General features: G+C 40.4%; 1 protein-coding gene and 1 long non-coding RNA gene across 8 annotated transcripts; both read right to left on the bottom strand.

Moving 5' to 3' along the window:
- Positions 1-15,530: 15,530 nt before the first annotated feature.
- Positions 15,531-128,432, bottom strand: gpc5a (glypican 5a). 7 transcript variants are annotated; one of them, XM_023793136.2, is made up of 8 exons: positions 128,303-128,432; positions 125,223-125,384; positions 105,546-106,240; positions 103,922-104,043; positions 103,482-103,607; positions 87,054-87,174; positions 64,285-64,444; positions 15,531-17,938 (listed from the first exon to the last, which is right to left on the bottom strand). In XM_023793136.2, the coding sequence occupies exons 2-8, from the start codon at positions 125,329-125,331 to the stop codon at positions 17,787-17,789; spliced, it is 1,485 nt and encodes a 494-aa protein (XP_023648904.2). In that variant the 5' UTR covers positions 125,332-125,384; positions 128,303-128,432; the 3' UTR covers positions 15,531-17,786. The 7 variants fall into 7 exon arrangements, with proteins under 7 accessions (XP_023648904.2, XP_023648902.2, XP_023648900.2 ...); XM_023793134.2 differs by lacking the exon at positions 128,303-128,432 and adding an exon at positions 127,478-128,093 and having other exon boundaries at positions 15,531-17,933; XM_023793132.2 differs by lacking the exon at positions 128,303-128,432 and adding an exon at positions 127,478-128,091.
- On the bottom strand, positions 121,600-122,452 carry LOC111834160 (uncharacterized). Its single transcript, XR_002835933.2, has 3 exons — positions 122,401-122,452; positions 122,097-122,117; positions 121,600-121,642 (listed from the first exon to the last, which is right to left on the bottom strand). It is a non-coding gene; the product is annotated as an uncharacterized lncRNA (long non-coding RNA).
- Positions 128,433-131,863: the final 3,431 nt, after the last annotated feature.

Genomic DNA, 131,863 nt, shown 5'->3' with positions numbered 1-131,863 from the left:
AATTCGTTTGTCTGCATAGGAGAGCTCTCTCACGTTATCACAGTCATTCAAGATTCACACCACTCAATGAAATGTAGAAGAATATACTGAAGGGCTCTACTGTGGCAGCACAATCATTTATTCAGTGCAGCTCCGTACGTACAGGTCAGTCAAAACAAATATGCATCTTTAAGTAACTCAAATATACTATGATAGGTGATAAAAGTACATAGGTCACACAAACCGTCACATGAAAATTCAAGTAATTTGTAACACAGAAGGAATACTGTGTCTGAAAATTGTTAAAAGATCATTTTAAGTATTGTGAAATTGTATTAGCTATGATGAGTTTTGGCAAGGACACTAAATAGGTGAAGTTTCAGCAGGGACTTGAACATTAAAGATTCATTTATTCACTCCAAGATGAAAACTTCACTGATGAGACTCATGATGTATTCTTTCACAACATGAGTATTATAAAACACCACCCCCCCACCCTCGTTAAACTAGAATTATTTATCGTACATCTGCTAGCCTGTCAGTACGATTATTTATCTGCTTAAATAAACAAAGGGGCAATCTGCGGAGAGATACCAGAAAAGGTCCCTCAGGTGTGAAGACAATTCTTGCCATTTGCAATTTTACAGACTCACGCCCTTTATCCCTTGGCTGTCCGTTAGAATATCTTCATTGTACTTTGGAACAGGCATCCTACATAAAAAAATCATTGCTTCTGTCTCAGGCAATGTCATGCAGCCAAGACTATTTTACTAGATATATATTTTTCTAATGATAATGTGCAAACAAAAGCTGATTTTATCGACTGAGATCTATTTCTGTCAGATTAATTTTGCATTTTTAATGCAGCACAGAAAGTAAAAAACATTTAATTGAAGTCAATCTACAATAGAAGCAAAATAAACCAATACATTAAAATTTATATAACCTCTATCTTTAACATGAAATGAGAAGATGCTGAACAGCACAATAGTTCAGCACCACAGTAACTCAGTAATTTTCAAAATTATACCAGCGGAGTGATCTGGGTCACTGCTTGGTGGTGGATATCGTGTGGGGAGCCTGCAATTATCTGTTTTTACTGAAAATGAGCCGTATCTGTTTTTCCACACTTCTAGGTGCACAGCACTGAACAGGCGAGCTTGTTCATGCACTGCGAAGTATCACTTACCCCAACAAACACAAACAGTTAACTTTCAAGACCCGAACAAATCTTTAAAAAGCACTTATGCAATAAATAAAAGTAAGCCGCCAAATTCTCCCCTTTCTGGAATGAGGGAATAAATGACTGATGACATTGTCCAGATCTGGATTTAGTTTGGGCTGTATGACTCAGCCTACATTTATGATGAAGCCCTAAGAGACACATTCAGTCCAACACTTTAAACCACTTCATGTTTTATCCATATTCTGAAAAGCTGTAAACAGGCATATTTTCTTAATACTGTACGCGGCATTGATTCCAGTTTTGAAAAATCTACCTAACAACTTAAGACTGTACATTTGTATTGCTGTGTGTGTGTGTGTGTGTATAAAAACATTTTCAATATTAATGATGTAGCTGTTCATTAAACAAAAGTGATTTGTCCCTGAATATTATGAAGCATTACAAACACTCGACACACCAAATGCACACACAGGCTAAAGAGAACTGATATTATTAACATGGCACAGACAATATTAGAATAAAATATGTTCAAACAGGAACTGACATTCACATTGGAACCAAAAAAAAATCTGCTTCTTGGAGTTAGCAAAGCACCTTATGTAAAGGTAGCTCATCCTTCAGTGCCTCTTTGCCAGCTTTTTATGATAGCTTAAGTCCTCCCAGTTCAGCAAGGGCAAGACAGACGTCAGTACAAGAAAAGCCAAAGGAGCAGAGCAGTGACTCTGCTCTGCCTTATGTTGGCTTACAGTATGAAGGGATTCCTTCTAATTGGGCGGTCTGCTGAATGCAGTGATAGTTACTGCAGTGGACAACAATGTGTGAAACCTGAATCCACAGCTACCATCTCTCGCCTTTCCTTATTCCCCGTGAATGAGTCTCCACTTACGATGCTTATTTAGAACAATATACTCTTTTACGAACCAGCTGTGAACTAGTATTTATTATTTAGACTTCAAAACAGAAAATGACAAAAAAAATAAATGACACTGTTACATTCCAGCACTGCAATACAGCACAATCCAGCACCAAATAACCTTTGTGCCAAACCAATCCCCACAACGAAGACAGCAAAGGACTTTGGACTTCATGATAAATATCAGATGGTTTAAAAACTAATTTCAATGCTGATGTTGACTATGCGGGGTGAGGTGACCACCAGGGAAAGGACAATAAAAGTACCAGAATAAGCCAGGAGGCCTCGTCTAGACTGTATGTTTAGACGGAATTTTGCAGCAAACGAAATCCTGAATTTCAAGGCTCCAACACCCTCACTCTGAATGTTGCATTCACAAAATAGACTTAAGTTTGCTTCTCATAAATGAATGCTAATTAAAAACTATGGAGCCGATTAGCCCATCAAGCACTCAAGTCAAAAAAGACCTTAAATCAGGGCTGACGGACCTAACTCCTGGAAAGCCATCATCCTGCAGAGCTTAGGTGCAGCCCTAATTTAACACACCTTCAGTTATATCTCAGTATGAGAACCAGCTTAACTTCAACATAGCTCTCTAATACTGAGGTGATACTGAAGGGCCTGTTTATCTGTATCAGGTGTGTTAAATTAGGGCTACACCTAAGCTCTCCTGGAGGGGGGTTGGGCAGCCCTGCCTTAAAGAGTAAAAACCCAAAAAGCATATTCTCCCCTCATCAGTGTGGACACGCCCACGACACCTAAGCCGGAAAAGGAGGCGTGGCCATGCAAGAAGTATACAGTAATTCATTTACCAACAAGGAAAAGGGAGTTACGCCCTCGACGGTTTTGGCAACAAGCAAAACGTGGAAGATGGACTGTTTCATTTAAATTTTGAACCTAATTGAAATCTGCAGAAGCCCTTTTATTTTATTATGAAAGCATGGAGGTAGCCTACTGTCACGAAGTGCGGGTACGGAGTGGGGATTCGGGGGAACGAGGGATTTATTTTGGGAGAACACACTCCGGAACACGGAGCAATATGCAGGACTGACGTCAATGACCGGACTAGCGAAACATACCCTGGCACGCACTTAAATACACCAAACTAATTAAACACAACTAGAAACAGCTGATAACAAGAGGATTCCACATGAGGTAAACGAGGGGGCGTGGCACACAGGAGGATCGGAACGATCGGGACGTGACAGGCTACTATACTTATATTTGGTCATTGTCATGAACATGAGAAAAAACGAAATGTTACAATGAAATACAATGTTTGAATTTTGGGCAGAGCAATTGGTACTACTATATTAAAATTAGCCTTTATATATAAATATAAAATTATATTTATAGCTTTGATTTAATGTTCCCGCAACCATTTTTCACTACTGTTGCAGTTTTAAAATCAAATAACATAAAACTAGATTAAATGTTTTTAAATCTTTCAACTTTACTGCAAGTAATCCAAAATAATTGATCAGTTAGTATAGTAATATGTAGGCCTACATTGATTTCTTCAATGGCTTTGTAATGTCAATTGTTTTATTCCGCAACCATTTAACTACAACGGAAATTCTATTAACATTTTAGACAATAATATGAATTATAAAAAAATTTGAATTAAAAATTTATAAATTTAATTTTAACAAATTGAGACAATTGATATGTGATGTGGGAATGACCCGCGTTCTGTTTAAGAACGAATCCATATACTTCAGCTCCATTCCCCCATGCAGAATATGTCTGTAAGCAAGCAAAGAGGCCTAATGCTAAACAATAGCATTAGGCCTACATATTACTATACTAACTGATCAATTATTTTGGATTACTTGCAGTAAAGTTGAAAGATTTAAAAACATTTAATCTAGTTTTAGTTTTAATTGAATTCTTAGTACAGGATCACCAACTCTCATGCATCTGGCGTGACACTCATGCTCTCTGACTGTCACGCTCATGCAAGAAATCTTACGGCAAATCTGTATTATTTCATTCCAAAATTACCTACATCAAAAGAGTTGGGGCAGTTTCCAAGACTTACAGACTATTTACAATGTAGTAAAACTCTAACATACATGTAAATCTAGTGAAGTTAAAGTCTTTATTGTCAATTCTGCCATATGTACATGCGTGTGCGTGTGTATGCAGACTGGTCTCGAATTGAAAATCTTACTCCATCCAGCTGACCTGTACCATGCAACCCTGTTAGTCGCATGGAATGAAAGCTTAGAATGCATTGCTGATAAAATAAGAATGCAATCAACTGTATAGTCCAAACTAGCCCTTACGAAAAGTAATCACTGCATTATCATGTCAGTGTGGTTGTACTGGATACTTTCAGTGGTTTTCTATCATAGTACTTTATTCAGATACCACAGTATTCTGTTACACCCCAAGGTATTTATTCCCAACCTGTACTGGTAATTGGTATTTAGTACTCATTGTATTACCAAGAAGCACATGCAATACAGTTCTTTTGGGAAAAAAAGTAACTCTATCAGTTGTGCTGGATTTGGTGATGGAGTCTGAGAATTTCACCTAAACAACTCAGTAATTATAAAATCGGTAATTATGGTGCCTCTTTTTATTTTCACCATTTCAAACAAAGACACCACATGTGTTGTGATAAAAATCTTTCCCTCAGTTTTTGCAATTGAAACACTTATATTGGTAAGTGGCTAATTGATTTGCTGCATGTGGTTAATAAATTCTAAATAAGACACAAATAACGGGGAAACGCAGGGAGGTCAGAGGCCGGACATTAAGGCGTACAGACATGGAGGGTCATTTACACAATGGCCACAGACATACGAGGACTGGGCAGGGTTCGCATGAAACACAGCTAAGGCATCACATATTCCTAATGTTTGTGCAGGTATGACTAAACAAATCACTATAGTAAAACTTTCATAGATTCATTTTAATTTTAAAATACACAGTGTTGAAGAAGGTTTGCTGAATATTCTTTCATAACACTTGCAATTGCATCATTCCCTCAGTACTGCATGGTAGCACGTGTCCTAGTTTAATCCCCATTGAATACTGTTGACAGGAAACACAAATTCTCCAAATTCCCTCCTGCCTCAGTGCAACACAGATGTTTGCCAACCTTAATTATAGCATAATTAACCCTATTAGTAATAAATAAATAAGATGATAAATTAAGGTTAAATAAAATAGAATGCAGTGGTTTTGGGATGAGGTAAAATAACAGTAGCTGCAAGCACTGGATTTTTTTCATTTAAGAGACACATATTTGTACATGTTTTCTCATTATATTTGGGCAAAATTAGTTACTTTTTTCTTACTTAACATCTTGTAACTGGTGATACTTCCTACTGCTTATGAAGCAGTAGTGTTCAATTAGTAGAATATAGCATAACACAGCACAATGTGCTATTATATGTGTATCACCAATATTAGTGCTGCATGTTTGATGTGATCGGCCCCAAAATTTAGGCAGACTGTTTCCAGATTCACTGAAGTACTGAAACACTGGGTTTTGCCAGCTTGGATCTGTAGCAATTCTGGAATTTTGAGGTCAATAACTCCTGAATTAACTCATCAATTTACTTGAACCTTTGCAATCTGTGTCTTTATTGCTGCTGTGGAACACATCTGTCATGTTACAAAGCATGGGCACAATCAGCCAGTGAGATTCCCCCCCACATGCTTAGTGACTGACCCATCATGATATATGAAGCATACTGGCGAGCAGACAGACCTCTCAACAAATGTAGCATCTTGAAACATCAGGCAATATCTAGCACTCTGAAATGAAACAGCAAATGTATTTCTCGCCTCTTTCAGTGTAGTTTCTTGAAATATTCTTCAGTAAGAGTATTCCCTTATAAAGAAGAACTTTAATATAAATTGATATTTTGGTCTGTCGCACCAAAGGCATCTTACAAGGTTGTTGCCTCCTGTAAAACATGTAGACAACACTTCTCCAGAATGTTCTACCTTCTGTCTAGATCGTCAAGTTTCCCAATGGCCTGAAGGTGCTGCATATTATTTTATATTTAATTGATCAGTTACACAGCATGGCTAAACTAAAGCCAATTACTTAAGAATGGCTTAATGTTTTGAAATAAAACACTTTAGCCAATTATTGTTGTGAAACATTTAATTGAATTCCCATCTTTGTAGATTTACAAGCTATCTATCAAACAGGCCAGTACCTGCTCTAAAACCAATCACTAAGCATAATGACAGCCTGCCTATTAGGCTTTGGTGACATCATCACTAACTTATCTTTCCGATACATACAGTAACTGAATTGAAAAGTGACATTTATGTCTTTGTTAACATATATTCAAGGAATGCCTGGAGCGAAAAAGAAAACTGATCAAAACCAGACCTCATCCTATAACATTTACAGATACATTTCCCTCCACATTTTTCTTTGCTCTTTGTTTCAGCACTTCGTTGAGAAATTAATAAAATACTAATACTGCAAAAGTGTGAAAATTACGAAAGAAGCTAAATAAAAAAAAAAGACTAATAATAAAACAAATAATATCCCAAGATATTCTCAGACGAGAACATGAAGTCTATCTCTAGTGGCACAATATTCAGGCTAATTGTAATTGTAATGACTTACAACTAATAGAATAATTGCATAGGAGACAAAGAAACTCCCTTGAAAATATAAGGACCTGAAATAAAATTAAATCTAAATCCCATTTTCAATTTCCAGTCCCATTGGAGTTTACTAACTTTATTAGGGTGACAGTCCCACATACTGTACCAGCTTATGAAAGAAATAGAGAAGTTTTGAGTGGGGGGGGGGGGGGGGGGGGCTTGAAAAGCGATCAGGTCTTCCCAGAGGACACTGCGTTCTCTGAAACAATGACCTCATTTAAATGATGTCTGTCACAACAAAGGCTGATTCCAAAACCTGCTGAAATGTTCATGTGTGCAAGCTGAGAAGCTGGGAAGCTGAGAAGCTGGGAAGCCACCCTCTTCTGCTACATTAAAGCACATTCAAAGGAATATTCAAAGGAGGATACCACTATTTACATAAGAAATACAGTATATGGAGAAGCTTAACTTCCAGAACTCATGGTGCAAAATGAAATGGCATAATAGTTGTTTATTTACTAATGAAATATGATTGAATATTTTAAAACGATAAAACAAATCTTATTGATCCAGCCATCTTCAAACTACTTCTCTTGGTCAAGGTTGCATTTAAAAAAAGAAGTTTTTTTTTTTTTTAAATTCACTGAACTGCTGTCTCCAGACACACAAAGGCGGAGATCTACAGTCAGCCTTACAGTTAGCTTGCACTTTTTGTAGGGGTCTCATGAATAGCCTAAATATGTGAGCAATGCAAACCCTAACACTGCAGTACTGTTTCCAGGAAGATACACAAAAAATCCGGAATAGTTAGCATGCCAGTGAGTTGAGTATCTTTATCAGTTAGTTTCCTGAGGTCCGGAGGCCGCTGGGATCCATGTGTGAGCGATTCGGATCTGCTGTTTACGGGAATTGCTTTGGCATCTGCTCTCCCTTCCATAAAACCAATATTTTACCCTGCCTAGGAAAATAGGGAGTGGGGGATTTATTAATTTCCATAAAAAAGCTGAAAGTTTATTATCAAAGAATTAAGGACTTATAGGCAAGAACCGTAAATTCTGGTGAAACGCTCTGTTATTTCCCAGGAGGATTTTCTAGAAGAGGACTTGCTGTTTGACAGTGGAATTTCCGACAGTATACCACTTAAATGCTCAGCTGTGGAGCTGTCCCATTATAGCAAATAGCTTAAAGTAAATGTTTATTAAGAGAAATTTATTTCCACCTTAAAATCAAAAGTGCATTCCAGTTTTTCTGCCTCCTTTCCCAACTTGAAAAACTATGCAGAAAATTTTCAGGAAGACAAACACTATGTCAGATTTAGCCTGGAAATATTCAAAAACCTTGCGCTTTTTTATTGCAAACAATTCTCACATTGGCAGGACATTTGAACATGCTTGACCTCCAGCGGTCTTCCTAGATGTTCATGTTCAGCGTCTTTGCACGAACTCAGTACTGTGCTCTCAGCAGGTTTCTTCTGGCCACTCAGATGTGCCCCCCCCCCCCACTTCAAAGGCAGCCTGTTCACCCAAGCACCTTACCACGTGGTCGTCTGTGTGGGTGTAAGTTCGGCAGCGGCCGCGTTCCACCCCCCCTGCACCCCGTGTTCTCCCAGGTGGATTCTGGGTAATGCTGATCGTCCATGGGAGTTTACAGACGGAGTGCTCCAATGGATATTATACATGCATAATTAAAGTGTATTACTGCTCATTAAAGAAGAGGTTTAAGAGGCTGGAAATGGAAACGCCGCCCAGGAAAGCACAGCTGCTCCAGGAGCCGATGCAATACAGCATTCTGCTTTTCTCTGGGCTTCACAGCAAAGGAAAAACAACGAAAAAATAAACGCCAAACAGTGCAATGTTACCTGCCGTGGTCCCACGAAGAGCACAGTCTTTGCACAAGACAGGATTTCTGTGCAGTTACACTTCATTAACTTTTTTAAAAGCAAAAGCATAAAAGGGAAAAATAGCCTCGGATATTCATTTCGCACATGAAGATGTGCTGTACTGCACCTGACGCTTCAGCGGGAAGGTGATGACCACAGCACCGCAGCTTGGCGTTTCAAGTATTTGCAGTTGCATGAACTGCTGCTGCAATTGCAAGGAAAAAATGGCCACCACAGACAACTACCCTGCCCGCCCCTCCCAAAAAAGAAATAATTCTTTTGGCAGGAAAGATGGGTATGATTAGAGGTTTAGCATTCCACAGGCAATCCCGCGGAGTGGAGCATTAGCCACCATATGCAGCACAAACAGTTTACAGATGGAAAAAATAGTTAGCAACCTCAAAAAATAAATCCATGAACCTAGGTATGCTCATATATCACTCAGTCACTCACTTCATCAATCGGTTGTCACATGGCAATATATTTTAACAAGCAAGTTCGTCACAAAGGGCATTAGGGTGATTTACAGTAATTTTCCAGAAGGAACTGTAAAAGAGAGTATATAAAACAGCATTACTATGAAAACCACAAATGATTCCCTGAGCGCTTCAAAGCTGGTTAGAACTCAGAGAAAACAGCGTGTTTAAACTTAGAAATAACAAATGGCATTATATAAAGCATATATCAAATGTGAATATGGTCAACAAGCAATGTGCAAATAGCAAATGCAATGGTACAGAGTGTATTACAAATATACCTGCGATGGAAGACAGCAGGGGAGAAAGAGTGGTCATCAGTAAGGTGAAAGTGGGTCAGTGCAGACGCTGTCACTGCAGATGCTGTCAGGGCAGGCCCTGTCACTGCAGACTGTCACTGGCAGGCACTGTCAGTGCAGGTGCTGTCACTGCAGACACTGTCACAGCAGGCACTGTCAGTGCAAATGCTGTCAGTACAGGCACTGTCACTGCAGACGCTGTCAGTGCAGGCCCTGTCACTGCAGATGCTGTCAGGGCAGGCCCTGTCACTGCAGACTGTCACTGGCAGGCACTGTCAGTGCAGACGCCATCAGTGCAGGTGCTGTCACTGCAGACGCTGTCACAGCAGGCACTGTCAGTGCAGATGCTGTCAGTACAGGCACTGTCACTGCAGACGCTGTCAGTGCAGGCACTGTCACTGCAGAAGCTGCCAGGGCAGGCGCTACCAGTGCAGTCGCTGTCAGTGAAGGCCCTGTCAGTGCAGATGTTGTCAGGGAAGGCACTATCAGTGCAGTCGCTGTCAGTGAAGGCCCTGTCAGTGCAGATGTTGTCAGGGAAGGCACTATCAGTGCAGATGCTGTCAGTGAAGGCCCTGTCAGTGCAGATGTTGTCAGGGAAGGCACTATCAGTGCAGATGCTGTCAGTGAAGGCCCTGTCAGTGCAGATGTTGTCAGGGAAGGCACTATCAGTGCAGCCGCTGTCAGTGAAGGCCCTGTCAGTGCAGATGTTGTCAGGGAAGGCACTATCAGTGCAGCGGCTGTCAGTGAAGGCCCTGTCAGTGCAGATGTTGTCAGGGAAGGCACTATCAGTGCAGCCGCTGTCAGTGCAGCCGCTGTCAGTGCAGACGCCGTCAGTGCAGACACTCTCTGGGCACTCCATCATACCGCAATGTGGATCAATACATCCTCAAAACATGAAGCACAAGGGCTGTGTTTCTGCATTTTTTATATTATTTTAACTACACTGATGTGAATAGCCCAATAAAAGCTGCGACATTTCGCCATCCCCTCCTCTATAATCCTTCACAGTGCTCTCAAAAGCGATTGCAGCATGAGTGACGGTGGACAATGCAGTGTTCCCTTTTAATACCATTGTGTCATTTGTTCTCTTTGCATGGACTGAGGTTAGCAGGGCTAATTTATGGCTTTTTAAGTGGGTTTCTAAGTGTCCCATAGATCTCAGAATATCACTGACAAAACTGTAAAAACACAGCAGTATTCCACTGCAAAAGTCATTTACATGCAATGCAATAGTTCTGTGGCATACATATACATAAAAAAATTACACTAGAAAAGTAAGCTCTTAGTATTCCATTGTAAAGACTGTCTTGTTTTATATCCTTCATCTTTTAAACTAATGTTCATGCACCAGCATAGTTAATATAGGCCTATGCATGAATCGGCTAAAATGACTACTGTTATACTATCAACATTTTTCTTTTCAACGACACACTTCTCACAGCGAAAAATTACATACCCTTAAACTTTAAATGTTAGGATAAAGCCTTTATTTATGACAGAATCTGCTGGTTTTATCAAGAGTCAATTATTCTTAAAATTACTCGCAGCTGATAGATTTAAATGAATAACATTATGGCAGTGTAAGATATAACTTAGCATTCTTCTGTTTGACTGTACAGATGGCAGCGTATGGTCTTATGTGATATACAGCTCACTCCCTGGAGATTTCTCGCTGCTGGGCCGCTCCTAGTTCTGTGGTCTGTAAATGTTTATTTGCTCAGCATAGCTTTGTCGGAGCATCTGTGCGGCCGCCTAAACCGAGGTCACTGCTGCTCAGTATTTTGGTTAAAATAAAATAAATAAAACAGTGCATTAGAACACTGTCACCCCCATGCATCTCACACATAATTTCAGTAGTGATAACGTCTCCTTCTCTGCCCTTTGCTGCACATAGTTTTAAAGTCTTGCAATTTAGCATAATGAAAGCAAAACTAAACTAAGCTTAAGACATTCATGCAGATTTATTATTTTCATGCTTTGTAGAAATTGTGTGGGTCTAATTGTGCTTTTCTGGGACTGTGTCATCGTCTTGCATCACCCGTGGATGATTGGGGTGGTCTTCAGATGCTTAATTGGAACCAGTGTTTCCATGGTATATATACGCTGAGCAGTGAGCTTAGCTTGGGGCTTAGGGTTCTTATTCCTGTCTGTTGGAGTCTCATTTTGTGTTTTTTGTTTATGGTCCCATAATCTGTTTGTTTGATTCTTGTCTTCTGGTCTCCTTCTCCCGGCCTCCTTGCCATCGGCCCCTTCTCTCAGCTCCAGCGATCCTCCACACGAGTCCTCTTCTGTCCTGTCAGATGTTCCCAGTTTCCAGCGGTGTTCTACCCAATGGACTTGTGGACAACTGGGTTGAAACCCTGGAATTGTGGGTGGGATGATCTGATTTGTAGGGGTGTAAATCACAGCTTTCCTCGCGATACAATACAGTATCGATTCCTTAAGCCAACGGTTCGATGCGATGCCATATGATACGATTCGATTCAGTTCGATACTGGGGATAGTAGTCGAAATGATGTAATTTCACACAATCCTTTACATTTCAATGGATTAAAAAAGGCAAATATAATTAGCATTTTATCATATTTTATTGGGAACTGTAAACAATAAAAAATCTAGTGTAGTCAAGTACGTCCCATAAATCAAGCAAAATAAAGTGCAATAAGGTAAAAATAAAAACTTTGGATGGATGTAGATTAACATGGTGAATAATTTCTATTTTGAATCAAGTCTTCTCCAGACAAATACAAAAGTGTAACGAAAAGTATGTCCATAACTGTCATGTCCTGCTCGTATGACCCTCTCTTGTGCTAGAGGCTTCTTACTTGGTCCAGCTCCCCCATTCATTTTTACACCCTTTCTTAAGTTTAGTAGAAATAAAAAAAGGATAACTAGGTGACTCGGTAGCTTGCAGCAGCTGGCGCAGTTGAACGCGTCATCCATCCTCTATTTTTTATGCCATACGATCTACCCACACTACCTTTGCGATCGACCAGTAGATCGCGATCGACGTATTGGGCATCCCTGGTGTAGACCATGTATACGTCGGAGTGGATCATGAAAACAATACTGGAACAGGCCAGAAAATAAAAACGGTCACATCGATGCATCGGATCGTTTGCTGATGAATCGATATATCGATACAAATCGATGTATTGTTACACCCCTATAAATTTGATAAAAATATAAAGCATGCATACTGAACGCCTTGAGTCCACATGCGTGATAGGTTGGCTCACGCAGAAGCTCCATTGCCTTTCTGACGACTCGCAGCAGCAGCTAACGTACTCTACGCAGAAAAGCCGTCAACCTCCTATGGCCACATGATCTGGGAATAGCCTGAAGAGAGGAACTCAAACAGAATAGATTTCTGATTATAGGGTGACACAAAATGAGAGCAAAAGTTAAGTTGACACACTTTTTATAGAATCCCAGATGTGCCCGTGCATTTTAACAACTCAGGCTGGATGCCAGATTGTATAATGAAAGCAATAAACCCAGATTGAGCTTCAATTTTATATGTGCTGAGACAACCTGAACAGTTATTGTCATGATTACAATTGAAAGGATGCAGTCTCTATTCTTTGTTTTGAAAACTAATTGTACACAAGAGACTGCATAATTTAAGCCAGAAGACCTACATACAGTTAATCATTTTCCCCTTCAGAATCTAAACATAGAACACAAAAATAATTATGCACAGTTATGATCATTTTAAGTGTAAACAGACTGTGAAAATATATGTGGACAAACAAATTAGATGTGTCAATGAATAAATTAGACAACATGCATCTGGCTCCTCCCCTTATTTCCAGTCGATAAGGTCAAGCGGAGTTCAGCATGCATTCGTAAAGACTCACAGTCACCCTATTAGCCCTTCAACTCATCACGGCACTTAAGGGGTGACTGAGAGTATCAACCTGCAAGGCTCACATGGAAACTTTTTTCCTGTGAATTTAAGTGACTTTAATTATTTATTTACCTTGATAATATTGGGGTTCTGGACAACAGAAACCCATTTCTTCAATGTAAGCAATATGAAATTGATGATTTTGTTTTGTAATACTGATTCTCTAAAATAAACAAAAACAATTTCATTAAGTGAAGTACCTGTATAAAGTAGTGAATTTGCTTCTCCGCTAAATGCTCTAAGAATTCCTTAACTTGACCAGTGCCTCTCTAAGTTCCCTAAATGTTCTTAATGTTGCACTTTCTGCTGATTGAATCGTAGCCTTTTAAGGTCCCTGCTTTGTTTGGCAGATGTTGTGTAGCTCCTGCTCTAATGCTGTTTACTCTTGTACCTCAGCATTCACAGGAAGCTCAGCCTAGCTGCACTTATGCCTGTTCGAGTCCTTAACAGTGTCTATGTTTGTATTGTGTTATTTTCCTCACTCATACATCGCTTTTGACAAAAAACAACTCCTAAATAAAAGTAAACGTAAATGTAAATTGAACATGACTAAGCTTATTACACTCCTTGAGAGATAGCAATGACCTGACTTTTCCATAGAGGGTATCTCATGTATCACTTCAGCCAGATATTTGAAAATCAAATTATAAGCAAACTGAGACATTCTCATTAGTGTGGGAAAAATTTTAAAAACAAATATCTGAATTTATTTCCTCCATTTCAGCCTAATAAATCAAAATGTTGTAAAGCAAGTGATGAATGAGTCAAAGATGTTAGCCATCTCAAACAGATGACCTCTACGGAGATGACATTTTCGTGGTTATTCTAATCCATATAATTGCAGCATAATTAATGAATGGATTAGATTAAGAACCTGAGAATGAGAGTGTGTCCATTTCCATAATCTGAGAAAGACAATAAATAATGTATTAAAACGAAATGTTCAACACATGCAGTTTAACACAAGAGGGCAAGATCTTCATTGAAATGACATCCCAGCTGCTACATTATTGACAAATCAACATTCTCTCATTACAAATGCCTTAATTTTCATTAATTTAAGGAAGCTGTGACATTTGCCCAAAGAGATCAGCTGTCATTCTCTTGTTAATGTTACTTTATCAATGTTGCAGTAAATGAAGAGTGAGGCTCCATCTTCTGTAATGTATGAATCTTGAGGAGATATCAAATCGGATTAATTAAATGAAGAACCGTTAGTAGATTCCTAAACGGGTAAGTAACTGGTCTGAGAAGGTGCTCTGTCTTACAGAGGTGGCAAATGAGGCCTCACATTGCTCTGCACAAGGAAGGGATCTAACCTTGTCCTCTTGGATGCCACCCAGGAATGCTCAACACCAGCAACTAGGCCTCTCGATTTAGCAAATCGTTTCATGTGATTTGTCACTTTCTATCCAGAGAAATAATTCCAGGGTAATTTTTCACACCCCCCAGCCTGCATTAATATATTATAGGTCACCATACACAGTTGACCCTCTCTTCTAGTGACATAAAGGTTATTTTTCTAGGTGCAAAGATAGACGACGGCAATGCATCAGCCATGACTGCAGCGTGGAAAGGTGTCAGAATAAACACGATATATTACATGGTAGCAGCTTATTCCCCATCACAAGCAAATGAATCCCACTCATGGTGACGACATACAGCACGGGCAATCACGGGCAATCACGGGCAATCTGTGCCCAACGCAAGATATTATTCAAAAATATTGCCAGATGGTCGCTGCAGGAAATAGACAATCAAATTAAATACTGGATGTAATACACCTTATACACACACACACACAATAGAATATGAATGAAAATAAGAACATTTTAATTTCAACAGTAATATGAAGGGTAGCTTCTCTAAGTCCATAGAGATTAAAAGAATACTACCGGGAAACATTAATAATTGTAATAGTCAAGAAATCCACTGAGGTATTCTTTTTATAGAGAGAAGTTGCTTCTATTTTAATTGATTTCTTCCCAAGCAATACAGAGTTCAGGCTGAAATATGAGGGAATACATAGACGGCAACAGTGCGCAATAACGCCTGTGTCAAACAATGATGGAAAGAGGATTACTCAAGAAAAATTAGTTGTCAAAATGAAAATGTCACAATATAATCAAAACCTTTATACAGGAATTACATAAAGATGCTACAGTTTCAAGTATAACATTTACAGGTGGTGCAAGTACACCTTCAGTTATAAATTTAAGAAACATTGCATAGTTTGTCTATAGTGTATTGGTCCATAAAATAAACATATTAAAATAAAACTGCAATGATATAAGAGGAACACAATTGCAAAAAAGTGACATTTATTGCACACATTCTTTTTAGAGTTAGCATTTTCAAAATAATTAATATCAGCGCATACAAGCAATGCATATAGATTACCAATAGAGCTGCATCTTGAAACCAAATAGAGGTTTCTATTTCATGACAATATTTTTTAATGTGAAAAAGTTTTGTTGTGTGTTATTAATAAATTGCAGAATAGTTATCAAGCAGTGTGCGTAAATATTCCTGCCAGCTGAAATACGACTTTCATAAAGCCGCAGCTGCATCTTCTGGCATTTTTGCGGTCAGAAGCCTTCCATGCTAAACGGCACGACTGAAGACTCTCTCTCTCACTCACTGCTGTTATTGCTGAATCACCCAGGAAACCCACTGCACTCCCTCCCAATCAACTTTCACCCAGTGCATTTTTTCCACCCATATTTAGCCTAGAGGCCGAGTGCAAAGCTACAGTGTTACAGAACGCCTTCTGTGGATATAGAGATTTTCTCAACCCTGCTAGGCAAGCAGAGGGTAAATTCTTTCCAGAACAACAAAATGATTGACAAGGATTACAGCCTACTGACCTTTTCCATACATGCTCCCCATACATAATTTCAACCTACAAAAAAATAACAAACAAGTATTAAAATAAGAAAAGTACTAAAAAATAATTGCATGTATGCAATAACTTAAAGTCATTACAGGTAACGTTGAAGCACTTAGCATTTATATCTTTTGTACTGCTTTGCTCTCCTGATTCTTCTGTTTTGTGTTTGCAGTCATCGCTTATGCGTAGCTAAACTCTATGTGTGAATTTAAATGACTTTTCTTTTGGCTTCTTCACTAACATTTGTTTTCTGTATTGTTGATATCGCATAAGACTACACCCTGGTGCTTAGACTCTTCACTTATAAATAAATGTATGAATTACTCAGCATTCCAATGACATTTTCTACATTTCACAACATGCCATTGTATTCATGTCTCACAGAAGATTTTTAATGATCTTATATTTAAGTATCATTTTGGAGTTTTCAATATGAGGCCTTACACAAAACACATAAACAAAACATTTGATATTAAAGGTTATATTATTTTTTTCCCCATCAAATCAATATTTTTACACTCTTGCCCAAAGACCTGTAACAACTTGCAGTGTTTACAGTAATATGACATGACTAATAATTAATAAAGCAATCAATATAAATAAATAAATAAACTCGAAAAAAGAAAAATAAAAGAAAAAGAAATTAGGTTTAAAAATAAGCGGTAACATAAATATATGCATTCTCCTTTCCTGGAATGACAGATGAGCGGAGTCCTCTCTGAAGTACACGCATATTAATTTACCCTCTTCTACCTGATTAGGAAAGTTACACGCAGAGCGACAGGGCCAAGCCGCGTAGGGGTGCCTCTGTAGGTGATGCACTGAATTGCGGAATTTCATTGCACGGCCACGACGTCGTAACCACTGTCCCATGAGTACAGGGTCACAGGGGCAGTGAAAAGTGCTTTGCAACCTACAGTAATTAAGTATGCGATCAGCTTGGAGCTTGGAAGGGACACTCGACAGACGGCCAGAGAGGCCGCTTTTCAGTGAGATGCGACGGTGCGGGGGCTGTCGCCTTCCCCAAGTCTGATGCAGAACTGGAAGCAGCAGAATAGGATGAAATTCCAGGGAAAACCAAATACACACAATTAAGAAATGGAATTATTCCTGCCCTGAGAGACAATTATTTCTCTTGAATGCATAAAATACCAAATTCTTTTTACTCCACTGAAAATAAATACAGTGGCAGATGCAACATATAAATTACATTTTACTCTTGTTTTAGGGAAAAAAACAGTGATATTATCTTAACTTTTTAGCACATTGTATTACATGTATTAAAAATGTGAAGGTTATAATTATACCTGTTTAATAATTGCAGCACTGTGTTACCGTGATTATTTATATCTGTCCTCTGTACTTTGCAGTATATTGTAAAATATTTAAAATACGTACATTTAACATTCTGCAGATTTATATGTAGAGGAAAGATCAGGCTGATTATGGCTAGATGAGAAGAACAGAGACCCACAGCCTCACCATGGCTACATTTAAACACTCAGAATGCGTTTTGTCCTGTAAATGATCACAAATGGCCTTTTACTAACCCATCCCCTCAAATCAGTCATCAAAGGGGAGCTTTAAAAAATGTTGTATATCACCTATATCCCCATAAAATGTCATCCATCTGTATCACTTTGCACTGGTGAACCAAAAGCCTGCTGGCTTTAGCCACACAGATGGGCGATGATGAATAGCAGAGTGAGGGTCAGCAGACCAACTCTAGTCTCGTGTCCACTGGCCGATTCCAAATCTGCTCCGACGGTCTTCATCTGCGTGCTGCTCCTTCTGCGATCGTTCACCTTGTCTGGAGTCTGTGCTGGAGCGGAGAACAAGCAGAAATAAATCTCATGTTTGCTTTCAGAACCAAGGGGAATAGACTCTCTGCTATCTGATGGAGCACATGAACCATCACACGGTGATGTCAAGCTCCCCTCGCCAAACCACACAATGTGATCTCTGGGAGAATTCCCCCGCTTGGTGCCAGATATGCTCAGAATTTCTTTCTAAGGATGTTTTATGCAAGTTTTGTTTGTGTTGCATTTGCTTAGATTTAATATTTACCAGATGTTCCTTGCAGATCACATCCAACATTGTTTTGGCTTTTTGATACCATCAAAAATGAGTTTATACTGGACCTTTGTAAAACAACAAACTGCCAGTGGCTTAAAAATACAAAACAATTTACAAAGGAACAGCTCCAAACCACACACAATGACAAACTCTAATCAAAAATAAATTAAGTGCAATGAAAAAATATATTTGGGATAACAGCCCAACAACCATCTGTGGATAATTTTTAAAATTCCTATACAGGTACAATAGATGCATACAAATATATTACAGTTGATCTCATAAATATATACCCATGTTAATTAAATTTATATCTCAGCAATGAGGAAAATATTCATTGTACACATGCACTGGAACAATTCCTTCAGAATTTCATTTCTCTGGGGTGTCATGTGATACTGCTTTCTGAGAAATGCTTGAGAGAAATGTTATTTCTACTGTAATACCAAGGCTTCTGCCAACCTTAGTCACAGAGTTCTTGTTCCAGGAGACATTAATGATTATTTTTGCAATCTTTCCCTTCGTTACACTGTCACTAAAGTCAGAAGACTTTATGCAGTAATTTTTTCCCCTATGAACTTGAGCAATGAGCCATGGAGGGATTTAGTAATATATCTATATATGTTGCAATATACATTGCAAAATAATTTAATAAATGGGAAAAAAAACTTAAAGTATACAGCATAAAATATTTTGCTGCTGTTTACCATTGAGGTCATCTATAAATGGAAACTACATCAGTTTGTATTTATTAAAAAAAAAAAGTAAACATGGTTTTAATATTAATTCAAGCCAGATTCAGCTATTGGTTCTGTATCTGCACAGCTAGACAGAGGTTCCATCATCAGTGCAAAATGCTAAAAATGGCAAAAAGAAATGCATTTGCAATTCATCATACAAAAATCCACAAAGGTGTGACAATGTGCGCGGACTTCATGTGTTCAGATTCTATTCTATTCTATTGATTCTATTCAGAATCACAGATTTTCTTTTTCAAAGTGCACTCGCTTTAATATTTTCTATAGCAATAATAACAATTAGGTCCTTGGAGAAATGTGTCAGAGCGCATTTGAAAGAAGCTTAAAAACACATTAGGCCTCGCTGACAATTTTCCCTCATTTCCTGACTTCTCCCCTTGTTTCAGTGCAGAGCAGACGGCTAACATGGGGCGATTGGCGTATATAAATCTGCGAGCCCACAGTGATTGCTTCTCCACGGGATCCAAGTGCATTACAAGCAGACAGCATGGCACCGCTGTCCACTCAATCAGCCCCTGTTTGTCCACATACCCCCAAAAAGGGTGCATTCAGGAGGCATGGGTCACAGAGGTTTCCCATTCATTTCAGCCTTGGAAAAAAAAAAAAGTGTTTATATACTGTATATGTAAGAAGCAATAATGTACTGCGGATGTGTGTGCACACGCATGCACGTGCGCACACACACACACACACCATCACTGCTGTTTGTGAGGATTAACCTATTAAATGCAGCCTCTAAATCCGATTCCCTGACGAATCCCGGTTCCCTGATTCCCTACGTATCCCTTAGCATAATCAAAAGGATAATTGCATGTTGAAAAGATTTTTGACCAAAGCATACATAATTAGTGAGTCAATTTTTATGATAACGTGCATAACTGGTAATTTGTGCTACAGTTGTTTTGTCTGGAATTTACATAATATCCCAAAGGAAAAGAAAAACTATAGTGAGATCTCGGTTTATTTCTCCTAGATAAAAAGAATGCTACAACATCAGTTAGACTTATTACTTTGAGTATCAGCTGAAACAACCTAATAAGACTCATCTGGAAATTAAAATCTGATCCTAACCTTTTCCTGCTAACCTCCATAAATCAGATATATGTTACTTATGTGCTCCGATATATTTATTGTAAACATTTTAACTTTTACAGTTTCAATGGGCCACTGTAGGAGAAATTATCCATGTTATAACCTCAGTTTATGCGATCTCTAATAAAAGGTCCATTCTTTACACACAAAAAAAATATCTGTTAGGTAAAAACATAATATGAATGAATTCCCCGTTACTTCATATATTATTATTGCTTTCAGTCTTCCTTAGTGCAAGACAAAAAAGGCAGTAATATTAGAACATCATAATAATATCCAGATCCAGATTACTACTGCGCAGGGGCACAATGCACAAAATTCAGATTTATTCTGCAAAGATTACTGTTAAATTGAACACAATTCACAACAGAGCTACGAGAACAATGAGAGATGTCAGGGCACTCAAGGACGCAAGGACTGAACACTTTTCCACTGGAAACTTCTGAACTTCATGAAGCTCACATAAAAATGCTGCGAAACAATCTCTTATATAATGAGGATCACTAAATCCAGCAACAAAAACGAATACGTACAAAAAAATGGGAAATAATAAAATGCGAATGTTTAGTCATTATTGTCCATTAATGCTACATTATTCATACACCTAATACTTAATATATGCAATTAAATCTTATTTGTTCCTGAAGGAAGGTGGGGACAAGAGGTGTTCCATTACAATGTACAGAACCATGAGGATGTCTCCAGCTATCAATGAAATGGAATAAAAAATACTGTAACATATTTAATACTATAAGGTAAAGTGATTGAAGCAGATCTAAAATATAGAGCTCTTTGACCAGAAAGACCTTTCATTTTGGTCATGAATCATGAATGAAACAATTGTTTTATACATGCCCTTAAAAATGTTCAGGGTTTCCTATCACACTTCCGTTACTGATCTGCAGCTTCATAATTTTCATGAGCTACAATGTGCCCCAAGACAAAGTTGATTTTATATATATATATATAATGTATCCTTTCATAATACATATTCTTTTTCTGCTCCTATTGTATGCCATTCCTGTTTTGGCACCACAACTCTTTACACTATTTATTTAAAAGATCCAGAATGTTTCATAGTCAAACTGAAACTCAATAGCTAAACTGTGAGCCAACGTGTCTGTTTATTTTGAATTGTTTTGATTTTTTAAGCACCTGCCTCTGTGTCCCTTCATTTGCCAACTCTACACAAATCTCTACTTGACAGTGAGTTTCCTTGATGGACCCTTATCGACAGCCTTTGAAATAAATAAACAAACAAACAAACAAACAAATAAATAAATCCGAATGCAACGCTGTATATCCTATCTGATCTGAGCAGCATCCCCAAAGAAATTAATGTTTGTAACGCGAACCCTGTTTCCACGATATCAGTGTTCTGACATGTCATACATTCAATTCCAAGCAGAGCACTGAAGAAAAGTTTCACTGATTTTTGATAGCGTGCTGAACTAGATAATTTATCCTGACTACCTGAATTTCAAAGTCTAATTTTTGTGTCCTCCAGCACAAACAGGTGTATCATATTTACAGAAAAGATATTTTTGACGTTACCTCTGAAGTTTATCAAAAAAGCTAAATGAAGTTGGCTTTATTATTGTACCGCCCATATACAGGTATACAGTGGTACAAGTTAACGTCCCCCCAAGACCGTAGTGCAACATACAAACAGGAAGCAATAAAAAGAATGGGGGTTCACAAGCGGGACAGTACAAGAGAAGGGGGTTTGAATTTAAGTCTGTGTGTGAACTCAGCCTGAGTGTGACATCATCAGTCTGTGTGTGAACTCAGCCTGAGTGTGACATCATCAGTCTGTGTGTGAACTCAGCCTGAGTGTGACATCATCAGTCTGTGTGTGAACTCAGCCTGAGTGTGACATCATCAATAATAAATATCATGGCAGTAGACAACAGTAAATACACAGTATTTGGGCATCATTAATTAAAATGTGATTTTTGTTTTGCTTAACAAAAGATATACAGTATGTAAAACTAAAATTAAGTGCTAAGACTTATTCCGCTTCATATAGAAAGAAAGTCATCATGCAAATTCTGGATAATTTTTACACCATGACACATTTCACAGTTCTGCCACTTCTGGTTCATTTTATCTATCCTCTCTGTACACCTCACAATCAATATATCCAGCTTTCACCTGTCATAATGTTTCAAATCAAATCACTTGTGTGTTTCATGCCAACTCTGCACCTGAATGGAATTTGCAACGACATTCATTTTCTAAAGTAGGTCAAGTGAATGGATATATAGATAGATAGATAGACAGATAGACATGATAGATAGATAGATAGATAGATAGATAGATAGATAGATAGATAGATAAGATAGATAAGATAGATAAGATAGATAGATAGATAGATAGATAGATAGATAGATAGATAGATAGATAGATAGATAGATAGATAGCCCTTATTGTTCACCTGGTTATGACCATGTTAAGCAGTTAGATGATGGACAGATAGGTTAGTAAGGTATTTTTTTTTACAAACTACTACAATAAGTAATTGTGATTGTAGGTGTTGTGTGTATGTGTTTAGTGTTTGAAGTAAGTATTAAATGTTTATGCTTTTTATGTTAAAACCTAAGTTACAATAAATTTTTCCAATAGCTGTAAATGTGTCCTCAAAAAGCCAAAAACCATGATTCATTTTAAGTAAGAATCTGATTGACCAAATACAAATGAATCAATTGCAAGCTTAAGTGGATCATTGACCCATTAAATTTGCAGGTCGAAAGTCTAGTCTAGCAGTTGAAGCCATCAATGTAAAATGGCTGTATTGCATGTTCAAAGCAAAATCTAACCTGACCCAAATTAAGGAAAAAAATAGGGCTCCACAGTTAAATGGCTTTTTTATATCCTGGCAAGGTTAAAATGGTTTTATATTTCTAATGTTCATTATGAAACATGTGGTGCTGTTAATCATCTGCCGTCATCATGAACTCATCTCTTTAAACTTTGCTCAATTTCTATCTTTTGTTGAGCGATGACTGACAGGAAGCTTGCAGAAACGGAACGGAAAGCGATGAGCTACTAAAGGTGTTCACAGTGATGTATGTCCCCCAGATTCTTTTCTTTCCTCCTGCTTAGTCCTTGATTCCATTGCAGCAGATGTTTTTCATTTCATTGGAGGAAAGGTCTTTAAACAGGGAACAAAAATCGAATTCGTTCACAGAATGTTCTACATAATTGTATTTGCAATTAAAAGAAAAGAAAATCAAACGCAGCCAAGGGTATCTATTCATCACTGGAGATAAGAGAGCCACCATTTATTCTAACGGTCATTTTTATTCACCTCACAATACTCTGTCTAACTGTCGCAATATGGACAATGAGTTTGATGCTAACCACACCATCATAATCATTTTGTGCTTATCTGCAATTTTTCCCTTTCCGTACTGCCAGCAAGCAGTTAACGCAATAGTTACAGGGGCTATTCTTTATATTGCCACAGCAATGCCTGTCAGTTACAATGGCATCAGCAGGAGCATCAGTGAGACCAGTGTCTACTCCAATAAAATTATATTAGCCACAAGATTGTCTGCCAGGGAAAACCTGCTATCAGTTCAGGCCACCATGTTTGCCACAAAATACAAATCGAATATACACACATTGTATATTCAACGAAACTGGAACAAACATTTTGCAGATGTAAGAGCATTGTATTATCAAAAATATTGAAGCAACATCTAATTAAGGCAATATAAAACTACAATTACAGACATTTGCTGTCTTGGAGAAAACAACTAGCAAAGAGAAATCAAAGAAGGGCCCTGGATTTGGCATATTAATTTATAAGCAGGCCCATAGCCATGCAACAAAGTAATGACTAAGTATATAACTGTATGGTGCTGCTATGGAACCAAATGTAAACGTAAATAAGCAAAATGATGCTTTGAAGGCATGTACCATTCCAGCAGGCAGCCATTTTAACTTAATATGTTTTCACAGAAGCGGCTTTGCCTTTAGTAGCTGCTCCATTAAAGGTTCATTGTAATGATTTAAGGTCAACAAAAACCACACTCAATCACACAAGCTTTAATACACAAAAACAAGGGAATCGAGCTGAGCAGGAACCTTAATCTAGGGATTGATTTCCATTCCAACTATACTTTCGTTTGAGTCTGGATCAAATTAGAAGCCTAAATAGTTTGCAATCAAACAGCTCTCCCGAAATATACACCGATCGGCCACAACATTAAAACCACTAACAGGTGAAGAGAATAACATTATCTCATTACAATGGAACCTGTCAAGGGTGCCATTGTATATTAGGCATGTGAACAGACAGTTCTTGAAGTTGATGTGTTGGAAACAGGAAAAATGGGCAAGAATAAGGATCTGAGTGACCACGGCCAAATTGTGATGGCTAGACGCGTTGCCCAGAGCATCTCTAAAATAGCAGGTCTTGTGGGGTGTTCCCAGTATACAGTGGGCAGTACCTACCAAAAATGGAGGCCAACCAGTAAACTGGTAATGGGGTCATGGGTCTCAAGACTCACTGATGTGTGTGGGGAGTGACGGCCAATCCGCCTGGTCTGATCCCACAGGAGAGCTACTGTAGCAGAAATTGCTGAAAAGTTAATGTTGGATATGATAGAAAGGTGTCAGAACACACAGTGCATCGCGGCTTGCTGAGTATGGGGCTATGTAGCCGCAGACCGGTCAGAGTGCCCGTGGTCACCCTGGTTCACTGCCAAAAGCAAAAAAAAACAATCAATGACATAGATTGTAACTAATTACAATACATCCTTAAGAATATGTTTTTTTTTCAAGCACATTGAAATGTTCAGCTGAATGAATTATGAAAAACAAATGTCTTAAGGCTTATTGCAAGCTTTTTAAAAAAGTCCAGAATACCGTTATTGCTGAAAATAAGAGAATCAATCCATCCATCCATCCATCCAAACATATTCCAAGACCATGGATGCTAGTTGAAGTGCTTGTCAAAAGAGAAAAGATCTTGATATTGACAAGATCAGACTTAAAGGACAAGCTTTCTGTTTGAATTCAAAATAGCATGTTGCATTGTGGAACACGTCACTGTAAATCGGCTTTTCAGAAAAGTGCCAAGTCTAAAGCTAAGCAACCTTATCATATACAAATTGACACATAAGGAAAAGGATGCAGGCTGTGTCATACAGAAAATCCATCTTTCATTTTCCTCCTCTCAGAAAAGTGCAGAAATGGACGAGATTAATGCTCACTGAATTAAAGCTCACTGAATTAAAAACTTGACTGCCATATTTCCAACAGAGGCCTTTGGAGCCCAAACTATTTTAACAAACAGCCAGAAAACTGCATGTTGGATATATATATATATATATATATATATATATATGTATGCATGTATGTATATGTATATATATATATATGGCAGAAATGTACACTAAACAATCATATAACATGAATATATAAGAGCAACAACTAACTTGATGTAATTAAATGTCACAGAGACAAATGGCTGAAATTCCTTCTATATAAATCAGTATAGATATACAGTAGGTGCATTAATAATCAAAAGTATTACATTAATGGTTATTGCAACTATAATCTGTATTTTAATCTAGCACTAAAATCCCTGCATGGATCCCAGGTCCCATCCATTTCTATTTTACACTCTCCTCACTTTCCCCAGATAACAATTTGGGTCTCAGAAGAAAGATCTGCACGTCTTCGATTCACATCATGTATCCTAAGCCAAGCTCAGACACCTACAGGCTACGGTAATAACGAAATCAATCAATCAATCAAACAGAACCTGAAGAAGCCACCAGCTTGTTATCTCAGAGATTTAAGGATGTGTTGTTTTCACTCTGGGGTGGAGAGACTACCTTTACGGAAAATGAAATCATCTTGTCAGCATTCCAAATTACTATGTTTTGTGGAGAAATAAATTGAAAAGACAATCGAAAAGGGGAAGATCTTCAGAATTCATTTTTACTCATACAAGGACCTGCATTTTCATTCTGCAAATGTCACTAAGTGTAACAATAATGTAACAATGATAATAGGACTTTTTTAATAGGTGCACATCAGGCCTTCATAAGTCAAGCACAAATGCAATAAATGAAACAGAGGTCGCCTGAAGTATTTTTGCATAACGCAAGTGATAAATTAATTGTAGTATAACATTAACAGTGCTTTGCAACCTGTTGATCATAAAGTCTGTCCCCTATGTAACCTGAAACAACCTCAGTCTCCCTGGATAGGTCTTGTTAACGGGGTCTAATGTGAATGATGCGATAAACAGATGAACGATGGGCAGGAAGTATTAATCAAAGGAATTCTGACCGAGCCATTTGTCAGGCCTGTTTTCCTGGCAGAGCGGCTGCGGGACCGAGCTGAGGGGGATCTGTGCGGAAATGAGTCACCTGAGACATTATTAAGGAGAGGCGCGCATCTCTGACTCAAAGATACAACAGCGGCCTGCACCCAGGAGCCTGTATCAGCCTCCCACTTCAATTAATTTTCCAGACATGATGAAAAAGATCATTAAACTCCAGGCAAGTCAATTACATCCCTGCTTTTGTAAAATAATGTTGTTTAAACAGTGGGGAAAAAATGAGTCATTAAGCAGAACGAGCAAAAATCAGTCAGTGAACAGTGGTGTCTCGTTCACCTGAATACTGCCTCACACAGCTGGACATTATGAACTGTGGCAAACTTGGAGCATGTACAAAACAAATTAGATAATTATTCATATTTTGACCCCTGTTGAAAACAGTAAGGGTGCATAAGTTAAATTTTAGCTAGTGTGGGGTATTTCGGTACACAGTGGTAGGAAAACAGACTTTGGACACCCAGAGTGGCTTAGATTATTGTGTGCTGTCAGTCACTGACTGATGTGATCTGTTTTGGATGTATTTTTCTGCTCCCATTGGACTAAATCAAGCAGTGATTGACAGCACAGAGTAACTCTCCCCATTTTGAATTTTGAAGCCTCACACATATATGCAAAGGTACAAGTCGACAGGAAAAGAGAAGATGGACACATATATGCAGGGGACACAAAAGATACCAGTTAAAATGGCAAGGTACCAAAAAAACTACAAATTGTGTCAGAACTTTTATTACTTTTAATGTGAAACTGCAACTTAAGGTGGGAAAAATGAGACACCTCTTAGGGGGAAAGAATACTTTTAAAAAATGTACAATGACTTGGTTGCATAAGAGTGTACACCTCTAGACTAATACTTTGTTGAAGCACTCAGTGTTTTTGAGTAAGAGTCTATCAGCCTGGCACGTCTTCCATGCAAACAATTTCTAGATCCATCAAATTAAAAGGGTGTCTTCTGTGCATGGCCCTCTTTAGGTCAGCCCCAGATTTTCAGCTGGATTCAGGTCTGGGCTCTGGCTGGAGCATTCCAAAACGGTGATACTCTTTTGGTGTGGCCATTCCTTTGCTGAGTACGAACATATGCATCGGGCTATTGTCATGCTGAGGGGTGAAACTCCTCTTCAACTTTCTAGCAGATGCCTGAAGGTTTTGCATGAAAAATCAGCCGGTATTTGGAGATATTCACGATTCCCTCAACCCTAACCAAAGCCCCGGTTCTGGCTGAGTAAAAGCAACCCACCACTATGCTTCACTATGGGTGTGGTATTTTTTCGCTGATGTTGTTTTTATGTGAAACATTCCTTTTGGAATTATGGCCAAAAAGTTCAATCTTGGTCTCATCAGACTATAACACATGGACACAAAATTTAGCCGGGCCTGGATGCTTGTTTACACCATGCGAAAGGCTTCCATCCTGCTCCTCTACTCCACAGCTCAGACATGAGAAGAATGCGAGACATTTTCTGTCACATATAGGGAGCAACCGGGACTCGCCAGAAATTCCCGCAGCTCCTTCAATGTTATTGTTGGCCTCTTGACCAGTTTTCTCCATGTCTTTGTTGCAGTTTTGGAGGGATCCCCTGATCTTTGTAGTGTCACTGTTGTGCTGTATTTCCTACGCTTGCCGTGACTGTCCTCACTGTGCTTCGTGGTGTATCCAAAGCCAGGGATGTGCTCCTTATCAATACCTTTATGAGATCCCATTCAGGCTTTGAAAACTCTTTGCAGTACAAGAAGATTCCAGAAAAAAACCCACAGGAACAGCCAAACATTACATGGAGTCAATCAGAGTCACTATAATTGATGGCAGATGGGCACCAACTACTGTTTAATATGATATTGGATGTGATTGGTTGATTATGAACACATCCTTAGTTATAAGAGTATGCACACTCATACAATCAGGTAGTTGTAAGTTGTTATTTTTTCCCACTAAATGGTTTCTGTTTTTTATTTTTGTTTTGTTCTGTTATTTGTATAGGTTGCATTTTCACATTAAAGGTGGAAAGATCTCTGACATGGTTTACATTTATTTCACATCACTAAAATCTGCCATCTTAGGGGGATGCTGTAGACTTTATATACTCACTGTAGCTGGGGTAATGAAAACGAAAGCAACCGAAGTCAAATGAAGTGAAATTTATCGATGCCAGAAATTATTATTTGATTTAAAAAGTTAAATGTACATCCTGGAGATTCTTTTTTATAATTATACTGTAGAACATCATTAAGTGTGGCATAAAGGTTCTGATTCTCAGGGCTGCGGGTCTGTGTGTGTGTGTGTGTGTGTGTGTGTCGTCACTGCTTTCTGCCCATCAATATGCATGCAGTTGAAATAAATGTGACAGACTGCAGACTAGCTATGATGCAGCACTGGATGAGTGATTATGGAAAATGTTAGTGATCCTTCCTCACTGCAAAGCCCTAACTTGCAGTATGTGCTGTAGATGCGTCACATTTAATTTTGGACTGTCTACTAACAGGCATTTGCGGAAACAGCTCTATCCATCTAAACAGAATCAAATTAAGCACATTTGCATGTATCTTTCATACTAAAAGTTCTTATGTACTTGGCAATAAAAGCTGCTTAATTTCTGTGTATAAATACATATTTGCTCAGTATGCCATTTATGTAACACCAGTTACCAGTTTATACGAACAAATAAGCATTTTTAATTCACCAGTGTCAGTTCTGACATATTTTTTCCCTCAAGACCTGAATAATACACTGTAAAAAAGAACATCACTGGATGTAGTCAGGAGTGATTTTTTACATAAAAACCCTCACAAGGTATGAAACCTGTTTAGTTTTCACAAAATTTTCCCTGCTTTTGATCATACAACCCCGATTCTGAATGATGAAATATGTACACTACTTTTTAAACACCTCAATTTGTCTAGTTTTATTGAAATGTATGCAGCTCAGTGTCTGTTTACTTTGAATTTAAAGCCTAGAACAAATAATTGTAGATTTTTTAAAGAAAATAAATCATTTAAGACTATTTAATCCAATTTTTTAGTCAAAGTCTGAACCTTTTGCAGATATAACAGTTAAACATACCTTTGACATTCTTTCTACAATAGAAATCAAACATTGGTCCACAGCTGTAGCAGAAGTTCCCACCGATGTGTTGCACGTCTAGGTTGCTTTGCTGTCACTCTTCTGTCCAGTTCATCCCAATTCAGCTGGAGGGGCTTTATGTCTGGAGACTCTGTCTTCCATGATGTGAGACCTTGTTCTTTGTGCTCTGACATAGTCTGGAGGTGGTTAGGTCATTATCATGCTGTAGGATGAACCCCTGACCAAACAGGCGTAGATCAGTGGGTATTGGATGGCTCTACAAAAATGTTCTGGTACCACTTTTAGTTTAGGGTGCCAGTCACTCTGTGCCAGTTGCCAGGCTCTTCATCCTGTCAGAGTTTCCTTGGCTTCAAAGTGCCTTTTGGTGATGTAGGACGTGGTCCTCAATAATACCTTGGCTTTATCTGCCATTTTTCTAATGGAAAGGCATTCTGCTTTTTAACTCAATTTTTCATAACCTGCAAGTTCTTAACCCAATACTTGTTTCTTTTAAATACAGTGGTACCTCAGTTCTCGAACTCATTAGAACTCGAATTTCTTAAAAGTCGAACCAACCAGTTCGAAAAAAAAATGACCTAGAACTCGACCTGAATCTCAGAAGTCAAACCGTCAGGGTATCGGGGAATACGGGGTTTAATTACAGGTAAGGCAGGCAGAGCGCAGATGGACAATACAATGACCGGCCTGGGGAAACAAACAGAAACGCAGACTAAATACAGAGGACTAATGACAACAACCAATAACAGCTGATCACACGGGGATTCCACACGGGGTTAACGAGGTGGCGTGGCACACGGAAGGAGCGGACGATCGGGGCAGGACACATTGTTTTTTTTAACTTTACACATTGTTTGGATACATTTATTTTCTTACTTTACAAATTACTGTTTTGATAAATATGTTTAGATGTGTTTAGTACAGTATATGCTCTTCTTGTTTTATCTGGCCGGGAACCAATTAATTGGTTTTCCATTATTTCTTATGGGGAAAATTTGATCAGAACTCGAACTTTTTAGGATTCGATCTGGAGTTCTGAACGGATTAAGTTTGAGTTCTGAGTTACCACTGTATACACTTTTTAAAAATGTAGTAGGGTTATAATGGTTTATCTGTCTTCATCTGTTAATTGCCTTTCCCCTTAATTATTACAGCAATGCACTGCTTCTTGCAGTGCAATACTGTGCAAATAATGCTTCAGAGGGTGTAGTAACACAGTTATAACACTGTTTTTATGTGGACTGAGGGTATGTTTGTAATCAACAAAAGCTGGGACACCTGCAGGTGTTTTTCGCACCTGCAGGTGTTTTACTTCCATCTCCACAGAAAACCAAACACCCGTTACTGGTTCCCTGAAAGTGCCTTTTTTTATAACTCTGACACTTGAATAATGTTTCACTTTTTGGTTAACCTAAACTCATTTAGGCTAAAAAAAAAAAACTCTAGAAGTTTTTAACCTCTAGGAATGAACTTTGCACCATTTCAAGTGATTCACTGGACATGAACTGCTTAAATAACACTAAAACTGTAAAAAATTTCAGAATCCTGCAACTTTTGACTGGTGCTACGGAACTACTGATCACAAAATTCTTTCGCAAAAAATAAAATCTGAATAATAATTTGAAAATGTTCTTGATAAAAACAACTACACTAAATAACTCTACAATAGCTTAATGCCACTTTGGTGGCTATTAATATTTTAGCTTCATTTTTAAAAAGCTAAACACATTTTAAGCTCAGAAGTGATATAATATTCATTTGGAAACATTGTTGATTACAGAGACTGGAGAACAGGACTATTTATGTTATTTTTTCCCCAAAATAAAGTCATTCAGGATTCAGGATGCAGATATAAATCCACCTACCGTGGATTTATATCTGCATATAGATATAGATAGATATTTATATCTGGGCCTCCAGGAGAACAGAACCATAGTTGGGCCTAAAGAACAGGCAGCTCTAAAGGAGCTGCAGATGATCTCTGATTGTGACTTGTAATGTTCAGTACAGGATGCTGTAGATGCCACCCGTTGTACTCTACTCAATGCCATATGAAACGCACAGTCAGCTCTTCATGCACCCACGATGTATAAAGATTTGTGACTACATTAAGATTTTTTAAATGTACAGTACAAGGTATATATAATATTTCTCAATGCAATTTATAAAAGGAATAATATCCTTCCAAGTATTAGCACCTTCCAACAGTTCTTAGAAAATGAGGTGGACATTTGTATCTGCTGAGATTTTTATTTTCTAGCCAAATTGAGAGAAAAGTGAAGAATGGAAAATCAAAGCTACATATGCACAAAAAGGTACATCACTCTCCACATTGACTGCTTGCTGTCTTCAGAAATGAACGATGCCGAAATGCGACATTGAGATTTGCAGGGAAAATGCGCTTCAGATGCTAATTCAAGCTGAAAATCACATTTGTTTCGGGACAAAAGGAAGATTGCCCGTCGTAAATGGGCTGGCTTTAACAACAACGACCTTTTCTAGAGCAAAGTCAATTAACCTTGCAGCTCCACTTGTTGAAGATGGCAAAGCAACAGTGTCCTTCATTGCCATGATTCAAGGTTCCCCATAAATTGCTTGACCAGAGCCAGCTCTTATCTGCACATGACTTCAAATGGCTTGATGCTCTAAATGTCAAATGTCAGTAATACAGCAGGGATGTATTTCATTTTGTCAACAATTATGACCACATTAAGGTGTCTGTTTTTAATGGTGCACAAATGAGCCTTGTGCACATCAGGTTGGTCACCCTCGCTTTTTCATACACGAGTCTTTCTAGGACAACTTTGTAATACCCACAAAACCCCACAGCCATGCAGGATGAACGTGACTGTCAAAGGTCAGGGATTTTGATTCATTAGCACTGTCAGCGCTGGCTGACAGGTCAGATATTCCCAAGGGCTGCTTAACCTGAAGGGCAATTATCATCCATACCTGACATTATGAACCCAATTCATTAAAAAATGCCTTCAACTAAACATCCTGTCAAACTTGAATGAAATAATAAATCAAATCAAATCCACGATGAGTTCCTAGGTTAAATAAAACCTTTAGTATTTTTTGCAATCCATTAACAGCAATGAAATAAGTTCCATCTATACTAACCCCTAGGAGCTGGTACCCATAATTATATGCAGGGGTGGACTTACCATAAGGCAAGTGTAGGCAGCCGTCTGGGACCCAGAAACTAGGGACCCCATGAAGACAGACTTTCCAGAAGTTACTTTTAAGGATATAACATAATATTATCATTTAAATTATAGAAACATGCCTGCTATTTACATCTTTAATGACAGTTTTCCAGATAGACAAAGTTGCCTCCCATCCAGTGGTAAACTATGTTGTTTCACTGCCAAGCAAACCACCACAAAGTAGCCTAACAGGAGAAGGAAATAGCACAAAGATACAAAACTAACATAACATCATCTCCTGTGTCTTTGAAACTGTCCCACTAGCATGGTAGACAAACTGAGGTCAGACGTGGAGGGAAAATAATTCAATAAATGTATGCAGATATTTAAGAGTAACCTTAGCCTGAGGCGGAGTACGGCATAGGCTAGCCTAGGCTACAGCCTATAGCCTCAGCTAAAGAGGAAAGGGTTAAGCTTCTTAAATTTGGCAGATTGATCTGACAGGTCAATAACCCCCCCCCCCCCCCCAGCCCCTGCTGTGTTTGGCAAATTTTGCCAACAGCATTCCCACAACCTCCCCACCCCGCCCCGATCAGCAGGCCCACCATGTATCTCGCTAGTGCCCAGGGACAAAATGATTTCCAAGCCCGCACACCCCCTCGCCATTATGCTGCAATGTCTAATGATACAGTAAGTAACAATTGTGTGTAGATCAATTTTCAATGTTTGATATCAGCCTAGGGCAGGGCAATAGGGTAAAATATTTTCTGATATTTTTTTTCATATCAAATGAAATCGATAATTATCTCGATAAGTCGTAATTTTTCTTCAGTGCTCCATACTTAAAATTCCATGAAACTGGTTCAGAACATGAAAAAGGTGACAACTGCAAACAAATCTAGCTTTAATAAATCATACAAAAGCCATACATAAATCATACATATAAATAATACACGGACAATTGTATTCAGTGGGCTGCTGATTCTCCTGCCTGACCACCGCAAGTGGCTTATTGAATCTGTCTGGGTCTGCTGAAAACCTTTGAGATCTTATTCCATGTTTATCACCTCTCCAGCGTCTCAGGTTTGTTTAACAATAATATGTTCAAAAATTAAATACGTGGCTGCTGCTTTTACTGTGCTGTTAAGGGCTGCTTTTGGAAAGACCACGAGTTTGTTTGACCAGCACTAAAAGATCAGACCAAACCATTTTTCTTTTTTGCATTATTGGTTGCGACCACAATGTCAAGGAAAATTAGGAAGATAAAAAATAACAAACTTTTATGTGACTCCCATATATTATTTAAAGTTTTCACAAATATGTATTGTTGACAGATCATGCCAGCAGATTATTTAAAGGTTGAAGGCCTTTTGGGGCCCCCTTTGATCCAGGGCCTGGAGTCAGTTGACCCAGTCTCTCTCCCCCCCATCGCCGTCGGTGGCCGTGCTGATTGGTAAGTTTTACCTCTGGCTCCCCGTACTTTGATTAGCATATTATTGATGTTCTTTTGTTTTAGTTCTCTCTCAGTTGTAAAACATAACTGAAATGGCCCACTTAGGCCCCCATGCCCATGTCAGCAAAGGGCCCCCAGAGTAGTTAGTCCTCTCCTAATTTTATGAAAAATTTGGCCTCAATGTGTTCCTAGTTATGCTTAAATAGTCTCTTCCAATGGGTCCCTTAATCCACTCAGCCATACAACTTGCTCTGGTTGATTAAGTCTGTAATCCATTAACTAGCTTTAACAAGGTAGCTGAGATCCTCCCGATGTTACAGTATGTACTGTGCAACGAGCATGAGAATGATGATCAATAAACCATCAAAGCTGATCTTGGAAGAACTCACCACAGATATGTACAGACACACAATTAAATGAAGAAAATATTTCAGCAAATTCACAAAACTGCATTTTTCATACGGACAACACATCTGATTCTATGATTATGTTTTGGCAGCATTTTACAGGGATTCCATTGATGAGCTAGCATACTGGGCCCATAGCAATTAAATATTCTTCAGATCGTTTTGACCCTGCGTAATGCAAGTTCATAGCAAAAAGACAAGCGGAAAAAAAACAGTGCAGCGCAGTAATTCAAATATCAAATATAAAATATAAAAACAAATTCCAAGCATTTGCTATATCTGTTTCTTATCATCAAAGGCATGGTTATTATAATCAGACACAGATGATTGTGGGACAGGAGAGAATTTATATTTTCCAAATAAATGAGGAAAAAAAAACACACTACTATCACCCTGAGAGGAGATGCTGTCTGTCACAGCTGACCCGCTCGTCTGCGATCAATGGCCCTGGGGTCAGATCCTAAATGTGAGATTAGGAGATGACACTGGGCACACAGACTGCATTAGCTCCCGAGGTGACAGAGCGGTGACACGCCGGCGTGCGCCATTGCAGGGCCTCAGACAAATTAAAGGACATATTCAGTGAGCAGCCCCACGCAGGTTACAGGAAACATTCAGCGGAAGACCTGCGCCTTGCCTGGGAATATCAATGCATTCAGTGGATTGAAGGAAAGTGCAGAGTGAAAAGAAACATCAGAAAAGTGCTATAAAAAATGGAATGGAGTTCAAATCGCATTTGTGTCCCTGTAACTCAGCAGCTCCAACCTAAAACAGACCTACAACAGAGAGACAACAGACACAACCAAGTTATTATGCCCTGTTACACTGATTGCTGGCTTATCACAGACCTCCTCTGACAGACTATGACATTTCTGTTCCAGCACGCCGTGACAGTGAGTGAGGTCTCGATGTTCATTTAAAACCCAGCCCACAAGTTCACATACGTTCATGAAATGGGATAGACATAGCAGTTACTAATCTTATACTTTGTATATATTGTGGCAGTATTCTATAATGTGGCACCTATCTGTAAACAACTTAAATAAGGTGGCTTTGCTATTGGTTACACGATTTGGTTACATTTAAATTTCAAAGTCAGACCTGCAGGACACAGACACGGTCCTTACCGCAGTAATTAATAAACAGGCTGGTTAACAGCAAGCGGATAAGGGGTATGTGGTCAAACTCTCTCTTTGACTCTTTCAACACTGGTATTGATAACATGGATCCAAAGACGATTCTGACTATGCTTCTTGTTACAAAATAATTTCATTTTTATCACCATAGAATGAATTATTTTTATGGTATTCTTCAAGTTCTATTTGTCTGACTAAATAAACTTTAAACACTAATCATAAATAAATTATGCAAATATCATACAAGCATCATTGTTAGACATCTTGCTCATTGTTCAATTTGAAATGAATATCCCAACACAGGTCTGCAATCCAGACCAAAATACAAGAAAACGGACAAGGTTTTCACATAGTGCTTTAACTCCGGACTCTGTCTCTCACTATTCCCATGAAAAACAGCTCCTTCGAGCAAGAACACCAGATCGTCTTCTACAAATACATTTCTTTCAGTGCTGCAGGCCAATCAAGACACTATCACGTAATCACAACCAAGTGGGGAGGTGTTTTTTTCTCTCTCTCTTTTACAAGGACGGCACAAGGGTGTTCAAAGGTGAACGATTTAAGTCAGTATCAGTGCACTCTACGGATTCATTTGAAGAAAGTAGATACGGGCCTTAATAGTAAGTAAGTTCGAATATGATAATTAACTTGAATATGATGCTTAACTCGACCTGAACTTCTTAGAGAACGTTTCAACGGCCACATTTAACAGCAAATTAAATTTGTTAATTTGGTGGTAAATTATAATATGGTACATATGCACTACAGTATGCCAGCAAATCCAAAGGACAGTTTGCTTCCTTCTTCATTTGCATAGACTAATGACCCTGCTCTCTTCTCGGCAGAATCACGCACAGTGATCGCCAACATGTCGGCTGCCAGCTACCAGCAGCCTGCAGGGATCCCGTCTTTGGTGAATGAACCAAACAGAGTTCTATAAAGGACTGCGACTTAATAACAGCACATGCCAGGACTCTAATCTCCCAGTGGATGCTGGTGGAGGGATCAATAGGCCAAGCTGAGGTCAGCACCTGTCACAGTCATATTCTAGGGGTGGGTCAAGGAAAAAAACACACTGGCGATTTAAGGAACTTTAATTTTTTAAAGATTATACAACATTAAGGACTCTCTTCTGGGAAAGAATAAAGTAACTGTCATTGGTTAGTGATTCTTACAACAAATATATTAGCAGTGGTTTAATACTTGAAGATGTAGCCCTTAATGCTCAAACAATAAACCAATTTACTACAAATTTTATCTTTTATGCCAAACTGAAACAATAATAAAAATAAATACAAGACTGTTCCCTTTTGGAGAAACAAAGGAGAAAAAAGTATATGGAAATTTCCAGTATAGAGAGGTTTAATAAATATCACAGTGAAGTACATGACAGTTTTATAAATTGCCCTACTCTTTTTTGCGCTCTTAAAAAAGAGAGTGGATATAGCAGCCTCATACGTTTTCACTTTGAGATGCAAATACATTACATAGGCATGCATGCGCACACACACACACACACACACATACACACACACAGCAACCACTTTATTAGCTGCACGTAAATGCTGACAGCCTGCTCCTACAGAGAATCCTGTGATTCAATACATAAAGCACGCACACAGAGTCAACAGGTTCAGTTACTGTTCGACAAGGTTTTAAGTGGCAATATGCGTGATCTAAGCAACCCAGACGAGCTGTGATTATCAGGGCCAGACAGGGAGGCTCCAGTATCTATCCGGGGATTTTTATGCACTACAGCGTGTAGAATACAGAGGATGGTGCAATAAATGAAAAAGACCCGGTCAGTAGAGGTTCTGAAGGTGAGGGCACCTTATTACTGAGAGCAGTCAGAAAGGAAAAGTCAGACTCATCAAAGCTAAAAGTCAGACTATAAGAGCAAAAAATACAGGATCCAAACTGTATAAGGTGACTTTCCAGCAGAATCCATGGCATAAAGGAATGAAGGTATTCTGAAGGCAAAAGAGACTGCAGCTCAAACTATGGAGGGGTAGCTAATAACACAGCATGTGTGAGTGTGACCCCAGTCTTTGTCTTGTGCTGCCTGGACTTGCATCAGACCAGGATAAGTGGCTAGATGAAGGATGAATGGATATATCCATATAACCACTAAAACTCAAGCTGGACTGCTAAGTTATTTTAAATAATTGATTTTATGTATCTACATAAGGTTTGCTCAGTTGTACACAAGTATGCAAATAGTATGCTAAATTGATTTCAGTTTACTTTAAACTATTAATACAGTTACATAGTATTACAATAATATGTAGTGGTCACAGAGAGTATTAGGACACTTGCTTAATTTTGTAACAATGTGGCAAATGTTTCATAACAAAAATAGATTGACAAGCAATGTTTAACATATCTGCACATATCTTCCACGCAAACATTTTCTTTCTATTAAGTGTCATAATTTTCATTCAGTTCTGTTTTTGCCATTTTGCTGCTAATTACAGTTGTAGTCACTGGTTCCCAAAGGTATACTAAACACAAAAGTTTGGTGTTTTATATTATTGCAAAGGTGTTTCTAATTAAAAATTCCCTAATTTGACTGCCTGTCCCTGAACTTTTTAACTTTAACAGATCGTTTAGAACTATAATTTAGGTTGTAATTGTTTTAAAAACTACTGTTTGTTGCTAACATTATATATATATTTTTGTAAACAAATTAATAAAGAGTAAGGCTTAACAATAACTGCATCTTCATAATGCATTCGTAGACCATTCATTGCACCTTCAAAATGGACTCATAGAATACTCATAAGCAGCATGTAAATATACCACAACATCCTAACATATCTTAGCAGTTTTAATATACATTAATAACGAACATTATATGATAACAAACTTTATAATCGTATAATGTTTGTCATTAATGTATATTGAAGCTGTTGAGGTATGTTAGGATAAGGTATCCTTACATGCTGCCTATGAATGTTCTATGAATGCATTATAAATGCATTAAGAAGGTGCACTGAATGTTCTATGAATGCATAATGAATGCATTATGAAGGTGCAGTTAATGTAAAGCATTACCGAGTAAAGTAATGATTTCTGTCATGAAATTTGGAATAATTTTAGTGAATCAAGAAGACTTTTTGTGAGCACTGTATACCCACAACTGTGCACACACAGTTTAACATACAATTTTAATTGCAGTGTGCTTTGAAAAGTCATAATTCTTTAACAATACAGGAAAAAATGAGTGTTGAATTGTATCATACTGACAGGACACCTCCCTCTCAGAGTCCCCCCTTCTTAGAGGAAACATGTGCTGATTTCTCCTAGGAGATCCCTGCCTGCCTCCATTTATGGGCCTCTTTCTGAGAATCCCTCTTCTGAGTCTGGATCACAACCCAGCTTGAGGCGTGAGGTGACCATTTGAGAAGAATGAAGAAGATTTATTTGTGTGCTGTTAACCATTTCAGCCAAGATTTGCATTCTTGGCAAACACAACTAGGTTTTTATGCCAAAATGTTCATAATTCTTTCTCTCTTAACATGCCATCTGAAACCCTTGAGGTGAAAGTGAAAACTAAGACAAAATAGACAATTGACACAAGTTTAAGTATTTAATGCTTTCAGTTTGTTATATAGCTGAAACATTCATCAGGCAATGGACAGAGGCAGTTTTTTAATAGTTTGTCTGAAGAATTTATTGAAAGTGACACTTTGTGTTAGTTATCTAACTGTTGCCTTCAAACATTCACTATTATATCCGTTTCCTAAGCCCCCTGTTTCAGAGCCTGTGGCAATAAGGTGTAGCTCAGATTCTTTTCACTAAGGCTGACACTGTATTAATAGACTGTTTTGGGCTGAGATCTCATGCCCTCTGCCTCCTGCTTTGCTCTTTCAGGGATATAAACCAGCAAACCACCAAACCCACCTGCTTATTAAAATGAATGAACGGCTAATTTTTACACTTACACTGACCCATCCACCCCAGTGTGGTAGTCAGTGAAGATCGACATGCTACATTCAGAGAACTTACAACATCCCCTTTGATAACACCGCCTGAATCCATTTTGGGTGCTGTGTACTCTCACACCCCAGGGAAACAGAAACCAACAGAGGTACTGCTCTAGAAGCTTCCATTGAATTCTAAAGCAGCATGATTTGTTTTTACAGATTTTAAACTGCATACTTCTGAGTGTGGAAAATTTAATCAACAAGCAAACAGAGCTAATGTATAGATAATGGACACACAAGTATAAATGTTATGTAGTCATTGTGCTTTTGCTATTCTATTAAAATCAATAATAAAAACAAAGAGAATTCTTCTAATTTAATAGCATCACATTTTTCCTCCTGATCGCTGTTCTCGTGTTGAAAAGAGGTCTGAATAATTACAGTGAATGTCATCAAAAATGAATTTTACCCTTCAACTTCAGCACTTAAGTCAATGAATAAATTAGTAGTTACTGTCAATTTTGCTCAGTCTCAATTAAACTTTTGGTGAGTTCGGAACTTACAAATGACTTTTCAGAAGCTATATTTTTAAATCTTGAAATGGGAAAACAGTCAATATATCCATCCATCCATCCATCCATTCATCCATCCATCCATCCATCCTCTGTATCTCTTTGCCCTATTGAGTGTTATGGGGGGTCCAGAGCAATGGAAGCAATGGAGGGAACAACTCAGGATGGGACACCAACCCATCGCAGGGCACGTGCACGCACACACACACACACACACACACACACACATACACACATGTAGGGTAAACATATCCTTATGGGGACTGCTCATTCATTTCAATGGGAAAAATGCTAACGCTAACTATGACAACCTTAACCCCTACCCTGCCCTAACCATAAGTAACCTAACAAAATACAAGAGTTTTTGCATTTTTAGTTTTTTCATAGCAGTCACCGATTTTTATAAAATAGAGTTTTCCCTTATGGGGACCAGGAAACCGGTCCCCATAAGGGAAAAAAAATGGATATTTATCACGTTACGGGGACATTATGTCCACATAAGGATAGGTAAACGCGCTCACACACACACACACAGTCGTGTAATCATATCTTTTTGGGGACCGCTCATTAATTTCTATGGGAAAAATGCTAATGCTAACTATGACAACCTTTAGTTTTTTCATTGTCGTCACGGATTTTTATAAAATAGAGTTTTCCCATATGGGGACCAGGAAGCTGGTCCCCATAAGGTAAAAAAAACAGGTATTCATCACGTTGTGGAGACATTTGGTCCCCACAAGTTAAGGTATACCTGTACCACACACACAACATTCACACACACATGCACATCTACGGCCAATTTGGTATCTCCAAAAAACTTCACAATGTCATGAGGAGAACATGCAAACTCCACTGCATCACTGTGCCGCCCTCTCAATAATATATATTAAGTTTTATTTTAAAAATTGGGTAACAATACATGGGTAAGGCCAAAATTCACCAGAAGAACAGATTTATAATGCATATAATATACTTTATAATGCATTATAACATACTTCTAACAACAGTAACAACATAATTCATCTGGTCTCTCTCTAAAATATAGTCAGTCTTTAGTCAATAAGAACTGCTTTGATATAAGATGACCTTAAATGACCGCTTAATCCAGATTAAATAGAATCAGAAATTCCTGATAAGTAACAGATGCAAAACAGCAATCCCACGAGAACAATGATGATTACACAGATACTGAAATGCTCTGAATGTGTTTTGGAAGCAGAATAACACATTGTGCTTAACATCCAAAGCTAATTACCAATCAAAAGTCTGCACAGCTCTGCTTTACTCAGCTCATTTTGAACCACTGGATTAAGACGATGAGAGACCAGTTATACAATCTTTTTTTAAGTACTCTATTTTATCCTATTTCTTCTATTATTTAACTTATTATTTTATAATATTGTGTAGGAAAGCTGCAAACAATCTCATTCCAATAATTAACATTAAAGACACACACTTTTCAATTTCCTGTAGGCTTCAGATATATTTTCTATGCCTGTGTTATATAAAACAACTTTAAATTATCCCATGCCTTAAAAAAATAATACGTTATATAAATAAACATGGAAGTTAGCAACAGCTTGAAAATTACCTTTTGACATTCAAACACAAATCAAGGGGAACAAAAAAAAAACATTGGCTTGAGTCCAATCTCTCCGTGACTGACTGCCAAATGAGCGCTTAAGGGTTGGCTGGGAGCGGCAGGGAGAGACACCCCCAGCAACATCAGAAAGACTCAGGAAACAAGCGCCGTTAAAATAATAGCTGCTGATTTGACCCAGTGTTTCATTGAACACTGCTCAGAACAGGCCCATTTGTTTCCTTCAGTAAACAGCTATGGGGAAATACCCTAGCTGGGACTGATGTCTCTACAGGGTAATGATGGAAGAAATGGTCTACGAAAATGGCAAATAAGCAGGGGGGTGTGAAAATAAGCGGTGGGCTACAGTGTGAAGGACAAAAAAACGAGGTTCATAGATATCCAGTATGAAGGGAAGCAGAAATTTACTTCTAAGATAAATAAGAACATAAAACATTATCAAATAAATTCATAATAATCTTTTGGTGCAATCCTATTTAACCATATCCATCCATCTTCTGACCACTTCTACAGTACTGGGTCATGGGAAGGAGAGCTGATGCCAGGTAGCTCAGGGAACGGGGAGCAGGAACAGCCTGGATGGTGATCAGAGTACCAGGAGAAAAGCCATGCAACATGGAGAGAATATCCAAACCATAAGCCTGGATTATTTACTACATAACAGCTAAACACGTGATCATGTGAAACCAGTTACCTGCTGAGCTGGTCTAGTAACCTCTTAAATAAAGGTATGCATTATGTATTTAATATTGGAAGTAAAAGGCATTTGTAGAAAAATGAAAAATCACGGAGCGGTATATATGTATAGAGAGAGGAGAGACAGGGAAGCTCACAGGAACACTTCCCTTTGCAGGTTCCAAAGCATCACCCTACTGCTGCGTTCATTAACTGACACCGGCCTCATCAAACTGAAAATTAATTTTTAAACTGACTGAAAAAAGAATTTCCTACTCAATGGCATAAAAAATATATATCAAAAGATATGTTAAATTAAAAGTAATTAAAGTCAAACAGCAGTTCCTCTGAAACGGGGGAACAAAGTTAGAATATAGATTAACAATGTAAATCATTAATCCCCGTAAGAGGTGTTTAACACGCAGAATAAAGGTTTTTCTCTGATGAATTTGAGCAGTAATATACCAGACCGGTGACACTTTTTTCCCCTCAAAGCGATTTACAATGTTACCCATTTATAATGTCACTTTTTTTTTTTTTTTTACTGGAGCAATTCAGGATACGTCAAGGTTACAACAGGATTCCACCGGGGATGCAAACCAGTAGCTTACGGGCCGTGTCCTTAAGTAGCAAGCTACCCACAACACTTACAGGGAAAAAAAAGATGAAATATTAAAAAGTCATTCATGCAAAAAACATATTACTCAACCTCAGCCATGTGAAGAGTGCCGTCTGCCACGACAAGATGAACCTCAGTTCTCAGGACGTTTTCAAAGCAATTCTTGAGAAATGCTTCAGAGTCTTACATGTATCCTATTAGACATGGATTATATTCCAAGGAAAATGAGCCATCTTAAGAGAAAGCAGACTCCGAGAGCATTCTGTGCTAACAGCCTGACATTTATCATCAGCAGGAGGACGCTGGTAGCTCTATTAGTCACACTGGTGACTTCCCAGACTTCATCACATATGTCAGGAAATCTCAGACTCCAAGTGACAACTGATTCTTTTGAATTATCAACGTAAGTTCTGAAAACTGCATTTGGTCATCGGCATCCTTTTAACAGTGAACAATGCCTGACCTACTTTGAGGAAGGAAAAAATACATTTTAGATAACATTACACCAACAACAAAGCAGAGTGAACCTACAACTGTGATCTTAGGTTTACCACACAAAGAATTGACAACTAATTTGTATGTGGGATGATTAAACTTGTGGATGGCAACCTCAAAGCCTCAGGTTTTGATGGAAACACATCAAACACACATTGACCAATTAATTCCACCTAAATTGCTTGGATATAATATTTACTGCATAAAAGCTAAACACATGATCATGTTAGTCATTTTGATGTTTGCTTATTTGTCCTTTTAGCATGACAAAAGAGAACCATAGATATTTAATATGCAGAGAGTTTACGACGAAAACTCACAGAAGATTATAAGGTTTTATTTATTATATTGTTCTGTCAGACATTTTTTTGGGAATTCTGGTTTACATTCCTGCAACTTATCATGTTTCCCACTGAAACATCCAGCCCCAGAATAAGCCTTGGCAGGGCATTCAGATGGTTTTGAAGCCCGTTTTGATGTAATTTAAATTGCATCCATTACTGACAGAATGTGTTATATTTGTGGGACAATTCAATGTGTCGTCGGGGTTCCATGGATCTTGTACAATGCACCAATGAAGCACTGCTACATCTCAACTTTGCTCATAGAATCTACAGTAACAAGCCTGGCAAATGCTGTATATCAGATGGTCGACAAGCAATTCTTGCATGCATTAATTTTTCCTAATTAAATGCAATTTTGGCTCAGTGCTAACGCGTGTCCCCTGACGCTGCACCAACAAGATCCTTCATCACCCTCTCTTTAAAAAAAACAACAACAAAAGAATCTATTTATTGCCCATATTTTCACTTCATTCATATTTGGTCCCAATCATGGTCATTTGACACTTAATTATATCTATCCATCTGCAGTAAGCATCTATTAAATTCAAATTCTGTTTATAATCCTGGCAACACTGAAATTATTAAAGCGGTTGTGTATAAACTCAGAAGTAGACTGCAGTTCAACTGACAACCAAATCAAACATCTTCCACGTTCTCCACAACCACCTCCAAACAAACCCATATTTAATACCACCTGGGGATGCGAACTAATGAAAAATATCAAAATTTCAGTTTTTGTGCCAGTAGCTCACTCACTCCAGCTATCATTCATTTTGACGCGACAATGCAATTGTTCTAGTGAGAATGAAACACAGGCGTCTGTGAAGCTAAAGCAGGCTGCAGTTCTGCCTCCTCATTGCAATTACAGCAAATAAATAAATAAATAAACAAACATCTGGCACAGACAACACATTCTTCAGAGACAAACTAAAAATCTCTTCTGGCTATTAAGCTTCTCTCAGCAATGAGCTGCTTATTGCATCATACAACTTTGTAATAAATGTTAATAAAGGTATAAATTATAACATAAACTAAAACAAACTAATGATTAATTGTTTTACATGCTTGGACTTTCTTTGAATTTTGCAATATGTTTTTAAAATATTTTATACTTTTTACATTTTCAGAGGCTTAGTGCTTTGCTCATCTACAAGACCTTCCTTTCTGCCTCTGCTAGAGAGAGTTTGGACAACAGCTTTGTGACTTAGAGCAGATGCTCCATGTGCATTTTTTGTTTAATGATTTAATTTCTTGGCACAGTCCTTTATTCCAAGTTATGTACACAGTTTAGAGTTTCAGAAAGCTTAGTATGCATGCAGAAAAAACACCTTATTGCAATAAATTTTTTATTTATAAAACCACAGTAGTATTTTCTAAATGCCATTTTGTACATGGACAAAAAATAATTTCTATAGAAAGAGTATTCTTGTCTGTTTTGAATAATAAACATTAATTCCTTAAAATGTACTAAAAGGCACTGTGAAAGGTCTTTCCTAAACAAAGAGCTTCACATTCATAACTACATAGGGAAGGACAAATATTACGAAGACTATATTTTATATTTATTTAATATTTTACTTAGGTAGCTTTGGTGCCACCATGATACTTGTAAGGAAGCATCCGTTCGTAAATCAATTCAGCGTGTCGCTGCCTCCTTTAATTGAAAATGGCTTTTAACACATCACAAGCCTGACTGTATTCCTCCATTCACACTCGTGCATATGGGTGGGTGGAGGCCCACCGTGTCTTATTAGTCATGCCTGAGGACAAAACGACTTCCAAGCCCCCGCCCGCTCCATCATGTTTTCATTCCCATTTTGTTGGTCAAAAAAAAATAAAAAATACAACTCATGAACTACCTAGTTCATACCACACCTGGATACACATGTGAGAAGTTTAAGCAGAGCTGCCAGCTCTCACGCATCTGGCGTGACGCTCACTTTCAGACGCTCATGCAAGAAATCTTATGGCAAATCTGTACTATTCCATTATAAACCTAAAATAAGCTACATCAAAAGCATTACAGACTAAACCCTACAGCTTATTTACATACATGTAAATACATGTGCTTGTGTGTGCAAAATTTTCTCTAACTGAAAGTTTGAAGCTTTTAAAGGTTTAGATGCATATGATGCATATTTAACAAAGATCTGCTGAAAAACTGGCCGTTTTTTCTTCATTTTAAGACCATGAGTATGTCTGACTGGCGCTAAAGGAGTAGACCAAACCATTTTTTGCATTACAGGGAGGGAAAGTAAAATTGTTTTCAACTGCAATCTTAAAATCAGGAAGACAAACAGATAACACATTTTTATGTGATTCACAAATACTATTTAGAGTTTTCACAAATAAGTATTTTTGACAAATCAGGCCAGCAGATTATTTAAAGGTTAGACGGTCCTTTTGGGCCACCCATAATCCAGAGCCCAGGGGCAACAGACCCAGTCTCCCCCATCCCCCCAAAGTGGGTGTAGCAACCTCAAGATTTCACTGAAATATAAATTCTTTTCATCAGGGTGTATTTAAGGTGTCAACAGTAGTTTGTTTAGTACAACGCAAGTGGGTTCTTCAATTCACTTGCAGTCCTTACTGTTTGAGTCACTGATGACCCACAAATAATATGAACATTATCTTGGATCAGTGCCTTAGGAATATGAGTGAAACCCGGCCACCACACCCCCCCCCCCCCACCCACCCACCGCAGGGTCATGTTAGCATAAAGCCTACAAACATATATCTTGTAATACATGATTATTATACATAATCACTTTAGGAAAATTGGATAGGTAAGAATTAAATAACATTAAACAAATTCCACATACTGGATATGTAATCATTTTAAAATCCCAGCATAGTGGGAATCCATCCACAGCTCATGTATCATGCCTTCCTTAGAAATGTGCAAGCCTCCTTAAAGGCTTATGTCAACAACAAACATCGCTCATTAGCATTATCTGTGGAGAATGCAAAGGATTCATTAGCAGAACATAAATATTCCTGAATGATTCACACAGGTCTCATGCAAAGGCTTTCATAGAACTTGTTACCAGAAGCTTAATACCTTGTTCCCCCCAGCCCATTATATATTTTTGTGAATGCGTATTATTTTTTTATTTTAAATGCTAACAAATATTATTGTACTGCTTATTTTATTTATCTAACTTCTAGGAAAAAACCTTGTCTTGCAGAATTTCATCCATCACCCCCGGTGATGCTTCAGTGCTTCCGTCTCCTTCATTTGTATAATTGGTATTGGTTTGTTTTAGACACTGCAAGCCTCACGTTCGCTGGGGAAGGTATTTGGCTACTGAGGCATCTTTCCTTAAGTCAAGCAGGCCTTAAATAAATAGTAAATTTCAGTCAATCAAACACTCCCTATGGTGACTTTGCAGTCATTACTGTAATTTAGATTAAATCAAACATCTGCTTTGACCTCCTGGCTACAGACAGTACTGTCGATGTGTCCGGTGTAGAAATGACTTGCACCGCTTTAGCTTTCATTTGTGTCCTGGCTTCATGAATAAAGGTCTAACTGCCTCAGAATAATGAAGGTTTGCTTGCAAACGTGCTACAGTCCCTGGATGAAATGCATGAGGAATGTTAAATCCTGCCCTTGGGTTGACCTCTGCGGGCTAGATCATGGTTGCGCTCCTGAGGCAGCCTCGATGACACCACAATGGATGTAGGTGTTATAATGTGAAGTATAAGCAGCTGACTGTGGGTCACATATTACAGTCGGGTCGATGGGAATTGTGAGAGCAAAATTTGTTGCTGGGGATCAATGCTGGGCTAATTTGAAAAAAGGGTGGTGCAGAATGGGAAAGTGGTGCTGATCGATAGCTATTAATTTCTCAGCATTTTCCCAAACAGGGGCATTTTCTATTGTAAAATAGGGAATTTAGCATTTTCAATTAAGGGCTGAATACCACAGCAGGATGGCGCAAGAAATGATGCCCGTCTTCAGACACTAATGGATATTTTAGGGCCGTCACAATAACCTTATCAACAGTCTCACACAACAATTAAATAGTAAAGTGAAAATGGCAGCACACGGTAGCTTTAGGCGGCTGACCAAGCCGGTGACCCATTTGAGGAATAGAGCAGACCCAAACAAAGCCATTTCAGGACAAACTGTGACTCAACAGAAGGTCGAGCAACGCAAGAAGTTAAGCTCTTAAGACCCTGTCATGGGGTAATTATGCCCGTTAAAGACACAGCCTGGCTGGGAGCGATTTAATTCCCAGTAGCCCAGTATCTTTAACAGACCAGTCTGTGGTCGGCCTGTCAAGGTACACAGCTGATACCTGCTCGGCCTGATGTGCAAGGCTGTGGTCTTTTTTTCCTGCTCCAGGAGAGGAACTCTCTGACACGAGGTAACACATCTGAGATTCAAGATTCATGATTGTTTGACTGCAACCAGGTTGGTGGCATTTGGAATCTGTCCAGCACAGAGCAGTCAAAGAAAAAGAGGCAATGCAGAGACAAGACGCATTTCATTTTATGCCAATCATTTCACAAGAAAAGTATTCCAGGAGTATACCTGGTTATTCTCTGGTACGGGATCTAAGTCTTTAAGAGCAAATGACATTTTAATTTGAAATATTAAAGGAGTAATTTCCCCCATTCCTGTTTATACTGACAACCTCTTGGTAGGTGACAATGACTTCGTAGCTGTCACATTACCATGCGCAGCAAATTAACTTCCACTCTGCTCTGTATCTGCAGAGCAGGTGATTGCATTTTACTGTAACATTATCATTTAGCTTTTGAAAACAGCCACTAATATTGAGCTCAATGCTCAAGTTTCCTGCTGGAAACCACCCTAAAGCGAATTAATAATACCTTTATGATTACCACAAAAACTCAAGCTCAACATTGAGATTATGAACGAACCTTCAACAATGCAACATATTCCTCTGTTAGATTACACTTGCATTCTTTTGAAATCATAATACAAATTATCTCCTGATTATGACTTTTTTTTCCTGAGGGTAATGAGACAAACGCAACAGACAGAGCAAAGCAGTTTTCACTTTGCAAATTACATTTTTCTACATACTCAACATTATTATGCAATTATGCACACTCCCGTTTCCTTGGAGCATGCTAATGAAATAACGTGCGATTGTTTATTCCAGGTATGCCGAAAAAAAAAAGGATTACCGGCATACAGTAAGCTCACGACTGTTCAGTATTACAGAGTGTTTTACATTGATATTATTTTATCCAATATTTGTTAATGTACGAGGTATGGAACTAACAACCTAACAAATCCACTTTACACATATTTTATCACATGGCCAACACTTGCCTCAAAATTAGACGTTCACCTCTCTTTTTAATTCTGTGGAAGCAGAATCTTTACAATTATAATTAAGCCTTCAAAGCAGTGAAGAGAAGCAGCAACACGGAGAAGGTCGGTGGAGCGTACAGGTGTGCGGATTGTCACAGCACCTGGGAAATTCATGTGAGTGATGTATTGGATAAGACAAGGAATTCTCTGGCAGGCCGGGTGCAGCTGCGTCAAAGCACAGGAATATTACTGTGTTTTTTTTTTCTTCTACTCCTTGCCATACCTTCGCTGTCTGTGTTCATAAAAAAACGAAGAGCAGTTGTTTCCATGGTCACAGACCGTTCCTTTTAACCACAGACTGTTAATCAACCTTGTGTTTTCCCAAGGAATCTATGCATGAATAAGTCTACTGAAGTTTACAGTTATTACTTGGCACTGTCCTGAATTTCCCGAACCAGGGAATGACTTTGCTGAAAGAAATGCAGTGATATTTAGTTATTTGGCACCTCATAAGCAAACTCAGGGTTGATTTCACCGCCGAGAATCTTCAGCCTTGCAGAAAGCTCTAAGTCAGGCGAGAAGGTGGGACCCAAGTGCTTTCTGTATTACCGCCCTTCAGGAACACGAGCATCTGCTGTAACTAAGCATGCCTTGCATCTCCCTCAGCAAGCTTGACATAGGAGCTGTAGCACAGATAACGAAAGGGGGGGAAAAATAAAATAAATAACACATGGAATCTATTATTTCATAAGGCCCCAGCAGTCAGAGGCGGTTACTGCTTATCGAGGTTTCTGCCATGCAGCCGTCGACATTCGTTCACATGTGACGGTCATGGAGATTGCAGAGGCCGAAGCCTGCGGCCACCAGGACGGGCTCACGGCCGCGTGTCACATTGCGGCCCAGAACGCGCGTGATGGCAGACAGACAGCATTCCACTCCGTGTGGATTCAGTACATTAAGCTGCAGCTTGGTGCTTCGGCAATCTCTTGACACCGCATCCCTATGGGAGTTTGATGCCTATTGCTAGGGCTTAACTCTGCAGTATCGGAGCGGAAGCAAGGTCATTCCTACTGTTCGTAATCCTCCAGAAAAAAAAAACTGTATATTTTACACTTTACTTCATTTTGGTAGTCAATAACCTTACACAATATAATAAACTTAAACATTTGAATACGTATATGATGCAAGGTTTTGCAACTACAGCCACAACTGGGAGTTTTCTAATTCAGGGACTGACACCAGGGCAAATTCTGAAGGGTCCTTGGACATTTTGATCAAAATGCAATTTTTACCATGAACATGGTATTTAAAAAATACAGCCTACATATTTTTTTTTTTTCTCCTCAATCAAAACATTTTGCACAGGAACACAGACACGTCCTGTCAGGGACACGTCTGTCCATGTATGGACAGGTTGACAATCCTCGTTCTAATTCATACTTACCATTCCACATGCTTAAGGTAGCTGCTATGCTCAGCAGCTTGAGGGCGCTGTTTTTCATTTTCCAAATAGCGACTGATGGATATATCCAGTTTGCTTGTCGACTCCTGAACATTTCTAAACGGAAACATAAGTATCCCTGCCAACATGGTAAGGTAGCCGTAGCCCAGGGAAAGAGAACAGCCAACAACGGCATTTTTGTTTCTCAGCACATCTTCAGGACAAGCTTGGCTCAATAAGTGCTGCTCTGAATGCAGAGCGTGTTACAGCAACCCAATCAGGTGTGCCTTTAAGCAGCCTGCAGAAGTGGGAAAAACACTCATTGTGTTTCACAAAACAGCTTCTTCTTGGTCACACAATGGATTCTGAGAAGTCTTAGGCTGAATAAAATTCCTCCTCATCTTGCTAAGAGCTTTTTTTTTATTATTATTCTTTCCACACTCATTTGTGCACTTTGAATTCATGCATTTTTACACTTCATTATCTACCACTATTCAATGTAGCATATACAACCTGCATAAAAATTTGAAGCCACAGCTAAAATTATCCAAAACTTGCTTCATCAATAGAGACAGATGAAAATCCTTTGCCCAAACTAGACTAGACAATGCGTAGTTCAAGACAGGGTCACAGGGGAAGCTAACTGGCACATGCTTCTCAACATCTTCTGACAATTTTAGTGTGGTGTACGTGTAAGAATGTCTCCACATGAGTATAACTTTGACAGGTTTGACTTTGAAATGCGCAGATGTAAGATGACTATGATGCTTATGAAGGGCGACGCCTGACTAAGAAAACGCAGCTGGGAGCTGGAAACCTGTGATGTCTCAAGGACAACATGGTGCCACACTGGGTCGCTCCTCAGGCTCATGCTTCTGAGATCCGGGTCTCGCCGCTGCGGCTCGGCTCTGAGTGTCTGTGGAGTTTGCTGGTTCTCCCCTTGTTCATGTGTGCTTCCTCCCACAGTCCAGATATGTGGGCTTAGATGAATCGGTGTCTCTAAATCGCCCTCATTGTGTATGTGTGCAGTGTGAACAACTAGCAGGCTACCCAGTGGGTGCCTTCAGAAGGGAGCTCAGTAAGAAGTAAGAAATGAAGGCACTATTTCGATAGTGACCTTATACAGTTCCTGTGATAATGAGACAGAAATCAGATATGGGGGAGGAGGGGGGGGGGCAAACAAACAGAGAAATATTACATTTCTTACATTTTGTGAGGTTCCGAAATGCAATGCGTTTCTGAGACTTTTAGTGTCTTTTATGCACATAAAATAAAAAAGTTTCACAGTACATGATTGTGCAATGATAATTAAACAGCAGGTGAAAATAGATTATGTAGAAACAGGCACTTATGAAGCATAGCTCTCCCCATTTATCCAGATCAGCATACTTTCCTCGCCATTTACTCGCAACACAATGAATGCAGTAGTTTCTGCTGCCATAATGTATCTCTATAGCCTGAAAATTACAATGAAAGAAAATAACACATATAAAAACTTAAGAAGTCTAAGATTGGCCTATTATTGGCAAAAACATGCTGCTGTATATCTACATATATACTACATTATACGTGTGCTATATACAGTACTGTGCAAAAGTCTTAGTCAAGGTGCTTAAAGTGTTTATCTGGGTAGTAAGTGCACATTTTCTCATAAAAAACACCCAATTTAACATTCGAGTTGCTAACAGTAAAAAGGTCACTGATATCTTGTTGGATGACTAGATGAACACCGCTTTGGTTCCTAAACTTCTCTTCAGGGGCACCCCAGTCATTCCATGTGTCACCACCAGCTCACCTAATTAATTAGCTCAATTAGCTCAACACCTCATTGAGGTATTAATTAGACAACAAGGTGTGCTAGCGGTCAAGTCAAACAATACTTGGGTATACTGGATGGTTGCTGGGTTGACTTTTGGTTTGGAAACGGCCAAGCTAACAAACCTTGACAGACAAAAAAATCATAGCTTTACACCAACATGAAGATTGTTTTCTTTGCTTGCCTAAGACTTGAACAATACTCTATGAGTATCCATTATATATAGGTTGAGCCAACTTTAAGAGTTTATGTTTAATCTTAAGATATCCATTGGCAACCATGAAATGCATGTAATTCAATACAATTTCTAATTAGAAGACCTTGTAATTTCAAGCAAGTGTAAACCTATGCAATCTGAAATGTAGAACTTGAATAATTGAGCCATATGGTTATATGTGACATTGGGATACGTCAACAAAACTCAAACACACAAAACAAAAATGCTTTTTTCTAAAGCTGCTTTGAAATCCTAAAGGAATAATACAAACAAATAAATACTCAGCTGCACTGGGCAATTATCAACTGTTGCATGTAAGATAAGCAGATAAAAAGAAAACCTCTGCTAGATAAGGCAAGGTTTTTAAAAAAAATGTTCTAGCAAGACAACAAAGGCGTAATTATGTACGGAGCGTGGATCCACACGCAGCTCTTCACTGCGTGACAGGAAATCATTCGACCCGAGCATTTCTAAAGGTCACCGGGAACGCGGGCGAGATCTCCCCTCCCATTGGCGAGTCACAGGCGGCAAACAGACGGTGTCTCCCCCAATTTCTGTGTCCCCTGACAGCACAACAGACACGGATATTTGGGAGGCCAGGCAGGAAGTCAGGATCACATGAATGAGTTTTCCTTCAGCAAGCACCCCGAAATGGCTGTCAAAAGACTCATTTTCTACAAACCGGTTGGGACACTGCTCAATTCTAACCATTTAGTGTTTCAAAAATAGATGATGTGATACTATTGAACTGGATGTATCATGGCTGTGTTCGACTGGTACAGCTGAATTTTTCAACTTAACTCCAAAGCACAACAATAACACTAGCATAATCATGCTACTATTATTGGTACTACAGTCCAACAACTATTACTCCTACTACTTCATGGGGCCGTATAAAGTCTAATTTGGCACTATTTTACAATTAGGCCTGGCTGTTGTAGTTTTGAAAAGTACAAAAATGTCGAGCTAAAAAAAATGCAGTATTGCAAATATTCAAGTTTCAAATTTAATTGTCACACACTATAAATATCAAAGTCGCTTTTGGGGTAAGAGAATAAACATAGAGCAGGATGATTTACAGGGCCATTTATACATTTATTTGAAGTAGCCCATACCACTTACCCTTCAGCCCTTGTTTTCACTCTGTTGATTACATAAATACTGAAGGTTAACAATGCGGCACTGTCATCTTATTTTAAAGGTGCCTTTAAAGTTTGCCGCATTAAAAAAACAAGCAAGCTGAGTGCTGTTCTACCCCTAGAGCTGGAATGGAAACACATGTGGGTGGGTTGGGAAGCAAACGCTGCCCTTGATTAGAACAGGAATCCCAGGAAAGAGACACTCTTTGTGGATGCAGTTCTGAGAGTGTGGAGCCACAGGGACCTCGAGTGTAAGATGCTTCAGACCTATAGGCTGGTAATGACACTGATCTGACACTCATCCATTTCGGAATTTCTGTCAGCAGCAAAACTTCTGTGCAGCTCGAACTTCTGACGGCAGGCAATATAAATGAACATCTCATTGGAAAAAAAGGCAAAGTTAAAAAAAAGGGAAAAGGAAACTTCTTAAAAGTCATTCTTGATAACTTCCGAAGAAACCAGAGATATTCATACTACTGAAATATTAATGAAAGAACACTTTTAAATGTGGAAACATTCAAAAAGTGGACAAGGGATCATTTTGGAATTGAGGCATGAGCATGTTTACTCGGACTATATGTCAAAACTCAAAAGCTCAGCATCCTAGAGGAAATTGGCAACCATATCAACAGACAACATGTCAACAGTCTTTGCATGATAATGCAAAACCTGAGCTGATTCCTGATAAAAAAAAAAAAGATGGATGCAGAGGGGGGGGAGGATTTTACTCAAACTGCCTTCCAGAAGATGAACTATCTCTAAATTAATGACGTTTAAAAATGACACTGAGGCTCGTCAGTTTGACATGTTTTGATATTGCACAGAATACGTCCTCATTTTCGACAATCTGCTAAACACCCTCCAATCTACTGTTCCTATAGTAATAAATGCAACACTCCATTTCAGCGCCCAATGACAACGTTATGCCGAGAAATCAAACAAGATCAAATTAACCATTAATCTCTTGCTTGTTCCTAGACCACTGGGCAAATCTGTAATGTGGAAAAAAATGACATGTATGCAAGCTTATCGCTTTCAAGAATTCCTTCTTATTCACAAAAACCTGGAGGCCTACATTTGAACAAGCACCATCATTGTAACCCTAATGGATATTAATGGATGTTTTTCTTAATACAATTCTACTCTGTAACTTAAAAGATAAAACAGTACAAAATAGATCCACACGAGGAAGGACACTATTTGTATATGTGTATTATACACAGCGTATGCTAATTTAGTTGTCTTCTGTTGTTGTGATTCATCAGTATTCAGGAAGTCTTATGTAAATCTACATCTGTATTCCGTTAGAGGTTAGATATTTAAAAAAGCAATTTTCAGTCTTCCTAAAATGCGGCTGGAGACTGATTTATTCAGACTAACAGTCTTTAGTACACAGACAAAAATGTGTCATGGTGAGATACTGTTTTTCATTCTGACGAATGAATTGATGAAAACAAACAATAACAGCGACTCTGAACCCAATTAGCATGCTGAGCTGGAGCAGAAGCCTGATCGCGTTTAAAATTCCAGGATACGAGACACAATGAGGTGAAAGCAATCACGCCATTGTTTGAAGCATCGATCAAAAAGGTTAAGCAGAAGTGCTGCCAGATCTGTGGATATCGCTAGAAAATACAGCTACGGGATGAAAAATCAGGAATGAGATCAACTCAGATCAAAGAGCAACCATGTTCTGAAGGAATCATGTGGTAATGTTTGGTCCCTTAAAAACGTCACTATACTTTAGTGTACTATACCGAGATAGAAACTGAGTATTATCACTACTACTCCTACTACAACTGTTATTAGCAGTACTGATATTACCATTTGCAATAATACCTAAGGTCACAGAGCTGAAAGATCCCTAGAATACTTTGACATGCCACGTAGAGCAAAGATGAAACCAAACAAAAGTTCAAATAACCATGTCAAAAATAAGCAAAATAAGCATTTGTTCCCATTGCGAGAAGGCTGCGATTTGATCACGCTAAGACAAATTATACCAGATGTTATATCTGAACAGACAAAATACAGACAGTAAATAACAGGTGTTTATTTATCTCTGCAATGGAATTCAATTAGGGTCAATTTACCCTCCCGTGTTGATAGTGAGTAAAACACTTTTAAATGTCTGGTGACGTAAAAGTTTCATCTCACTGATTCTCGTCGATTCTATGAATCAGCAGAAAGGTTATTGTTACTGATGACAAGATGGAATGATTTCCATAAAGAGAAGGTGGGCTCCTCCTGCTTGGCGTCAGACCACATAAGTGGCCCTTTGTCGCGACTCAGCTCCAAGGGTAGATAAAGCTACACAATGTCACTGATCTGTACAACAGTGTGGAAGAGAACCGCCATCTGGCACTGAGTCACGATCATGATCAAATGGAATCTGTTATACAACACAAGTGGTTCTTTGGACAGAAGACTGCTATTCACAATAAGCTGAGTGTCTTTGCAGAAACAGCTCCCACCTTAGGGTGTCACACATCCACCATAGGTTTAATGCACAATATTCCTCCACGATACGGGGAAACTCGGTGATATGGGCAGGGGTGGCAGCCAGAGGAAGCTTCGGTGTGTGTGGCCCAAGACCTCCGCGAATCCACTCCAGGGGACGGGAGCTGCTTCGGATGATGGTCAGATCCTGATGGGGTTTTTAGCCAGCCCAAGTTATTGATTGTGCTCGATATTAACAGGAGACTGAGGCATGCCTGCAATTGGACTGATTAAAAATGGTCTGCAGTGATGTGTACTTGCCCTTTTCATGGTTCATTACCGAAATGAGGCGTCCTGCTGCATGCAAGCTGCAGCTCATTAACCTGGCTCCTGTGGTACTGATGGGGATGCTGACTGTGCCTCAGACAGCATATAAACGGCACACGGGCCTTTTGCGCAGCCCCCAGTACCTGCTATTTGTACCCCTTTAAAAAATATTTCTGTTCTCATTAATCTATATTGCTATTTTGTGTTTCTGATTTTGGTTAGTGAATGTCTGTATTCTGCGCAACAAACAGAATAGATAAAAATAACAATAATACATGTTACATAAACACAATAGGCTTTGGACAGGCTCCCGATCTCTGCGAAAATGGAAAATGAATGGAAGGATAATAAATATTCATCATACAACATATATCACGTTAACAGAACTTTTCAGATCTAATAATACCTCAGTGACAGGGATGTTATGTGCGATAACCTACTGCAGCCTTTATTCATATGATTAATAACTATTTTTATTAAAGCCGCAAAGTCAGAAAAGCCAGGGGCAGCAAAGGCTAAATGGAAAACTGTATTTATTAAAAAATGCAACTTAAAATGATCACGACGCAACTAGACTGTGGCATATAAAGAATACGAGGAGTGTGAAAATTAACCAGATAAGTCACATTCATTATTTCCAGATTTGCAGATCACCCTGAAATTGTGACACCTTCTGAAATTCCAAATTAAAACATGGGTCAAAGTGCTGAAGAGAAGCAAAAGCAATGAAAGGACAAAATTACACCATTTAGTCTGCTGTCTGAATACAATTAGGGAGTGAGACCACTGTATTAAATGCGACAGAAAATCAGATTACTCATAACACAGGGCTCTGACATTACTGACAGTATTAACCTATAATGGATAAAATTGGGAGCAGACAAACAAATAAAACAAATAAAATAAAAATCTGTAAGCAAAGGATGTCAGTTGGGCTTTGAATTGAATTTTTATCGGTTTGATTTAAAACAGTCGCTGATGGTTTTGTACAGATCTTAGTTAATTTTATCCTGTCATTGCCTGCTACAGTAAGTGCATGTGAGAGCTTTGTATTCTCTGATTTTAGTTTGTTCCATAACAGTTGGAAAGACTGACAAAAGGGATCGCTCAGGACAATTTTTTTTAAAGAACATTTTCTCATCACTTTTCTCTCATCGCCTCAGAACTGCCACCAAAGTGCGGATAACGTTGCCCGGCTGACTGAGCCTTCCATCGAATAAAGCTCATTTATAAGGAAGTGATTAAATATACATTTTCTGATTTCTAATTTCTGCAGATCATGCATAATAATGCAGCACATTACAGATACTGCACCAGATACACAAATGCATTAAAGCCTATGCACTCATAAGAACGTTTTCTAATGTCTTGGTGTTAGCGTTTCATATAACGCATTAGACACATAAAGGGTATTGAATCAATATACCTCATGTATGTATTTCATTGAAATTTTAAAAAAAGGGAATTTAATTGCAAAGCGCTACTTTCTTACATTTATATGAATTAATGTCTAAACAAGATCACCAGGCGTTCCCTCAATGCCTATGTGTAACCTTGGAAAATACCGCCACGCGGAAGGCCTGCATCCAACATCCCCGGCCTGATTTACCGCCCCGTCTCACAGCTAATATCATGACCATTTCAGCTTCATTTTTTCAGCACGAGTGATAACCGGACTGGGCAACTACAAGCAAGCCCACACCTTATGGAAAAGTCCAAACGTCCAGATCCTCACTGACGAGTGACACCGTAAATCCTGCCGCTGGATAACCACAATAGCAAGATCGAATAAAATACAGCTCACTGAAACTCCCGTGCAATTTGCAGTATATCTAGAGGGCTTATCAGCACAGTACAACTAGAGAAAACCAACCGACTTCTGGAAACTCTTTAAATACTAACAAGTCGATTAATCAAAATTATTACACTTTCTTTTTAACCATGTTCTTACATGAAATGAGACGGAATAATTTCAAGCACAACAATACCGTGAATCTAATACCTTCACAGAAAATAATCCTGGTGTTCTCCGATGTGATAAATATTTGACCGGAATTGAATAATTTCCCTTTTAAAAAAATGATATCAAATAAGACACGATATCCCACCCATCGTCTATAAACAAAGAATTAAAAACTGTATAGATTAAGCAAGTAAAATCACATTTTAATATGAGGAGATGGCAAAAAAATACCTTTGCACTAAACTGATATGCCTAATGGAGAAGCTGGTTTTCATGCATAACACCACAGGACTTCAATAGGCTACATTTGGGCTGAAAAAAAACACCCGGAACTGACTATTACATTCACTTAGTGATTCTCGGGGGGAGATTTTTCAGTTTTATCAGCTGAAGCTGACACAACAGAAATACAGGCTATGAAATGAAAATATTCCTTAATACACTGATAAACATTGAGCTTAAATCAAAGCATGACATAACCCTTATAACATGTAAAAAAAAAAAAAAAAAGGAAAGTATAATTATCATAACTCATACATCTAAGCAGACCCTGTTTTTCTAATCCATAATTTTTTGTATGGACTAAAAATTACATGCAGTCTGGGATTTATAGTATTTAGACCAAATGACCTAAAAACATTTCGCTTGACAAATTTCCTTGAACTTTTAATTGATACCACACACATGCCGCTATTTAAAATACAAAATCATGAAGAAAAACTTACTGCAGGCTATGGAAACCTAAGGTCAAAAGAACACTTACATTTGTGTAATTAATACTGCCCACATGCCCCCACACATAACACCGGGAGCTAATTATATCACATCCTTAATAGTAATTGAAACACAGCCTACGTACAATACCTTCATAAAGTAGCTTACTGGATTGACTACAGTGTTCCAATTTAACTATTTTGAAATAATGGCTGCCATAAAAAATCACCCAAACATCTTCAAATGTTTTTCAGAGACTGAAGTTTATAATATTATCATCAACAACTGATAGCTAGATAGATAGATAGATAGATAGATAGAATCCAAATTGAATGTATTATTAATATGCAATATCAATGTGAAAAGGCACTTCTTTATACAGCTAGTGAATGGCTTTCTTCAAATTTCTGTACTGCGGAGGCTCTGTAACAGCATGTACTACCACAATCTTCGGGAGTGACACAGACGCAGTCGAGATGGTGATAGATAATTATTTGCAGTAATTTTTTCCCTTTCCAATGGCCAAATAACATCTGAAATTCAGATTAATGCTCTTTAATTACAGACATGGCGGACTGCTTGTGTATGATCTACATATTGTGGGTTCTAAGGGAAAAGGCTTACAGACGCGGAATTCAAGACAGTCACCCGAAGTGTCAAACAGCTTCTCGCAGGATGCTTCCTAGTTACATATATTCAAGCTGTGAACTTAGCAAGAACAGTATTCTGCAGTGGTTTGACTACAGGCATTTCCTATTTTTAGTTATATAGAGCTCACAGAAAGTCTTGGGACGCTTGCTTAATTCAATAAAAATATTGCAAATGTATTGGTTTCATAACAAAATCATTATTTTTTGTTTAGAACAAACTATATATCACATTGGAAACATTCAGTAGTTTTAAGTAAAACATTCAAACAGCAGTAAATTGAAACCCAAATTATAGGTCTAAAGGAGCTGTTCTGAGTTAAAAATTTCATTGACTGGCAGTCTCACTGGGTGCTTTTTAATTAGTAGCACCTTTGCAACAACATAAAACACCAAACATTTGTGTTTAGTATCACTTAGGGAGCCAGTGACTACAATTGCAATTGATAGCAAAATGGCAAGAACAGAACTGTCAGTCAAAAAATTCTGACACTTAAAAAGAAAATATCTGTGCAGAAGATATGTGCAGATATATTAAAAATAGCTTGTCAATTAACTTTTGTTATCAAAAAATACATTTGCAAGATTGTTACAGAGTTAAGCAAGTGACCAAAGACCTGTGAGAACTGCACTCTCTATTTAAGCTTATTATTTATTAATTTTATTATTAATTATTTTATTAATTATTGTATTTAATTCCTATCACCATATGTCATGCAGAAAATTCCTGGCATGTTCTTCAGAACATACATGAATAAGAACAAGAACAAGGAATCCCTACTAATACTGCTCTATTTTCTTTGTGTTGCACACATATGGAGCTTCAGTCTGGCATGCAGACAGACTTAAGCATCAGAGAGCAGGAACAGGCTAATAGTTGGACCTTTACAAAAGCAGTTCAGTGATCAGGCCAAGCTTACCACTCACTGCGGAATTCTATAATCTGTGAACCTGTTGGATTTCTTGATAAGGGATTTAATCAGACTACACAGTAGCTGGTGTGAAAACTAGAGGACTTTCAAAGCTCACTCAGGGTTTATCCATTGGAAAATATTCAGGAATTCATTCCATTCTTTTTATGTGTTTTTACTAACTGTGATATACCTTAAACCCTTGAAGCCAATCGCATGAGATCATATGTAAAAATAAATAGGCCTTCGGAACGCTCATGGTCTTTCAGAACTGACACGAGGAAGAAAAGCTTTCATCTTAATGGTATCCCGTATGAACGCCGGGCATCGCTAGAGCTCATCTTGTGAGAATACTCACCTTCAAACTTCATTATTCTGCTCACTGGTGATGAATTACCAGGAAATCGCATAACTCAATCTCCTCCAGAGACTGCCTATTAATTAATAAGAGCTTGGTTAAAGAAAGGGGCTGTGTCAACTTCCTCTCATTGTATCCCGTTGCAAGGAATCGATTTCCCTCATTTTAGCAGCCAGACTGTCTTGAGAACGACTCTTACTTTCTCAAGCCCAAACGAATCATGCTGCCGCAACTGGGTGAGGCAGAGGCTGAACTTGTCAAAAGTTTAGGATGAATAATCTGAGTCTCATTTGTCTGCCTTTCTAAAAGCGCATTCCAGCCAGTTTCCAGCGGTTGTCCGGTGCAACCATCCCCGGATTGTTCCTTTTCAGATCTGTTTTGTTCTTTGACAATATGGTGGTCCAATAACGCCCTGTGTTCTGGCTTTTAATGGAAACGAAAGCCCATCTCAAGAGGGTTTAAATCCCTACGCTGGAAAAGTGACGCTGGGAACCATTTTGGGGAAGCCCAGGCCTTATCTAGCTTATTTTTTCTGAGTGGATTGTTCAGCATGATGACCCTTGAGCCGAAAAGTACGCTTATAAAATGCAAAGCCTTACTGCATGCACTGACGTGATCCCTATTACCAACAAACACATTTAAGCTGGAGCATGCAGGTCAAAACTCATTACAACTTTCCTTATTGCTGATTATAGGCACATGTGTATATATATATATATATATATATATATATATACACACACATACACACACACACACATATATATATATATATATATATATGTATATATATGTATACATACACACACTTTTCTCCCTTTCCATTATGACTATAACAAATTTATTTAAAGGAAAAAAAGACCTTCCTTTCATTACTTCTTAAAGCAATTACCTATTCTCCTAGGTAAGGCACAGATGTCTATGTCTGGATCATATCTAATGACCCTAAACCTTACAGTACTGCTCATGCAGGGGAAATCAATCTTTCCTCCCTAATGGACACACCTACAATCATAATTCACTTCCAGCTCAATTGTAATCAGTGAAGGGTTTCAGGTTTAATTTACTGGCTTCCGCATGGTCCAGTCCCTGCATTCTGTTCTGTGGCCCCATTGGCTACTCCCTCACTGCGTCTCTGACCTGTACTGTGGTGGCAGTAATCCAGAGATAGCTTTAGTTATATTTCTCTAAGGCGAGGCTATCCTTTGATCCCACCTATCATGCTGTACTCCATTTAAATCAGTGGACAGTCCCACAGAAGCTCTATTTTAACACAGGGCCCCGTCTGACCATCTCTGTGATTCAGGTCGCCTGCTTCAAGTCACACTAACGGTTCCCTGCCTTAGCCTCTGCTCACATTACCTTCATAGTGGGTTTCCAGCATCTTCAAGTCCCCACACTAAGACAGCTGTCATCACATGACTCACGCTACTAAAATGCATGGTGTGCGGCTAACAAACCACACTGGTGCTTTACTGACACGTACTCTTTTGTTATTCAAGTAAAACGCTAAAACGATTAACTATACATTTTTCAAAAATTCAGCTGAATAGAAAACAAAAATGGTTGGTTTTCAAGTCCTTGTCAGAAATTCAGGACACATATTTAAACAGAATTAATAATGATAGTATATTTATACATTACATAAAGGAGTTTAGATATTGATATACTTAATGTATACATACATATATATATATAACCACGTCGTCACTCACGTTGTCACTCACGCGGTTAATCACGCTGTGACTCACGTTGTCACTCACGCGGTCAATCACGCTGTGACTCACGCTGTCAATCATGCGGTCAATCACGCTGTCACTCACGTTGTCACTCATGCGGTCAATCACGCTGTCACTCACGTGGTCAATCACGCGGTCAATCACGCTGTGACACGCTGTCAATCATGTGGTCAATCACGTTGTGACTCACGTTGTCACTCATGCGGTCAATCACACTGTCACTCACGTGGTCAATCACGTGGTTCGTAAAGCCGAAGAGCCCAGGAGGAGAGAGAATTTGGGGGCATCGCAAACATCGCTCAGCCTTTTTTTAACACTGAACAAGCACGGTTGTTTCATCAGTAAGCATTTACAGGGATAACATAAAAAATCTTTTTTATTATGAAGTGTGAGGACTTAGGTCAGCCTCTTTATTATGCAGTGCCAATGATGACACCAATTTAGATGATTGGAGGAGAAGATCCTGGGGTGCCATGTGCTAAAATCAGGTTCCCCAGTGGCCGCTAAAATGCTGGATTGTCACAGATGATGACAGGTGGGATGAGTGATTGACAGGTAACAGGAAGGGCTCCCCATTCCAGTATGTTCTGCTTTGCTGACCTCTGAGCTATTAATCACATGGTTAGAGCACTGTAAGTGCACAGTGAGGGAGAACTAAGGCAAAGCACAGACATATAATCATATATTCATCATATATGGAAAAGAGCAGGATTAAAGTTATATGAGAATGAAATGATGCCAATTAAGTGCCAACTGCCTGGGCAGTCAGAAGCCATTTTCCTGCTAGGATAGTCCCCTAGCAACAGAGAGAGAGCATTCTATTCCCTAGTGGGACCACAATTAATATAATATTAATGCCGGCAAATTCTATGAAGCGTAGCGCATGTATAAATGTAAGTCATCTGATAATGATTGGGTAAGCAGTGGTAAAAGTAGTAATCTTTTCTGTCCTTCATCCGGGGAAGCTTACGTTCAAAATATTGAATGGAATTCATATCGTATTTAGCTGTGCATACACACACACACACACACACACACACACACACACACAAAAGCACACATGATTGTATTCATATCTTTATGGGGACCGCCCATTCATTCCTATGGGGAAAACTCTAATCCCAACATGACGACCTTGACAGTAACCAAGCAAAAATAGTAGCCTGTTGGCATTTTTAATTTTTTGATTACAGTCACAGATCTTTCTAAAATTGAGTTTCCTTTTGTGGGGACTGGAAAAATGGTCCCCATAAGATCAAAATAACAGGTCCATATCACATTGTGGTGATGTGGGTAAATATATATATACACACACACAATGCGCTATATATATATATATATATATATATATATACCCACACAGCCACATCACCACCCCCACGTGCAAACAGTCACATCTCAAAGTCCCAGAGAGAGCCGCCCACTTACGCTCAGCTACTTGCATCGGCTTCCCCGCCTCGCCGTGGCCCGATGCACCGCAGCCGTCCTCATCATCGCAGTCGCCACTGGAGAGCAGGTCCGGTTCCCCACTGCCCTTCTCAATCACGTCCAACATGCCACTCGCCAGAATGGCTTTCCCCTGGAGCAGCTGAGGAGGCAGATGGACATTACTGACAGCATATCGATCCGGCCGTCCCTACTACTACACTCGACTGAAATACATGAAATTCACAGTTCAGTAATTTTAAATTCAATACACGGCACAATGTGCTGAACGGGAAAAATTCATAAAAAGGCTTCTTACATCACTTGACTTGACGTTCGTTACCACAGTATATCCGCTTGGTTACTTTTCAATAGATTTATCGTCTATATGTTTCTTTGTGGTATCGGGGGACAAAGAGACTCAGGTGTCAGTAGATGCAGACAATGGCCTCTGAAGGGGCTGGTTTATTACAGAACACTGTACCAAGCAGTGTATGAAACAGTGTGCCAAACAGAGTATGAAACAGTGTGCCAAACAGAGTATGAAACAGTGTGCCAAACAGAGTATGATACAGTGTACCAAACAGTCTATGAAACAGTGTACCAAGTAGTGTATGAAACACTGTACCAAACAGTGTACCAAACAGAGTATGATACAGTGTACCAAACAGTCTATGAAACAGTGTACCAAGTAGTGTATGAAACACTGTACCAAACACTGTACCAAACACTGCACTGAATGGGGCCCAGAGCGAGCTGCTGGGTCACTGGGAGTGGTCCTCCTGCCGTGGGCCCGCAGGTCAGAGGTGACCCTTTTCCACCTTCCAAAGCCACACATGCACAGCTGCTTCTTCGCCCTTCCTCCCTCCTCGCCTGGTTTGCTCCCAGCAGGAGTGGGGGGGAGCTCTTCCATCCCCTAAGTGGAGTCAGAATCACTCAACAGCCAAGCCCCCTTAGCACTTATCGAGATCGGTGATGAGGAAAGCATGGCTGCTGCAGACCTGCGTGGTGCAAATCACATTCTGCTGCTGCACAACAGCCTCTCAGCAGGACCATCGCGTCGCAACAAGGAAAAGCGGCTTCAATATGGATGGACGGATATTTCTCTAGGTCTTATACTTTACAACTATCATATGGATAAACATAAAAAGACGTAGTGTTGCCTAGGTGGTACTAATCAAATAGTTTTACCTGAAAGAAAGTTTTATATTGTCATAAAGGTATAAATGAAGGGACACCTATGCACTGCCTTTTTAGGTGACAGAACTGGGCAATAACCTGTTTACAAGTGTGGCACCTGAATTCACTCAATCCCCTACTAGGCTTGAAAATGTGAACTGTTTGGCCAGGGGCAGGGAGGGAGCAAAAATGTGGACTGTCTGCCAGGGAGCAGGGAGGGAGCAAAAATGTGGACTGTCTGGTGGACCCGAGGACCAGGCTCAGAAATGTGGGTCTACACCCTGGTCAATGTCTTCACCTGTCTTGCATGATTTAATCCTTGTATTGAAATACTTTCGTAAACGGCGCATGTTGCCTCTGTAGGGTGGATTGTGAGAAGGATCATGGGCCATTCGCGGCTGCAAATTTATCACAGTATCACAGGACACATAGAGGACAAAACACACACACACACACACGTAGGAATTAAGTACGTATTTTCAACACGAGTTGCTATTTGGAATGGGATAATTAACTAAGGAACTGTCATTTAATTAATATCAAAATGTCATTCAGAAAATATTGGAGGTAAAAGCTAAAATGATGCTTGGAAAGTTAAAGTAAAAGTCTCTTCAAAAAGGCATGCAAGGGTTACCTGCTATATCATAAAGTCAATATTATGGTTTCATAGAGCTGAGTAAAAATGCAGTAAGAAAGAAGAAAGCAGCGGGACTAGAATTAATTATGCATTTCATGCATTTGTATTTACAGAAAAATCACTTTATTTCCATTGGCTGATCCCACATGAAATGTGTGTTTTGGTGTCTCTTGGACTGGGGTCAATTATTCTAGGCCTGAAGATATGGCCTTTGGCACTTATACAGCCTACAAAGTTATGTTTGTGAATTATATACATAGACCTTGCTTGAGATCAGTGGAAATATCTCCATTTTCAGGAATTCAATACCAGTGCACTCAATTCTATTTACTAAATCCAGTCTCCAACTTAAATCATGTTCTCCAAGACATAAAGACAAGAAATATGTTGGACAAGAAACTTTTCTCTGTTAAGTTGGGGTTAAACTAAGGTTATGGTTCTAGGAACTGAAGTAAAACAAAGCTGATCTTTTCTTTTAAATCTCAATTTCACTATTTAGTGTCTCTAAAGATACAGTTCAAAGCTTAAACCTTCATTGACTTTCAGACATCTATTGGAGAACATCTAACACACCTTTGCTCTGAAATAGTTTCTTTTCCTTTTTTGTACAGAACCTCATTAAATGCATGAAATGTTTCAGGGCTTTTTCTTGCTTAATTATCCAAAGCTTTATAATCAGGTGTCTAGAAGAGGATACAAAATGTTCCTTCATCCTCACTTTATTTGCCACCAATGAGGCAGCAGATTTAAGATTTTAAGGTGCTACTATTAACCTCAGAACTGAGGTTAGTTGAACATCTGACACATCTGAATGTCTGAGAGGCACATTATACCCACCACTGTTACAGGGTTGGGTGAAATAGCCTTTCAGCAAAATGCATAAAGCAAAACACATTCACTACTGTGGCATGTTCATGTTAAATATAGTCCTTGTTCATTTGTTTCCCCATATAAGTAATGAAACATTCAAGTTATATTTAGAATGGGGGGGGGGGGGGGGGGGTTATATTGTATCTTTCACTGGTGCAAACACTCATGTTCCCTATAATTTTCTATTATTCTTCACATTTGTTTTGTTTACTGATCCCTGTCACCTTTCAGCGTCCAAACCTCTGCTGCTTTTAGTGTGGCTTTCTGCTGCGGGTGAAACCACCCTGGCTGCCGCATTCCCGCTCGCACCCCGCCATGGCTTCCTGACACACCCCCCTTTTCCTTTCCTGCATTGCCCACACCTGCCCTAGGTTTCCCAGGGGGCAAAAAGCATCATCAAGGGTCAACAGAGATTTCAGTTACTGTAATACATAAACAGCCAGAGAGACGCAGACTAATATACACCTAATATACACTCTATATTAGAAATGCTCTGGATAAAGTTACTTTCTCTAGTAAAACGCTCGTATTTCTTATAGCTCTCTATAACATACACATAGCTTAATAAACACCTGCTTATATTAATCTGTTTATATTTAATTGTGGATCATATTTAAACATGAATGGGACAAGAGTCTACCAGTTCTAAGCAAAATCTAGATGCAAACAGTATTAAAATGACAAAGACGTAAAATGCTCGCAGTTTTGGGTCACTTGCTTAATTCTGTAAAAATATTGCATATTTATTGGTTTTGCAACAAAAGTTCATTGTCAAGTAATGTTTCACATACCTGCCCATATCTTCTGCACATTTTCTTTTTTATTAAGTCTCATAATTTTTTGACTCATTCAACTCTGTTTTTGTCATTTTGCTACTAATTGCAATTGTAGTCATTGGCTCCCAAAGGGATACTAAACACAAATGTTTGGTGTTTTATCTTATTGCAAAGTTGTTACTAATTAAAAAGTACCCAAAGAGACTGGCTGTCAATTAACTTTTTTTGCTCCAAACAGCTCTTTTAGAATTATAATTTGGGTTTCTATTTATTATATTATATAAAAACTTACATGGGAATGGCTGACAAATAGCTAATGGTTAATATGGTTTTGGAGAGCAAAGGTATAGCGGTTATCCAAGGTGACGACAATCATTTTAGCCTCTGAAGACATAACTGTCACTGAATTCAAACTAATCCATCTGTGAATGTAATGTTTAACCTGTCTATGGCAGAACTATTGTTTGGCTGCTAGTGAGGATTTGAAGCAGACACGTGAGGACATGGCAGCATGCGTGTCGTGTGTCTTGGTCATGGATCACATATATACACACATGTGATGGAATGTAATGTGGTATATTACAGTGTCACCTGGAAGGCTGATGTCCTGAGGCTTCTTCTAAAATCCTGCCTTCACGTCGCTTGTCAGGCAGCCGTGACAAGCTGACAGGCATTTTCCTGCATCTCACTTGTACATTCAAGACCTGATGGCACTTCTGAAGTAGAACCAATTAGTCAGCTTGTCTGGATTTTGTCAGCCGGACAGGGAGGGAGAATTTCATACCAATTTAAAGAAAACTCACAAATTAAGTTATTTCTTGGTTTAAAGGTTAAAGTTTAGTTGCATCACTAAAACATGGACCATCTTCGTAGGTTTCCACCTTTACAATTTTTTTATGCCTAATCATTTTAACAATTAAAACCAGTTTTTTTGTTCTTTTTTAAAAAAAATGCAAATAACATGCATTACTAAAAGTGTTTGCCAGAGGTAATACTTATAAATTATAATTTCAGCACTAAGTATAATTTGCAAACTGAGCAGTGAGCACATCTGCACAGAGCAGAACAATTGTTCTTTGTTTTTACTGCCAAGCAATTAATGTGAAACTACATTTTAAAAAAATTTAAATTTAAAACCCAGTACAACGAAAACTGATTATTTTTTTTTGTCCTGGGATATTTTGGAAAATAAATCATTAGGGTATGGCTATTGAATTAAAAAATAAAAAACTTGCTAAAGATGAATGAGTATGAGTAAATATGTCTTGTACTTTCATGAAATGCCTGTTGTCTATTGGTAGGCCTACAGTATGTAACGCCTGAACAACAAGTTAAATTAAAATGACTAATTGAAATAATAAAACATTTATAATAGATTCTGTAATGTTAATGTATTACAATAACTTAAATGCCTTATAAAAATATTACCATTGCTTTTCTTGTTATTCTTTTCAAAGCTCTGCTGCAAGCATGCCTTTCTAGCTTTGGCTGCAGCCACAATGTTGCTCTTTGCCATTATTGTACTTCTGAATTCTTTGTATTTTACCATCCTAATTCTCTGTCCTGCTGCACTCCCTGTTGTGATGCATGCTTACGTGACAGGCTGATTGTTGCACATGACATGCTTTCATGTGCAGAAGCGCAGAAAATTCAGTAAGAAAACCTGGTTTGACATACATGGCAGATAGTCAGTGTGATGAAACCGTTAATCTTAGGTTGAATTTGCTTGGTTTAGTTGAGCTGGAACTTATCTTTGAAGCCTGACATTGTTTAGGAAGCTTTGTGATACAGGCCCCTGATTCGACAGATTGCCGATAGTCAGCATTGTGATATTCAATGTTTATCAATACCAAGACAGAGATGGATAAACACCCATGCATATTGACAAACAGAAATCATTTATCTTGGATTGCATTTGCTTGGTTTCGTTAAACTGAAACTTATCTTCTAACCCTGACTTGATTGAACTAGTTTTGTAATACAGGCCCCAGGTCTAATTACAATGAATAAAACATAAGCAAGCTATAGCTTATTAAATATAAATGAACAGTTAGCCTCCAAACTGCCTGATAAAATCTCAGGTACCTTAAGAAATTTGCAAACATATCGTCTAAATGGGCTTTAATAAAGGATAAACACAATACCAAAGCCACAGACATAGTTTATTAACATGCAGAACATGTAGCCTTTAGGCTTTAGTTTATATTGTGACTGCATAAATCCACAGCAAACACTGTTCACAAAGGCTCTTGGGATCGGCATATTCACTGACCGGTTCTTTTAACTCTTTACACTCAAACAGACTTTCTGCATAATCAGAACTCGTCACTGGTCAACGTGAGTTTTGGGTCTTATGAATCTCGTAAGAACTGCCGAGTAACTGTCAGAATCGAACTTGCCAACTTGCTGATTACTTATTATTATTATATGTTGTCTCTTTCCAGTGAATTGGTCACACCATAGAGTCAGCGCCTGAATGAGCCATTAGGAATGAGCGGGGAGTTAGTGAACCACAGCCACCACGTGGCCGGGCAGCACACAGCACAAACAGAAGGGATTACAGTATGCGGAAGGACACCATGTGGCCGGGCAGCACACAGCACAAACACAACGGATTACGGTATGCGGAAGGACACCACGTGGCCGGGCAGCACACAGCACAAACACAACGGATTACGGTATGCGGAAGGACACCACGTGGCCGGGCAGCACACAGCACAAACACAACGGATTACGGTATGCGGAAGGACACCACGTGGCCGGGCAGCACACAGCACAAACACAACGGATTACGGTATGCGGAAGGACACCACGTGGCCGGGCAGCACACAGCACAAACACAACGGATTACGGTATGCGGAAGGACACCACGTGGCCGGGCAGCACACAGCACAAACACAACGGATTACGGTATGCGGAAGGACACCACGTGGCCGGGCAGCACACAGCACAAACACAACGGATTACGGTATGCGGAAGGACACCATGTGGCCGGGCAGCACACAGCACAAACACAACGGATTACGGTATGCGGAAGGACACCACGTGGCCGGGCAGCACACAGCACAAACACAACGGATTACGGTATGCGGAAGGACACCACGTGGCCGGGCAGCACACAGCACAAACACAACGGATTACGGTATGCGGAAGGACACCACGTGGCCGGGCAGCACACAGCACAAACACAACGGATTACGGTATGCGGAAGGACACCATGTGGCCGGGCAGCACACAGCACAAACACAACGGATTACGGTATGCGGAAGGACACCATGTGGCCGGGCAGCACACAGCACAAACACAACGGATTACGGTATGCGGAAGGACACCACGTGGCCGGGCAGCACACAGCACAAACACAACGGATTACGGTATGCGGAAGGACACCACGTGGCCGGGCAGCACACAGCACAAACACAACGGATTACGGTATGCGGAAGGACACCACGTGGCCGGGCAGCACACAGCACAAACACAACGGATTACGGTATGTGGAAGGACACCATGTGGCCGGGCAGCACACAGCACAAACACAACGGATTACGGTATGTGGAAGGACACCATGTGGCCGGGCAGCACACAGCACAAACACAACGGATTACGGTATGTGGAAGGACACCATGTGGCCGGGCAGCACACAGCACAAACACAACGGATTACGGTATGCGGAAGGACACCATGTGGCCGGGCAGCACACAGCACAAACACAACGGATTACGGTATGCGGAAGGACACCACGTGGCCGGGCAGCACACAGCACAAACACAACGGATTACGGTATGTGGAAGGACACCATGTGGCCGGGCAGCACACAGCACAAACACAACGGATTACGGTATGCGGAAGGACACCATGTGGCCGGGCAGCACACAGCACAAACACAACGGATTACGGTATGCGGAAGGACACCATGTGGCCGGGCAGCACACAGCACAAACACAACGGATTACGGTATGCGGAAGGACACCATGTGGCCGGGCAGCACACAGCACAAACACAACGGATTACGGTATGCGGAAGGACACCATGTGGCCGGGCAGCACACAGCACAAACACAACGGATTACGGTATGCGGAAGGACACCATGTGGCCGGGCAGCACACAGCACAAACACAACGGATTACGGTATGCGGAAGGACACCATGTGGCCGGGCAGCACACAGCACAAACACAACGGATTACGGTATGCGGAAGGACACCATGTGGCCGGGCAGCACACAGCACAAACACAACGGATTACGGTATGCGGAAGGACACCATGTGGCCGGGCAGCACACAGCACAAACACAACGGATTACGGTATGCGGAAGGACACCATGTGGCCGGGCAGCACACAGCACAAACACAACGGATTACGGTATGCGGAAGGACACCATGTGGCCGGGCAGCACACAGCACAAACACAACGGATTACGGTATGCGGAAGGACACCATGTGGCCGGGCAGCACACAGCACAAACACAACGGATTACGGTATGCGGAAGGACACCATGTGGCCGGGCAGCACACAGCACAAACACAACGGATTACGGTATGTGGAAGGACACCATGTGGCCGGGCAGCACACAGCACAAACACAACGGATTACGGTATGTGGAAGGACACTGAAGGCAACATGTCTACAGGCAGTCTCTGAAAAGCAAATGCAAATGAATTTAAAAAAGGTTCCGGTGCTTTTTAATGTTAATGTGTCAAAGATTTCTAGTTTCTAATACTTTGATCTGTACAGTTTGCGGTTCTACAAGAAGTTTAATTCCTACAGATTTGAAAACCAGTTTGACCATCTCATTGAAAGGAAATGGTTCAAAGGAGCAATATGTTCACGAATCAGACATCACTGAAGTTAAATCAGCTGGCTAGGTCGGCACCTCTCAGTCTCCAGTCGCCTAACGGATTGATTGGTCCTAGTTACCAGCTTGATAGATCAACCTAAGATCAACCTTGTTATCAACACTGTACCAGTCATTCAACCAAAACAGTTTCCTCCTCTTGTGAGTCAAATCAAAGCAGGCTTGTGGCTCTATCTCTGCTATTGTCTCATAGGATAGATCCATAATTATAGCGTTTTATAATTTCTTAGATACAAATGAACTTGTTTATTTAGTAATATGAGTGAGTAAAGTCTTGTATAATTATGCTTCCCTATGGACTAATATGACACATTATTCATCTATTGTCACAGGTGTCACATAAGCATAATACAAAAAAAATGGCTAGCAACATGGATTGCAATGGGTTAAAAATATATATATATATAACTAGTTACTTGAACACGGCTCCACACTAGTCTGGTTTCTGCATAATTCACCCCATCTGTCTCTATGTTCATCCACCTTTTTTTGTAATCTATCTGAGTGGTGGAGAGGTCATCCACTGTTCAACACCCTCACTTTTCTGTTGAGCAAGCTGAACAAGATTCTCAGCAAACAACAATTCTCAACAGATCTGTCTGTCTCTCCCACGGTCAATCTGCACAGATGTTCCTGACTAAATACATTAATAAAATAAGTTGAACTGGCATTTTTTTAGTGATTAAAATATGATTTCTAAGGACATTCAGGTTTTACCACCACAACACAGTAAGATCTACTAAAGGAAGATGCATAATCAGGACTGTTAACTTTGGTCAGCTGGCTGGGGTGAGATTTTCAATTCGAGACAAAGATGTATTTACATGTATGTAACAGTTTTATTACCTTGTACGGAAATAGTCTGTAGGGTTTGCAAACTACCCCAATGCTTTTGATTTTGATTTCTTGTGTGTGCGTGAGTCAAAGCATGTCAAGGCCAAATGCATGAGAATTTGCAACCCTGCATTTAATGATCAGTATTCATGTAGTTTTCATCACTACAAACAGAGCATTATATTAATTATTTGGAACATTAGTGAAGATGATACAGGTTTACAGTTTGGACATATAAATTTGTTGCCAGCAGAAGAACTAAAGAATGGACAGGTGTGAGCTTGTGCAGATCCTTTATGTTACGCATGGGACGGATGAAGGGCCAACAGACAGGCAGATGGAGAACTATCATCCAAACAGTCTGGCAGCAGAGTCCCTTTCATAAATAATTCTAAATTAGTTTCTTAGACTTTTTCTTCCAGTTCAACCACTGTTCCGCTGTGGAAAACTGGGCATACAGCGGCCATGATGCAGATCAGAGAGGAGCTGGCTGAATGCAAGGGTTAGGTAACCCAAGCTGCATGCAGCTTGACGAGTCCAGACAGGTCCTTGGGAAATCACAGCGAGCCATGCGGCGAGCGGCGCGGGTATAAGCGGAGGTGCTGCTTCAACTTCAAATGCCAGTTGGGCGGCTCCGCCTGGGCTCGCGCCTGGCAGATCTTTTGTTTATGTCATCTGGTCTGTTTTACAGTACAAGCACACAGCAAGGCAGCTGACCTAAACCTTCCCAGCATTAAACTGTGCCGCATGCCGCTGAATCAGAAAACATGACAGGATCGTATCAGTCCTGTTTAGCAGAGTATACGAAGCAGACAAATGATCTCACACAGTTTTGACTATATTAAATGGTTAATTGCCGATGTTTATAAACACCGGTGACATTTCTCTGTTGAGGAATGTGAGGAACTTAAAAAAATCTGTTGCAAATATCTGATTTTCACAATGTCTCCTCTTCTTTAGTCGGCCACATACATATACCAATATACAGGCAATTTGCTCTAGAAATGAGTCTTTGGTGGCAACCCAATATCATAACCACAAAGCATTACATAATGACAGGATAGCCCCTCAATCATAACATTTTACATGCACAAAATGGGAACAGATGTCGACATCGTTTGTTATTTACAGGTGGAAATCAGATTCAAGGCTATGTCAGCAAGTCCCTCTCAAGGCACGAAGACATCAACAGTACGGTGACTGCTGCACCAAAACAAGTTCAGAAATGCATACTGGCCAGTGATTGTGTGTGAATTTAACACTGCATACTTATGGTGGATAAGTCTTTCAATACTTGTACAATGAGTATCGTCCGACACTCTAAAGTCATTTAATTCTAACCAACCCATGACAGAAATGTAATGCCAACCCCTCCCCGAAGCACTCTGAAGATTCCATCCATCTGTCTATCTTGTAGATCATCAGCAATACACTAAGGAGTCATCTGAGAAAATGGGGCGTTTCTCCAGCACAAATCTCCACACGGTACTGATTTCACACCTGCATCCGGCACATTCCGCGCAGTGGACCTGCACGTGCTACCTGAGCAGGAAAACAAGCTGTGGGCACCTGCTTCCTGCAGGGATCCCTGCCTCAGTCCCTGCAGTCACAACCTAACACAACACTTCAGTCTGTACATCACATCTGCAGACAAGCGTCATCCTTCATGCACAGAACTCATACGGAAATGCACACAGGTTTATGTAAATTACAATCCCACATCATGACAATAAAACAATCAATAAAGAAAAATATTCAATATGGATATTTAAGTGAAGGCACTCATTGCTTTTGAAAGTGGTAAGCTTCTGTAATTGAATGATAATCACTGCCTTGTACTCACCCATACATCCCTGCCATGGGACAACAGATTTTTCCTATTTCTTTGACCGGCTGCTGAAACTGCAGACAAAAACGAAGAAAACCAGCAAATATGCTGTATCTGCGCTCTGTCTTCACTGCATATCTGAAGCACATTTCCAGCGTGCCCAGCCATGGTAAAACTAGGTGATCAATATAATTCAAAGCAAGAACATTCCTAACCCATCTATGTATCCATTCCGAGCATAATAAACGTGTTTAGGAGGAAATATTCACAAGAATGGACATATAGTTTTTCTTGGTACTCATTTGGTTCTGTCGTTCTGGGTGAATATCATCTATAATACTTAGCAGAGGTATATAGTGGTGGGTATATGCAGGTATATGGTATATACCCACCTCTTGAAAAAAATAGATTTACTGCATACCCTCCTAAAAATTCACAAAAATGTGTAACAAACAGAGGAGAAGGGTGTATATGCAATTATACAGAATAACAGTACAGCCACCTACCAAGACAATATCAAACTGCACTGGCACTTAGTCTGCTTTGTGTAACAGTGCATACTGGTTACCCCGTGTACCACTGTAAACATCATCCATAAACAGAGACTAATATATGTGTCTATTCGGTTTAATGTATACCAATCTCAATGGGGTCAAAGAGTTCAGATTCATTGTTTATAATACGCACTTAATGAATAATGACTTTGCAACTGGCATAAATCACCTGCATCCAAGCTAATAGTTTAAGTTAATTCTAATAAATACTGTTGCATAAAATCTAAACACTTCAATGCATTCTCCTTAAGCACAAATATTTACTCTGAGGGATTATCATATAATTATGATGACTGCTGTCATAACTTCTGTTATGTATTTAAAACAATCCACTTTTAATTAAGACACTTGCACAAAAATACTCTGTAATCATTACTGAACTGAACTATAATCTCTTGAAAAATATTATGCAAAATAAGTGCAGAAGTGGCATATTCTAAAATGCATTATTCAAAGATTATGGTATCATAAATCTATATATTTTAATATACAGCCACAGAAAAAAAATTAAGAGACCATTCTATATTTTTAAACAAATCTGCATTTTTAAATCCTAAAATTATGGTTCTGCTGGCAGAGGCTACGTTGAGCAGCAGGCTGCTTCCAGGTTCAAAATTTATAAGACAGCAGTACGCAAGAATAAGGTGAAGCAGGAGACACTGGGAACGACCAGAGACCAGCCAGGTAAAGAGTGGAAGCGACTTTCTAATGACCATCAACTTATCCAACAGTTTCTCATGAATCAGAGGATGACATCAAGTGACCTTCAAAAAGAACAGGAAACATTAAGTGCAGGTGTGAAGTGCACTGCTAGGACAGTTCGTATCAGGCTCCTAGAAGCAGGACTGAAGTCCCATAAAGCAAGGAAGAAGCCCTTCATTAATGAGAAATGGAGAAGAACCAGGCTGCAGTTTGCAATATATTATAGAAAACACACACACACACACACACACTCCTCACTTAACGAGCTGCCTGTTTACTGACCTCCCGGACTTACGCAGCTCTCCTACCAGTCGGTGTTGAACGCTGTACTAGAACAGCACGGCGTCGCAGCGTCACGCAAACATGCAAATTAAAACAAAGTTATCCAGTTGGAGTTTCTTTTACATTTTCATTATTCAGGATAAATAAAAATGATTACCTGCATTTACAGTATGCAAACCTAAGTATATTAGAGCTGATTTTCCTCTTTTTGTTACACCGTACAGTACAGTACTGTATAAACATTTAGAAACGGGGATGCAAATAACAGACGCAAGCAGACCTACCTGTTAACCGTTAAAGCGATATGTGTGACGATAGACACGTATAGACACGTATTTTATGTGCATTTGCACTGCTATGACAAGAAATTGACGTGTATTTTAAGCTTTATACCGCAAATGAAGTACGGATAGAATATAAAGCTTAAAATGCATGATTAGCGCAAATGTACATAAAATATACACATTTACGCTGTGACAACAATCTATTACCGCACATACCGCTTTTAAACGTGAAAGCGTACTTGTGTACCAGCTATGTGCATCCCTGTTTATAAATATACTAAAAATGGCATTGTTTTAATGTCGCCTTTGCACTTGATTTATATCTAAAGATGGCTGACTCAAACGCCCTGCAAGCAGCCTACAGTATGCTTCAAATATCAGTAAGGGGCACTTCCTCGCTTAACGACCAAGTGGTTTAACGGCCTAATCGTAGGAACGGAACTCGGCCGTTAAGTGAGGAGTACGTGTGTGTGAATGGGTGTGTATATAAAAATTCACAGACACACCCATAAATTTAGAAATGACTGAAACAAATAATTGTGCTGTGGACTATTAATTTGATTCTGGGGCTGTATATGAATACATATACAAATAGTTACACACACACAATCTTTCTGAAAAGGAGGAGTGCTTGGATGACAGCGCCACAGCACCGCAGCATAAATCAAACCCATGAAGCCGTTCACATGTTGATGCATTTCTATCACAATGTCCTAGTGTGACCAAAACACATGATTCCCACAGATTTGCCCTGAGCAAAGCGGTTCTTTTTCCATAAAACAATACATTCCATGAATGAATGCAATGACTCAGCTGAACAGCCTTGATGCATAAATAGGCTAAAAATCTCAGAAGACTGTATAGATGCCAGGCTGTTATGTGCAATTAATGGAGCTACAGCCAGGATGGCTGTACTGATCACATGTCGTCCTCCAAGCTCTTGATAGCAATACCAGCAAGGAAAGAAGGATTTCAGAGACTGAACTGATTAACAAAGTAATAAAAATGATCCAGCGGCAGAGTGAAACCAGTAACTTCAAATGGCCCCAAAGACCTTAAAATTGTGCAAAAAAGAAAAATATATATGCATTCATATTATGTTATTCTTGCAAAAATCATGTCTTTATAAGTCGTCCTATTCATATATTGGGGTTTTTCTCCAATTGTCAACATTTAAAGGAAAAAAAAAATTCTAATGAAATATCGTTCCACATAATTTTAGCCCATATCATTTCTACCTCACATAGGATTGGCACTCCAGCCACCTGGAAAAAACTCACACTGTGATTGGTGCGGTGCTGCAGTATCACCCAATGCATGGCTGCACTCAGGGTCTCACCCCGAGGTGATTCGTCATGTGGGGGGGCGGCGGCAATGCGCTGTAATCAGCCCCTTACCCCTCTTATAGGTAGCTGCATTACCAGTACAAAATGTTGAGCATTTAATAATAATAAAAATAAATATGGCTTTGTAGATACCTTCTGTATAAAGCCATTAACTTGGACCACAGAATACACCTCTAAAAACACCACTCAAGTGAGCTATTTAGTCCACTATAGTGAGCTATTTGAATTTGTAGGGCAATAATATTTCAACATCTCACTCAGAGTTGTAGATAAAATGCCAGACCTGGCCAGGAAAAAGTAAGTCCATGTCAGTATTTAAGGCAAGTCACTTTGAAGTGCATTATTCTTATTTAAATAAATGAAATCACCAAACTCTCAAAAGCCTTCAGACATCAAAGGAGGGCCTAAATGCACCAGGCTAGAATATGTTCCATCCATCATTCACATAAAGTGAAATATTTTCCACATTTGTAAAACGGCTCCACTGCAAAAAAGAAGGGCATATATTGACATTAGCATAGTACAGTAGACATTTTGTGACAGTAAAGGCGGCTTGATCAGACACACATTTAAAAACAGAGAGATATTGTTTCTCCTTGACATGCTACGACAATTTGTGAACCAAGTTTTAGTTGCCATTTCTTTTTTTCCCTTATAAAGTCCTTCATGGATGACAAATGTTCAAACACCAGGAATCTGGCATTATATGCTAATAAATGAAACCACATTTGTAGAGTGTGGTTTGGCGCACCTGGTCTTTCATTTAGCCTCAAGTTCTTACACATAACAAGGGCTTTCAAATACATGTCAGGATATGCTGGTGAGGAAGCTCACGCAGGTCTAAGTGTTTTTCTGGAGCAGCAGAACTGCTTAATCCTTAGTACACTGGCTACGTGTCAGACTGCCGTTCCACAGGTAAACTTACAGCCGAATGGCAAATAGTAGTGGAAAACACTTGGTAGTCTGTCAGTTACGATAACAGTAAAAACTGAGAATATCCAAATTTTATTTTTTTGTAAATCCTGGTAGGCTGCATGCGAAGCCCCAGCTCTTGGCCACCACGTGTGACACAGTCAAGATAAGCAGTGCAGGTTTGAATGCACAATTCGCCATTACCCCAGCTAGCACCAGAATAGCTGCCCCGAGGGGCTGCTCATCCAGCAAAACAATACATGACAGCTAGAAGGACTTTACATATCACTCTCCACCTACTTCCTTGTAATATGTCATATTATTTCTGATGTTAACAAGCGTACAGGACGCAGTACATGTCATCTAAGGTTTTGGAGGTAATATTAATTCATGATATATGTATTGCCTGTAGAGCTCTAATGTGGGGAAAGATATTAAATAAAGCATTTTGTTGGAAATTGAACATAGTTGACTCTGCTTGGATTTCATATCTTTTTTGATATTGTACATTATCCAGCTATAGTTGGATAACATACACACCACCTGTCCCGGAAGTTCTGGAAACGTGCCGGAAACTGACAGCAGCTCCCAGACATCTATGAGTGTCACGGGAAATCTTTTATTCTGCTACTCAGAGGTGGGAATATTTCACAAAACAAAACTTGTCTAAAGTTTACCTTCGTATCCCCTCCGGCCCCCAGCCACCGGTTGGCGTGCTTTCATTTTGCAGGTGGAGCGTCTTCCTCGTTGTGGTGATATCAGAAAGATTAAGGTGTGATGTCTGCATTGACAAGCTGAGTGCTCACGATCACAGACAAGTAAAGAGAAAACAGGCCTGTGTCTGAAATTTGCTAAAACTACGGGTAGCAAGTGTACAGGCGAAAACTGCATTGGATATTTCACCATTTAAAAAGTAACTTATCAATTCTGCTTACATTTAAGGAGATAAAAGTTCATTTTAGCAGATTTATTGAGATTAGCATAAACACATACATATCCTCATTTATTAGCTTGAGAAATCAAGGTCTTCCTACGGACAGTGCCGTGAGGTAAACCCCAGAGCGGCTCTCTGCTGATACTATTGTACCAGTGCTCACATGTAGAGCAGGGAGACTGCACGTCTGTGTCCTTGGTGACCTGTCTAGTCTATGTCCAGTTCTGCTTTCTTTAGTACTATTGTATCAGTGCCCACTTGTAGAGCAGGGAGACTGCACGTCTGTGTCCTTGGTGACCTGTCTAGTCTATGTCCAGTTCTGCTTTCACATGGCTTTCTGGCTTTGAGTAACAGGGATGACAGGTTCCTAAAAGGCCTACAAAGTTTAGGTTCACACAACTAGAAGCACTTTTCTGATATTGTTCTAACATTTTTCTTTCAATTTAATTCAATTTCTTTGCTAGCGGGGCGCCATATTACATATGATTTTTAAAAAAAATCATAATGATCTAATCTACAGAATACATTTGAATGTGTTAGTCTCAGATCATAAGGAAGACAATACACTGACTACATTGAATAATAATGAGCTTCTTCTATAGATTCTCTTCCCACTCACACACACACACGCGCGCGCACACACACATGTAGGGTATACATATCCTTATGGGGACCGCTCATTCATTTCAATGGGAAAAATGCTAACGCTAACTATGAAAACCTTAACCCCTACCCTGTCCTAACCATAACCATAATTAACCTAACAAAATATAAGAGTTTTTGCATTTTTAGTTTTTTCATAGCAGTCACCGATTTTTATAACCGGTCCCCATAAGGGAAAAAAAAACGGATATTTATCACGTTATGGGGACATTATGTCCCCATAACGATAGGTAAACCAGCTCGCACATACACACACGCACACAAACTGTTGAAATATTCTTAAAATTAAACCAAACCAAACAAAGACAATAGCAATAGCATTGAATCTGTCAGTAAAAATAGAGAAATGGCTGCATGACATCAATCGCAATATTGCTAAGGTCAGCTACGGTACTGCAAAAAACACACAAAAAAATGGTTGAAGCTCACAAATTTTCAGCCACTTTTATTTTTGAGTGGGTGCCCAATACCCAGATGGTGCACGTCTGAGTGCTGCACACAAGGTCACATAGATCTGAGGAAAGTCTACTGCTGTCTAAGCATCATTTGTCCTCTTTGGAAGCCCATCAGCAAATCAGTCAGAAATGTGCAGAGGTTAGCTGTAGGCCTGCAAGACGGCTTTATTTCTGTGCAGTTTTCTTGTTATGCCATATATGTGTTTCCGTGAAGGTACTCTATCACTGGTGTCCCAGAACCACCCTTTTCAAGCCCTTGTCCATCATAAAATACGCAAACTTAGTGCGAAGCTGTGAGTGGAAGGTTACTGATTTGAAGCCCAAAGCTGCCAAACAGATATCGCTATTGGTGCCTTGAGCAAGTTCCTTAATCCCCGATTGTGCCAGAGATGATGCACGCTGACTGACCCTGCACTCACTGCAAGCTTCACTGCCCCCTGTAGGCGTGTGTGTGCGTCTCAACAGTGAGCCAGGTGGAAGATGTGAAAAGAAGCATTCCGATGTACATGTCCTCGTACTTCAGCAAAGTATGATTCAAAAATAACATGTAAAATCTGATTTTTCTTACTTTTTCAGACTAAACGTCTGCTTCAATAAATCCACCAATCAATAATATGCAGTGGGTTTTCAGCTAGTGTTCATTTGTGTGAGGTGGTGTCTGAAGCATAATCTTCACTGCATACCCTGGTTTGTCTCGCTACATCGAGTTGTCAAGCCCTTGGCACACTAACATCTGCTGCACAGATTACTTGCAATGTGACGCCGCGGGAGACCTGCTCTATTGTAATTCACTAAAACGGAGGAAATTAATTCACAGCATTAGCTAGCAAGAGAAGCCTCCATCCTCACCACATCGGCATCAGCACTGAGAACGGGTGACAGGAGCATATCGACAGCAGTACTCCTATTAATTTACATCTCGCAGATGAAAACATACTAGTCTAATTTCATGTTTCAAAAACACTGAAGGGAATTGCAGTGATTTGCACTGGGAGAGAATAATCTGTACAGCCAGAAGATAGCTACTTCCAGATATCTATGCCATGAGACTTATTATAAGAAGACACATAGCAGGTCCAGCTATGATTTAAGCCAGCAGGGATGCAAATATTATCAAAAGATGTAGGCTGGGCTCACTTATTTTCTGCGCTTCCCTCATTACATATCTTCTCGTTGACGCACTTTCAAGATGCGTTCCTGAAATTCCAGCCACGCCATCAGAAACGATTAGTCCCAGTAAGGTCAAATCTTAAATCCAAATATAGAGTTATGAGGTGAAGCAGCTCTTGGATGCAGCTTGGGGTTAAGTCAAGGTATGGTGAGATTACCTCATGTTGTTACCACAGAGATCTGACACTAACTCATATAAAAGAGTAATGAAGTGGGTGGAATATAAAACAGCCAGCTCCACTTAATGAATTGTGAATCATATCCCCAAAGTGACTCTGGAGGCCGAACTGTCACTCAGCAAGGCCTCATCAGAAGGGCTCCATGAGGTACCACTTCTGGTGAGATTAGATAACACAGCCGCGCTGCGAGGGCTACACCGCTCCAGCACACACACACACACCCATTTGAAATATCCTCTTTGAAAATCTTCAGACCACGACACTTCAGGTGCTGGCTTCCAAGCGCAATAGGGCGCCTGTCAGCGGTGACGACGACCTTTTGCGGCCTGTCTTGACCAATCATTTACCCTGGCTGTCTGAAGGGGCCCAACGTCATCCACCATTTCAGCACTACTGGGGAAACAGCAGCTAAGGTGGCTCTCAGACACAATTACCTGTAGCGCTTTAACTGCGCACACTCTGAAAATGTACAGCGAATGGGGGAATAAATAATGGATTAAAAATAGTCACTGATCTGTGCGAGAGTAAGGAAATGTGACAAATGATTCATCTCTAAACAAAGGCTGATCACCAGCGATTTAAATTGAGCTACATGGGCCTGAAAAGGGTAATGGATTCCAGATTGATCTACTTTTGATGGATCTGATTGTGGATGTGGGGCTCACAAAGAATTAATCAGGGCAGCCTCATCTGGGAAGCTTTACTGAAATTCAGATTTTCTGTTTCCGCTGGGCCGTTCTGGTGCAACCAGAATGAAAAAGGATGGAAATGCCAGAACCAGAATATGGTGGATGAAAATGACAGCAGAACACGAGGGTGCTTAAATGTAATGAGAATAATTGATTTGTCTGTGTTTTTCTTTATTTACATATAAATGAAACTTTTATCTCACTGCCCACCTGCTTGAAATTTATTATGGGATGCCTCTGTATGACAGATATGAATTCATGCAAATATGCTTTTATTTGAAAGTGTATCCACTCTGAACCATATACAATAAAAGACCTCATGTCTCTCAGTCCGCAATAAATTACCATTTTTGACTATATTAACACTATTTTAGTGCCTGTCATTATAGGTACATCAAAAGGTTACAGCAATCATGAAGTTAAAGCTTGGAATTACAATGCATCAAGTTAGAGTGACAGTGTAGGTACTAAAGGGGGGATGTTCACAAAGCTAACCTTTATGCTGGTGCTGAACCCATAAACCAGATTTACTGAATAGCCCCACCCAGCATGTTCCTGCTGTCTGTCTGTGGTGTTACTGGGACAGTGTGTGGCTCCGGGGATTAAGACTCTATATCAGGGGTCATTTAATTCTTCTCAAGGGCAAAATTCAACTAACTATGCCATGGCACACTCACCCCCGGATGCCAGGGCACACTCACCCCGGATGCCATGGCACACTCACCCCCGGATGCCAGGGCACACTCCTCCCCGGATGCCAGGGCACACTCACCCCGGATGCCACGGCACACTCACCGCCGGATGCCAGGGCACACTCACCCCCGGATGCCAGGGCACACTCACCCCCGGATGCCAGGGCACACTCACCGCCGGATGCCAGGGCACACTCACCGCCGGATGCCATGGCACACTCCTCCCCGGATGCCACGGCACACTCACCCCCGGATGCCATGGCACACTCCTCCCCGGATGCCACGGCACACTCACCCCCGGATGCCAGGGCACACTCACCGCCGGATGCCAGGGCACACTCACCCCCGGATGCCAGGGCACACTCACCCCCGGATGCCAGGGCACACTCACCCCCGGATGCCAGGGCACACTCACCCCCGGATGCCACGGCACACTCACCCCGGATGCCAGGGCACACTCATCCCCGGATGCCACGGCACACTCATCCCCGGATGCCACGGCACACTCCTCCCCGGATGCCACGGCACACTCATCCCCGGATGCCACGGCACACTCCTCCCCGGATGCCAGGGCACACTCATCCCCGGATGCCACGGCACACTCATCCCCGGATGCCACGGCACACTCACCCCCGGATGCCACGGCACACTCACCCCCGGATGCCAGGGCACACTCATCCCCGGATGCCACGGCACACTCACCGCCGGATGCCAGGGCACACTCACCCCCGGATGCCAGGGCACACTCACCCCGGATGCCACGGCACACTCACCGCCGGATGCCAGGGCACACTCACCCCCGGATGCCATGGCACACTCACCCCCGGATGCCATGGCACACTCACCCCCGGATGCCATGGCACACTCACCCCCGGATGCCAGGGCACACTCACCCCCGGATGCCAGGGCACACTCACCCCCGGATGCCAGGGCACACTCACCCCCGGATGACACAACATACGCATCTCCAAATGAGATGCCATATCTATCCCCAGATGCCTCTCCTCCATCTCCTCCAGAAAGACATAAGCAAACTCCTCCACAAGTGCAGCCTGCATTTCTATCTAACTAAGCAAGTGGTGGGTAAATAGAGGGATGGAACCACATTACTGTGCCTGACTAGACCAATGGGAGCCGTTTCATTCTCACACCGGCAGTGTGGCATGAACACAACGCTGTACAGCGTTCGTTTGTCCACAAAAAGCTCTGGAAAACCAAACAAAAGGCTCACGTTGACGCCATGACGACTGCGAAGCTTCGCCACCAGCGTTTCCTCATCTCTGCGGTTGCCAGGTGGGGGTGGGGTGTCACTTTTACCTTGAGCCAGCACCGCATAAGAGATGGACTTTAATCCACAGCTACCTTCAAGAATAACAAAGCAGCTGCTCAGCAAATAGCAGCTCCTTTACTTTCCATTTGCTGGAGACAGGTGACCTGTGCTGTGGCCAGCAGTAAGCTCTGTGTAACACAACTGCCATTAAGCTTATAAAATAAGTCTTGCAATGGCATGTTCCTTGTGTTGACTTCAGTCAGAGCAATTACATACACCTCAGAGCTCGTTCCGGCCTCACATTTTTCATTCAGAGAAAGCCATTTAGTTCCTAAGAGGGCTTGGCTCCTTTTCCCTTTCATTCTTTTTTATTTCTCGCAAGGGTGGCAGTTAGTGACTTGCTGCGGTGCCCAACTGATGAGCTCATTAGGGCCGATCTTGAGAAATAGCAGCCCGAACGACCCCATGATAATTGGCAGAGAAGATACAAGGGACCGCAGCACACAGTACAACACAGACCTTGTGTCTGACCAATCAAACGCGCACTATAATAAAAGCCACATATGATTTTCTTAAATGAATGTAAATTTTGAGATGTTCATTAGGTGCCAAGTGGCACAGCGACTCAGTGGGGGACACGGTTGCCTATCACCTCCAGAATTGGGGGTTTGAGTCCCACATTCCCCCCTCAATCAGGCGGGTTTCTGCCTGCAGTTGAAACTCTGCAGTTATGCTAGTGATGGTGTTCAAATTGCCGGCAGTCTGTGTGCCCTGCAATCGTGTGGATGGCATCCAGTGATAATTGATAAGGATTCTATTGTTTAAGTCCAGTTATTTCACTGATTACAGTTACGTATATGAAAATCAACTGACATCTCCTACAAAACAGAAGCAGTATCTATACAGAGGAATCTAAAGTTAAACCATCCTGTATCCATCTTTTTTAAAAAAAAAAAAAAATCATAAGCAAACATTCTAGGATTTATCATAATACTTGAGTCATTTTTTATAGCATTTCACCGAAGTTCCTACAGGCAAATATAATACATGTTCAAATATTGTTTATTTAGCACTAGTTTGTATGTATAATAAAAGTAGTTTACGACAAATAAATACATTTTAATGGGGTAATATTTATATGCCACTTATATGGCTCTGTAAAATGTAGTTATATAATGCAATGTAAAGTCTGAGGGACTGAAGTGTACAGCTCAGATATAAACCACCAAAAGGCCTGAAAATCCCATTTGAAATGATTGCTGTTTCAATACTGCCTGTTCGGGGATTCAATTCATTACAACACAAATAAAACCAAAGGCAGGCAAATATTCCGAAACCCCTGCAAAGCAATCTAAGATCTGAAAAAAAAAGAATAAATTCAAAATGTCTATCAAAGCAGTTCATTTGACATTTTTCACCCTATCGGTTGTCCTTAAAGACTGTGGGATTAGAGTGGATTGAGTCACTGGGCCTAATGGCCCCACAGGATCCTGGTTTCCATTTGTTGTCCTCCTCAGCTATCATTTAGCACCTGTGGGGTTTGTCGGTTATGATCCACGTCCATTTATTTTTTATTTTCCTTTGCACTTGCATGGGCTTAAGTTATTCTGAGCAGGCTTTTGCTGGTGCCCCTGCAGTCTCCGAGAGGCCGGCAGCATCTCACCTGATTGACGTGCTTCAGTTTGTCGATGATCTGATGCATCACTGGGTCAGGGCCTTTTACTATGACCTCCGGATTTACAGCTTGGGCTTTAATCCCGCTGTCCACCACCCGAAGGGTGTAGCTGCAGTGAAAAAGACATGGAAACGTCATGAACACTGTATCTACAAAAAGCTGGTGAAAGTTTTGGATTTCTTTGAACTGCCGTCCCTGTCACCTCCTAATCTCAGCAGCAAAGGAAGGCATTTTTTATCACAGCTTCCACCGAAAAAGGTCCTGTGGGAACCAGAGTTATCAGAACGCCGGCAAATCTGAGCCAACAAGATGTAAAGAAACAGATACAACTGCAGCCTATAAGGTGATCCTTCCCATTTCAGCAAAAGTGTGAAAATGTTTTCAAGGATGGTACTCAACTGAAGACAGGTGTCATATTATTATTGCAGCCTTGCAGTATATATATTTTGTAAAATATCACATACAGATGCTTGCATGTTTAAACTTATTTTGATGATGAGTCATGATGATGGCAGCATAATGTTAAAAGAATCATTCATTCCATACCAATGCATATGAAAGACATAATACAGATGTTAAGATATAACTGTCTTAGAACGTCCGTATCAACAATCACTCTACTCTGTTCTAATTTCTTATCATAAGTAATTACTCCGCAGCAATAACAATAATAATAATAATGATAACACTGAGGAAATGCTTAAAAGAAATTCAGTCTGTGTTCAGCTATTGAGATTCTACAATACACCCTCTCATTTGCAGAGCGTACTTCAGTATTTTAACTGCGGCATCAAGAACTGTGAAGCCCTCTAAATGTAACCTAATGGCAGCACCTGTAAGCCAAAGACAGAGGCTAAAACGGCTTAGCGGAGCGGAGCTAGCGGATAGCGGAGCTAGCGGATAGCGGAGCCCCCGCCAACCTGCTCCGACTTCCCTCTAAGACTTTAATCATAGCTGACACCTGAGCCACTTTTCCTGCCTCTCCCTCGCACATTTTTCATAATGTTTTCATAATGCTCTGAATGGGGGGGGAGGGGGGGCAGGGACATGCAGAGGAAAGACACCCTCTGTTCTCTGCATAGACCTTGGCTGCTGTGAAAGGTAAAGTGAGTGAAATATAAAGAAGCGAGATGCTCCAGGGCTGAAGGAATTCACTCTCATCATTCTGCTTTTTTATTATTATTTTGAGAGGAAATAGGAAATGCATTTTTAATGTTATTCCTTATTTTTTAAGCACACACATATATTTTTATAAACCTCCATTTATCGCAGTACTTATTCTACAAAGCATTCTGATACTTAGTCTGATTCACTAGTATTTGAGAATTAATCAGCAAATGTAATTTCGTAAAGCTTGTAGTTCTGTAAAGTCAGTTACCATATTCTCCGTTTACACAGCATAATATCAATTTTAAGCTCTGATATTGAAGGCATTCAAGCATTAAAAATTCATTCATGCATTCAGGTTAATTTCATTGACTTTAACAATACCCACAAATACAAAGCAAAAAGTAACTTCTTAATCAATAAGCACTGATTTAGAGACTGCAGGTCCGACATTTTCAGACCTCCACGGTGGGTTAAGGACGGCACATCGTACCGTGAAGTTGGACGGATCAAATACTGGAAAGGCGTATAACTGGGTCTTCGACATAATTTATAGTCAGTGCCCTGGAGTACAGACACAGCACACATCCATTTAAAAAACGGTCACCGCCTCCGACTGCCTGCACGCCAGCATGCCCGAGATCATTTCAGAAAGGAGCATGTGCATTATTAAACTGTTTTAAAGCTCATGTCCCTGATTGCTTTATGCTTAATTAAGCCATCTATCTACATGCCACATATTAACATTTCAAATCATCTAGAGGGACATGAAAGAGGTAGCAGGCCATAACTCCTATAACTAACACATTTTCCTAAGTTGAGTGCAGAATAATGCATCATTATGCAATAATAACCCTGTCATCTGCATGCTGTTTCTTTTTTCTCTCCAAACAGAAACCAAATTCATCATACCGCTATGAAACACCTTAGCCTCGTACATGACCTAATCGGTCATTTATTTATTTATTAAAGTACTACGGTACGCCCTGAAAGGAATACCTGAACTACTTCTGACAAATGCAGGTTACCCAGAATAATGGCGTAATAAATAACACCTACAGGAGAAGATCAACGCTACAAGAGACAGGTAGGACTGATCAGCGAGTTAAAAAGTTATTTTATTTCTGGGGCACCGTCAACAACAGCGATACATCCACTCGTCTGCGATTATTGATGAATGTGTGATCAAATACCGTTTTGGGGAAGAAAAAAAATCGGGATTTAATACCACCGATAATTCAGGAGCCTCTTTCAAATATTAATAATCTAGAAAAAGTTTTTAGGTAATCATGGGCGTAAATTATGGGGGGGGTGTAACCGCCCCAATAAATCAAAACCAGCTAACACAAACCCCCCAATAATCATGTTTCCCCCGTAATGGGTGGAGACCTCAACCCCCCCAATGTTCCAGCCAAAGTTACGCCCTTGCAGGTAATGTACCTAAAAGTATCATCCTTTGCTGCTAAAGGTGATCTCACCCATTACACACAGGGTGGGCGCGGTGAAAACATCACGCATTCCATTAATGTGACCTGCATGCCTGATTCCTGGGTAGTATGCAATAGATTACTATCTTAATGTTTTTAAGCTCAACAATCAAAATAAAATTAAGCATTTATCTTAATGAAAACCTTAACCGAATTTGACTTAATGTCCACATACGTGTCTCAATAAGACAGCATAAGACTGGAAGTAATTCAAATGTAATTTATGGGACTGTACGGAGAAACATATTCCTCATTCTATCCTGTATCATGTCAGCATGTTCACAATCTATAATAATAATAATAATAATAATAATAATAATAATAATAATGGTAATAGTGATGACGGACAGTGCAAAATGAGATGCTCCCGCAGGCTGTATTAGGACAAAACTGTTACAGTGAGGCGTGAGACTCCTTTTCAGATGTCAAACACATCTCAACAATAAATCAACAGAGCATTATGGGAAAGAGTGACTCTCAGACGCAGCAAGTACAGCGTGTCTGTGTCACACTAGGGAATACACTCCATACAGCGTGTCTGCGTCACACTAGGGAATACACTCCATACAGCGTGTCCGCGTCACACTAGGGAATACACTCCATACAGCGTGTCCGCGTCACACGAGGGAACACACTCCATACAGTGCGTCTGCGTCACACGAGGGAACACACTCCATACAGCGTGTCTGTGTCACACGAGGGAACACACTCCATACAGCGAGTCTGTGTCACACTAGGGAATACACTCCATACAGCGTGTCTGCGTCACACGAGGGAACACACTCCATACAGCGTGTCCACGTCACACTAGGGAATACACTCCACACAGCGTGTCTGTGTCACACGAGGGAATACACTCCATACAGCGTGTCTGTGTCACACTAGGGAATACACTCCATACAGCGTGTCTGCGTCACACGAGGGAACACACTCCATACAGCGTGTCCACGTCACACTAGGGAATACACTCCATACAGCGTGTCCGCGTCACACTAGGGAATACACTCCATACAGCGTGTCTGTGTCACACTAGGGAATACACTCCTTATAGCGAGTCTGCGTCACAAGAGGGAATACACTCCACACAGCGTGTCTGTGTCACACTAGGGAATACACTCCATACAGCGTGTCTGCGTCACACGAGGGAACACACTCCTTACAGCATTTCTGCTTCCACATTGAAGACATTACTTCGTCACAATAGGGATATACTGTTGACTGAAGTGTGCCATATTTTATACAATAAATTGTGGGGTTAACACCATTATTAGCACATTCACTAATTGCTTAATTTTCACATAAGCAAAGAACCACCAAAAGTGCCGTCTTTCATAATCTCAATGGTTGGTTTGACAAAATAACTTTTCTCCGTCTTCATTGGCAGGGGAAGGGATGATCATAAACTTATGCTCACTTTCGATTAGTAAGAGAAACAAGGAAGGAAATGTGCTTAGCATCCAAAACAAAAAGCAAACTATGCAAACTGATAGCCATTTTGGATATACAGGATGCAGGCAAATTCTACCCACCAAAGATTCTACTGTGTGAGAAACAAAGCTATGTATAACAAAATACCATGCATGCGGAATCTTCTTCTGACCGTCAAAGTCACGCTGATAAAGTTAAGTCTTAATCAATGAGTAAAAAAAAAGTCTCAAGATGTGATAACCATGTTTTAATACATAGCATCCAAGGATACGCATGTTCAGATACATTTTTGGTGACGCTCCCTAAGGTCAAACCACAACCCCCAAAATTCCTGTAGGTCCCCATCTTATAGCCCTACCACTTATGGGAAACACAGGCAGAAGTTACAATATGGACAAAATGGCCTCAATCCTCTACAGCACAAAAGTATGTATTTTCTAAAATGTCATAGCAAGGAAAATAAGGGCAATGAATTCACTAATTCTTATGTCGGCTGAAATACACCCATAAGCTAAAAATGTTAAAACTGACCCTTGTTAACTTTTAAATTGACCATACTCAGTGTATAATATTTCCCACCAATTCTCAATTAACAAACAAACACAAATATGTTATTCAAACAACCTGCCACATTCTGGCCACAACGGCAGTCATTGTTAGGCACACCTCAACTGCTGAGGACAAAACAAAAACAAAAATGGAGAGTAGTCATGGCGATTCAAAAACATTTGGATATCAATTGGAATAAATAACATGGAATCCCAGTACACCAATGAAAGTAGCAGTCACTTGCAGAAAAGCAACAATGAATCACACTGCAGACTTCCTCATTTGAAAGTTGGTTTATTGTTTTTTTCCACAAGATCTGAGTATTTCTCACACGTTTTATAAACTCTCTTTTCGTTGCATACGTGAATGACAATGCCAAGAGCATTCTGCATCCAAAACTAAAGAAGCAAACTTGTTTTTCCCCACCAAAATTTTAAGGCAGAATCAAAAAAAAAAAAAAGAAAGAAAATGCCGTAACAGCTTAATTTTCTTTGCAATAAAATAAACGAGCTCTGCTGTGTCAGAACAAAACCAAGCGATGTCTAAGGTCCTCCATGTGGTGTCTGCAATTACTAGAGACAAAAATGAGATTCTGACCACAGGCGGCTTTATGTTTGGTCCAAGACTCACATTTCATTTTGTTTGGATAAACACTGGAGAAAGATTAAACCGTTTATCATACCCATAACAGAAATGCTAAGGAATTAAGTACACAACACCAAAATGAGACCGTAAGTCCCACAATGGTTATTAGACTGAGTTACTAATTTTTTTATGTGATTTTGTAAAGCTTTTCATTATTTCAAACTTAATTTCCTTTTCTCACAATTACTAATAAAAACACACAATCAAAATGTTACTCCATGTAAGAAAAATATTTTTTATATCAATTTACTCTGCAGAAGAAGACAATTTTCTATAATTTGGTGCAATTGTCATTGTTCAACATCTTAATAATGACTTTTTTTGCTGGAATGTGAATTTTCATTTTTTTTCTGGCAAATGAATCTTAAAAAATGTTATATATACATACAAACACACACACACAAATACACTTTTATACCAATAGACAATTCAAATATGCAATATATGCAAAAACAGAAAATGGACCCAAATATTCACTATTAAGTGGTTAATTACATTCATTATATACCTAAGAAATGTAAGTAATCCAATTAGCGTAAGTTATTATCTGTACTTACGACCTATAGGAGGGGTGGAAAAGCTGCTTTGGGGAGTTAATAGGTGAGCTATTTAATTTTCACCTGTTTGGGGTGAGAGAGCACAGGAGACTGACTCCTGGCTAAGGGATACCCCGGGTTAGAGTAAACAGAAGCAGACACAGCAGGTCATCATCGAGATGAAAGCGTCTGATTGGCCGGCTCCGAGGCACGCCCCTCGGGCTGCAAGAGCTGGGCGTTTCATCAGCCGTGCTATCCACCCTATTAAGCGGGAGTGGCTCTGCCAGGGAGACGACCCCCATAGATCACGGGGGGGAAAAGACGAAGGAGGGCCGTCAGATTGGAAAAAAAATGAATGGTTGGCAGCAGGGATTCCATATGGGGAGGAAGTGACCGGGGGGGAGGGGGCTTAATGGTGCACCTTAATGTACGGTGCAGTTCTAACAGCACCACGCTGCAGGAAGACACAATACAGTTATAATGTCAACAGAATCACTCCAATAATCACTGTATATCACTGACAGTGACACATTCCATACGTTCTGTATTTTAAATTACAATATATACTCAATGCATCCATTTTACTTTTCTCATCCGATATTTTCGCTATTGATGCAGAATCACTACAACACGTTTTTACACCTATCTGTGCAACAATATTCTCTGCGTCAAGCAATATACATCAAGACATCCACGTACGGTGTGCAAGCAAATTTCTGTGGATAATGTTTTATTTCAAGCAGGCGGCCGAGAGAAAATCCTGGTGACCGACTGGCAGACACAGCCACTGGCAGCAAGTGCAGGGAGCAGTAGTGACACGCACACATTCCATTCAGAGGCTGTTAGTGAGCCCGCTGTCCCGTGAAACCGAGGTGCGGAGATCATGTGACGTACAAAGTAAACCTTGTCTACTGACACGTGCTCCTTAATTGTAAACTGTGATCCTGCTTGTTACACCTATAATCTCGAACAACTATCCGTAACATTGCTGCACTGTACAATAAACTGGCCCCTCCCACTGCCTCACACACACACACACATTTGTATCCATGTCTTTGTGGGGACTCTCCATTCATTTCTAAGGGCAAAACCCTAATCCCAGCTATGACAACCCTAACCCCTACCCAGCCCTAACCACAGTGTAGCATAAGGTTTCTGCACACGACCACTTCAATAAAAAATAGACTGGCATTCACACCATGTGAAAACACAGCTGGAAATTCACTCTTTTTTCCCCTTTTAATATACATTTCGCCTTCATGCAAATTATCACAAGAGACAAATTACCAAAGTTAAATCTATGACGGATTCCGGGCTCTCGGCTCCTGTGCTGGGGGGGTCGTCTTTCAAGGAGCCCATTCGGTGACTGTAGTCTGGCTTTCATTTAAGATTACTCAACTATATATATCTTTCAAAACAGCAGAGCTGCACAAGTCTTTTCCCATTATGTGTGATAAAGTGCGGCTCACCCTGGTTTCCTTATCGAACCGCATGGTCCTGCCCCTACAGCAGGCCGCTCTACCGTGGCTTAATTTCCCCATTCATGCAGCCGCATAAAGGGTCAGTTTCTTTTCCGGCACAATCCCTGCTATGATTTAGAGGGTTCTGAATCTCCACTCGGAGATCTGTCTGCTTCCACCCCAGTAGCTGAAATCCATTTTTCTATGAAGACATACGCGATGACCTGACAGGCTGCCGGCTCTGTCCTGTGGCAAATGAGTCAGCTCCTCCAGGCAGAAAATACCCCCCCCCCACCCCCACCAAGCACCAACAGCCCTCCCCCCAGTGTGATTTCCCTGGGTTATGCTGCGGACTGCCCATTGATCAAGAATCGTGTGCCAGGAGAAGGAGGGAAAAAAAGCCTTCCTTTGAATGTGATATCACTTCTCATGAAGAGGGATCACTTTTCATGACTGATCCAACTTGCTCTGGACTGTTGGGGATTTAGTAAGCAGACAGGTAATATTGCTGCAGTGTGACGCAATTCATTTCTGAGATTGATACAAAATGTTCAGGTATCTGATATTTAGAGACATATGTTTTAATTATCCATCCACCCGTGCATTTTGTGAACCCGCCTGTCCTATGCAGGGTTATGGGGGACCAGAACCCATCCTGGAAGCTATGGGTGCCGGCAGGAAACAACCCCAGACAGGTGCCGACTCATCACGGTAAATTTTAATTAATTAAACAAAAGCAAATTATATCAAGACAGATAACTTTTGGTTATTTATCACTGTGACTGAACATTCTCAGTCCTCCTAGCTGGCTGAATCTGTACCCAGTGTTTGAGCTATGATGGTTGGTCAGAAAAAGCTCATGGGAGTTTTACTTACACAGATATGTTCTAAAGGCAGAACAAAAAGTGATAGGTTCAGAGAGATAACCAATCATACTGTAGAAGGTAGGACCAAGCAACTAGAGCAACATCTGATTGGTTGGTCCCACGTCCTCTACCATGTGATTGGTTATCTCCTTGAATCAATCATGTTTCATCCTACCCTCAGAACATTTTTCTGTAAGTAAAATTCCTATAAGCTAAGAAAAACAGATGGTTTAGGTGGGTTCAGGACACTCTGGTTTGCATTTAATTTGTGCATTTAGGTCACGTGTTTTGGTCTTCAGAGGAGTACAGGTTACAGTTGAAGTTTCAGAGTATCACAATCCATAAGGCTGAAAAAAGTTCAAGACCAGTTAAACCGGGTTTAAGAAATCATAGCCACTTTATTTTACATTCAAATTAAATCCAAAATTATATCAATAACAGACACATTTCTGAAGCAGTTCAGATTTGATACCTCACCAGATCACACCTTCTGGCAGTACAGCCTGCAACCTTCAGTCTCAGGTCAATCTCTTTAGCCACAAAAGTATCCTCTGCTATATTTATGGGTCTCAAAGTGCATGCAAGCAGACAGAATAACTAATGCGAGGAACTGCTTATCTATCTCACTGCAATGGCAGTAAGAGGCGTGAGATGAAGGTGATGTATTCCATCAAAACATTCGCCTATTTTCCTTTCATTATTAAATCTGGAGCATTTCATATTTCCCACTGATTCTGAGTGATTTTAATTTGCCTGGGGGTGAATTAGCTCAGTGTGTAGGCAGTGGGTTTGAATTGGACCTGCACTCTGCATGTTTGCACTTTGCATGCGTGTGATTCCTCCTGCAGTCCAGAGACATGCAGTTCTGCTGATTGGTTTCTCTAAATTGCCCATAATGTATGCTGGTGCATGTGCCCTGAGATGGACTGGCATCCCACCCAGGGGGGGGCCCAGCCTTGTGCCCTATGCTGCTTGGCTGGGCTCCAGTATACTTAGCTGGATGGGTAATTTGACTAGGAAAAACACTCAAAATATTAAACTGTAAAATATGTATTACACTGTATTACAGTGACTCTCCATAATACACTGAGATATCAGCTGCAGTTAATGCTTAAATGGTACAGTAGCTTGTTTTCTTAACATTATTATTATTGTTATATTATTATTATTATTTATTTATCTATTTGTTTAAAATTAGAAATTATGGGGAAAAGCGCTTAACGCTTTCAGTTCAGCCTTACCAAATTACTGCTTAGAAACCCACAATTTAACCAGGGTGACACAGAAAATACATCCTTCATATGTGATGCACTCATTGTGAAAAGAGTCAGATGAAGTAGTGCTCCAAAGATGAAGAATAACAGCATATTAAGCCACTCAGCCTACAGTTGAGGAAGGAAAAAAAATAACTTCCAGATGGCAAATCATGGCAAAGTAAACAACAGACCAGACAGCTGTCTAATCATTTTTCTTGGCATTACATCTTCACATTGCAGCAGCTATACAAGCAGGCCTCTCATGAACCATGTCCAGAAGAGACACTGCAGAGCAGCGGGAAGGACCAGGAGACTGGACCAGGGTCGTGATGACGTGGATATTTCTAGTTGGCCTGTTCATCTACGAAGGTTAGCTGTGATCTCTACAGCCTGGATTATAAAATGTGATGCTTCAAGTATAGTGCAATCAACTCAAAGCAAACCCAAGATTTCCTAAAGCACTGATGAGTGAATTAAACAGGCCGGGAGATGGTTTGCCAAATAGACCCGTGTCATACAGCTTCCATCTCTTTCTTCGTCCCGTTTCACAACTTCATTACTGCAGATTCTCGCGCTGCTTAACCGAGACGAGACATAACATTACCTCGCGTTAATGTAACGCGCTGCACTGTCCTCACCAACGCCATCCACCCCAAGGTCGTTTCCAGCTGCGTGTAAAGACGCTGGGAATGAAGGGCGACGTGACTGAGCCAAGGAGATAAAGCTGGCCTTCGCTGGCTGGAACACTCCGAGGGCTTTCCCCTGGCGCTGGAAGCCCCTAGCAGCTGGATTATTCCCCCCACCCCGTCGAAAATCCTGTTGTGGGCCGCCAGGGGAAGCGTGCCCCTCCTAGGCATTAAGCCGAGTACCTGGGAGCCACGTTACATTTTCTGCGCATTAAAGTAAATAAGGCCCTGCCGAAAGCAATAAGGGAGAAGTGACAGGCAGAGATACACCTTTGTGTCCATGTTTGTTCTGCACCAGAGCGATTCATCTTACCTGTCAGGTGAAGGGCAGCACTAGAGAAGGTAGAACTTCTCTAAATAGGTCAAATGAATCACTTTTTGCATTGCTATTATGGTTAAAACCAATTTGTTTATTTAGTTATTAAATGATTTGAAGTTGTACGCTACTGTTTATAAAGCCAGATACTTTATGCAAACAAACAAAGCCAGATGTCATCCTGAAGCCTGCCGTCAGACTGGGGCCTGCGGCCACAAACCTGCAGCCTTCTGGCTGCGCTCTTGGCCTGCTACCCGTGGCAAGACCGGACAATTCACCAGATGACCTGTGGAGATGCTTGTGAGGAGCACCTGGATGCCACACGACTGGCCAATCCGGAGGTCTGAGGCTCAGCCATGGCCCTCGCATGCAAACGAGGACGACGCGCTCTGGGGAATCTCTCCAGTTCCGTTGCTGAAAAAAAAGGGCTTTCTGAAATTGAAATCATAAACAGATGTGTAATTATTAAAACCCAAATTTCTCCCATGAGTGCAAATGATTCAGGGATGTCCTTGTGATTCTTCCCGTATTTTTTCTGAGTGAGCCAGAATCTACATAAAAATCCATGCATGTGAATAAAGGCGCCTTACTGGGAAAGTCAACGGCATATAAAAATGGCGAAAGCATTAAAATCTCAAGAAAGCAAGAAGCTTCACCGATGCAGCGCACACTTGAGGGGCCCCAGCAGAAAAGCCGAGTGCTTTTGTCTCCGTCACTTGATGAATGTCTTCATTAGCTATTCAGTGCAGAATGTCTGTTGAATAAGCAATGGCACCTTCGCATCTTCCAACTTGAGGGAACCCAGTGTGTATCAGCAGCAGAGAAGATGCTGGAAACGTGTGCTGAGCAACTCCACAGCTGCTATGGAAACGTGACAAAAGAACACATCGGCCATTGTTCCATTGTCCAAACGGCTTCCAGAACATCCACGATGCTCTAATTCTCTCTTGAGTTAAGTTTGTTTGAAAATAAATTACTCATCATGGAGCTTCTCAATCCTGGTGAAGGTTCCAGCTCCTAATCAGTGGCACACAAGATCCACGGCTGATTAAAGTTTACAGAAGAAAGCTGTAGGGTGCAGCTTGTAGAATCATAACAATGTGACCACACAAGTTAACTTATAAAGTACCTACAAAACAGACAAAGTTCAACTTCATGAACTACTGCTAGTATCCCGCAGATTCCCCTGCATTTCCTCTGGAAGTTGGGTATTTAAAATGGATATAAATTAATAGTTGGGATCAGGTCTATTTCATGCTGCAGACTCTGCATTCGGAGAGGCCACCAGGCCAGACAATCGAGGCATTTAGAAAAATAAGCTTCCCCAGCAAGCTGCCGTGTCCAATTCCGGATGCCGGGGGCTTCAGTCTGGCATGAAGCGAGGTGAAACACTGAACGCAATCATGTGCCCATGCCTACCTCCTGTAAGAGCCAGTGTTACGGGAAAGGCATCCAAAGCCAGACCGGGGAGCCGTATATTACAGTGAAAATGTGATATTGTCAGAGCTTTGCATCAGGAAATGAATGCTGCTTTGCCTTTAACCCAGCTATGTTGTTTATTTTTCTTCTTTTCCTTCTAGTACAGAAATTGGTCTGTTTTTACACAGCTCCAATCTTGGTCTAGCTAGCAAGTCTGGAAGTGTTATGCCTCAGCTTGAGTTAATCTCCCCTCCCCCCCCCAACCACCACATCCGCAGAGCGATCAATTCCGTGGGATCACCTGTAGCTCCATTTCCCAAAGCATGACAGGTTTTGACCACTTATAAATCAGCGAATAGCACAGGGGCTACGGCTTAAGAGACGACACGAGCGCGGGCATCGCTGAAAACCGCTACCTACGATCATGAAGCTTCACAAAATGCCACAATGAATGAAAACTACACAAGGGTTCAAAGTAAAGACTTTTATCAAATTTCATCTGCCACACTTAAGCACACAGGTCACCGGCAGCTAGAAGCGACATGTGTCTCGATCCGTTACTGCTTTTGTGATGATGTGACTTCATTCGGCACATTTATCCTGTTGTTGACTCATGTTCTTCCAATTAAATTTTACAACTGCCGTCTTTTTTTCAGATTAACAGTCTGATTTTGTTTACATGCTCTCTCTACAAATCTTGTTTTTCAGTTGCATCCAAACAAATACGGTTGAATCATAATACTTGTGATTATTTACCCACTGTATTGTGGAGGGAAAAAGTACAGTATACACACACACACACACACACACACACACACACACACAAAACACACTTTTTTCTTCAACAGAGCTGTATTTACTGTATATTACTGCATAACCATTCCTGATCAACAGAATACAAACAGCTCCATCTATTGGTCATAATTATATATACTGCATACATAAATCAGAAATGGAATCAGTCACAGGCCTAGAAACATTCAACAAATTTCTCTGGTATCAATAAAAGCTCTCAGAGAATTACAATAAAAATCACCTGATTAATGAAGATCAGGAAACAACATCATGTACAAATATCTGATAAAGTTACTATGGAAACAGACTGCATTTTTAAAAGTTCTGAAACCAATAACCAATCTGATTATAGGACTACTCAGTAATGGTAATTAGGCATTATTCGTAATAATAACACCTTTTTACAGGAAACCAGTCTTCCCAAATTAATTTAGATTAAAATATATATCTTACGAAAAGAGGATTATTGGGTTTGAGAATATCTTGATTGTTTATCACTAGTTTCTACCAGAAAACCTTAGTGGTTGTGTTCTGAAGGGGGGGGGGACTGGGTCTCCTGAGGTGCATCACACTTCCACACTGCCTGTTAATTATGCCGAATCAGTAGAGGGTGACAACTTCCAGTTGTTTCCCAGAGCGGACATGGGGCAGGATGAGAAGGGCGGCCGTGAGCATATCATTAGCATAGCGTCTGCCATGCTGCAGCGGCAGGGACGGTTTCCACGGTAATCACATCTGACACTGCCCCCCGCCGCGCCCCACCACCAGCAGCGCAGGACACCCACAGAGGCTGCGGCCTGGTGGGAAGTCATTTGATGGCTGGTTTGGTCTCATTACTCCTCATCTTTGGAAGAGGACCCACAAATCAGCAGCGCTTTGCAGATCTAGCTTTCATACCATTTATTATGTGAACGGTACGGCTCGTTAAACATGACTCATGTAAAACCGGCCTTAGTAGCGATGTTGCACCTATTATGTAATGACTATGCAATTACTACACAAAATTATTTGCAAAACCAAAACAGAGCTGGTTTTTCTCTCTTTGCTGTTCGTTTTTGATGGCTTGCAGGAGAGTCATGCGTTAGGTGACAATCTCAGCTTAGTTCTTACAGAGCTGACCCTGCCTGGTATCGTCACTGCTGTCAAATATTAAATGGACTGGTGCCCAGTCACGGGCTGCTTCAAGGCTTAGAGCACATTTCTACACTCACCACCTTCAAAAGCACGCGGATATCAGGGCTTTATCTTTACCAGTAGGCAGCAATACTGTTAATAAAAATGGCCGAAGCAGCGATTTTATGGTTATGTCCCTGCGCCCCCACCTAATGAGGGCATTTCAGATGTTCCCATTGTTAGAATCCTCTCACATTGTTTCACTGTTGGTTTTAATTTCACACCCTTATCTCTCATAATGTCAATTTTACAGTGTCTCTGTATTTAAAAAGTATGTCTAATACTTCAAAGGTTTTATGCTAATGACAAAATTTTGAGACCATACAGTATAATTCTTTAAGGAAAGGTTTTAACAAAAAAGGTTTTCGGTACTTGGGTATCATTACTTCTTCATAATACGTTACATGAAACCCTACTGATTAAGCATTATTCCCGTCCCATAACAAAGTCCTCTAGACGGTTACTTAGGAGGTTTAAGAGAACTTAAAACCATAAAAATCTTTGACATGGACACTTAATTTTAAGCGCAGTGTGAAAAACTAAGTAATGTGATTTTTATTATTATTTTTTTAATGAATCCACTCCATGGCCGATTATAATACCGAATTTCAACCTGATATTGAGCTGCTTAATGCCGATTCCATTAGAGGACTCCAGTTTAACAGTCATCACTTTGATGCACTAAAAGTCTGAAGGTTGATATAGCCACGATGCTATCACTGGATATCACTTGTCATACATCACATTTCAGAGGCATCTTCAGGGACAGGTGCTGTTCTGACATCCAGAACGTTCTTGTTACCTTCGCATGTGGCAATAAGAGCCAACAATACACATGCTACAATTCAACGATAAACCAAAAACAGTGCGGTTATGTGCTGGGAACATGCATTCAAAATAGTATTCAAATCTTCAGCAATACACACCTTAACATTCAGACACTCACTCTTTATAGCTCTGAAGTGCCACCAAGATGATAGTGTGACCCATGAAGGGAGAAATCGTGAAAGACATACTGCCATGAGCAGAACACAAAGCTTGAAGTAGAAGAAAATCACACCCTACCGACTCCAATTTGGGTTTGGTGCCAAAAAACAACTTAAAGTAAAACAAAGATGATATTTCAGACCCAGCTGCTGACCTGGAGCTTCTGCCTTTGTTACGTGTCGAGCGACTCAGAGAAACTGTGATTTACATCTCGCTGCACCGAACCTGTCAGAGAATTTGGGTCATGGAGATGTGATGCATAACACAGCTTTTAGGGCCCACAAAGAGATACGGGAGCATCCATAAGGTTAGGAAGAAAACAAAAGCCTTCCTTACAGTGGGAACACCAGTTTTTCCAAGTGGATTTTCCAAGAAAATAAAGGGATGTACCTACAAAATAAAGGAAATGCTTGAATAATGAATCAGGGCACAAAGTATTTTGAAAGCAGCCGCTACCACACAAGTTTGCTTTTTCAGTGAATTAAGAAATTACGGCTCATTATGTTCAGCGTCACTCAGCAAAATGTTCAGCAGGTGCAGTTACTGTGCCTGTTATTCAGGTGTCCGAGGGCAGAGGACGAGGACGAGGAAGACATAAGGAGCAGCGGCGGCTGGAGACGGTCAAGGGCCTAATCCTCGACTGTCCTCGACTGTAACAGCCAAGAATTAGCTGCAAGATGCAAGGCAGCACAGACGAGACACGGCCAGGCAGCGTCAACATGTACGGCGTCTGGAACTTCAGAGGTACTTCCATGGTCAGGGTGTGGTGCACAAACCCCTTATTATACATGAAAGTCTACTTTTACAAACAGCACAAGTGGTCATCCTCTCTCTAGTCCCAACAAGCATAAAAATACATGCAGGACCCAGGCCAAAAGAAGCAGAGAGTTCCCCCAGGGAAGAGTTCTGCTGTTTCCTGGTATGGCAACACTGTATAAGAAATATGCAATTACCACTGACCCGTAAAGGACTGGATACGAGTTAGTTAAGGCTGCCTCTACAATCCAAAGCTACCCGCACAGGTTGTCATTTAGATATCACACTGTCTGAGAGGCATGTGTGGGGATTTCTTTTTTTAAATCATGAATATGGGTTCTGCTTTTTCAATAAAGCATTTTTTTTATTTGTCACAGCATCCACTATATGTTATTAGCATTATTTTTGCATTTGTATAGATTTATTAAAAATACCAGGTAAATTAATAAATCTCAGTGTATGCCTGATTGTCACAGCAGGAAATAAACGGTGACAACTTATACTTCTAATACATGTGAATTAACTTCACTACAGTTCTCTTATGTGTCCACTAGGGGGCAGCCTTGATTCCAACGCCAACATGAAAAAGGCATGAATGCCATTCCACAGTGTGTGGAGTAAGCTCCCCCTGTCAGGCAGAGGAGTAAGCCAATCTAAAAAGCATTTTTGTCACAGGAGTTTTTAGTTTTACAGTGACAGCAGTCAGTTTGGAGACAGCGTGAAGCCACCAAAGTGGCGGATTTTGCCCGTGCCGATCCTTCACACGATACTCGTCACTTTGGCTTCTTCGGAAAGAGGATGAAACTAAACCTTGAAATGAAGCCAAGATAAACTGTCGCCACCTAACTACTGGAGAACTTTGCAAAGACAAAGTAATAGAGTACAAGAACCAGACGGAATATGGAGGATGCAGTGCAAGGGCCGCAGTTCGCGGACAGATGCCAGCCTACCTTTTAACGACATCCGCGCCATTCCAGCATGACATCCCGTCGCTCGAGGCCAGCTCGCTGACGCACAGCCTGTCTGCCAGGACAGCATAAAACGTACGGTAGTGTCTCAGACTGGTGACAAACTCCCTGAAGACAGAAACCAAACTGGTAAACGACTTCACCTCCGACAGACCGCGATAGCGAGACACAGTAGCTCAGCTGTAGGCATGTCTTATGCAGTGTCACATTCTCATTTTAGATTTTTATTCATTTTAAAACAAAACAGTGTCTCCCAAATTTAGTGTTTAGTTTAAGAAAATCAAGAATGGGATGTTCAGCCAAAATATCATAAATATCAAAACATCAATAATAATTGATTGGTTTTCTTTTTGCTTTGCGCTCCATGAGATGGGCTTCATGGGTCTGCAGCTATTTGCCCAGTGAAGCCCCATCAGACTCACTTCCTCTGGCTACTGAAAGTCTTTCGGGCAGCTTGTCTCGGGGCCCCGGCGGAGCTGCCCTCCTGCTGAATGCTGACCGACTCGCCCGCTGTCCTGTCGGCGTGCCCGCACACCTTGTGAACCTGCCGTGCAAGTGTGAATCTCTCATGCCATGCTCTCTGCTAAGGGAATACAACTCTGAGCAAAAGCGTTTATATGATGCTGACAAAAGTCTTCATTTTAGCGTGCCAGTGTTGAGGAGATACGAGAGCCTTTAGGAGTTAAACAAAGAGTAACTACCTACCTCGGAGTCAGACCAATCAATCATCATGTCTGAAATATGTACAGGCTGAGGGAACTCAAGTTTGACTTCAGATCGTATCATACGACTTGAACAATCGGAGCTGACGACCTCCAAATGATGAGCCTAGCGATGAGTATTATCACCTCTGCACATTTATCATGCAACTGCCAAATACCACGCTACTTAGCTCTGTCCTAAAAAACCAACAAAAGCTACAGTTTCAATGGTATCATTAACAGTTCTGCATAAGCCTGGAACGATGGCATCTGCTCTAACTGCCCCATAACAATGTTGTTTAATGGCACAGAATTAAGAACCAAAACAACCTTATAAACACATATACATTTATTTTATCGCAGATGACAATCTGAAAACAAAGCTACTGAATATATTTTATTTGGGAAGGGGGGATGCCTTTCCACGGTTATCCATGGCTTTGTAACTTGTGATAGCTCTAAGTGATTATTAGGCCAGTGCACCATTCTTCACAAGATGAATGAAAAAATCCATACTTTGCCCACAGGGTAATAAATAGCATTTCAGCCTCTACCTAAATCAAGCTAAACCACTTAAACTGGTAGAAATACTCACAGGACAATCTACTTACAGCCCTTAAGTTTTAAGTTTATATACCCTCGAGGCATCACCTTTGTCAGAATCGATTTTGGAAATTTCAAAAGGTTAAAGAAGGCATCTGAAAATCGGGGAAAAACAGTCCCCCCGGGCCTTACGAATATATGAATGCAGGACTTCAGATATGAATTATTAACCATATAAGCAAGATAATTTCATAGCGACCATCCGCTCTTCATCCCCAGTCACTGCTTTGTGATTTAAATGACTGGGGTACAATTCAGCACTACCCCTATTGAACCCTATGGAAAGGTTTGCTGCCAGTGACAAACGTTTGCCAGACCGCAGTCTGTTAAAGATGCCCACTGCGTTCCCGACACACTGCCAGCAGTTCAAACAGATCGAGGAGCACACTGGGCATCTTGCGGACTTCTGAGGCTCTGGCACTTGCCTCGCTTTGTTTGTGGTCTGCACCAGTTGGCCGGCTACAGCAGACCACATGGATGTAATTTTAGGAAATATTCTGGTCTGGCTTTTTTTTTGTGTGGCATTTTCTGTCTGGAGCTGCTGCATATTTGTCTGCAACACATTCTCACTGTAGCTACAGTGAAGCGTAAATCTGAGATCCTTAACTGTGACTTGCACTGATATTTTTGGGATTGGTCTGGTATTTCTGGTACTGAGGTGGTTCAGGTTGCAGTATGTGTTTAATAGCAAGACATTAAGCTAAGAAGATGAGCAGGTTGAGCTGTAAAGAGATGCTCTTACCTGAGCTGAGAGCTTGGGCCCATTTCGTTGAGCATGCATGACTGCGTTGATGATGGGCAAATGCACTGCCAGCAGGGCCTGTTCTGGCTCCTGGGCGCCATGCAAACGACTGGATGCTTCTTCCACAGAGCGGACAAACTCCCTCCATTGGCCATCAATCTCCTCCACGCTGGCCAAGCAGCCACGCATGACATTGAGGCAGTAGCCCATGCAGGGCTTGCTCTGCGTCAGACCCTGGCAGTGTGGGCAGTAGAGCATTTTGAGTAAGGCCTGCGTGCACTGCGCACTGCACTGAAGGTGATCCGTGGTGTTGATGACCTCGCTGGCCAGCTTCAGGGCCTGCAGGAAAACACGTGTGGGGAGGAGGGAGCGCCTGACTTCGTCCGCAAGCTGTTTGGGGAAACTTCCGAATGGGTTCAGTGGCCGGCGGTACGAACGGATGCACTCGGCGTTGACCGAGGAGATGCCGGTCAAACCAGGGTTGATGAGGTGATTGTAGACCAGTGGGAAGAGGCCATCAAAGAAACGGTAGACGCTGACCTCCACGCCAAGCTCAGAGCCCAACATAAACAGGCCAATGTCGGTGAAAAGCTCCCTGAGGAGGCCATTGGCTTCTGGGGGGATATTCTGGTAGGTGCTGTTAAACAGCGAGTTGATGTAATACTCTGTCTGCCTGGTGAGGTTCTTTAATATTTCTGTAAGGAAACAGAAGCCCAATTAGCCAACTCAAAGCTGATGACCCCGAATATCAGAGTAACATGGCTATAGTTCTTTGCACCAATGTATTTCAACATTTTGTTGATTTAATTTTCCATACCATCTGGACATTGTATCATGCTACACAGTATTTCAATAGCATTTTCCAGTGAAACACTATTTTGCAGTATCTTGCAGATAAAATTCAGTGAACACGGCGGGGGAGAGGTGTAACACAAAGCCTACATTTACTGATTTCATTCATAATCAGTGTACCTGGAAAAGGCATGCAAAATGTAAACCAACAAATCTGTAAAATCGCAATTCACGGCCACCATCATGTTGTTTGTGTAAACGGCCTGCAAGCCTGACATCTTGTTTGGGTAGATAGCTGGCAGGAGATGTTAAGCCGTCCAGTTTCCCCCTGCTGGGAGGATACAGGGAGTGGCAGAGACCGTAAAAAGCCTTGCCAGACTGGAGATCAACCCCAAATCACAGCATAGACAGTCTGCGCAAACCTCCAGGTGGGGGTGGGTCATTTGTCCAACTTAAAAAACCAAAAAGTATTAAGGTCACACTGCCGAAACGGCATGTCATTCTTGCAGTTCAACATGGCTTCCTGTGGCTCGACAATCATGCATTAAAATCCCACTTAACGGTGGCTCACTTTCTCACTGGTACTTAGGAAGCAAGGTTTCCTAGTCTGGCTGAGAAACACGTACAATTACACAAATATCCATAAATCAATTCATTCTGCTCCATACCATTATTATTTGATCCAATGGGTCTTACAAACCTTGCAGTTTAAACTTCATCTACAAGAACAAGGCCCTTCCTGCAACCAAAACATTAACCCCATGAAACTAATTTGCGATGAAATTGATGAAAAGGTTACAGTCAAATAAGGCAGATCTTTTGTGGGCACTTTTCCACCAGTGCCAGAGTGAACATTCAGAGAAATAAATACCCAGACTCTAAGTAATAGAATGGCGAGAGATTTTGCGGCTGTAGGACCCCTGCTAGGATCTTAACACATGCAGGGCCAGTGCAGAGACCTAATCAGTCTGAGGGTTCTCAAACTGAGGCCATGGTCATCAAAACATCTGAGCTAAGCAAAGCACTCGGGGATTCATCCCCAAACCCCCCAGGCTCATGAAGGGTCATTCCCAGGACTCATCACAAAGGGTGAATATTCTGCTGTGTCGAACACTTGATCTGTTTTTATTACAGTGGTGGTGTTTGCCATTTTCTTTAATTCTTTGTGTAATCATTTTTCTTTTGTATGTGGCACTGCAAAACAAAACTTCCAAGTATTCAAAAATGTTACAGTATCAGTATATAAAACTTCAATACTTCATTCTCTCGGATGTTGGGTTTATTCATATAAAAATATGGGGAAAAATAGACTAAATTACACATTTTACGCACACACACACACACACAGAAAGTTTTGACCTTTTCTATGAATGTTAAACATTTTAATTACTGCCCCCACTGTACAGAAAACCTCGCTCTACACTTTCCAGCTGCTGATTTCCACATTTACACAATGTCTGCAGTGACGTGCACAATGCCTGCAGTGACGTGCACAATGCCTGCAGTGATATGCACAATGCGTAACACGAGCCGTTCGGAACATCCTTGTACAGATCCTTCCCCCTGTTGGTACGCTGTGGTGGCCCATGGGTATCACAGCGGCTTCACACCAAAGGTCGGGGGGTAGATTCAGACTCCGGGCTGCACAGGAGCGTGTAGATTCTGCATGGGTCTCTACTCTCAGTCTGAACATGAGCAGCCTAAGTGAAAGTCCTGAGATGGACCCTGACTGCTGCCTGGTGGCGTCCTCTGAATGATCCTTCACTCCTGTTTCTCTCTCAAGCAGTTGTGGAATATCACTATTCACTGAAGCAGGACTATAATTACCCGAGTCAGTTTCTGCAGTGGAACGAAGGTTATGGGAGGTTCTTTCCGTCCACCGAGTGCCTTATTCTTGGGTCTTCACAGTGCCCTTCGATGACTGCTTCGATAACTGAGACTGCATAACTCAGACTGCTAGGCTCAGTCTTTACAGACAAACATGCTGTTCCTGCACAGCAGGCCACAACCTGTGACAGTCATTCAACACATACAGGTCCCAGACCACGATTAGTGCAGTGAAATAGCCCCACCTAGGGGTGAAGAGAAATATGCAGGGAAGCCTGCGGGGGGGATGAAGGTGCTGACCAAAGGTGAAAGGCCCAGGAAAGGTGCTGCCGTTCCCTGTTGATGAATTAATTCTGCCCCCTCCCCCCTTCTCTTAACAGAAGAAAACTAACTGACCCCCCCCCAAGGCACCCCTGCTGACACTGCTCTAAATGAAAAGGAACATTATTTGGATGGTATATATCACAGGACTGCGTGGGATGACAAATGATAATTAGGAGTTTCAGTCATGTCCATTTTAAATTCTTTATCTGCCTACTTAACAGCTCTCTTTTTATTTTAAAGTACTAACATTCTTCAGTCTAATGTTTCTGCAGCCATTTATCCAGCACAGAACACTCAGCAGGGGACACGCTGGATGGGACGCCAGCACATCCTGCAATTTAACTGAACAAAACCCACATTCTTCTGCGTCTACGCTATCGTATGTGCTTTCAAGAATAAATGAAGGCTATCCTGGATGTACTGCTCAAAAGCCAGAACCTGGGTTGGGCCCCAGCCCTGCCAAGGAAGTCCAGCTAGGGAAGGCAAACTGGTTTCCATTCTATTCACCTGGTTAGGTGCAGGGATGGGTAGCTGTGGTTAGTTGCTGAAGTGAGTTAGAAATCCATTGATCAACTCGCTCCATCTCCCCCCCCTCCCCCCCGCATCCATCATCAAGACAAACGTTCATGTGTTCCAACACGATCTGATAAAGAGTTTCTAAATCCAGCACAACCAGCCTCCTTCACACAAACAAGCCCCTGAAGGTGTATTCCTTCTAAGTACGTTCAGTACTCATGCAGTACTCAAAGGGATGGCACCTGATGACCGTCTCATTGGTGCAATGAATTGAGGAATTCAGGCAGTGTTGACCAAATTTCAAATACAATTACTGATTAATTTTAATGGACCAAATATGAAATGGATGAATGAATGGAGACAATCGTAAATGACAGTGGGAAAAACTTGCAACCGTGTGAATTTCCAAAGGGAGCGCGTGGGATCTGCGAGATGATATTCGCCACCCTGCAACATGGACACCAACAGGACAACAAACCAACACTTGGCTGAATGCATCCACAAAGGAGGACAAAAAGCCCAGCAACCATATATGTAGATATAAAATGTCTCCTCTGGCAGCAGCACTCTTTGTTCACCCTGGTAGCGCAAACACAAAACAGCCCATATTATGCACGACACTACTGCAGTTGTACAGACATGTACAGTAGGTCTGAAATGATTCACAACAAGCTGACTGTACTTATCAGTCATGATCCCTGGCAGATGAGCTATTTGTTTCTAAAAAAAATAAATTAAAAAAAAGGATGTTTACCTGGACAATAAAATCTATTACAGTTCAGCTTGCATGCAAACATATGAAAAGAGTCTGACGATGCAAATACCTGAAGCAAAAATGTTCAGCTCACCAGCACTGAAGCAACTCATTAAAGTACAGAATTCAGCTTCACCAGCAAGCCTGGAGAATCACATATATTGGGACGTACCAATATATCAGTGGAAAACCGGCCAATAAAGCCACGTCTCTAAACACCGACGAGGTGCCAAGGAGCCCCCTGACTAGAGGAAATTCAGGAGGGTGTTTCCTACATTTATGGTTTGATACCCTTGGGATTTAAATTTGCTAAACTCTTCTGAGAGTTCAACATTGTGAAAGTTCATGTTATTTAAGACTAAGTTATACAGGCGTTCTTATATGTAGCTTTTAAGATTTTTTAAGACTTTAAACTTGTCATTTGAATTTCAGAATCAGTCAGTAAAACATTGCTTAAATAGAAATATTTTTTGACCATATTAAATTATTTCAGCTGATATTAGTTATTGGAATTTTTAGCACCTTAAAATCTGTATTGGAGAGAAAAAAATCTGTAGTGGCTGAGAAAGAGAAAACAGGAAGAGATCAATTAGTCACTGTGTTCTAGATCATTCCATCAGTCATTTCTCACTTATTACAAAGCATAGAATCAATAACTTCACTGTACAGGAATTTAATGTCGCCCAAATACATCTTGTCAGGAGGGGGGCATTTTGGGAGATGAGGGGTAATTCAATTCTGGCAGGTCTCCTTTGATCTGATTTACTTTTGCTATCCAAAATAAAAGGGCAAAGAAGTGAAGCTCTGAGTTTTTGTCATTAAAATGCCTGAACAACCCCACAGGTAATATGCAAATCTTTAAAAAAAAAAATTTAGTAATACATGGAAGCGTTAGGTTTGCCTCATTATGAGAATAAAACTGCAATAGACGAATATGGCCACCAGAGGTCTCATGTTACAAAATTAAAAGGCACCGCAAACAGTGACGTAGGAGCCATATCTAACTTAATCAAAATTACAAAATTTGTTTGCTTTCCATTCCAATTTTTTATGTTTAAGCAACAGAACAGGAGTCCTGATCATACACAATATTACTCACGGAAATTTCTTGGCATATTTTACCTTGGCAATCCGATTCATCCATACAGCTAAAACTGAAAAAACAATTGAACAAGAATTTAGAATAAAACTGGCTTGATCTAAAATTTTTTACATATACAATGTTATTAATTAACTCCATCAATAACATGACCTCAAGTTTGAATCAAGCAAAACTGAAATGACTTTGGCCAGCAAGGTAGAGAAATTCACACAGACTGCAACTCAAGTGACGAACGGCAAAACAGCAAAAACAAGCACGTGACACGATATTACACCTTAGTGCTTCTGCAGGCTGCACATGAAACAGACTTGCACTTGAGGTCAATCGGGAGCAGAAAGAGTAAAAACTGGGACACTTGTGGCGGGGGGGTCTCTTATTTCCGATTGGTGGTAGACACGTGCAAGGGTCTCGCCATGCTGCCTAGGGGACATCCCTCACTATCACATACAGAAGTGCATTACCTGGGTCAGCGCTCAGCTGCACACAAAAGGAAGGTGAGGATTTACAGCCGAACAGCTTTGAGCCCCAGGCGGGGCTGCACCCACAGGACCTGCAGCAATAGGATCCCCTAACATGCCCCCTGTCCCAGAATGACTTCTTTCTTCTTCAGCTCGGAGTGCAGCATATTAAATCATCCAGTAATCATCCACAACACGCTTAACACGTTCTTTCTTGGCATGCAATGAAGTAAACTCATAAGAACAGTTGTAAAGCACAAATAAAATAATTCTGACTTCAATTCTGAAGTTTCAACCAAAATTAAAATCATCTGGGGTTAAAAACGTATAGTTTTGAAATGCATTCCTGGGCTTGCAGCGGTCAGGGCACTACCAGACATGGAGGGGGCAGGGGAGGATAAATGTTTTAAAAAACATTTAAAAATGTTCTTTATAAAACAATTTTATGTAATATTTGCACTGAGTGCATCACTGAAAATGAAGGGGAAAAAATCATTGCTGTCACCATAGATGACACAAGGAATGTATAATAGGTGAAAGAAACAGGCGAAGATTAAGATGTTTACATTCTGTGGAAGGAAGGTGAATCAAACATAACCTGAACCAGTAGTTTAATCTTTATGAGCGAGAAAATCCCACGAGACATTTTCTTGTATTTTTCAAACATTTTCAAGGATTTTCTGCTGTCAAAAAGAGCATCCCAAAAGCAGACACACTCAGGTAAATGAAACTGGAAAGTAATTACAGGGAACAGAAAATGGTGAACTGGCTTCAAAAAAGAAAAAAAAAAACACCTGACTACAAAGAAGCTTCTGGTACACCCAGTCAGCCTTCCTGTTAGCTTTCAGCACTAACAGGGTTATAACTGCCTCTGCAAATGCTGTCAAAAGACTAGAAAAGTACAATTGTTGGGAACTGGCACCTATAAAGATGCACATTTTGTTACCAGATTGTGCAATTTTTGTCGAAAGTCAAACAAGTGCCAAGGGACACAAGGGTCAACAACAGATTTAACCCATTTCCCGTTAGTTTGAGGGGGGTAATTGTATTACCTGTCTGTGTCTGAATTCAGTTGATCGGGACGTGACGTGAAGTCACTGTAGCATTGCAACTGATATGGTAAATAATAAAACCATTATCATTAAGAATAAGCTATTTCTGGGGAGCAAAGACAAAAAAAAAACACTGTACATGTACATGGAAAGTAACTGTGATAAGCAGTGGCAGTCTATAGGGGGCAGCGTGTGGCTCAGCGGTTTAGGCTGCTGAGCCGGTGATCCGGAGGTCACCATCTGGAAAGCCACCAGGAGACCCCAGGTGCTCGAAGAACTAGCTGAGCTTGCTTTCTCAAAAATGTGCACCAGTTTGGATAAAAGCATCGGCTAAATACGTGCCTGTCTGTTATTATATTGTGGGTCCTCAGTGTGTGTGTGTGTGTGTGTGTGTGTGTGTGTGTGTGTGTAAGGGCTGCCACTAACGACTATTTTTCTACTGATTAATCTATCAACTATTTTACCGATTGGTCACTTGTAATAAACGATTAATTTTCCACCAGAAAATCAACTTGACCGTTTAATTTCAGTTAATTCCATATTGACAACCACAAACTGTATGTCACTGAAGGACTTTAGATAATGGACGCTGGCTTTTCGGAACTATAAGGACATTATATTCGCCCACGATTCGATAATCAGATTAGTAGTATGCCTAAAATATTGAGATGCGTATTGTGATGCTGAAAAGTTAGTAATCTGCATGATTTCGGCGTATCCTTGTGATTATTAAATTAAGTTAGCGGAGCACGCCAGATGCAACTGTTTTAGCAAATCACATAAGTACGTGTTAAGCACTGAAGTGGCGATAAAGGAACAGACAGCTCACTAACCATAACAGCTTTTAAAAGATGAGATACTGTGGTTACACCAGGGACGGATTATGGGTTGTGTGGGCCCCTGGGCAAAACGTTCGCGAGGGCCCCCCCCCCACCCCCACCACCACCACCACCACCAGCACCACCACCAGCACCACCACCACCACAATTCAAGGGCCCTTGGCAGCCAAACGCCCTCCCTCCATGTTTCCATCAGAGGCCCTATAGGGTCAGGGGCCCTTGTAGGCATAGGATCAGAGAATGTATGCCCTCTAAAATAGACAAACGAAAATACATCGTTGATAAGCGTTGCAAATTGTTTTGGGCCTGCACCCCAAGGGCCCCTGGGCAGAAGGCCCCGCTGGCCCGGTCCGTAATCCGTCCCTGGGTTACACAAGGTAAAAGACGTCGGTAGTGTGGCAATACTTCTCACAGATTAGTGTCCAACATGTTTTTGTTTAGTTTGCATTTTTTCAGTTTACAACTTATTTTTTTAATGTCCGTTTTCCTTTCAGATAACACCCAAAGCGCATGAACACACACACCCGCACAGTCAATTAATATAGAACAAGACCAAATTTTAGTCTAAACATTGTCACAAATACTTGTTCAATGGAGTGGAAATGGGAGTTATATTGTACTTTGATTGACGGTGGCGGTGTGTGCAGACGATTTTATGGCTTTAATAATGAGTGTATTTGGCACCTACAAGGTCAAAAGGCATTTAAAAGTTTTCCATACTAATGGTAATTTAATTAGCACGAACAGACACTTAAGGTGGTTTTGCCTACTCTGACGGAACATATATCATCCAGAATAGCGCCGGTGTGTTTTCGATTCAGGTCCTTGTGCTTATAGCGTCATGCTATGCCATCGAAACTTTGCACAGTGTACAAAAGAACTACTCTGATAATTACACATGATATTAAAGGAAAACATTTATTATAATCATTTTCAAAATTATAACTAATTTCATTAAAATAAAAAAAAAACGATGTGTCAATTAAAATATTGGCATCAACGTCATCGTAACCACAGAGCCTGTAGCGTTACTGAGAACAATGAGACTTAAATGCATTAGCAATACTTCGACTGCCATTAATAAATATATAAAAGCAAAGGCACCTTTGAGAGGAACCAGGCCTGTTTTCCAATAAGTAGTTACGGCTGGTCCCCGTGTGTGGGGCTGACAGGGCTTTGACCAGCTCTCCGATGCTCGTGAGAGAAAATTACTCAAAAGGCTGCACCCTTATCACTATAGTGTTTCATTCAAACTGAATCTGAGATTAGACTTATTGTCAGCTGCATGAACCAATGTGTGCACCGGTCTAAACCCAATGCAGAAACACCAGCAAATTCTTTATATCTTGTTGAAAAATACACATACAACCTTGTAAAATAAATGCAGACACACATCTTGTATACTTTATTACAATTTATACATCACTTGCATAATGGAAGAACCATTTCATAATTGTACACTGTATTACAATTAGTTGTATTATTACTATCATACTATATTACATCATATCACAAAAAAAAAAAAAAAAAAGAGGACCACCCTCAAATTATCACAGAGCCAGCCCCTTACGTAAGGTCAGGTCAGCTTGGGGGGCATGCTCTGGTACGGCGTGTTCTCCCCACAGACAGACACGCTGCTGATGGCTGTGCCCAAGTGGTCATTAAAGGCCTGGATCTTGGATTTTATCCAGGACAGTCGCAAGCCCAGATACTGAGACTCGCTGACTGTCTCGAGGGTCCCAATCGGAGCCTCCATTGACTCTGTGAAGATCATAGAATCGTCAGCAGAGTCAAGATCAGTGAATCTTTCTTCACAATCAGATGCCGCTCCAACCCTGCCCAACACCCAGCGCATGCAAGCATTGAACAGAGTAGGAGCAACAGCACACCCCTGGCGAAACCCAAATCAACTGGGAAGAACGTGGATGTTCTGCATCCACTCTGGACAGCACTCACAGAACCAGTGCACAGGCTAGCCACGATGTCCAGTGCAAAAAAACAAAATCCTTACAGTTTTGCTTATCCTAGATATGCCACTTTTTATACTTTTGGAAGCTACCAGAATTGGGAGCTAAGAACATAAGAAATTTACAAACGAGAGGAGGCCATTCGGCCCATCAAGCTCATTTGGGGAGAACTTAACTAATAGATCTGTTTCCAGACTATTTTTTCAAAGTCCAAAACAAAAGTATACAATGTTACGAAGGCTAACTTTAATGTTATGAGACTGAAACTATAAACTGGATGTAGTTAAATAACAAAATGGTTAAAGAGGCATGGGAATTTTTTAAAAGCACATTGTTGCAAGTGCAAGAGGACTTCATACCTGTTTCCAGCAAAACTAAATCAAGGAAACTACAATCAAGGTGGTTTACTATGGAAATTAAGAATAAAGTCAGGAGGAAAAGGGCTCTATTCCACAAATGGAAAATAACATAATTTCAAAATAAAACAGGAGTATCTAAATCTACAGGTTGAGTTAAAAAATAACATTTTTAAAAAAATAACACTCCAAGAGAAATGTAGAAAGGAAGATTGCATTGGAGGCTAAGGATGACAATAAAAGTTTTTTCCAATATTTTAACTAAAAAAAGCTCTAAAAGATTAAATCACTACTTTGCAGGATAGTAAGGGCCTTATAATTGAAAATAAAATTGATATAGTAAATGAGTTTAATGATTATTTTACACGGGTGTTTACAGTAGAGAACACAAGTAACTTACCACCATTTAGTACGAATACAGCATTGTCTATGACCAATATATGTATAACTGGGGCTGATGTGGTACTAAGCCTAGCTAAGCTCAAAATAAATAAATCGCAGGGCCCTGATGGCATCTTACCTATAGCTTTAAAAGAGATGAGGGATATTATTAGCCAACCTTTAACTTTACTATTCCAGAAATCGCTATCTGCTGGTGTGGTACCTTCTGACTGGAAGCATGCTAATATAACACCTATATTCAAAAAAAAAAGGGGATAGAGGTAAATCAGCAATCTATAGACCAATCAGTTTAACTAGCATTACTGGAAAAATAATAGAAGCTATAATCCAAGTGAAAATGGCAGATTATCTGGATTCAAATAACATTCTGAGGGATAGCCAACATGGATTTAGGAGAGGTAGATCCTGTTTAACTAATTTACTTGAGTTCTTTGAGGAAGCTACAAGAGAAATTTATCACAAAAAGGCCTACGATGTGATCTACTTAGATTTCCAGAAGGCCTTTGATGTTGTCCCCCACAAACGGCTCTTGCTTAAGCTCAAAGCTGCAGGGATTTTAGGAACTGTAGCAGCTTGGATCGATAACTGGTTAACAGACAGGAAGCAGCGGGTAGTTATTAGAGGCACAATGTCACAGTGGGCCTGTGTTCATAGTGGGGTACTGCAGGGTTCAAATTTAGGACCACTACTGTTCCTAATTTACATTAATGATATTGACACCGATACATATAGTAAACTGGTTAAATTTGCAGACGACACCAAGGTAGGTGGTGTAGCAGATACTAAACTAGCAGCACAGAGGCTACAACAGGATCTTGATTTAATTAGCGACTGGGCTGATACCTGGCAGATGAAATTTAACATAGATAAATGTAAGGTAATCCATGCAGGGAGCAGAAATATAAAGTACAGATATTTTATGGGCTCCACAGAAATAAAGGTAGCTGATTACAAGAAAGACATATTGGAAATTAGTGGGAGAACATTTTAAAATGAATTTGAGGAAGCACTTATTTACACAGCGTGTAGTTGGAGTATGGAATAGTCTTCCTGTTAGTGTAGCGCAAGCTAAAACCCTGGGTTCCTTTAAATCAGAGCTAGATAAGATTTTAACAACTCTGAGCTATTAGTTAAGTTCTCCCCAAACGAGCTTGATGGGCCGAATGGCCTCCTCTCTCTTGTAAATTTCTTATATTCTTAAGGTTCTGTGTCTGTCTTTCTCCCAAGTCACAGGGTTACTTCAAGATAAATATAAGCAATTTATCCCAATTCCCAAAATCACTGCACCAAATCCAAGAAAACAACCAGAAATTCGTCACTAGAATCTATTTCACATGCTTCCAACCATGTGGGTGTTTGCTTGGACACAGTAGGGATATTGGTATCCGATTTTCTGACAAAGAAAGAATGCCATGCAATCTATTATCATCACAGATAATACATAGAGAAATGGACATGGGATCTGCAAGGACACAAAATATAACATAAAACCGAACAATTATGATAAACAACACAAAAGCAACCTGACACAAACAGACACAGCCCAGTTGCGTTGTTGGGAATTTCATATTTTCAAGTTACCCCTGTGAATTTCTGGCACCTCTGTAGCTGTGCTTCTCTTAGGTGGAAATCTAAGGAGCAGAAGTCAGCCACCTCACAGGACCCACACAAAGGATCTGACCCGAAACAAATGCAGGGTGTGGAAATACAGCAAAACACGATTTATTCAAATTCACCTGGACAACAGGACACGACAGCTGCCAAAATTGTATCATACATACAGTATAGATATGGGCATCACTGCCATTAAATCTGAGGGGGATGTGTCCCCCTCACATTTAAGAATTATTCATTTACCCCCCCCGCACATTTAACATAAAATATTAGTTTTATGCTAGTGTGTCCCCCCCCCACATTCAAAATGCTTCTGACACCCCTGCATATGGAGTTGTGATGTTCAAGCCCGGCCCTCAGCACATCTGCGGGTCCTTGAGCAAGGACCTTAACCCCCAGCTCCCTGGGTGCTGCTATGGGTGGCTGCCCTTCGCACCCAGCCTGCTCTCACCTGCGGAAAGCAAGTTGGGGGAGGCATAAAGAGAATTTCCCCATCGGGATCGACAAAAGTATCAATTATTATTAATATACAAAATCATGTTGCATATCTGGGTAGGATACTCATTAGTTTAAATCACCAGAACTGCAACTGGAACTGTCCTCATAAAGAACAAACATAAAAAGGAACATGTAAAAATAGCAACCATTACAGTACCAGGACCTAGAGTCATAGTCAAAGCATACAGACAGAAAACTTTATTAATCGCTAAGTGATCATTAAGGGTGCTCATTTCCTAATCAGCATTCTGTAAGACAGCAGTTTAGAGCTATGAAGCTGTACAAATTACTGACCAAAAATCGAAATCCAATTAATGCAAGTAATAAGGTAACACAATTAGGAAATCAGTGTAATGAGCAAGGTTCACTCTTGGGTACTTTTGCACGAGGGAAATGATTTAGATTATCCCACCATCAGAATTATTTATTTGCTATCACTTCGGCCCTCACACTTCTGAGCTGCCTGTGGACTAATCCCACATTGCTTATTGATTTCAAAACTGCAACAGCTTCAAACGGAGTTAGTTTGTCCGCAACAATTGATGGCTGACGAGTGTACCACACGTTTCAATGGAGCCGCAAACCCCTGTGTGGTCCCAGGGAGTGCAAAAAATGAGATAAAACAAGGAAGGTAGCTGGGAATCATCCACATGTTCCATTCTTCCTCTGTACTGTAGTTCCAATTCAAGCTCTCCCCTTGGGGGCTGGCTCTATATAGCCCAAGAACATGGTGTTAGGTGCCTGCATTTGTTACACAATGACTGTCTGTTAGCACAATTGCAATTTAAATACTCATTACAATGTTTCTTCCTGTCTGGTCTTTGACCTGCAAATTCATTAAAATCAAAGGATTCACCACTTTATGCTTTTGTTCCTCATCGAAAACTAATTGTTAAGAAATGTAATTTTAGGCTTCAAGCTTCCAGATCCTTTCTTTCGCCACACAAGCAGGGGGGTGATATTTGGATTTGGTCCAGAATGGTGCAATAGCAGGAGACAGAGAGAAGACAATGAGCGGAAAACGCAGACAATGCATCCACAACTCATATTACAGCCACAACTGCAAGTGTGCAAGTGTGTCATGTGCAGCAGTATATGAAAGGAGAACAGTGAGTCTTAGCATTTCAGAGCTGTGATCCGGGGGGGTGGGGGGGGGGATCCTAAAGCATGCGCTTATGTTTTGGAGGCAGAATCGGGGGTGGGGGGACCTCCTGTCATCCTGTTCACCACAGTTATAAAATACATTTCAGACTAACCTGCAAGGTATGTCACTAAGAGGCAAAACAAAGTGCCACCAACAAATTATATGGTCAGATTTCAGTCCTATAAAGTGTCGTTGTGTATATTTCTAAGGTTCATTTCACAACAGGACAATAAGTGTCCCCACAAAGCAGTGCAGTGAAAACTCAGATCCACTTGAGATATAAAGAAAGAGATCATGAAAAAGGAAGCTTCTGGCAGGTTCCAAAGGTCTCTGCCGCCTCATTTCACTTGCTCGTCCGTCTACTCCTTCACCGGAAGGGCGAATCTGATTCTGACAGAATCTCCAAGCTGTATCCTGGCAAACAGATCTCAAATGGGGCCCACTGTCCCACTGAAATCACCATGAATGCAGAATACCAAGCACCTGCAGTTTGGGGTTTTAACAAGCATAGCCTGTGGGTTTAACACATTGCAGTGGCTGCACGAACAGATATACAGAAGATTAATTAGACTGACATAAATATTCGTACATTTTTTTAAGCACACTAAAACCAACAGAAAAATGCAAATTCCAAACACAGACTCCAAATCCTAAAATAAAATTTATTAAAAAATGGTTTCTTGCCAAGGAATAACAAATTGAGTCTGGCTTTATCAAAAGGACTCCCCACACAGAGCAGCAGGCTTGTTACAACAACGATGCCTTTGGTAAAATTAGTCCTTGATATTATTAGCACACCCTTAAACTGAAGATGGAAATTAGCAATACACCTCATGCTGGGAATTAGTTTAACGAAAATCTGGGACTGAAGTTTGGAACCAGCATGCTACTTATGATAATTTATCAATGAGCTTATAAAAGTAGATCTGATTTTAGATTATACACTGCACTGTAAGACAATGCACATAGTCATGGAGATATTTTTGTTCTTTAGAGAAGACACTCAAGTACATTGATTAAAAAAGAAAAATTTTAATTTCTAATCACCTGTTTCATGTTTAAAAGTGAAGTTAACGCACAAAAGCAAACTCCAGGCCCATTTCAAGATGAAGACCTCCTGGGCCTGCTTTGAGGAACTCTGCTTTCGCCATTTGATAGGAATCACCTACAGTAAGGCACAAAGTCTCACTTACAAAGTATGTACACATGCAGTCAAAATATTGTCATAAGTGATTTTTTTTTAACCAGCCCACCACCCAAGTCTACAATGTATCAGGACTAACAATCGGTGCTATCCAGATATGTAGGTCTGACTTATATTTGCACAAATCAAAAACACAGCGCTTGCACAGTAATCTACACAACCAAGTCTTATCTGATAGCATTCCTAACCCAGTGTTAGGAGAAAAAAAAGCTTGCTTGAAAATCCACAAGCTTTGTGTAACTGGCAAAAATCCTTGTAAATAGCTTCTCATGAGGAAAGCACACCGCAGTAAATGTTGTTGCTGCTGAAGTCAGATGTGTCCCTATGAAGCTTCAGTTTAATGCAGAACGTTTATAATAAGAGGAGTGAACACGCCTCTCCAGGATCAGCAGTCAGATTCAGATCTACAGCTGCCACATCATACCTGACCATACTTTCAAGTGAATGTTTCTGGTGCCAACAACACAACAGATTAGTTGCTAAAGTCTGGAGCACCATCTTACCTCAGCTGGCACCACACCAAGTCACGCTTTGTCTTTGGTGAGGCACCCTACTGTGTTATTACAGCCAGAACTCTGAGTGCAAATTTGCAAGACACTTCAAGGTACTGCAGTACTAATAGTGCACATCTAACCTGAAATCAAGCCTTGTTCCTCAACCCTGGTGACAGTTTTACTCGTTAAATCCGACACAGCCCTCGACCATAATTACTGGCAGCACTGCCGGTATTATTTACATTGATTAATTTCTAACAAACAAAAAAACTCCCAGGATTACAGGGAGGAAAACAATACATTACATTCCATGTCAGCATCCCCCTGGAAGCTATGGAAACAGGCAACAACTGCCACTTCAAAGAAATGCTTTTCACAGACTCTCCAGTGAGTTAAACTCTACCCAGCCAAAACAATTAGTCACGAAAGTCTTCCCATATTTGATAGGGCAAAAAAACAGTGGCATATGAATACAAAATGCACAGGGTTACAGAATCCTGATGGTCAAGTTTCCTGAATGGCCAAATGGCTTTGTTATCTCAGTCAAAGACGATAAAAAAAGGACAATTTTGGCTGACAATGTGCTTTTCATCCTTCCAGGGTGCTCAGCGGTGTTGAATTAATGCGACGACACAGCCTCTTTCTTCACCCTATCCAATGTCAGATGCTTACAGGACCTCCAACGCATTTCTCTCCATGTCAGGTTCTTTTGATTCCCTCACACTGAGAAATGCAACCTCCCAGATGCACACGTCTGTCAGATGGACCATGAAATAAGTGAATGATAAGACCACCCCACAAGCTGCAAACCCAGTTGCTGCACAGCCTGCTGCGTTAATCTCAGCACAACACACTGTAGCCTAGGGCATTTAACAAATGTGTTTTGTTTGAATATGAAATGTAGCATGGCAGCTCCCGTGCATGGAGTACCCCATCCTTGTGCCCTATGCTGTGTGGAATAGGCTCCAAGCCCCACAAGACCCTAACGAGGCTAAGGAGTCAGAAGACGAAAGGCTGAACTATATTAACAAGATCCTATAATGAGCATCATTTCATTTAGACAGAATTAAATAATCAGCCGAAAACATTAACTTGAAAAAATGGTGCTCAATCCACAAAAATGCTTATTAAATTAAAAGTTACTGCAGCACGCAGACATCATTCTCAGCATAAACAAAGCTGGCCAGGAATACTTCATTACACATCACCTGCCATCTGACAACTCTGCCCTAGAGGAAAGGGGGAAAAAAAGGTAATCAACAGGTGAGAGGCGCACCAGCACCAGCACGAGTACCATGGCAACTGTAACTATGGCATCTCACAATAACTGCAAACAAAAACTTGTACTTCCTTACGGAATTACAGATAATTTGGAGATTGACTCATTTATTCATTTAATTAAGAAAACTTGTTCCAAACTGTGAAATATTATTAGGTTTTGACTGGTTGTAAATCAAATGACATATTTTATTTAAAGTGGTAGGTGTCCATTCATAAACCCATTTTCTATACCTGCCAATTGATCCAGAGCCAATCCCTGAAGGGATATTTGCAGAAAGTCTGGCTGTTTAAAACACAAGTCAGATAAGGCTGTAAAAAGCCAACATGATAGTGGTTGTTGCCCCTACTGTACACTAATGTTATGAAGCCAGGTAGAAGATGACTTACAGTCAAAGCTCACACACAGCAACCATGCTAACCTGTAAATTACAAGCATCGAGCACAAATCTGTTTCTAAAGACTCTGGCTTTGGAAACTGGATCAGTATGTATAGTTGTCACCCCATGCATAGTTACCGATTATCACTAACAAATTAAAGCACAATTCATTCAACACGTGCTATATAGCTCATACATGACTACTTTTCTTAGTGTCAAAACAAAATCAACTTTTTTTTCCCTCAGTTTCTGAAAACGAACCTCCATTATATTGACAGTCTGATCACAAGTGGTGTAAATAAAAAACCTATTCATTCGCTCCCTCTTCCACATCCTGCCAAAGAACCCTGGTACCGAGATGGTAAATCTTTAACGGAAGGTACACAGAGATATTACGGCCTTGTTTGGAACATGATAATGTGTGTGTGTGTGTGTGTGTGTGTGTCATTGGCCTAATAATACAAAAAAAATTATAACAACACAAATTAAGAATCGTAATTAGATAGCCTAGTCTACTCTTTGAAGACTTTCTTGGAGGCACACATCTTTGTTCCATCCCTAGAAGTCACGTGACACCAGCATGAGCAGGGCTGAAACGGCCAAAACGGGGAAAGGTAATTAGAACAAGTCTTGTTTTCCGGTTCTGAGCCAGAAGGGAAGGACATGGAAGCCGTGTGAAGGGATATGAGATTGCGTAGTTAATGCTGTCAGCCTGTCACCTCGGCAGTCATGCAGTTCCCTTACCGGAGGTCAGCGTTCATTAGGGCACCGATATGATTATTCCCAGAGGAAGACTTTCATGAGCCCTTCTTACAAACTGCACCATCTGCAGCCATGTTAGTAATTAAATCTAGGCAAATAAGTGTTACAAGGCAGAAGGGACCTATTGCAGTCTAAGCTGATGACAGAACAGAAATCAGAGACTTTCACTGCTAAATTTTAGTAAGTCAGTCTGTAGGGAGGGGGGGGGAACACTGGCGTTTTTTGGCTGATGCCCCGTTTCCATAACCAACGTAAAAACAATATAAAACTTCATTACATAATATCTAGAAACTCATCTCACCCCAGAGTTTGAAAAACCATTGGACCTGTTCACCTGAAGTTTGCAAAAAGAAGCACGGAATATGTTTAGACGACAGACGGCTGTGTTTACAAGGTGAGGGCTGCAGTCGTCTGCTTTCAACCTTCCTTTCCCTGCTACTCAGCAGTGCTGCTTCAATATTGGGGCAAACTGTCTCAAAATTTAATCAGTTCCAGCTTGTCGCCCACATAACGCCTCTGCAAAATTTGAAAAAGATCTGTCAAATGGTTGAGTTGCCTTAACAAGCAAAGCATGTGTAGTGGCGATGACAACAGCGGTCTGGATCCACAGCTAGCTATTCAATAATACAATACAATAAAGCAGAAGCTGTTACTAGCAAAAATCTAATCATAACCCCTTAGCCATTTAATAGAAGCAACCACGACGTTTTACTTTATAAGCAGAAAGATGGATGGTAACAAACTTGGGCTTCACTGGGCTTCCGGCTACATGCTTGTGCCATTACTGTCTCATGTACCCATTATTCTACTTGTTTTTTACTGTAGCTTCAAGTATTAAATGTCTCCTCAGCACAGCCTGCCTGTCCATCTTTCTGTTTAATCATTTTTTCTACTAGTGTCAAAAATACCATGCAGAGTACAGAGGCCTAAACATCCTTGTTATATTCAAAGGTGTCACGCATGAAAATGTGTTATCAGACAGTAAGGTGGCATTCGGCAAATTAAAGACCTTTGCTGCAAGACGCTCCAATTGCAGTTATTCGACAGTCCATACAACGAAAGCTTATTCACAGGAATCCGTACATCAGAGTTCACAAAATGAGAACAAATGCATGAGAATGACAGAGCTGATATTTGAAGTTTTGAGTTCTGATCCCCGCTGAGGACAATGGAATTCCACTAAATCCCCCATCACTGCACGCTGTACGCTGCCTGACCCTGTGCTCAGACACTCAAGCTTGCTCTCACCTGCCTGTGCGTGGAGAGCAAGATGGTGTAGGCAGAAATATCCCCAAAGGGAGGAATAAAGAATGACTATTCTGTATTATTCAAGCAAGCTTCACAATTTTATGTTTATGTATGATATGATATATGATTGCACATGTATTTTATATAAATTACCTTAGGCCAAGATTTTCAGCATATCCACATTTTTCCCCATCAGTTACATTTTATCTTTGGCAAGTAAATTCACAGAAAAACCAACTCAAACTGCACAGCAAAGGCTGCATATCTGCCAACCACATCTGACCCATACATTGATCTGCAAGCTGCGCATATATAACTGATGCATAACTGCTGAGACCTTGTCAAAAAAAAACTTCATTATACACAGTAATGAAACATTCTAATGTTAAGTAAATACATAACTGAAATACAACTGAAATATTCCAAGGCAGATCTGAATTTTCGTATTTCTAACATTTTGGCTCTAGAGGTTGGTATAACTTGACTGGCATCATTTATGGATTTGGTTCATTGAAAGCCTCCCTGTATTATCTTCATAGACCACCATGTTTAAAACCCCTACTGAATGCTAGATCTCAGATAACATAAAATAAAAAGGAAACCAGGATGTCATTTCACAGAAAATGCTGTCAGCATACTGTGATGTTTCTCTGATGGAAACCTTACCTTGAAATTCAGCAACATTCCCAGAAATTAAAGTCTTCAGGCTGGAGCTGGTCATCTGGAGTAAATTCTGAACATTCTTTTGGGCTGCCGTCTGGTACCGCACCTCCATGTTTTTGGTACAGCATGTTAGACTGAGGGAGTCACACACTTGAAGATCACTCCCTTGGGGAACACAGGGAATTCCATTCAAAAAAATGCATAAATGTGATGCACAATGAGTAATTCACCATTTTGGGTATTTAATATTTTATTGGTAATCAAATGACAAATTTCCAACAACACATTCAATAGACTATTTCATTACAAACCCATGAAAAGGGTACTTGAAAAAACTCTTGATTATCAATTTGCTGTACAAAACCAGCAACAAGTAGACACGCACGTAGTCATATCTCTTATCCTACAGTTTTGCCATTTACAGGTTTAAACAAGCAAAAATATGAAGTGTCTGAGGTAATCAGCAGCCATCACTTAACCAAGTGATAAGGATTTCTCACTCTAAGCTGCTTATGACAACAATCAGTGAAGATAGGGGCAAAGCCATGAAAAAACAAGCATGTCAAGACATGCCGGGACAAATGGTCAGGTGGCCAAAGACACTTCTGTTGTGACATATGACGATTCCCGGCCGCACTTTGAGGCCAAAGGGCTGGGCAGATTGCCAGCTCTCCTCACCCTTTAACAATTTCATTGAAATAACTGTCTGGATTGTAGCTACTCTAATCTGAGGGCTTCACAAAATACGCCAATTAAAATACTCTGGCCATGTTGCAGAAGCAGTGGGCTTTCTAGGGAAAAAATTAAGTTACTTAATAACTTTAGTAAAATGTTAATGTATTCAGCTTTAGAAAGGCAACCAGCATCTGGTTAGGAAGATGATATTCTGCGATTATCTGATTTAATAAACAATTAATATAGTTCCACAAATTTCATAAAACCACCATTTGGATTGTAGTCAAAGTTAACACTGGGAAAAGATTCTGAACAAACCATTGTGACTTTTCCAACTTATGACCTTCATGAAAATCATCCTTATAAGTTAGACAGGGCATTTCGAAAGATATGAAGTTCAAGAAAAGCGATAAAGCAGATGTGAAATATGCAAACTCACATCCCTGTCTGACCTGCAGCTGGACTAAATCAGGGTACAAAAGACACCTTAGGACCTAAGATTTATGTAACTGACCGTTGTTTGTTTTCTGCTTTAAAGAATACTGAACTCGTTTATAGCCATTGAGATAAAGGAATTTTTAAAAAATGAATCGTGCGTCTTAAACAAATACTCGAACTAGGGATGTAACGATTCTCCAGATCCACTGTTTGGCTCAGACCCCGATTCTTCAGCCACAGGTAAGCCTCGGATTTTTGCATATTTCACTTCAAACTCTATGGCGAATTGGAACTTCAAGATATCTAATACCAAAACACCCAAAAAGTGGGTGACAAGGACCGAACCAGGCTGATATATTGAGCAGGCTGATTTGCGAAATGTGGTCTGTCAGTCATACGCAGTGGCAGATTTGGGTATGGGCGACATGGGCAGCGAACCGAAAAACGGTACATCTACGCCGTGCGGCAGCGGCTTGGGGATATCGCGGTTACGTAACGGGAGATCGTGAACGTTTGTGTTTCGGTTTCGGTCTCCGGTTCAGAACCGTAACACCTTTATCTTGAACCGAGTATTTAAACTGAAACAATTTGAAACAGTTGCAACGTCAGCTAGGCATCTGGCGTGACACTCAACTTTCAACAGCACACAAGGTTGTCAAAGACCTAACCCTCTGGAAGTGTTAAAACGATAAGGGAGAAGTTAATTCAGTTTTAATAAGAAAAGCATCACCTTCGGCTTGTGTCGGCGAGAGGTAGATTACACTCAGCCAGCGTTACTTACCGATGGCTTTTAAAGAACATTAAGCGAGTCACACGGAAGCTTCCACATAATTATCACAACTGAAATATTCCAAGGCAAATATGCAAACATACTAACGAATAAAGCTCAGGCGATTGCAGTTTGTTTCACCAAAAAGATGCCGTTCAACCGATTCAAGGATGCCAGGCAACTTTTTCGTCTAAATTTAATTTAATTAACAAATATATTTATCATAAGGTAAACCTGTAGCTCTTTCAGCGCGATACGCCTGACAAATGTGAAAAACGGCTCCTGTTAGATGAAAAATGCTTAGTCTTTAACAGACGGATCAATCCACGTGATTAGTCCGGAAAACGTTTATTATTAATAATGTTTCGACACTTACCCGTCCTAGGGGTTTCAGGCACTGTTTTTATCGGTCCAATTTCATTTAAGTGGAACAGCTTCTGAACTTCACTGCAATCGGTGGGACTTTGCAAACAGACAGCAGGAAAAACTAATACCAGGCAGCAGATCAGTTCTTGCTTTTCCATTTCTCCTGAAAATGCGTCTCTGAAAAGCAGCCCACTGCTTCAAGTATGTTGTGGACGGGAGGAAAAGATAAACAGATGGAACGTGTAGTCACTTTCCCTGCAATCAACACACATGTGTCGTACTCCTCCGTAACCCCTGGGAATATGAGATTCTAGGTGTCCCACGCGAGACGGAGAAGGAAGGGGTCAGTCATTGAGACACTGACTTAGGCAGGGGACTTCTTCAAACATGTCTGGCTTGTTGATGACAACAGGAATAAATGTCCAGTGGGATGGAAAACTGTCGGTCACATCGGCGAAGCAGACAGCCCATTTCTGCGGTCTTAGTTTTGCAGCTCGGGAGTAGAGCCATCTAGCGGACGAAAAAACACTCCCGCATTTTTCAAGCGCCATATTCACCGATTTAATATATTACACTTTATTTAAATGTATTACTAAAGTTCAATGTATGTCTTTAGCATCATAAAAGCATTTTACAGAATCAGGGAGGATGACCACACAGTAAGGGGGGCGTGGGGGGGTATGACTCCCAAAGCAGCTCTTCCAGAAACGATGGTGGCCCAGGAGAAGACCCAGGACTCACGTGGAGGGATTTCATCTCCCAGCTGCAAAGGGAACATCTAAAGGTCTCTCATAATGAGGTGGAGTATGGACATGGAATGTAAATCTGTACAGACCTGGTCAAAATGTTGCCACCGCAACTCTCAGCTGAGGAGGTAGTCGACAAGTGAGAAGTATTATAATGCTGCCGATTTCGCTCAGTATTCGCTATGGCACACTGCGGTATGACCGGCTGTTGTAACAGCGAGCTCTTCACAGTGTACATTTTGACTGTTGAATAAAGCTTTGTACACCTCTGTAGCAGGTTAGAGAGAGCCATCTATTGGGCGAAACAAAACATTGCAAATGGCGAAATCAAAAAAAGCTATTCGCATGTGCGACGTCACGAAAACCTAAAACGAGAAATGTGCATAACCCTTACCCAGCCCTAATCCAAACCATGAGTAACAAAAACAAAATACAACACTCTTGGCCTTTTCAGTTTTATTGCATTTACAGATTTTTATAATAGTCTCCCCATGTTTTTACCGAGATTTCCCCCACATCATCAAATTAGGTCTATAATCAATGTGGCGACGTCTTATGCCCAAAGTTTGCACAGGTTAGTGTTTGTGTATTTATATTTAAATTCCAGGGAACAACGTCAATGCCACTGTCAGATACCCCACCTAAATTAGTCAATCATTTGTAACTAACCAGTTTAACATCAGTTTTACAGACCAGGAAAACTCCTAAAGCCCTGCCCATTTGTTAGACTGCTGCAACCAATGATTTCACCTTGATGGCTCACAGCGTAAAGTTTGTCAGATTTCAAAAGACACCAGGTAGCCGGGTGGTTAGAAATAAAAGAAAAAAAAATGTCTGTTTACATCTAGCAAAAACCTTTTGCAGTAGTGACTGTAGTTTATTATGATGGTTGGACGTAAACGCACTTTAGAGTCCGAGTGGGTCTGAATCCGATACCAGGAAGTAGAGTGGATAGGTGGAGCTGTGCGACACCTTGGATGGGGCACCAGTCTACCTGACTCACTCTCACACACTTATTTGTCAGTCTTCTTGTGCTTGTGCTGCGTTTCTTCTGCTACTTGACTGAAGAGGAGTGTGCAGGAACATACTTGTACTTCTGTGCCTGTACAAATGGCAAAGTCAATGCTTCCTTCAACCAATAAGAAGTGTTCAAAATTCCAACACAACTCATCAAAATCTGTGTCAGTGTCCCCTCCCCCCCTCTACATTTACAAAGAACCTGGGGCGGTACCGAATCGCTTTGGCATTTTATTTTGAGGGGGGGGAGATCCCCCAATGAATGTCTAAAAATAAACCTGCTCACTACTACATTTCATATGTTAAATAAATCTTTTTTTCCCCCCAGTATCTATCTAGGCACCAATGGTGAAAAACTTCACACTTGAGGTCTTGTACTGTTCCTTGGCATTTCTCCCTCTACAGTTTAAATTAAAAAAAATAATAATAAAAAAGAAAAATATACGGCTAATAATGCAAATCACAATTATTCAACTTGAAAAACTTCCAACCCATCTATGGAAAAAAGGAAAAAGTAAAGACCTCACACTGTAGAACATATAAATTAATATTTATAATCAACTGTCAAAAATGCTCTAAAATTAAAAATGTGGTGCCAAGCAAAAACATCTTAAGCATTAAGATTCATACGTTTTGACATAATAGAACACCACAAAAATGTAGCATGCTACTACTTTTGGAAATCCCCGTAAGACCATCCGACAAATGTGCAACATCACTCAGGAAATATGTGCCTTCTTCCATCTCAGGAACAGCACAGAAAAGGAACAATGGCAGTTACAACCACAACTTCCGAGATAGGGCAAGATGAAGAATTAGGCAGCAGAAGCAAAGAGAACACAATAATGAAGTGATAGGAAGGGGGTGTATGTGCAGATTCCCTGACAATATCAAAAATCCATATTTTTATCCCAAAGTTCATTTTGGTGAGTATTTTGATATATCCAATTAGATATTAGAGCAAGCAGTTTAGTGTCCATTATTTGCAGGCAACATATCACATTCCATCAAAAGATAAACTTAACACATCAAACCAAAATTTGTAAGTAAAAAGAAAAAAAAAAAACATGCAGAGATCCAATCTACAAAAAACCATGACTACGTGGATTTTACGGCATTCAACCAATGAAGACTAGCCAACAACTGAAAATTTACCATCAGCCAATCTGATTTTTTTACAATTTCCAGCCAATGTCAGACACAGGAAGACTTTGTTTGCCTCCTTAATATCCCCTTACAATAAAGTATAACTATATACACTGCAGTACCAAAAGCAAAGGGGTATTGTTTGACCCAATATTTTCATTGAAAGAGGATATACACAGACCAGTAAGAGTGAGATGTACCAGTATATTCAGTATATTCCAGTTGATACCACCAGCTGCCACATCACGCTGATATTATGAAAGCCATTTACTCGAGAACAGCACTTCAAAAAAAACTTGACCTTCTAAAAATCTACAAATGTAGACCTGAAAGTAACATTTAGCTGTTCATTACTTAGGAAAAATACCATGAAAAGCACCCATGCATACAATTTCATTAGGTGTTGGCATATAGTGATGAATAAATGTCCAAAAAAAAAAACTACAGATAATCCCATAAATCTGATGCTGGCTGTCAGTATGGCTGCACAGGTCTGCAAAGTGATGTTTGTTCACAACACATGATTGCAATATTCCTAAGTATATGAAGTGGGTTATACCCTAAACAGAACTTAAATAGGAAAAGCAAAAGTCAGCCCAAATGGACAAAACCACATTTAAAAGTGGTCAGTGTTACAGCACAGAACTGCAACAGATCACTATTAAAATTCCAGTACTGATGAAATAAAAAATGAAAAAAAACTTTTCATTCCAAAGTCACCCTATTCTCCAGTACATTTATGGCCAACATACACATTTTGCACAAGCCATTAAATTACACAGAGGCAGTCCATGAACACCACATTACAAATGTTACAGCAGAAACCGGCAAAGTGCGTTATGCCAGTCTGGTACATTTATATAGCAAAATGACAGACCGAGTCAAGTTTTTTTTCCTCCCCAATCCATCTTTATTCAACAGATTGCATTACAGTCAAAGCACATGAGGAGAACACAGGGAGAAGAAAAAGAAAAAAAGTCTGCAGTATTTAACATAGGATTTTTCAACGATATTTTTCCACCCGCACAATCAATGGCAGCACCACTGTTCTTTGGATCTGAATACACTAGCTTCGCTCATACTTTGTTTCTAGCAGGTCAGTTCCCATAACCCTCAACAGGCCGGGACAAGTGCAATACCTTACCAGTAAACAGCATTGCTACTCATCCCAACCTGTCCAGAAAGGGACCACGATACAATGTCACTCACAAGAAACGTGATGCAATTCACAGCTATGATCAGTTTTGCATGGATTTGCACAGCAATAGAGGACAAGCTGAATGCAAACCAGCAAAACTAACCAGGGAACAGTGCAGTGAAGGTGAACAGCTTCAGAGCGTCCACTTGGTGCCTTCATCCAGAAGTACTTCAAGTGCTCACATTGCAGTAGATCACCAAGAGACTACCTGCACTATAAGCACTTTAATACTGCTGAAAGAGTTCCTGGAAGGACAACTACCAGGGTAGTCGTGCTTTCTCACACTCAC

Source organism: Paramormyrops kingsleyae, chromosome 16 (genome assembly GCF_048594095.1).
Source record: "Paramormyrops kingsleyae isolate MSU_618 chromosome 16, PKINGS_0.4, whole genome shotgun sequence".
NCBI classification, from domain to species: Eukaryota; Metazoa; Chordata; class Actinopteri; order Osteoglossiformes; family Mormyridae; genus Paramormyrops; species Paramormyrops kingsleyae.
The sequence above is the reverse complement of the archived record's forward strand: the minus strand, read 5'-3'. Positions and strand labels throughout refer to the sequence as shown.

Bases quoted from the DNA above. Each gene is read 5' to 3' on its own strand.
- gpc5a (XM_023793132.2), bottom strand. From the start codon at position 127,625: ATGGAAAAGCAAGAACTGATCTGCTGCCTGGTATTAGTTTTTCCTGCT. The intron at 106,241-125,222 runs GTAAGGTTTCCA...GTTTCCTTACAG, and splicing joins GAATGTTGCTGAATTTCAAG to AAATATTAAAGAACCTCACC. The intron at 87,175-103,481 runs GTAGGCTGGCAT...TTTTCACTGCAG, and splicing joins GGCGCGGATGTCGTTAAAAG to CTACACCCTTCGGGTGGTGG.